This window comes from Vipera berus (genome assembly GCF_964194415.1).
Source record: "Vipera berus genome assembly, chromosome: 1".
Lineage (NCBI taxonomy): Eukaryota > Metazoa > Chordata > Lepidosauria > Squamata > Viperidae > Vipera > Vipera berus.
Window position 1 is genome coordinate 41025767 of NC_138202.1, and position 103785 is coordinate 41129551.

Consider the following 103785-nt stretch of genomic DNA (forward strand, 5'->3'; position numbering starts at 1 on the left):
ATGTGTTAGAGTTTTTGGAAAGGCACAACCAGATCTCTGCTGCGCTAATCTTTTTAGATGCTGAAAAGGCTTTTGATCAATTGAACTGGCAATTTTTGTTGAAAGTTTTAGACAAAATGGATTTTGGGGAAAAATTTTTACAACCGATTAGGGCATTATACCAAAAACAAACTGCCCGAATTATAGTTAACAATAGTTTGACAACAGTATGTAATATTGAGAAGGGCACAAGGCAAGGCTGTCCGCTATCGCCCTTGTTATTTATATTAACATTAGAGATACTATTGGTTAAGATTCGGAATTCGGAAAAAATTAAGGGGATACAAGTTGGAGATCAGGATTACAGATTGAGAGCATTTGCAGATGATCTGGTTGTTACAGTGACCCAGCCAGAGAACTCTGTTGTGGACCTGATGGAGATAATAACACAATATGGGAAGGTTTCTGGATTTAAAGTAAATATACAGAAAACTAAAATTTTGGCTAGAAATATGACAGTTTCGCAGAAGGCTCTCTTAGAAGGATTAACTGGATTTGAGATTGTTAAAAGGGTTAAATATTTGGGGGTGATTTTGTCGCCCTCTAATACAAAGCTATATAAAAATAATTATGAAAAGTTATGGGGGAAAATTCAAAAAGAACTGGAGAGTTGGGAAAAATTGCAATTGTCTTTGTTGGGACGGATTGCAGCAGTGAAAATGAATGTCCTGCCCAAATTTTTATTCTTATTTCAAATGATACCGATTCTTAAGAAAGACTCTAACTTGGAGGAATGGCAGCGTGGTATCAATAAATTTGTGTGGGCAGGGAAAAAGCCACGAGTTAAACTTAAGATTATGCAGGATACTCGTGAGAGAGGTGGCCTTAAAATGCCTAATTTTAAATTATATTATGAAGCTGCTGCACTAGTAGGAATAAGTGATTGGATTAATTTGACACAATCGAGGTTATTAAATCTTGAGGGCCATGATCTGTTGTTTGGCTGGCATGCATATTTGCTGTATGATAAGAAGGTAGATACTGTGTTTAGGATGCATATTTTAAGACAGGCATTGCTGAGAGTTTGGAAGAAGTATAGACATAAGTTAAGCAGCAAGATACCATTGTGGGCAATCCCAAAACATGCAATAGAAAATATACATGCTGGTTTCAAACATGATGAGACTACTTACAAGGAAATTTTAAGTTTGGAAAGGAATATTTGGTGCTTGAAATCATATAGTTTCTTGCGAGAAGAGAAGGTTGTTCAGACTTGGTTTCAATATATTCAGTTACAGGCCAGGTGGAAAGAAGATCAAAAAAATGGATTTGCAACGACTGATGAAAATTTGATAAAGCAAATTAGAAATCAAGGACCAGCACATATTAAACGGATATATCTTGCATTGATAGAGATCGATTCAGAAACAGAGCTTGTTAAGGATTGTATGATAAAATGGGCCCAAAACATTCAGGAAGTTATTACAATGGACACGTGGGAAAAGATCTGGGTGAGGAATGTAAAATTCACTCAAGCTCAAAGTTTAAGAGAGAACTTTTACAAAATGTTTTATAGATGGCATCTAGATCCTAAAAAGCTTGCAAGTATGTATCCGAATTATCAGCCTAAATGTTGGAGGTGTGGTGATGAAGAGGCAACATATTTTCACATATGGTGGACATGTAAAAAGGTCAAGGCTTTTTGGATAAAAGTCTGGTGGAATATGCAGAAGATTTTTAAACGGAGGATAAAGTTTTGTCCGCAATTTTTTTTGTTGGGAATAATTGTTGACGCTACAGTTGTGGACTCTAAGTTGATGTTGAATTTAGTTACGGCAGCAAGACTTTTGATAGGTCAATATTGGAAGAAAGAGGAACTGCCGACTATACAAGAGTGGATTTTAAAGGTTTCCGACTTGGCAGAGATGGCGAAGATTTCGGCCTATTTGAAAGATTACTCGCAAGAACATTATATTATGGAATGGAGAAAATGGATTGAGTTTATCCAGAATAAGTATAGGGTCAAGAAGTTTTATCTAGCATTTGAATAAGTCTTCTTTCGTTTTCTTTTTTCTTTTTTTATTTTGTCTTCTATATATATTTAATAATGCTAAGTTTTGTTTGATCCTATATAAGTTAGAGAGTGATGGATTTTAGAATTTATAGTTGTTAGTATATGGTTGTTTATGATTGCCTTTTTATATATATATACCTTGTATTTAGCTCTGGGAAGTCCGGGGGGGGGAGGGGGGTTAGGGGGAGGTGGGGGGGAGGAGGGAGGGGGGGAGGGGGGGAAGGGGGGAGGTAGGGAGGGGAGGTAGGGAGGGGGAAGGGGGTTTTTTAAAGGAAAACTGTATTTTTAAAACTTTTCAATAAAAAAAAAAAAAAAGAATGATTCATCATTCAGAATATATATATCAATCCTCCAAATTTATGTTGGCTGGGAACTCTAGAAATGTTACTTTTGACCTATGGGTTATATCAATTTGCAAAAACCTGATGTGCAGATCTTGATAGCCACACAATATTAGTTCAGGAAATAACCACATACTGGTCCTGACAATCTACATTATGAGCAACAACTGTCCATTTCTTGTGCCAGAAAACTATATTATCACTTATTATTATACATGAACAGTTCAATATTTCCAATTCCAAAGTCTCGTAGCTGATTATTCATTTGTATTTTATTTATATGGTAGTAAATGAATAATTTCTACTTAGAATAACATGGCTGCAATATTACACACAGTAAACACAGAAGATTTTAGTCTTAGAAGATTTTAGGTCACAGATTTTTACTGCACTGGACCATGAATTAAGCATACTCACAAGATAGAAAAGTTACAAACTACTCAATTAAATATTTATTTCAATCATTATTGTGCATTATTTATTGAATAGTGCTCAGAACTACTTCTTTTTTTCTCCTTATGTCATATCTTCCTCCATAATTATTTTGGCTGAAAACAACTGGGAAAAAATGTTCCCTCCACTACCTCATGATTAAAAAGTCTTTATAATTTTCCCAGTACCTGACTTTTCCTTCTGTTTCAACCATCATCATGGTGGATTGATTGTATTTATGATAAATATATCAGAATAGACTCTTGCAAGGATCTTTGCCATCTTCCTCTGCTGCATGAAACTGGAGATAAATGTTAAGACAGCAAATAACCTGGAGCTTTTGTAGAAAGATTAGCAGTTTGCTTGAATGATCAGACACTTGGATCTAAAACCCAGCACATTAAATAAAGGAAACAATTTATTCAGCCCAAAGATATGTATAAACTATTCCCTGGTCAATCCTAATTTTAGCAATAACAAAAAAATCTACTTAGATGAGATGAACAGAAGTGGAACTTGATGGTTGGGTGCAAGGATACCATCATGTTTTCTGTTTCTTGTTGTAGCTCCAGTTTGGTTTAATGGGTGGAGTGAAACCAACCTTTGTCATTTGTAAACCATGGCTTATTTATTCATCAAACAAATCATATGCTGAAACTGACTATTGATCCTTCTAGCTCAGAATCATCTGTGACCTGTGTCCCTGTATGCATGTTTTAATCAAATATAGATGTTTGAAGCTTCCACGTTTCACTAATTTTGCTTCTTCTCAGGAAAGGAAAACCAAAAGTAATAATTTCAGGTCAAATTCAGAATTTACTTCTTCTAACCAGCTTAAGAGGAATAATAATAATAATAATAATAATAATAATAATAATAATAATAATAATAATAATAATAATAATAATAATAATAATAATAATAATAATAATTTCATTTATATACCGCCCTTCTCCCGAAGGACTCAGGGCGGTGAACAATGTGTTACTGTGTCCAACAACTTACACGTACTTTTGAATCAGTGCCCATGATGAATTCCAGTTATTTTGCTTTGTAACACAAATAACAAAGGTAGTGCTAAATTTGGAAGAAAATGTGCACACTAACAAACTATTACCTTTTGGATTCTAAGAAATATGAATTGTCTCCCCTTTTGTTATTTGAAGCAAAAGAATGTGAATGTAATCAGAATAACAGACTAACAACAAAATAACAGAATTGGAAGGAACCTTGGAGGTCTTCTAGTCCAACCTCCACACTCTATACCATTTCATACAAGTGGTTGTTCTTAAAAACCTTAAAAACCTCCAGTGATGGAGCACCCACAACTTGAAGGTAAACCTTTCCATTGATTAATTGTTCTATCAGGAAAGTTCTCCTTATTTCTAGGTTTATTTCTCTCCTTAATTAGTTTCCATCCATTGCTTTTTGTTCTGCCTTCAGTTGCTTTGGAGAATAGGTTGATCCCTCTCTTCTTTGTGGCAACCCCTGAGATATTGGAACATTGCTATTATATCAACTCTTATCCTTCTTTTCATTAAACTAGAGATTGTTTATATTTTAGCAATCATTCATGTTTTAGCCTCCAGTCCCCTAATCATTTTTTTTGCTCTTCTCTGCACTTTTTGTAGATTCTCAGATTCCCAATGCACAGAATTATAAAGAAAACGTATAGACTACTGTGTTAAAGCTTTTGCACGATGCATAAATGAAAGCATCTACAGGAGATTACTATTTGCATCAAAGTCAGAGAAGAGGTTATGGACTTCTTGAAGTAATTTACAATGGTTTGTTCCTTTTGATAACAAACAAGGGAAAGATCTCCAAATCAAGATAGAGCTACTAGTCTGGACTACAATGATCAGACAAATAATTTTTGCTACCATCTCATAGTCATCCATTGCAGTCCTAAATTGGTAGTCCTAAATTAATTTGGAGGGGAATTCTTTGTGCCTTAAAGCACCTGGCATCCAAAAAGCATTTCATTTAAATGTCAAGACTATTGACTCTGTTAGACAGCAAAGATCCAGGGATACTGAGTCTTTCACTAGCAAACCCATTCATTTGGCAAAACTATACTCAGTGTTTCATCTGAACGCAAAAAATTAAATTATTTTGCTAAACCAGATCCTGAAGCTAAAACTCAAATACTTTGGCCACCTAATGAGAAGGAAGGACTCACTGGAGAAGAGCCTAATGCTGGGAAAGATTGAGGGCAATAGAAGAAGGGGACGACAGAGAATGAGGTGGCTGGATGGAGTCACTGAAGCAGTAGGCGTGAGGTTAAATGGACTCCAGAAGATGGTAGAGGACAGGAAGGCCTGGAGGAACATTGTCCATAGGGTTGCGATGGGTCGGACACGACTTCGCAACTAACAACAACAATTATTAACTATAAGTGTGTCCTGTGATCATCAATGACAACTGTCTCCAGAGCCAATCGAGTGGTAAATAAAAGCGCTAGAAAATGTGAAAGATGTCTAGGGAAAAATAAGGCCCAGATTGATGTTGTGTGTGTGTGTGTGTGTGTGTGTGAGAGAGAGAGAGAGAGAGAGAGAGAGAGAGGGAGGGAGAGAGAGAGAGATTCAGGCAGAGATAGAGAAATATTATTTTCCACTGTTCTGCGTTAAACCCAGGAGGTAGAATCAGAGAAAAAGAATCCCGTTTATCCGCTTCTGCTCAAGTCCTGAATGCTCGCAAAATCTGCGGTTTAGAGATGCATAAATGTTTTTCCTCCGCCTCCGCCTCTCTCTTTTGCAGCGTGGGAGGTTTTGATCTCCCACCCGCGCTTGTTTTTCTTCTTCTCCGCCACCACACGTGGCTTGAAGTCCCCGAGCCAGAAAACAAAGCTACATTTTATTTTTCCTTTCTTTGAACGGACGCCGCCGCCGCCGCCGATGTCCAACAATAGGAGGCTCCTGCCGGGCACCGGAATCTCCGTTGATCCTTTTCAGCTCTCCTCCCCTCCTCCTTTGCATCGTCCCACCCCCTCTCACCAATAGGCGATCGAAAAATGATTAATCCGGCTCATTTTATTTTATTTTTTTTTAATTCAGCCTGCCGAAAAGGGGCGGGAACACGGCGAGGCGCGGCTTGGAGCGGAGCGAGGCGCGTGAATGGGTGCCCGGAGTGAGCTTCACGCGTCCTGCTTTCCAGTAAACATTAACCTGAAGCTGCGTGCGTGGTGCCTCAGCCCCGACTCTAGCCAAACTTGCGGCTGCGTCACGTCGGGGAGATACATACCCAGGATGCAGTTTAGCAATCTCAGGAGTTCCCATCGCCGCCCTTTAAAAACTTGAGCCCACCCGGGGTGGGTGGGGAGCGAGGGGGCCTCTGGATCTGCTTTCACCTGCGCCCTTCGCTCTGCCTCCCACCCTACCCGCCTCCCCCTTTGGGTTCGCGTAAGTGAAGCCTGAGAGCCGGGGCTCTCTGATCTACCTCGCGGGCGACCGGTGGCTCTGGCTCGGCCCCCCCTCCACCACCTCTTCTCCGTCCAGCTCTTCTCCCTTCCCCTCTTCCCTTCTTGGTAAGCAGTTCCTCCCCCTCCCCGCGTGCTTTCTCTCCCCCCCCTTCCCTTTCTTTCTCATTCTCTCCCTCTCTCTCCTTTCGAGGATCAGTTTGGGTCTGCTTGGGGGGGGGGCGAGGTTGAAGTGCGTTGAAAGGTCCCCCCGCTTTTGCAGCCGCGGCGTTAAGCCATCCCCGCGTCTACCTGATCCTTCATGGCTGGGAGCGAATGGGACTGGTTTCAGCGGGAGGAGCTGATCGGACAGATTAGCGACATCAGAGTCCAAAATCTCCAAGGTAAATAATAATAATAATACTTCTCCCCCCCCCCTCTCCCTCTTCCTCCTCGTGTATGTATGTTTGCCTGCGTGTGTGTGCGCGCGCAGACGTCTGTACCCTGGAGTGGGCTTGCCAGATGGATTCGATTTAAGAGACTTTAAAAACTAGGATCCCTTCCTTTCCCTGCCCCCCCTCCCCCCCTCCATCCCCCCCGTCTTGTTCTTAATTCCGTCTGTGCATTTGAGCGCTGTTTCCTTTTCACGGGCTGCTTTGATCTGCTCTGCTTGGAAGTAAAAAAAAAAGAAGAAGAAAAAGTCACGGTACTGCATTTATGTAGAGGCTTCAGGATAAAATAGTTGTCGCTGGAGCGGCAGGGGTGTTTGGTGTTTGGAGGCCCGAAGTTTATTGGGAGGGCACTTAATTTGTGTAGTGTCTAAGCTGTCCTTGTTTATTTTTTTTTAAGTTGTAACATTTAGGTAGATGAATCAGTAGCCCGTGAAATTTCTGTGAAATGGATCGTAGCAGCTGAACTTCGAAAGGGGTTGAGTTCAGATGAAATTGATACAAAATAAATCATAGTTCACTAGTGAAATTAACTGTTGGCCAATTTGGGTGGCCATCTAAGGCCAGCTGATTGGTGAGATTCCTGCCAAGCAACCTGGACTGGATAGATTTTGTAAGATGCCATACCATTATGTAATGAGTTTTTGGAAGTGCAAATTCTTTTCTCCACTTTTCTTTTTCTCTATGTCTCTTTCTAAAATATCATAAATGGATTAAAAAATGGAAAAAAGAATATTCTAGGCAGATACAGCAAGGAAAAAGTTGTTGCAAACATATGTAACATTTTTCTCCATATCATGCTTCTAAAAAAGTAATTACACCTTGTTCTCTTGGCCCACCTGAAAAACTCCACTCAAGTATATCTACTACCACCTAAAGCCAATAAAAGTTTCTGTACTTCCTATCTCCAGAAAGCATTCCTGGTTAAAAGCATAGTTTTTCAGGGGATAGCATCAGATGAAATAACAGGTAATATTACAATGAAGGCTTTTCAGAGAAGCTTTTGGGAGATGATTAATTTGAAGGAACTGCTAGAAACAGAATCTTACAGTCTGCCTTGTAGAAATGCAGTTTCTGGGAGCTAAGATTACTGGAGCTATTTTATAATATAAAGACAAATATACCTCTGATTCTTTCTGTAATATATTTATACCTACATTGTGACTCAATAATATTTTTAAACATGGGGAGAGAGGCTGAACATACATTGAACACAATATGTTCAGTGATGCCTAACCCTTCTATGTTGGCCTTGATTTCCTTAGCCATATTTTATTAAGGGGCGGTGTTATTTATTTATTTATTATTAAATTTTTATACCTTTTATACCTGAGTCCTTCGGGAAAGGGCGGTATATAAATCTAATAAAATAAATAAAATACCGCCCTTCTCCCGAAGGACTCAGGGCGGTGTACAGGGCAATAAATATCAAAATACGAAATACAAAAGTTAAAAAACATTAAATAATTATGCCCGATATAATACATTAGTTAAAATCCATATTAAAACCCCAGACCCCAAACCCATCAGACCAGGCCGGCTTGTTCAAATAAATAAGTTTTAAGATCATGTCGGAAGGAGCGAAGGTCGGGGGCCATCCGGAGCTCAACCGATAAGCGGTTCCACAGGTCTGGCGTGCCCACAGAGAACGCCCTCCCCCTGGGGGTCACCAGTTGACATTCTCTGATCGGTGGCACCCTGAGGAGGCCCTCTCTGTGGGAGCGCACTGGACGGAGGGAGGTTGACGCCGGCAGCAGGTGTTGCTGTAGGTAATCCGGACCCATGCCATGTAGGGCTTTATAGGTCATAACCAGCACCTTGAATCTCACCTGGAGGGCAACTGGAAGCCAATGCAGCTCACGGAGCAGAGGTGTAACATGGGAGTATCGGGAGACCCCCAACACAACTCGCGCGGCTGCATTCTGTACCAGCTGAAGCCTCCGAGTGGTCCTCAAGGGCAGCCCCATGTAGAGAGCATTGCAGTAGTCTAAACGAGAGGTCACGAGCGCATGAGTGACTGTACGCAAGGCATCCCGGTCCAGATAGGGCCGCAACTGGCGCACTAGGCGAACCTGGGCGAAGGCCCGCCTAGTCACAGCTCCTATATGATCTTCTAAGGAGAGCTGTGAATCTAGGAGGACCCCCAAGTTGCGAGCCCTATCTACATTAAGGATGGAAATGTCCAAAGTCCTATGTTAATGATCCAACATCTGCAGTGAAACACAGAATAAAATTTGTTCACTTAACTCAAGGTTCAGTTATCTTTATATGAAAAATGTTCTGCCTTATGTCAGATGGATTGTGGACCTCTCAGACTTCTGCAATCCAGAATATATTGAATTCTGCATTTCCCACAATTCCAGGCTACCATCTAGGCCTTGTAAGTCATGTAACCCTGTGGTATGATTTGCTGTATAGAATATCTTTTATTTTTCAGTCTTGCATCTGAATGAGTCTGAATAGACTTACTGCCTAGAATGAAATCATAAAGCAACACTTTATATACTTTCTGAATGAAAATAGGAAGAACTATTCTTCAAGAAACAGTTCATATTTTTCATATAAAAGATTAAGTTCAGTCCTTAGCATTTCCAGACAGGGCTAGAGTTGTGGACAATGAATGGAAGACTCCTGTCTAAAACCAGGAACCAGTGGCAACTGTGGTAAACAGTGATACCAAAATGACAACAGATGCATGATGCATCTAGGGCAGTGATGGCGAACCTTTTAGAGATCGAGTGCCCAAACTGCGAGCCAAAACCCACTTCTTTATCACTGGGTGCCAGGTGGGCATGGCCTACTAGGTGGGTGTGGCTGTGGTGGTCATGGAAGATTGGGTGGGTGTGGTCACCTCAATGTTGCTCATGGGGAGGGATACCTATGGGGGGTGGCTGGTTGAAGAGGGACAGTTGCCACCTCCGAGGCATGGCGCAGGTGCCCACAGGGAGGGCTCTGAGTGCCACCTCTGGCACCCGTGCCATAGGTTTGCCACCACTGATCTAGGGTCAAGATAATTACTCCTAGCAAGCAAAGCAAGTATATATTAATAGCACCTGTGGAATATGTCTTCACATGCGTTTTTTTGTTTTCCCTCTTCCTTGCTTCCCCACCTTATCCATGTCTATAACCATTGCCAGTTATTAAAGAAATTTTGGGTTAAGTGACGAGTAGTCATAAAACAATAGGCCCCTTATCCTTGTCCTGTGTTACAGAAACTAAAAAGATCTGATTGCTAATAGAAGATATTTACATATAACCTCAAGAGAATTCTAGTGGCTGCTGCTTGACCTAGACATACTGCATTGGTTAATCTGACCTATATACTACAACTCTTAAAAACACCCTCTGTTCTAATTGTTTGGAAGAGTTAAGTAGGGATTTTGAGCATTTTTCCTACACATTTTGTAACCTAACTATTCTGACGTAAAGGTGAAGCAAGCTGAAAGCTGGTGATCTCTACAGAATATCTTGATTCCACCTGAAAGTATAAACAAAACAATATTTAGCTGAATAAATAATCATAATTAATTAATCATGGCAAAATTAAAATGGACCCCCAAATACATTTTATAACAATCATAAAAAAAATTTCTTCATCTGATATCTCTGTTATTCCATGGAACTATCTTAGAAAGTCAGACTTAGCATAAATGCTTTTAGATTTACTGTTCCTTATTAATTTAGCTTCTTGTGTTCTATCTTTCTCACACCTTAATCTATTTCTTAAGGCCCAGGATTACATAAACTTATATTTACAATCAATGAAGATATTCCACATGTCAGTTTAATGTTATGGTTATTTGTATTATGCTAGAACTGGAGAAAACCCTGCTACAAAGTTCTCGTTGTACTTTAGAAAATCTCTTTCTCTTCTGCCAACCTACTTCACAGGGTGGCTATGAGGATCAAAGGAAGAACTTTATATGCCCTGTTGAACTGTTGAAAAAAAGTTGTGATATAAATGTAATACATATGTTGATGAGCTTATGACACAGAGTTCAGCCAGAAATGCACACACTTGAACATATACTCTGGTGGATTTAGTGGTATCTCTTTTCCCAAGTGACCAAGTGATTTTAAGATAGGATAAATCTTTAATAGAACTCAGTTGACTTTTTATCCAGTTACTCCATTTATATTTGGATTTGTGTATCAAATGGTCTGCTAGCATTGGCTAAAATACAAGATAAAAGGGAGAACTGGAGAAAGTTGCATGTTTTCTGCACAATTATTTTTCTTTTACAGTATTCCACTCTTCCCCTTTGCAGGAAAGCACCCAAAGCACTTGCAAGATCTAACAGAATTAAAATAATAATCTAGGTAAGACAACAATAGTAAAAACAGCATAAAAATACAATTCACAAAGGTAACTTATAAATAATTCATAAGAATTTAAACAGCATCAAGAGCTTAAAAATTACTGAAAGAGAAAAGTCCTTCAGTATTGGCAAAATACCAGTAAAGGTTTAGAGTTATTGATTCTTGCATAATGATTGATGGTTTAGGGTAACTGCAAAAAAAAAAAGAAAGAAAGAGAAAGAAAAAAGAAAAAAAGAAAAGAGTTATGAACTGGGGTGAATCTCATAGACCGTATTTAACAGTAAAACATATTTTGCATCCTCTGAAGTTTCCTTCAATATTGGAAACAAAATTAAGTGATGTCAAAATAGTGGTGGTGTTATACTTAATATACTTAAAGTAGTTAAAAACTAAAGCTATGCAGTTCTTTGGATATGAATATGATGTCTGTCTGCTGCTCTTTAAAATAAGCACATTCTTTTGGGGATTGTGCTTATTTTGCAATTACCATCAATTTGGGGGAATATACAACTGCTTTGAAGCATTGTGAGCAGGTGCTCCATAGCACTGCACAATCTTAATCAAAAGTGCTATGTAGTCATTAGGAGCCAAAACTGATTTTAAGACATAGAACAAGAAAGAGGGGAGGGAGATTTCCCACAAATAAATAAATTGTTTCTACCCATCTGTGCAATGTGGTCCAACATGACTCTCCTTATTATCCCACTCATGGGGCTTTTGCATTAGGTAAGCCCTCACAAGTAAAAGAATTACCCAAAATATTAAAACTCATATTAATTTGGAGAATCCATATTTTGCTCAGAACTGCTGCTCCTGGAATATAATACCAAGACACTTGAAACTTTACATGGCATGAGCCAACCAATGATATAGGAATCACTTGAACAGGTTGCTCAATTACTTGCTTAGAAATATATAGAAATTGGAGGACTTATAAAAGTAAGAATAGAATTGCAGTTAAAAAATATGTTGTTCAATTTTGGCCATCTTTCTAACCAGACAGCTCTTTTTTTTTGGTGAGGCTGTAGTTATAAAAAAGTTTGAAATACATTCCAAAAGTGAAAAACATAGATTTCAACAGTTTTATCTAATCAGAGTTTGGCCTATGGTCTGATGAAACATACTGTATTTGATATTCCTATGAGGGCATTAGAATTGGCAAACTCAGAACTAGACAACTTTGCTGCAATAAAACAAAGCACAGATGTCAGCTGCCCCATAGAGAAATAATCGGCTTATCAAAGTTTTTCTCAAAAAGAAATAAAAGTGTTTCAATGAGTAGTTAACTAATAGTAAAAGATAATAGACAGCATCTCAATATTCATTTAAATCTTGCTTAGCATGTGCCTGAATCCTGCCATTGAGCTTTATGAAGTCATAACCATAGTTATGGCTAAGTACAAAATGTGAATTCTTCTGTTGTAATTTATTGAGGAAGGTAATTAAAATGAACAATGACTTGATGTGATATGTAAACCCATCACTGGTGAGGTATAGCTACTAGAAGATTAGATCAGAATTATGGAGTGACTTTGGGTAGATCATTATTATTTATTACAATTGCATTAATTCATAATGTGGCTGTTGGCATTTTAGCTTGTTTCCTGAACCTGTCAATAAGCGTTTCTATAGTAAATGAGCAAATACTAGGCAAGGCATGGCACAAAGCAATGTGTAATGACAGCTATTATCTCTCAGGTTGTGTTAACAAAATGCACTGTGCATCTATTTCACTTTTAGTATTAGCTAAAATCATGAACATGAAGGGCACCAGGCTAATTTTGAAACAAATTTTCCATTGTCATGATTATGATTAGCAATAGCACCTAGACTACTTTAAGCAGTTCTTATTACAATTTACTAAGATTTCAACTTTTCATAAATATGTTAGCATTTTCACTTATGTATTGTAATATTAGCTAGTTAGTTTGCGTATTATTATTTATATGTTTATCTTCTTTATATGCAATTTGTCTTTATCATTTACAGTTTCTACTTTGCTCCATTAGTAGTAATTCTCTATTACTGGGCATCTGTTATTGCAGAAATAACCTTTAAAACATTATTTCACTGAATATTATACTGTTTCCAAAGGTTACAAATAGCATTTTCTTAATATGGCATTACCAGTATTTTCATGTACTAGGTTATATTTTTATTACATGTATTGAACTTAATATACTTTTCTATTGCAACAAAATGCTTGCAAAGTTCACCTTAATTATCATTATGATAAAATCATTATTTCAGACATGCTGACAGATTTCTTGATAGAGTTGAAAAAAATTCTTTTTGCTCTTTGCTAAAACCAGGCAGATCCTGTATATGATATTTGCTACTATAGTTAATACAAAAGTTTTCTTATTGCTTTAAAAGGCATTTTCAAACCTTTCTTGTAGAATGCAGAATATTGCTTATCTCTTTGGGCATGGGAATAACTTAATGTGAAGGTATTTGAAGAAATTGCCATGCCCTGAAAGGATCCAATGAATTGATTCCCATTTCCAAAAAGGAGAGATAATAGTGTGCCAGCTGCAGAGGTTTTCCTTATGCAATATCTGTTCAACAAATCATGAAATATTAATTTATGTAAAGGTATGATGTAAAACTGATTATATCTGCTGTCTTTATAAAGTGTTCTCTTTAAACTGGTTTGTCAACTTTTTAGAACATATTTTGAATACATTTGTACGAGATGTAACTCTTTTTTTAATTGAAACATAGTTTATGAAATGTGGTTGTCTGGGTTCTCCAAACTAAGCCATGAAACAATCACATTGGTTTGGTTTGACATAAAAAACACACATTTAGCCATAAATTAGACAAGCGCATTATTACACAGCATGTTATCCAAATTCAGTGAATGTATTTGTGGTTGGTTTTTCTCCCTGAAGAAACAAGCAAAAGGATTTCTCTCTGTTCAGCATGACCAATATGAACTTTGAACCTGTGGTCCTGCCATCATTAGCATCACACTATACACCACTGTGCTAGCCAGCAGTAAAGTTTTTTTTTTTAATTGAAAAGTTTTAAAATACAGTTTTCCTTTAAAAATCCCCCCTTCCCCCTCCCTCCTCCCCCCTCCCTACCTCCCCCCCTCCCCCCCTCCCCCCCCCCCGACTTCCCAGAGCTAAATACAAGGTATATATATAAAAAGCAATCATAAACAATCATATACTAACAATTATAAGCTCTAAAATCCATCACTCTCTAGCTTATATAAGATAAAACAAATAATAATAATATTGAATATGTATAAAAAGAAACTAAAATAATAAAAGAAAAAAAAACGAAAGAAGACTTATTCAAATGCTACATAAAACTTCTTAACCCTATACTTGTTCTGGATAAAATCAATCCATTTTCTCCATTCCATAATATAGCGTTCTTGCGAATGATCTTTCAAATAGGCCGAAATCTTCGCCATCTCTGCCAGGTCGGAAACCTTTAAAGTCCACTCCTCTATGGTCGGCAGTTCCTCTTTCCTCCAGTATTGGCCTATCAAAAGTCTTGCCGCCGTAATTAAGTTCAACATCAACTTGGTGTCCACAACTGTGACATCTGTAATTATTCCCAACAAAAAAAATTGCGGACAAAACTTTATCCTCTGTTTAAAAATCTTCTGCATGTTCCACCAGACTTTTATCCAAAAAGCCTTAACCTTTTTACAAGTCCACCATATATGAAAATATGTTGCATCTTCATCACCACACCTCCAACATTTAGGCTGATAATTCGGATACATACTTGCAAGCTTTTTGGGATCTAAATGCCATCTATAAAACATTTTGTAAAAATTCTCTCTTAAATTTTGAGCTTGTGTAAATTTTACGTTCCTCACCCAAATCTTTTTCCATGTGTCCATTGTGATAACTTCCTGGATATTTTGGGCCCATTTTATCATACAATCCTTAACAAGCTCTGTTTCTGAGTCAATCTCTATCAATGCAAGATATATCCGTTTGATATATGCTGGTCCCTGATTCCTGATTTGCTTTATCAAATTTTCATCAGTCATTGTAAATCCATTTTTCTGGTCTTCTTTCCACCTGGCCCGTAACTGAGTATATTGAAACCAATTTTGAACAACCTTCTCTTCTCGCAAGAGGCTATATGATTTCAAACACCAAACATTTCTTTCCAAACTGAGAATCTCCTTGTACGTAGTCAAATCATGTTTGAAGCCAGCATGTATATTTTCTATTGCGTGTTTTGGAATTGCCCACAATGGTATCTTGCAACTTAACTTATGTCTGTACTTCTTCCAAACTCTCAGCAATGCCTGTCTTAAAATATGCACCCTAAACACGTTGTCTACCTTCTTATCATACAACAAATATGCATGCCAGCCAAACAACAAATCGTGGCCCTCAAGATTTAATAACCTCCCTTGCGTCAAATTAATCCAGTCACTTATTCCTACTAATGCAGCAGCTTCATAATATAATTTAAAATTAGGCAATTTAAGGCCACCTCTCTCACGAGTATCCTGCATAATCTTAAGTTTAACTCGTGGTTTTTTCCCTGCCCACACAAATTTATTGATACCTCGCTGCCATTCCTCCAGATTGGAATCTTTCTTAAGAATCGGTATCATTTGAAATAAAAATAAAAATTTAGGCAGGACATTCATTTTTACTGCTGCAATCCGTCCCAACAAAGACAATTGCAATTTTTTCCAACTCTCCAATTCTTTTTGAATTTTCCCCCATAATTTTTCATAATTATTTTTATATAGCTTTGTATTAGAGGGCGACAAAATCACCCCCAAATATTTAACCCTTTTAACAATCTCAAATCCAGTTAATCCTTCTAAAAGGGCCTTTTGCGATGTTGTCATATTTTTGGCCAAAATTTTTGTTTTTTGTACATTAACCTTAAATCCAGAAACCTTCCCATATTGTGTTATTATCTCCATCAGGTCCACAACAGAGTTCTCTGGCTGGGTCACTGTAACAACCAGATCGTCTGCGAATGCTCTTAATCTATAGTCCTGATCTCCAATTTGAATCCCCTTAATTTTTTCCGAATTCCGAATTTTAACTAATAATATCTCTAATGTTAACACAAATAACAAGGGCGATAACGGACACCCTTGCCTTGTGCCCTTCTCAATATTACATGCTTCTGTCAAGCTATTATTAACTATAATTCGGGCAGTTTGTTTTTGATATAATGCCCTAATCGGTTGTAAAAAAATTTCCCCAAAATCCATTTTATCTAAAACTTTCAACAAAAATTTCCAATTCAATTGATCAAAAGCTTTTTCAGCATCTAAAAAAATTAGCACCGCAGCAATCTGGTTGTTCCTTTCCAAAAACTCTAACACATCAACTATATGCCTCACATTATTTTTCATTTGCCTACCACTAATAAACCCTGTTTGATCCCCATGAATCACCTGTTGCAGAACCCTCATCAGTCTATTAGCCAAAACCTTAGCAAATATCTTATAATCTGTGTTTAAAAGCGATATCGGTCTATAATTTTTAACTTGAGTAACATCTTGGTCTTCCTTCGGAATCAAAGAGATAAAAGCTGTTCTCCAAGACGGTGGCACCTTTCCCCCCCTCTGGATTGTCTGGAACAGTTCCTTTAACGGTTTTATCATTTCTAATTGTAAATTTTTATAATAGGCCGCAGTCAAGCCATCCGTACCTGGTGCTTTATCCACCTTCAATTCCTTAATTGTTATAAAAATTTCTTCTGTGATCAGTTGATTAATCCCTTCTTTTTGTACTTGCGTAAGAACCGGGATGCTAGCATTTTCCAAATATATATCAATGTCCTTTTCATTAATTTTCTCCTTAGCATATAATTTAGAATAAAAATCCACAAAAGCGTCCTTGATAAGGTCCTGTTGAAACACAACCCTTCCTTTATGCACAATCTTGTCTATATTAGAAGCCCTTTGTTTTTTCCTCAATCTGTAAGCTAACCATCTGCCTGGTTTGTTAGCGTTACAAAAAGTGTTATGCCTGGCAAACCGCAGATTGGTTGCCACTTGGTCAGCCATTAATTTATCAAATTGTCCTCTTAACAATTTAATAGCCTCCTTAGTCTTCACATCCTCTGAATTCAAAATCAAAGCCTTTTCTTTTTCCTTTATTTCATTCTCCAGTTCTTTCCTCCTAGCTTCCACAGCACGTCTATGTTTGTTGTTCATATATATCAACACCCCTCTCATATATGCCTTGCTAGCATCCCACACCATGTCCATAGAAGTACCTTTGTTCATATTAGTTTCAAAAAAATCCTTCATCCGCTGTTTGCATTCTTCCACATTTCTCTGATTTCTAAACAAATTCTCATTTACGCGCCACGAGCGCCTGTCTCTTTTCTCCTTATCAATCTCCAACCAAACTGGACTGTGGTCAGAAATAATTCTTGCACAAATCTTCACCTTTTTAGTTCTCAAAAAAAAATCATTAGTCAACAAAATAAAATCAATCCTCGAAAAAGATTGGTGTCTGTCAGAATAAAAAGTATAATCCTTCTCCTGCAAGTGTCTCTCACGCCAAATATCTCGCAATTCCAGGTCATCCTTCATTTCAAAAAAAGATTTAGGCAGTCTAGCATGACTTGGAATGCGCTTAAAAGCTCCAGCCTTATCCAACTGTACATCCAAAACACCATTCCAGTCTCCCATAAAAATAAAAGATTTATAATCCAACTGGGTAAGCTTTGTATGGAGTAAGCTAAAAAAATCAGCTTGTTGTTGGTTAGGTGCATATAATCCAACTAGAAGCGTCTTTTTACCTTCTAACAACAGCTCAATCATAACATATCTTCCATGCTTATCTGCTTCAATTAAGTCTGCTGTTAATGCACTTTTAACATAAACAACCACTCCATTTTTCTTATTCTCTGCAGAGGCAACAAATTGCGTACCCAGTCTCGAGTTCAATAAATGCTTTTGATCCAAAACTCTAATATGCGTTTCTTGCAAACATATAACATCTATCTTAAATTGTTTTAAATATTGAAAAACTTTCTTCCTCTTCTGCGGTGAATTTAGTCCATTAACATTCCAGGTTAGAAATTTAGTTGCCATGCATATCCTCCCAAAGCTCTTGAAGCACTGCTTTGATAGGACTAATTTCTTTAGGCCGTGCTCCTCCCACAGCTTGACTATATGTACGTTGTGAAGAATCTGAAGACTTTTGCTGATCTTGTTCTTTTATTTTCTTTGCTCGTTTTAAAGCAGCACGCGTTACTCTTTGCTCTCTAGGATCATCCAAAGAAGTTGTAGCTTGATCTCCTCCAGCACCACTTTCCTCTGTTTCATCCTCTTGATGTTCTCCTTCTCCAGATCCCTTTCCAGCTTCCAGAAGTGTTAATGGGGTTGCTTTTAAGACATTATTGTAGAAATCACGCGCTTGCTTCACAGTAATCAGCCGATATCTTTTACCTTCATGCATCACCATCAGCCCATCTGGAATCTCCCATCTGAACCTTATATCTCTTTGCTTAAGCTCATGCACGAGAAATGTATAGTCTTTCCTTCCCCTTAAAATCCTTGGAGGAATTTCTTTTAAAACCAAGACTTCTTGTTCAGCAATCACCACTTTAGCATCATAGGCAGCTTGTATAACTTGATCTCTAATCTCTCTTTTTGCAAAATAAACCACCACATCTCTAGGCAACTTTCTCTGTCTGGCAATCCATGAATTCACCCGAAACACTTTATCCATAGCTGCTCTTATTTCAGATGCTGGCTGGTTTAATACCACTTCAAGAGCCTCAGAAATCAGCTGCTTTAAATCTTCTTTAATATTCTCTTTTAAACCTCTGATTCTGACAGCAAACTGCATCTGGTAATATTGGGCTAGGCTTAACTCCCTTTCCACTTTGTCTCTTGCATTTTCATTCTCCCGTGCTTTAACTTCTAATATAGCATTCCTTTGAGCCAGATCATCCATTTTTTCATCTAATTCTTCCACACATTCCGCCACTTTATGCACTGAAGACAAAATGTCTACCTTCATCACGCTGAACTTCTGTTCCATCCTCTCTTCCATTCTCTCCTCCAATTTCTCCAATTTCTCCTCCATCTGTGCAAATTTATCACCCATTGATTGATTGATTGATTCCAAAAGTTTATCCAGAGCATCTCGTAAGTCCTGCGATGTCAGCGCTTCAGGAGGGTGCAACGCCTGTAGTGATGATTGTTGCCCCGGCGAGGATCCACCGCTCCGAAGAGTTTTAGGGGGAGGTTTCGCCGCCATCTTTTAGTCCTCAATTATGACGCACTTTCACTTAAAGTTTAAAAAGTCCAACAAGCTAGAGAGTATAGTAAAATAATCCTCTTCACCTTTGCCTCTTGTACCGCTCTGCCTGCTCCTTTAAATCATAGTCCTTTCTTCAGGCAGGGATGGTTCGCAGACGCCTGGCTCTGCTCCAAGAAGTTCGGAGCAGAGACGCCGGCCAGCTGGGAGCGACCCAGGCTTCGGGGGAGTTCAATCCTTCAGCCGCCCAAGCTCCAAGCTCAGGCGGCCCCGGAGAACTCTACCCCTACCTGGGGCCTCACCCCCTCCTCTTCTCCCGAGGAGGGGGCTTCAATTTCGTCCGAACAGCTGATCGGCGCTGTTTCGGGCGAAAAAACAAACAGCTGAGCCGCGGGCAGCCCGGGAAGGCTGTCTTCGGCGCCGCGCCGCCACCGGAAGTCGCCAGCAGTAAAGTTTTGATTGTGAAACTCCAGTGCCCTGATTGATGTCTGACCATCTTAATATACAGTATGGCTTTATAGATTCTGGTTCAGGAGATTGTAGAAATCCAGTCAATTATAATTTGTTCAGTAATCTTAGTAAGAAAATCAGGTCATAGAATATTGGGGAAATTAGGAGTTTAACATGCCAGAATTGTGATGTAACATATATGCTACAGCAATCCTCCAGTTAAGTGCCCACTTTGTTTATCCATTCAGTGTGAATTTTCAAAGCACCAGAAGATTTTTTTTTCCAAGTACTTTAGCATGGAGTGCTTTGGCTTGAAGTATGGAGAAATGTTTGCTATCTCTCTGCCTAGCTATCATTTCATAATAGGATAGTGCAGGAGTTGAAAATCCAGTAGCTTCACCTTCTAAAGACTGTTCCAGAGCACATCTGCTAAGGCAGGGGTCTCCAACCTTGGCAACTTTACGACGTGTGGACTTCAACTCCCAGAATGCTGGCTGAGGAATTCTGGGAGTTGAAGTCCACACGTCGTAAAGTTGCCAAGGTTGGAGACCCCTGTGCTAATGTATAAAATCTGGGAATGGTAATACACTTTAAAACATAGTAGACAGAATTTTAATTTTTACTGACCTGATAGTATAAATAAATAAATAAATAAAATAACAGAGTTGGAAGGGACCTTGGAGGTCTTCTACTTCAACCTAGAAACTACATCAACTCCTTTTCCCTCCTCTGGTAATTTCCCAGTGCTCCAGGATCTTTGAAAGATATGGTTCAGAGATTCTGAGATCACGTCTGCCAGTTCCTTCAGACCTTTAGGGTGTCATCCATTTGGTCCTGGTGATTTGAACTTGTTTAGAGTAGGTAGGTGTTGTGTTACCATTTTCTTGCCCTTCTTTTTGACTTGTATATACCTAATCTGTCTTATGCTACTGCTTTTGGTAGCTTTGACACTCTGAATAGGTCTAAATTCTTTTTTGCATTTGGAAATTTATATGCATCTATAAAAATACTGGATGAATTGTCATCTGTTAATGTAGAAAATGCAATAAATATGAAATCTGCCGTGGTGCAATTCATGACATTCTTCTTATTGGCGGGCTTTGCTCTTTTTTGTGTGGTTTGGTACAGTTTGCTGTACATAGTTGTACAGCATCTATGTAGTTACTGAGAGTCAATACCAACTTGATAGCACATAATCTTACACTAGTGTAGTTGATCTTTACAATAAGAAGTTAATTATCAGTTTTTTATATAAGCTCTCTATCACTAATTTTACACAGATTTTTTTTGCATATTAGGGACTTCAGAGGCATGCAAAATAAAAGGTACCTGATGTGTAAAAATATCTGACCTATGATGGGATAGACTATTAGAGGGTTTGCAGATTATGATATAGTTTTGTTTGAACTTTGTAGTGTGTGATTTCACCTGCTGTGGCCTCTTCAACAGCATTATTCAAAGGATTTTAAGACAATCTTAGTCCACAGTCCATGTCTTTGTGTCTTATACCAGATAATTTCATAAATTAATTCTGAACTATGTAAACACATTTTGTTGATTTCCCAAGGTGAGGCTGAAATAGATAACAAGATGAGGTTTAAACTGATAGTTACTTATGTCCAGGTAGGTGTATTTTGTTGAAATTGGGTCTACTCTACTTACCAATACTTTAATTAAATAATGCCTTTAGATAAATTCAATTGATATGGCTTGCCTAGTGAATGAAATGGTGTGTGTGTGTGCATCTGTGTTGTAATGTAATGGCGTACTCATTAGTAAACAATTTCTAGTTAGAACTTGCAATTTTAAAACTGAGTCCATTTTTAATTAATAATCTTTTGCAAATGAACAGACTGTTTATTGAACAAGCATTCAAGAAAATATGCATCTACAAACAAAATGTGCTACTCAAAGGCTGAAAAATGCACTTTTCCAAAATCTCCTTAAAACATTTTTTGCTCTTGGCATCGTTACCAGTTGCCATGGTGCTAGGAAAGACACAGTTAAAAATATCACACCCCAAATAATTAGGTAGCAATACCATTCTAATTTTACCACTTTACAGATTTTCCATTGAATTCACTATTCCCAATTTGCTACATTCCAGATACATTAGACTACATATCCATCTTCCATAAGCTTAGACAACCACTGGTCTTTAGACTAGAGAAAGGGTGAGATCTGCTCTGTGTGGATGAAGGCAGAAAAGTGATGTGGGTCAACATATGAAAAAAATTATCTACTATTGGTTTGTAAGATGTCTATAGTCTTTTTGACTTGGAGGCTATAACAGCATATTAAATTTGGAGGTTTAGCACATTTTACATCTTTGTATCAATCTTTAATCAATTACTTCATCAATTAATCAATTATTTAATCAAATATAGATATAGTTGTGTGTGTGCGTATAAAACTTAAGATGGGCAAACAAACCTAATACTCCTGCCTCGGAGCCATTAAGACCATGGGTATCATATTTCAAGTTATTAGCTTAATGGGTGTCATTTTGTAATGGTGGGAATACTTTTTTAAAAAATGTCCTTAGGAAATAAGGCGCACCTCCCAGTTTGCCAAGTTCACACCACTCCTGAGAGAACTGAACTGGTTGCCAGTTTTGCTTCCAGGTGCAATTCATTGTGTCGATTAGCACGCTTTAAATCAACTTTAAAGACTTTATTATTTTTTTTATTATTTTAATCCCATTTATATCCCGCCCTTCTCCGAATACTCAGGGCGGCTTACAATCTAAAGCACAATGTGCTTAGAAATATATACAGCTTAGGATCTGAATATCTTCGCAGGACTGTCTTTTCTCTGAAACTGATGCTCATCCAATTAAATCTAGCATGGAATTTGTGGCACAAATTACCAGGCTCATATTATTCAACTTTGGACACCTTATGTAAAGACTTAGCTCTGTAGACAAGGTTCTGATGCTGGGAAAAGTGGAAGGAAACAGAAGAATAGGACAACTAGAATGAATGAACCTTGATGAATGAGCCTTTATTATCAAAGTACATGTATAGAGTGAGATTGGCTGAGCCTCCCTTCATGCCCCTATTACCACCACAACTCACAGTGACAACAAACCCCACCATCTTGTTACACTGTGTGAGCTAATTGCACAGTGCGCCCGCCTCACAAGTCTATCATACATAAAATTATTTCCCGTTCAGGAGCCTGACAGCCCATGAATAGAAACTGTTCTTCAGCCTGTTGGTGTGGCTGGCTATACTTCTATATCTCCTACCCGATGGTACCGACCACCAGAACAAGGTGGATGGACAATAGGTGCAATATTGGAAAACCTGAAGGACCATGGAGAAGATCTACTCTCTCTCTCTATTCACTAAGTATTGATAAAAACATGATGGCACATAATCAATTTAGCAAGATGTATTTAGACTGCTAATACTCTTAAGAAGTGTATGGCATTTATTAGTAAATCAGTGATGATAAATTATTGTGTTTAATAATATACATCTTTAATTTGTTTAGTTTGAGTTTTTTTATCCTTTTCTTTTTTCAACTTGGTGCTCTCTGAGCTTGGTTGTTCACTTGCAGGCATTTCACTACCTAACTAGGTAACCTCTTCAGTGTGAGTGTGGGGCTTCCTCCCTATATTTATATACAGGTAGTGATCAATAGAAGAGAATATTTGTGGCTCAGGGTTGAACTGTGGGCTCCTTGTTGCTCTCTGAGCTTGGCTGTTTTCTTGCAGACATTTCATTAGCAAACTAGGTAACATCAACATCAACCCTGATGATGTTACCTAATTTGGTAATGAAACATCTTCAAGAAGACAACCAAGCTCAGATAATACCAAGGACCCCACAGATAATCCTAACTTCCAACCATTCATTTAACAACTGTTTGAAGTTATGATTATGCTGAAAAAAGTGACTTAGGATTGATTTTTGCATTTATGACTTCAGCATCTCTGAAATCAAGTGATCAAAATTCAGACTAGTAACTATCATGTATTCCCAATGGCTGCAGCATCCTGGATTCACGTTACCACCATTTGTGACCATCCAAAGGGATTTCTGACAAGCAAAAGCAATGGGAGAAGTGGGATTTTCTTAATGACTGTGGCCAAAAAAATGTTGCAAAATCAGGCATGTCTCACTTAGACACTTCACTGCTTAGTGACATAAGTTCCAGCCCTAAATGTGGTTGTAAGTCAAGGACAGCATAGTAGCTTATCCTTCCAGTGTTGGCGTTGTGGCTTTCTCCTTGGTAGTTCGTTGATTAGGATATTCTTTCTGCTAATAGAGAATGCTTGCCTGAACAGGGCCAATTATTGTCCAAGAAGCAAGACAGTACTCCAAATACATTCTAAGAGTCATAGGATACTAAGACAGCCAGTCCAAGAGTCAAAAGGTTATAAACAAGAAGTAGGAACTAGAGGCAGATCTAATGGCAGAAAGTGAAGAGGAACTAAAGAGCCTCTTGTTGAGGGTGAAGAAGGCGAGTGCAAAACTTGGGTTGAAACTTAACATTAAGAAAACCAAGATCATGGCATCCGGCCCTCTCAATTCCTGGCAAATGGGGAAGAAATGGAGGTAGTGACAGATTTTATTTTCCTGGGCTCCAAGATCACTGCAGATGGAGACTGTAGCCAAGAAATTAAAAGACGCTTGCTCCTGGGGAGGAAAGCCATGGCAAATCTAGACAACACACTAAAAAGCAAAGACATCACCCTGTCAACAAAAGTGCGTATAGTGAAGGCTATGGTCTTCCCAGTTGCAATGTATGGCAGTGAAAGTTGGACCATAAGAAAGGCTGAGTGCCAAAGAATTGAGGCCTTTGAACTGTGGTGCTGGAGAAGACTCCTGCGAGTCCCTTGGACTGCAAGGCGATCAAACTGGTCAGTCCTAGAGGAGAGCTTAAATGGACTCCAGAAGATGGTAGAGGACAGGAAGGCCTGGAGTGTCACTGCGTTTTTATGTGTTTGTCAGCAAGCACGTTGCAGTCTGTTCTTTGCAGCTGTGCTGTTATCATTGTAACCATGGTGAGTGTCACATGTTCAACCATGTTTTGGTTTCATGTCTGGTTCTACTATTGTGTGCGCATGTCCAAACAAAGTTTTGCTTCTTCTTTTTTTCTTTCTCTTTGCTGTCTAGTGAGATAGAGAGCATGTAGCCAGTTAAGAGTCTTTTTTTGCTTTTTCTGATTAAAGTTTTTTTACAGTAGAATATGTTTTGGGTTTTCTTTCTTTTACTTGGAATGCACCATGCATCAAATGAACCACGGTTCATTGACCTCTGATAAGGAGTTTTTTGATTTACTCCTTTGACAAGGTAGCAGAGGATGGTTTGTCTTTACTTTCAAGAGATGCTGATAAGCGTTTAGGCTATTAGTTAGGTCAGTGACTGAGGAACGCTGTGATTAATTACTGAAATATGCTGAAAAAGAAGAGCAGGAGGAAAGGCAAAAAGGAGGCTTATTATCAGTCTGATGAAGAGGAGGAGGCCACTTCACAGAGGCGTTTTCCTTCAAGTTTACAGACTCCACTTGCTTCTGCCATGCATCTTGGAGAAGAACCTGCAGCCTCTGTCGATGATTTAAGGTCAGTCACATCGTTTCTTGATTTTACAGGCTCTCAGGCAGCCACCCCAGAAAGAGTGAATGAATGCATCTTTACCTTTGATTTGTAATGTTACGCTTCCTCCTGATAAGTTCACACAAATCAAACATCTTCCTGAATCTGAGCAAGATAAATGGTATGAGGCAATGCAGGCTGAAATGGACAGTCTAAAGAAACTTCAAGTGTTTACGCCTGCAAGCCCTCCAGCAAACAAGAAAGTTATTGGCACTCTTTTTTCTTTTAATTAGATCGGTGAGTCTACAGAATTAAAAAGAAGCCAAATGGTGAGTTGTTGTATAAGGCCACACTTGTAGTTCAGGGTTTCGCTCAACGTTATCCTGAGGACTATACAAATACTTACCCACAGTTCGGACTGAGAGTGTGAAAATCGCCTTAGCCACTGCTATCCTTGGTTTAGAGGTTTTCCAGTTCAGTGTTGAAACGGCTTATCTACATGCTGACCTAGATGAAGAAATCTACGTGAAAGGTCCTCTGGGGTTCCGACAACAAGAAGGGGATATGTGGTTTCTACACAAAAGTCTTTATGGTCTGAAACAGTCTGGTTTAATGTGGTACATATGTCTTACTGACAAACTAAAGTCAATGGGCTTTATTAAGTCTGAAACGGACGAATGCGTGTTTACTAAAAGATCTGATAATGGGTATGAGATAGTTCTTGTTTATGTTGATGATATTGTTTATATTGGTTAAAATAAGCAGATAAGTGAGAACTTTGCTAAAGCTTTACAAAAGTATTTCACATTGAAGGCTCTAGGATATATTAATACTTATTTGGATGTTCAGGTTGTCAAAACTCAGAAGGGGTTTAGTCTTACACAAGAAGATAAAATTGAACAACTGTTGCATCACTGCAACATGAAGGATGCTAAGACAGTGAGTATACCCATGCAAACCGATTTTCACAACTTGGCACATGAACCCAGTCCTGAGTTTGAAGATCAAACACTTTATCACTCAGTAATTGGGTCGCTGCTGTATATTAGTAGTTGGACTAGACCCGACATTGCACTTAGTGTTAATCTCTTATCACTACATATAGGCAAGGCAAAACAGTTTCATTGGACATGTGTTAAGAAATTATTGAGATACTTAAAACACACTAAACACATGAAGTTATTATTAGAACCGACACATACTGATTATGCAGAGTTATGTTGTTATGCAGATTCCGATTGGGCGAGCGATAAGAAATCACGTAAAAGTACTTCAGGTTATATGATATTCTTAAATGGATGTCCTGTGTACTGGCATGTGCGTAAACAGAATTTTGTTTCTTGTTCATCTACTGAAGCTGAATATGCTTGTGTTTCAGATGCATGTAATTCTTTATTTATTTATTTATTGATGGGATTTATATCCCGCCCTATCTCCTGAAGGACTCAGGGCGGCTCACAATAAAACATATAATAAGTGCATAAATCAAGATAAATGAAATTGAGAACATCAGTGCAATAAAAAATTAGAGAATTTAAAAATGAATTAAAAATACTAAATATAAATTAATTAAGATGCCTGTCAGTCTAGGTCAGCTTGGTGGAACAGGTGTGTTTTGAGGCCGCGGCGAAAGGATTGGAGGTTTTGGGCTATCCGAAGCTCAGGGGGGAGCTGATTCCATAGGGTTGGTGCTCCCACAGAGAAGGCCCTCCCCCTGGGGGTCGCCAGCCGACATTGCCTAGCTGACGGTACCCTGAGGAGGCCTTCTCTGTGTGAGCGTACTGGACGATGGGAATTTGTTCCCGGCAGCAGATGGTCCTGCAAGTATCCCGGACCTAAGCCATGTAGGGCTTTAAAGGTAAGTACCAGCACCTTAAATCTCACCCGGAGGGCAACTGGTAGCCAATGCAGCTCCCGCAGGAGGGGTGTAATATGGGAGTATCGGGAAGCTCCCATCACAACCCGCGCAGCTGCACTCTGCACCAGCTGAAGCCTCCGGGTGGTCTTTAAGGGCAGCCCCATGTAGAGAGCATTACAGTAATCAATACGGGAGGTAACGAGTGCGTGGGTGACTGTACGTAGGGCATCTCGGTCCAAAAAGGGGCGTAATTGGTATATAAGACGAATCTGGGCAAATGCCCCCCTAGCCACGGTTCCAATGTGATCTTCAAAACTGAGTCGTGAATCTAGGAGGACGCCCAGATTGCGTGCTTTATCAATGGGAGGTAACATCTCTCCTCCTATAGTCAGAGATGGAACCTCTTGGACTAAACGAGATGACGGTATGTACAGCCACTCAGTCTTTAACGTGGTTTGATGCTTTAGTCGCAGATATCTGGACACATCCGATTCGACCGATCACTGTGATGGAAGATAACGAATCTGTGGTTTATATATCTGAAACATGATTTACAGGTTCAAGGTCTAGACACATTGACATCCGTTATCAAAATATAAGACAAGTAGTTAAACAGGGTTTTGTGAAATTGCAGTATGTGCCTACACATGATCAGATTGCTGATATGCTTAACAAGCCACTTCCTGCAGCCCAGCACAAGTATCTGCGTAAGAAAATGTGTCTTATCTGAGTTCTGCTTTACTAACAAAGAAGGGGATGTCACTGTGTTTTTATGTGTTTGTCAGCAAGCACGTTGCAGCCTGCTCTTTGCAGCTGTGCTGTTATCATTGTAACCATGGTGAGTGTCACATGTTCAACCATGTTTTGGTTTCATGTCTGGTTCTACTATTGTGTGCGCATGTCCAAACAAAGTTTTGCTTCTTCTTTTTTCTTTCTCTTTGCTGTCTAGTGAGATAGAGAGCATGTAGCCAGTTAAGAGTCTTTCTTTGCTTTTTCTGATTAAAGTTTTTTTACAGTAGAATATGTTTCAGGTTTTCTTTCTTTTACCTGGAATGCACCATGCGTCAAATGAATCACTGGTTCATTGACCTCTGATAAGGAGTTTTTTGATTTACTCCTTTGACATGGAGGAACGTTGTCCATAGGGTCATGATGGGTCGGACATGACTTTGCAGCTAACAACAACAGGAACTAGAGTCACAAGCTGGAATACTGGAAAGTTATTTCCAACAAAGTCTAAAAGCAAAGCAGCTACATAAATCTGCAAGTAGCTGTCGGCAGTTAATCAGGCCTTCTCCTCCTTTGCCTAGCGAAGAGCCTCACTGAATGATGTTGCACTGTTTACTGCTGCATGCATTGAGACCTGGGGCCTTGGGAGGGAGGGTTGATGCTTCATCATCTGACTGCTCTAGCTGTTCAGGAGATGCTGTGGTTGATCAGCAACCTCAGATGAATCATGGCTTAAAGATTCCTGTAGCAGATAATTCATAGGTTCAGCTGGAGCAACGCTGTCAGAGTCAAGGTCAGATTCTGAATCTGTCATTTATAAAAAACAGTTTGGGAAAGGCTGCATGTCATTTGCATGATGTGATTCAAAAGCTGACAAGGGTGCTAAGCTATATTGATGGTACAGTGCAATGAACCATGAAGTTAGAAAATCATTCAACTAATATTCTATCCAAAACAAGGGAATGCTTTTCACCATGGTATGAAATGTCAATTATATATTGGCAGCTGAAGAATAGAGAAGTGGCACTTAAAAAAAAAATAAATACATTCAGTGATACTTTTTAAAGTAACTAGCAATTGTTAACATAATTTTTCACTAATAGTGTACATATTCATCCTAGTAAACAGGCAATACATATAATTGGGTTAAAGAAAAATATGTTTCTGTTGATGCTACAAAAGACAAAGTTGTGCATTGAAATATACAAGTCCATTTACATAAGTAATATCTTATTTGTCTTTTGTGGAACACAAGATAATGTCTTTTATCAACAATCACATTGGGTACATTATGCTAAACTATGGTTTGCCTTAATATTAGTTTACTGAACAGGATAGAAACAATTGAATCTTACAGACAAGCAAAATAATCAGAGTACCATGTGCTCAGGGCTGTATGATGTGAGTTTCTTTTTAACTTCAAGTTTGAACTACGTTTGAACCAAACACAGAATAAGATTGGAAACCACAAAGAAACCATGCATCCTCTCTGCATTCCATATAAAGCCACAGAAAATAGTTGTTTCTTATTGTCATTTAGAGCCATAAAACAAGCCATGATTTCATTTTACTGACTCCATCTACATATCATGTTAAGCCCGTAACTAACTACCTATGTCTTATGGCTTATTGTAATATGTGAGTCCATCCTTTTGAAGAACAGGTGTAGGTACCACTTATGCTGCTGATAAATGACATTATTAAATCCTGCAGTGGTGTAGCCAGAGTAGAAAAGAAAACCAATATAAAAACTCTGGTTCTTATTTTGGTACCATACGGCTTATTATTCTGATCACTTTATTGTCAACCAAGGAGCTATATAAATGCTCTCCTCTGATCTTATCAAAATATTCTGGTATGTTTATATAAACTATATTATAAGAAAGCAGCTGAAATAAATTGCTGGCTGGAAAGGCTGGGAGTTATGGTCCAAACACACCTGGAATGTAGAGATTTGGGATAGACTCCCTCAGATAGACCCAAAGATATCAAAAGTAACTCCCTAGGTTAGGGGTCCTCAACCCCCGGGCTGCAGGTCCCTACCGGGCCACAGCCCATTCAGAACCAGGCTGTACAAATGGTGAATGAGCAGGCTAGCCGCAGGCATGTGAGTGGCAGGCACTTGCTCTCACATGTGAAACTCCACTCAGTGCAGTGGCGTAGCGTGGGTTGTCAGCCAGGCATGCTGGCTGAGGAATTCTGGGAGTTGAAGTCCATGAGTCATAAAAGGGCCGAGTTTGAAGACCCCTGCTCTACTGTATGAGTATGCCCCAACTTAATTGCATCAGCAAAGTCGTTTGGCACCGCTACAGCACAGACTTGAGAGGGACGTCCAGTCATGTGGTGCTCCTGGTCAGTCTGCACTTTTGCAGTTAAGTCAAGGTGGTGAATTGGTACAAGACTTCTCATCACAAGTCGTGGTCTCGGAGTATTATAGTCTTTGTTGATTATGTTTACCATTATTTAGTTTTGAAATGGAATGCTTCCTATGTTTTATTGCATTTTTATTTTGTTTTATTGTGTGAAATATTTCCCAATTTCATTTTAATATAGTCTGAGTTGCTCTCAGGGGTGTCATGGGCTGCATGCAGTCCACAGGCCATGTGTTTGCACTTCTGCTATAAGCATTGGGAAAATTATGAGGGAGTTTTCTTTACTAGTTCTTTTAAGTAATTCAGCTAATTATGGTCATTAGTCATGACAGTAATTAAGCTACCATGACACCAATTAACATTTTGGGGGACCTAATATTTTTAGATTTCATTTCTGAACTATTTCAAGAATTTAGGGCAAATAGCAATTTCTTAATTCCAACTAAGTTGTGGGAGTTCCAGAGGGGAGGCATAGCTTGCTAATATCGGTACTGTGAATTCTGACTAAAACTATGGTATGGCAACATCTGGGAAGAAGTATACTGTTAAATTGCCTTCTCCATTGGTACCCTCCAGGTATCTCGTCTTACATGGTGTTTCATTATACTCAACTATGGTCAAGATAATGGGAAGTCATAATCCAACATATCTGAACACGTACATTAGAAGAGGCTGGATTACATTGTTAACGAAGCCACATAATGTACTCCTTCTGCTGTGTTTGGTTCCTTATTTCATGGTAAAGAAACAGTTTATGAACAGATGGCTTTTCTTTGCCAGTAGAAGAATGGCAAAAGTCCAAATGCAAGGTTTAGTATTTCTTAACCATTCAGTTATGCATTTTGTTTATCATCCTAAATTGCCTTTGAAAGAAGAACGATAGAGGTCTCACAGATGCCTATGCATACCGAGGCATAGCTTTTCAAGACAGCAGACTGTTGTTTCTGGGGCAATGAGTAATAGTCTAAGTCCATCCAGCATTCACCTTGGTAGAATATTGCAGACATACAGAACCATTGTTGTCTTTTCCCTTTATATATTATTAAAGACCCTTTGTGTTGTTCTGAGAGTTGCGTGTACTATTGGAATAATGTGCTGCAGCTAATATGAAGTGTGTTTTTAAGTAATAGTGCATGCAAGATATTCACCATGATGAACTTGGCTGTCTTATTTAAGGTTAGGCCTTGATCACTAAACCTGGAACACTCTCTCTCTCTCTTTCTCTCTCTCTCTCTCTCTGTCTCTCTCTCCCTGTCTCTCTGTCTCTGTCTCTGTCTCTGTCTCTGTCTCTCTGTCTCTGTCTCTGTCTCTGTCTCTGTCTCTGTCTCTCTCTCTGTGTGTGTGTGTGTGTGTGTGTGTGTGTGTGTGTGTGTGTGTATGTATGTACATACATATTTACTGCTTAAATGTAATTTAATTAAGTGGTTAATAATACATAAATACGATATCAAGATTAATATTGGGACAATTTGGATTGTAGCTACAGGTAGTGAGCCTAAAAGATTTGCAATAAGAGGTGAATAGGAAGGCAGCACATCTGGAAGTCTTTCCCCCTACCTTTGGACCAGTTGCAGAAAATCCTGGCCCTCCAGATGTTGCTGAGCTACAGTTCCTAGGGTCCCTCACGACTGGCAATATTGACTGAGCTGCTGAGAGTTTGGCAGACCCTACATTCCCTATTCCTACTATAGATCACACAGCTGGCTGCAGTTTCTTATTTAAGAGCTCAGTCAGCCCTATTGCACATGTTTTTCAGGCAGGTGGTCTAGTTTTTGCTCTCTCCAAGGATGGAGATTATTTTCCAAAGTTAGGGAAGATTTCTGCTTTTGATTCTGGACAGCTTCAAATAACAATACCAGTATGTAGTACATGTGGCACAGCCTGAATCAGCAGGCTATTTGGTTCAGTGCAAGGCAGCTTCATGTATTTGTTTAAAATTGGAGGGACTATTCTTTAATAGAACTGAATACTTCTGTTAGGCAGAATCTGGAACGTCAGCTTACATTCATTCCCCAAGAGAAATTATGATAGATGTGTAATAATTTATTTAATTAAGTTTTGTGGAATAGCATGGGTTGTTATAACAGTATGTTTTACATAGAAGTAGGATTAGGAAATTTGTGTCTACTAGGAGTGGGGCCAAGAACAAGTAGCATGTGAATAGCTTGAAGTGCAGATCTGGGTCTGGCTGCTGCTCTGGACAGAAAACTCTCGTGTGTTGATCCAGTCACAGCCTGAAGCAATAGGAGAGAAATTGTGTTTCAGCTGTAAATCAAAATAGGCCAGATGAGGACTGCAAAGAAGAATCCAATATTTATTCTGGTTTCTTCAAGAAATGAATTTTCTCCAACCTAATCATTCTTTATCACTTGAACTTCATCTGACACATCTGGAATCTATTGGTCTGAAATGGAATTTAAAGATTATTTAGCATAGGGAAACAAAGTCAGTATTGGCCCATAATACATAGACTATTACAGTACTTTTAAAAATGAAAGTAGACCATCGGCTGGGGGTGAGGAGTATGAATAGAAAATGTGAAAATCTAGTGTGAAGAAATGGTTGAACAAACAGAACAGTACAGTAAGAGGGACAATAAGAGGGTTAGATTCTGACTGAATAAATTTCTACTGAAATAAATGGGATTAAGTGCACCTAACTTACTGCTAAGCATTTTGGTTTAGCTACTGTGCCTGATTAACTTAACTTGTTTGTTGCAACCTGCTTGCACACATTTATTTTTTTGTTATTTTTACTTTTATTTGTATTCTTTTCCTTGCCTGAAACCCACATACATATAGTACACACATATACACATATGAATCTATGAATGACTGAATCAAGGTTTCTTCCCTTGATTCTGCAACTCTTGTAGAAGCAGATTGCTGTATCATTAGGTGGTTTCCCCCTCCTTCTAGAATTTTAAATTGTGTCACTCTGGAACTTTCCACTTTTCAGCAACCTGTTTTATCAATAACACATAGTTATGGGTATTTCTCTACTTGACCTGACCCTGAAACCTTCATATAATGAAAAACCTCACAGTAAAACTCAACGTTTGGTAAATAATAGTGGAGTATTTAAAAAAGGATAGGAAGAAGGTTGAGGTTTAAAGTAATGAGTGTTTGTCTATGTATGGTACTTTCCTCCATGTACAAGAACATTCGCATTTGTTCTGTTCCAGTACCAAATTCTTCTGCTTCCCCCCCACCCCCACCCCACTGGAATTCTAAATTTAATATTGTTGCAAGCAGAAACAAGAAAAAGAAAAGCATTTAGAATGGAAATGCAAAGGACATAAAATTGCTAAAAATAAATTTTGCCTTTCACAAGCATATTCTCCGCATTCTCAGTTTTATGATTTTAATGGATTCAAGTATTGCAGATTGAGAGACTGAACCAAACTGAGAGAACATCAAGACTCTTGACTGATTGAATATTCTGTTGGCATTAGGTCACCTTAATTTAAATTCTGAATTGTTTATATGATAACATTGGTATGTCATATGCTATTCTTCCTCCAGTTCCAAATTCAGTTTTATAATAAGATGCTCATGTCCTCCGTACATTCAAATTATAGTGTGGTCACCATTGGTTGTTGGCTTCTAAATTCCACATTGCAATTGGTGTTCATAGACATCACATAGAGAAAAATGTGGATAATATTTGCAAGAACAAGTCCAGGAATGTGTTACTAAATAAAACTTCCTAAAAGCTAACTTCAATATGGATTATTATTAGTTTTCTTCTCCTGAATTATTACATTTTTAGTTCAGTTGAGAGAATTAGTATATGAAGATGGCAGGTTTGGATTCTGATGATTTTAATGAATTTACTATAAGTTTGATTAAGACAGGGCACTATCTTGCATTCTCCAATTAATTTTATTTTTCTTGCTAATTGTGCTTCTATCAGTAAGATGGATGGCAAGAGGTTTTTTTCAGAAAAAAAACTTTTAATGTAAATGATTTGAAAGCAGCTTCATCCTAATATATTCCAAATATCCAAATCACAATGTTCATATACTGTACTGGCCAGCACTAAGGTATAGAAAAGCTGATACTAAAGGAAACATTTTAGATTAAATGGCTCATTTTAGGATACTCTCTCTTAACAATATATGAAGCCTCATTTAAAAAAAGGATGACCAAGTATGGCCATGGTAGAGACAAATAGGATTTGTCAAAAGGACATATAGTACATGAAAAGTAAAATAAACATGAAGTAAAACTACATGAAAAACTTGGCATATTTTTTTAGGAAATGGAAAAACAAATAAAATTCAAAAACATGCAGTAAGAATCTATTTGTCCCTACTCACTTGTTGAAAGATTATTCCATCAAATTACAAAAAAGAAAATTTTGTTTTTTAAAAAATCTGATTGTTCACAAAACTAATGTAAACTAATAAGAGGCCCATGATCCTGAATCATTTTACGGTATTCCTGATTAGTAGCCATTTAATGATTTAATGTTCACCTTTTATTCTTATTCATTCCTATTATTTTTTAAATTTACTCTGCTTCAAATAAGGAAAAGAGAATCCTAGGGGATGGAATTAGGAAAATGTTAATTCTTTATTTTGAATTAGAAAAAAAGAGTAATAAAAATAATCATTTTCTAACCTTGAAGTTACACTTGTTGCCTCTTACTTAAAGTCAGTGATTAAAACTCAAAAACAACACATTGTGGGATTTAGAGGGGGCTGTTGAAACTGAAATATATGATTAGCATGTGATTAGCAGCAAGCTACCCCCAGTTCCTGCATATGTGTTTTTCCCCCCTCTTGTGCTGCTAATATATGAATTTTAAACACACGAAGTGTGCCATTGACTGGCTGGGAAATTGTGGGAGTTGAAGTTCACAAATCCTCAAGTTGCCAAGGCTGAAAAACACTGCTCTAAGTTCTGCTTCATGCAAATGAGTTTATAAACCTACATTCCCCTGAGGTACATGAAACAGGCCAGAGTTGAACGTCACCTTCTTACAGAAAAAGAATGAAACATCCTAAATTCGCGATATTAGCTCCCAATAGACAGCACACATAAAAACTGGGCATTATCTAACAAAATGAAATTCAATTGAGAAAAAAGTAAGGTTCTACATTTAGGCAGGTAAAATCAAATGCACAGGTATAGTATAGGTGGTACCTTGCTCAATAGTAGCAACTGTGAGAGAGATCTTGGAGTCCTAGTGGACAATCACATAAATATGAGCTAGCAGTGTGCTGCAGCTGCCAAAAAAGCCAACACAGTGCTAGTCTGCATTAACAGAGGGATAGAATCAAGATTGTGTGAAGTACTAATACCACTTTAAATGGCTTGGTAAGGCCACACCTGGAATACTGTATCCAGTTTTGGTCACCATGATGTAAAAAAGATGTCGCGACTCTAGAAAGAGTACAGAGAAGAGCAACAAAGATGATTGGGGGACTGGAGGCTAAAACATATAGGGAACGGTTGCTGGAATTGGGTATGTGTAGTTTAACGAAGAGAAGGGTGAGGGGTGACATGATAGCAGTGTTCCAATATCTCAGGGGCTACCACAAAGAAGAGGGAGTCAAGGTATTCTCAAAAGCACCTGAAAGCAGGACAAGAAGCTACGGATGGAAACTAGTCAAGGAGAGAAGCAACCTAGAACTAAGGAGAAACTTCCTGACAATTAGAACAATTAACCAGTGGAACAACCTGCCTCCAGAAGTGGTGAATGCTCCAACACTGGAAGTTTTTAAGAAGAGATTGTCCAGCCACTTGTCTGAAATGGTATAGGGTTTCCTGCCTGAGCAGGGGGTTGGACTAGATGACCTCCAAGGTCCCTTCCAACTTATTATTATTATTAAAATCTAATTCCATGTTAGGATACCATTGGATGTAATCCAGTTCCTCTCGATACCCCCAAAGAAACTCAACCCTACCAAACCTGAGTTATTCTTCTAGCATGCTCCAAGCACAAAAGATCACTCATATAAACTAGCTTGCAGGGTAGCAATGGCATATTCAACAACTTATTTTTTTTCCATTGTTTAATTCATACCATCTGGTTCAAATGAAAAGTCTCAACAAGGAAGGACTCGCTAAGTTGGGCTATCAGACTGCTAGCAGTCATTTGCTCAGTTAAAGGCCTAGAGAGGTCTGCTGTGACCTGCACATATCAACTTTTTCATATGGAACTCAGAAAGAACAAAAGCCAGGATCCGATTGATCTGGGCAGATCTACTTTCAAGTTGAGAAAGGTTGTCAGGCTAGATTACGAGGAAGCTCAGGAGGTATTCCAGTATGGTAATTAGAGTTGCATTTGGGGACTGGCTATGTTTAGTTAATCTGTTCAGAACAGTTAAAAATGCATGGTTTTTAGCAAACAGTTCTTTTCAAATTGTTTGGCACATAAACTTGAATCATGCATTCAGTCTCACTAAGCCATATAGTATGCTGATGCTCAATTCCATGAGGTGTTTTTCACAACCTTTTAGTTTTGCTTAGAATTTTGGGTAGATCCAATCATTGGGATATAATGTGTGAATTCAAATGGTTGCGTTGTATTCAGTGATGCATTGTTAAAGAAAACATGGTTTAGCGTGACATGTCAGTCATGAGGTATGACTTTGATGCTGTAATGCACACAAGTATCTGGAACTAACAGTGGTGATGAAGAAGCAGTGGTTGGTGCGGTGACATCATGGTACAAACTTCACCTTTGTGGAGTGCTTCTCAGTATTGAAAACAACTACATAGATCACTGCTTTGCATTGTAATGGCCTAATACACATTTTTGTCACCTGCTCCCTCCACACATCCTGGGTCCCTAAGTGGTCCTGCCCTTTTTTTTTTACTTATGCAACATCAAGATTGTGTTTGGTTGTTTTATAGGTCATGGCACAACCCTGTTCCAATGAACATCTTGTAATCTTTATAAATGCTTAGGACCAATTCACCTATTATTCTTCATCAGGTACATATTCAGCAGATTGGTTAGCTAATTATGTTTTTCAGACCAAGACAAAATGACATGAAGCTTTACCTCATTCACACTTTACATTTCTATTTCTACTTTTTAAATATGGACATAAGCAGATTCCGTTGGGAACTCCTTGTCCAGATGTCTGTGTTTCTAGAGTAAAATAGCTTTTATATGTGTGTGCGTGTGTTTGTACAGTATGTTTGTATATATCTCATATGAAACTGTTTTAATAGTTCTACATCTTTCAAAGTACATGCTTAAGAAAACCAGAAATGATAGGGAAAAAATAGCAAATGCTTTTCAATCCTCAAGTGCTAACATAAATTTAAAATGTATTTGTCTAGGCCTATGCATTATATAGGGACGCGGTGGCTCAGTGGGTTAGGACGCTGAGCTTGTCGATCAGAAGATCGGCAGTTTGGCAGGTCGAATCTCGAGTGCCGCGTAGCAGAGTGAGCACCTGTTACTCGTCCCAGCTTCTGCCAACCTAGCAGTTCGAAAGCATGTAAAAATGCAAGTAGAAAAATAGGGACCACTACGGTGGGAAGGTAACAGCGTTCCGTGCGCCTTTGGCATCTAGTCATGCCAGCCACATGACCACGGAGACGTCCTCGGACAAACGCTCGCTCTTCGGCTTTGAAACGGAGATGAGCACCGGCCCCTAGAATTGGAAACGACTAGCACGCATGTGCGGGGGAACCTTTACCTTTTTATGCATTATATTTCTACTTCCAGTCATTGGATGCCATATGACCAAAGTAGTTGTATATATTCCACATGTCTCTATAATTACGCGTATGGATGGTTTTTAAAAGCACTTATGCATTTCATATTCATCAAATGTGCTTCCCAAACTTTAAGATTCTTAATTGCCATGGGATCTATTAGGGCTGACTACCTTGTAATGGTGACTCAGAAGTTGAATCTTGTATTAAGAGTGAACATAGTACTTCAAAAATTGGAATACTTTAATAATAGATATTATTAAGGTATTCCAATGTTTTCAGTCTTCAGAAGCCAGAGCAAAAATGTGATTGCTTCAAGAAATCATTAAAATTAATATTCAAAACAGGGACACCTTTCTTCAGATCTCTATATTGCTGCATATTGAGATATCTTTCCTGTCTTCTGCCTTCTACATTATATGTTCCTAATGCCCTGCTCTTGTCTACCTGAGTCAGTACTGCTGCCTTTCTCCCCGTTCTGATTTATTCATAGCATTCTTGATAAATTTTGTAAGCTTTTTGCCAAACATTTTTTTTCCTACCCATGTGAAATGCAGGTCAGGCTTGCATAAACATCCTTTATTTTGGTCTAGGAATTTCTTGACAGCAATACTGTAGCTGTTTCTTCAGTCCCAGCATACTGCTGCTTTATCTTCTTGTCACTTATCCGTCAATGAGCAGGATAAATGAAGAACCTACTGGTGCTTTCAGCTGTTTCACCTCCCTACCAGGGATTTTTAGTTGCAGGTAACCCCCTGAAATATTTACCCTTTTGTGGCAATTTCATTTGTCCCTTTATCTATGTACACATCAATGTAGGAATGTACAAGGTTCATTCTGCTTGATCAACCCTGGTCTCTCCACCACATCCTAGATTCATCTTCAGGAGGATGGCACACTTCTTAAGATAGCTTGTTTGGTCACAGTACACAGATGCAACTCTCCCTCACAGTAATGAGCCTTTTATTTCCATCACTGTCTGCTTTTCTACTCAATGGATAGCTTTGATTTCCTTGATCTCTATGGAGTTAAGGATCCTTTCCTCAATTCTGAAGATGTTGGGATGACAAAACTATCTCAAGTGATTAGGAGTCATTTTCCGTGCCCAGAGTATCAAATCCATTGATGAGCTCCATTGCACAGGGCCTCTTTTCTTTGTACACACTTTCTTGCCATGTAGCTCAAGAAAGAATGATTAAGCCTGTGCTTCCCAAACTTTTGCCTTCATTATCAAAAACCACTTATCAGAAAGTCACTTTTACCTAATGTAGGTAAAACACTTTAAATAAATTGAAATGTCCCTGTTGTGATTAGGTAAGGGGCTTGTGTGCTGTTGACCAAAGAAAAACCACTTTTATCCAATCATGAGAAAGGCAGGGCTAGATGAATCAAAAGTTGGAATTAAGATTGCCGGAAGAAATATCAACAACCTAAGATATGCAGAAAAGGGACACGGTGGCTCGGTAGGTTAGGACACTGAGCTTGTCGATCAGATGGTCGGCAGTTTGGCGGGTTGAATCCCAAGTGCCGCATAACAGAGTGAGTGCCTGTTACTCATCCCAGCTTTTGCCAACCTAGCAGTTCAAAAGCATGTAAAAATGCAAGTAGAAAAATAGGGACTACTACAGTGGGAAGGTAACAGCGTTCCGTGCGCCTTTGGCGTCTTGTCATGCCGGCCACATGAACATGGAGACGGCTTTGAAACAGAGATGAGCACCGGCCCCTAGAGTTGGAAACGACTAGCACGCATGTACAGGGGAACCTTTACCTTTACTTTAAGATATGCAGATGATACTACTCTAATGGCAGAAAGTGAAGAACTAAAGAGCCTCTTGTTGCGGGTGAAGAAGGAGAGTGCAAAACTTGGGTTGAAACTTAACGTTAAGAAAACAAAGATCATGGCATCCGGCCCTCTCAATTCCTGGCAAATAGATGGGGAAGAAATGGAGGTAGTGACAGATTTTATTTTCCTGGGCTCCAAGATCACTGCAGATGGGGATTGTAGCCAAGAAATTAAAAGACGCTTGCCCCTTGGGAGGAAAGCCATGGCAAATCTAGACAGCACACTAAAAAGCAGAGACATCACCCTGTCAACAAAAGTGCGTATAGTCAAGGCTCTGGTCTTCCCAGTTGCAATGTATGGCAGTGAAAGTTGGACCATAAGAAAGGCTGAGCGCCAAAGAATTGAGGCCTTTGAACTATGGTGCTGGAGAAGACTCTTGTGAGTCCCTTGGACTGCAAGGCAATCAAACCGGTGAGTCCTAGAGGAGATCAACCCTGACTGCTCTTTAGAAGGCCAGATCCTGAAGTTGAAACTCAAATACTTTGGCCACCTAAAGAGAAGGAAGGACCCACTGGAGAAGAGCCTAATTAATATATTTTTCTCATTAGAAGACAAACATAATGCACATTGGGCAGGTCATCACTGTGGCTGCCTTGGTAGGTAAGCTTTTAGGGGGATGAGTGCACATCATTGTTCCTTCCCTGATGAAATCTGTTACAAAACTCTTCCATTTCTGTGTGCTGTTCTGGGTTGCTCATTGTGGTTGTGAGTTCCTAAATGCTTTTTCCTCCTTTTGAAGTATGCTGGCTGAAATTCATTTGTGACATACAGGTAGTGCTTGACTTACAGTCACACTAGAACCTGGAATTTCGGTTGTACGTCATTGCACTCATAAATGCACATGATTAGACTCAATTTTACAACTGTTATAACTATTTTACAACAATCATAAGACAACTCACTGCAGTCATTAAGTAAATCATGTGGACATTAAGAAAACCATGGTGTTAAGCAAATCCAATATATACAATGGGTGGGTTTTTTGCTGTTTTCTGCCACAAACTGTCACAAAATGTCACCAATCATGTTCACATGACCACAGGATGCTGCAACTGGTTGTAAATGTGAGTCAATTGCCAAGTCCCCAAAATGCAGTCATGTGGTATGTACATGTTTTGGGGACTTGGCAACTGACTCACATTTACAACCAGTTGTAGCATCCTGTGGTCATGTGAACATGATTGGTGTTGTAAGTTTAAGGATAGGTCATAAGTAGTCGTAACTTTGGTCATTAAGTGACTGGTTAGAAATTGAGGACTACCTGTATATAATTGGATACTTACTAACAGCCCAAGCTATATCTGATATGTTTTGCCATTTGGTAATCACCATGGTTAGGCAAAATTATGAGCCAGTTTTATAACCTGGAAAGTCTGGTTGCATCTTAACATTTGTTCTCTTAACATTGACCCTTGGATATATGAATATTCTTACAAGGAGCCTTTCATTTACTGTTGTAAAATGTATTGTATCAAACTGGTTTCAATGAATCATGAAACTAAACAATGCAAACTGTTTATGCTGTTGCGCAGGTCCTGTTTGATCAGAATCCCCTTGGATACATCATTTTAATGAGTGTATGTTCAAGGAACCAAATCTCTTTATTAGCGAGTTAGGGCACATGTTGAAAAACTGCTGCTTGGCAACATGATTCCTGAGCACCTCATGGGAATTTTATGTTCCAATTACTGCTGCAGATGGAAGAGCTTGGACATTTCATAATGGCTGTTTTGATATTTCAAATAGGCACCAGAAATATCCAGCTACAATCTCCTTTCTGAGAGCCTTCTAATTTTCTGAGGGAGATAACATTTTTAAGGCTTTCCATGAGAGAAAAAAAGGTGAAAAGAAAGGGGAATGTGGGAAAAATAAAAGTATAAATGAGATAATGGAAATAGTAAAGCTAAAAACCAGGTCCTATAAGCAATGATTTTTTTTAAAAAATGTGCATATTTAGCCTGTAGTAAAGAATGTTAAGAGAAGAAAGAATAGTGGTCACCAAATGCTTCCAAAATAAGGTTAAAAAAATAACTGAACATTAGGAGGAACAGCCAATTAACTGTGAGCGGTATTTAAACCTAGGCTGGATGGTCCTTTAACATCACTACTGCATAAAACAGAAGTTGATCTCCATAGTCTGTGTTTATGATTCTCTATTTATTGTTCTATAGTTCTATTGACATGGAATATTTTGTAGAGGCCAGATGCATGTGCAATCCTTCTAGCGTGTGTTTAAGTTCAGCTCATAATTGTTTGTCCTTTCTATTGAAAGTCTTCATCTGAGTAAATAAATAAGAAAGGCAGGTAAGGAGCTGAGATGCAGCCTGTTTTAGATGGAGCTCCACTTTTTCTAAAGAACGTAATATGCATCACAAAGGTGATTTTGATTCCAGCACTATGGTCAGGTAGTCATAGTTAAAAGCACCATGGACAGTTTTAAGGGATGTGCTAACTATGTCCTTTCATAGGAGAAAAGAACCTATTTCTACTCATCCATATCTGAAACACCTATACAGTATAGACAAATATATTGTATAGCTGAGGAGTTCTTGGAGGCTGCCTGGAAATTACGGAATACATGTGTGTGTGCTTGTGTGTGAATGGGGATAAATGCACACATAAGTTCATGCAGGAGTTTACCACATCAGACAGTGCTAGAGGTACAGAGTATGCACAGAGCCCACTGAGACAGTCCAGCACATAGTAGCAGGATGTAAGATGCAGGCAGGAATAGCATACACCGAATGGCACATCCAAACAGCTGGCTTGCCTACAGGAACATCTGTACAGTGTGTAGGTTAGATCCTCCCAAGTCCAGATGGGAGATTCCACAGTAATTCATGGAGAATAACTGGGCTAAGATTCTGTGGGACTTCCAGATTCAGATGGACAGACAAGTATGGCCAACAAACCAGATGCCTTGGTAGTAGATAAGAACCAGAAGACAGCAGTGGTGATAGATTTAGGGGTGCCAAGTGACAGCAACATCAGGAAGAAGGAGTATGAAAAGCTGAAGAAGTACCAGGGCCTGAAGGAGGAAAGAGAGAGGATTTGGAAAGTAAAGACCAAAGTGGTCCCAGTGGTGATAGGAGCATATGGACTGTGACTCCTAACCGGGGAGAGTAGCTCTAAGAGATCCCAGAAACAACATGAGAGTCTGTTCAGAACAGTGCAGTGCTAGAAACAGTTAAGATCTTATACAGAATCTTCAAGTTACCAATACCAATCTTCCAATTACCACTCAAGATTGAAAAAGATACATACTACCCATAGGGTGAGAACGTGTAATGTTATAATAAGAAATAATACAAACTAAGAAGAATGAGACAAGAGAAAGAAAAAGGAAGAAATTTTTAAAAAGCTAAAAGTGCAAAAATAAAAAGTTAAAGAATCAAAAAGAGAAAGAAGTAGAGAAAATAATAAAAAAATATAAAGAAGTGCCTTCTGATCATATTTACACTAGTTATAAGTACAATAATTTACCGGTAAACTCTCTGTCTAAGGTTCCATCATACCTCGTATTTCTAATCCAATCTAATCATCAAAACTGTAGATCATAAATTCATTTTTTTTCTTTTTTGTGTAAAAAATCCATTAGGCCTTTCCACTCACTGATAAATATACGTAGGTATTGTCTTTCCAGAAATCAAAATAGTGAATTTATCCATTTCAGCAAAATATGCTGGCTTCACCATCCATTGTGGGCAATGTCAAATATTTCCATCTCTATGCATACAGTAATTTTGTTTCTGTGATCATATATTGAAATAAACTTCTATGACGTTTTTGCACCTGTTTATCCATTAATTCTAAAAGGAAAAGTTTTGCCTTCAGTTGCGTATTACTCTTAAAATCCTCTGTATAAAAATATTATTTGGATCAATTTTTAAGCTTTTTTTACATTTTTACCAAGCATGATAAAATGTTCCTTCATGATTTCCACATTATCTTTATATGATCTTCATAATTTCTCTGGTGTCATACTAATGGTACAGTATTTTATAAAAATGCTCTTTAAGATTATAACAATGTAAATTTTGATCCTTTCAACTACATATTTTTTCATTGTTCCATCTGCATATTATAATCAAAGTTTTAGTACACTGAAAATATCATGAATTCTTTGACCTCTTCTTCTGTTTCAAATTTAGTAAACGTTTATACATTTTAGCAATTACGTGTTTCAACATTGTTTATGGTTCTGTTTCAAATTCTGTCTTAGATTGTTCAATACCCTGAATTCTTTTATCTACTTTAAAACTTTCTGATTACTGTCAGACCACTGACAATTATGTCCCTCTGCCATGCTTCCTATTTGTTTCTGAAAACAATTCAAAGCAATGTCTGACCAAAAATAAATAAATAAATCCTAAATGGCTTCAAAGCATGTGAGAGGTCAATGTATGCCAGAAGTTGTCAGAAGTCTGTGTTTATTGTGTGTGTGGAGTTACCACAGTTCTGTATTTTCCTTTCTTAACATTTTCTGACACAGTCATAATATAAGTCAGTCAAGATATTCAGTCCAGCTATATAATTCAGAATTTGGTTTTATTCTAGAAAACAGACGTGTCAAACACAAGGCCCGGGGGCCGGATCCAGCCCGCGAAGTGGTTTCATGTGGCCCACGAAGCCATCCTGGAAACAGTGAGGGAACGGCCCCCACTGCCTTGGCCCTGGCCCAGAGACCCTCCTTCTGCCAGAGACCCTCAGATCTGTCCCACTCCTGCCCAGGCCCCCAAAGGCACCCTTGATGCGAATGATGTAGAGCTGGCCACGCCCACCCAGTAGGCCACACCTACCCAGGCCACACCCACCCACCCCCCTGAGGGCAACCGCAATGCTGATGCGGCCCTCAATGAAATTGAGTTTGACACCCCTGCTATAAAGTGAAGATCCCAGTTTTGGACAAAGGTAGTGAAATTAACATCTTCTATATATAAACCTCTTTTGTTATTACCATCAGAATCATGCTCACTTGACAGGGATCTTTTCCCCTCAGAATTTAATTTTCTAGTTTCCTAAAATTTCCTGCATTTGGAGCTGTGATTATATTAGAATTCTCTGCAATGGAGACAAACCCATTATCACATGACATTACTAATTTATCTTTTTGATTAAAATTATAACTTGTTTTATTATCCTAAGATTTCTGTGGGAGCTTGCTTTTTGTTCTCTTTACTATTTAAAGCATGAGTACCAATGTTCGTTTTATTGTTGCTGTACTTGCTGTCAGCTGCCTTGAACACTTGGAAGTATTTTCAGGTGAAAGATAACACATATTTAAAAATCAAGACAGAGAAAGCAAAATAAATTTTGATCCAGAAATCATGACATCTGGTTAACTGCAGGAAATAAGTGCTTTCAACCAATAGTTAAGCACCTTTACAAAAGTTGAACCATTGTGTCAGGACCCACCCCAAACCACGTCTTAGGAAAACAAAACTCTTGGAGTCAGTTCTAGTCCAAAAGGAATTTTTACTAGGACATGCTTGGTTGTGGAAATACAAGACAGGACTTAGTATTGCTTTACAAATTGAAACTCTATAAAGGGATCCCGGTTCAACCCCACTTCCCTCAACCCCATTTGGTCAGCCCCCATCATTTTACTTCGTGTCATCCCTTTCGTGGGGAAAAAAGGAACTTTGAATCTTTATGGTTATTGCCTTCTTCCTCTACAGAATAAACGAAGACACAGGCCAGTGCCTTCTTCTCTAACCCTCCCTTTTGTTCCCCCAGTTCAAAAGGTTCCCTTGGTCTTTGAAATAACCTAAGGCAGGCTGAATCCACATGCACTCCTCCTTCCTCGGGAGACGGCAGAATCCATGGTGGGGGGATAATGTTTTAAACATACATTTATGAATGTGATATAAATGGATTCTGACACATTGTTCTTTAGTCTCCAGATAAGTAGGGGAAATGGGTAGTAATGTGATGTAGCAAAAGGTTTTATGGCTTAATCATTTATTTGGAAAGATGTTTTAATCTCTCCTTCCCAAGTCTCTGCACTCTTTATGGGCCAGTAGCAAAACTATAACAATTTTCAACTACTGTTAGTAATAAAATATGTGCTTTAAAAAAGGAATCTCGTTCTTGAAATTCTTAGCATGCTCTGATAATGATCACAGTATAATGAATATGAAATTGGAGCTACTATTGGTCTGCTGATGTCATATAGCATATTACTGTATTATTGCTTATTGTTGACCAGTTGTTTTACTTCTATCAAGTTGACTCTACATTCTACTAGATCAAGGGTGTCAAACTGCTGGCCCACGGGCCAGATGCATCATGTGGAAGTTGCACACACCCCAGTTCTGGCAAGGGGAAAATATTTGCGATACATCGCAACATGTCATGTGACATGGTGAGTTTGACAACCCTGTACTAGATCTTCTTCCATATGCTTCATACAAGTTTTCTTTGGAGTTGATTGCTGTACTTTCCAACATGGGGCATAATTCCTAGAACAGTTAATAAGGACATCAGCTTGGAACCATACAGCAGATATGCCCAAACCATCACATTTTTATAGTTCTGAATTTCATCAGCTGTTATAGGTTGGTTGAAGCTTCATTCTTTAATTGTTCCATTTTGTATACTACCATAGATTGAAAGGCCTAGTATTTTGCACAGACAGATTCTTTATCAAATAACAGCATTGGTAGCATTAATGATAAATATGCTTGCTTATAGATAAGCATATTTATATATTTTTGTAGCAATGCTTATGCTATGTTTCTGTCAGAGACTCCTTGTCAGGACTTTGCAGGCTAAGGCAGTGATCAGTTTGATTTTTTTTATATTGTCTGTGGCAGCTATTTTTAGTTTTTGGCCAATTGATCTGAGATATTTAATTGTTCAACTTGCTCAGCCTGAGTTCTGTCAAAGTGGATAGGAGCCATCAATTTTGAATATCTCATTCTTGTCAGTGTTGATGGTTAAACGATATAGACAAGCAGCAGTTAGTTAACCTTAGGATGTCATAAGCTTTTCTTTCACTGTTTGCAAAAATCAGATGTAGCTCTCACCCCTGAAGTAGCTGATGATGATTGGGTCCTTCTGTCCTCTTCTCAGATGACCAGTCTGGCTAGGCCAGGGGTAGGCAACCTTGGCTCTTTTATGACTCGTGGACTTCGACTCCCTGAATTCCTGAGCCAGCATGGCTCAGCATGGCTGGCTCAGGAATTCTGGGAGTTGAAGTCCACGAGTCATAAAAGAGCCAAGGTTGCCTACCCCTGGCCTAGCCCAAACATAACTTGACACACCTTGTCAAATTTTTGAGGCTTTAATTAAGATAATAGTCCTTTCTAGCCAGAGATGATGAATCAGAAAAAAACTGCAGCCAGGTCAGGAATGCAGCCACTTCTGAGCTCCGCTGCTGGATTGGGATTGTTACCTCTCTTATGGCAGCAGGAATGCAATTCACAGCCCAGAATTCCACAGCAGTTCTCTCCCTCAGAACAACACTGACTCGCCCTCCAAAAACACTGCCTCTCCATCCCACTCTCAGTCCTGTTTTTCCAGCCTTTTTTATAGTCCCTCCCCATGAGCGGCCTCTTCCTTTTGCTCCTCTGAGCTGCTGGACAGGTAATTCTGCTCTCCTGCATTTTGATTCCAATTTCCTCCCCTAGAGACTGCCTCTCACTCCAAGTCCCCTCAGTCCTCCCCCTGTTCAGAGTTCCAAAGACCAGTTTCCAGGCCCCAGCAATCAGGGAGTGCTGGATAACTGACCTATCAAAGATTGACTGTTTGCAGTTGAAATTCTTTTCTGGATGAAAGGGCCTGAGCAGTTGAGAGAGTAGAGAAACACCAGCAGCCGCTGTAAGCCTTTGTGTAATTTGCAAGATGAAAATGCTGCTGATAAAGCATGACTACACGTAATATCATTAAGCAAACATTAGATCTGAGATGAACTCATCTTGTCCAAATCTGACACGATGCTGACCAGCAAAGACTTTCCACATGACTGCATCATCACAATATTAGAGAGCAAGAGAGATGCTGCTGTAGTGTTACATCAGTACATATGCCACACAGAAGGTTTTCAAGTCCATCTCTGGAGGTTTTGAAGAAAAGATTACACAGCCATCCATAATGGTTTGAGGATTCCTCCACTAAGCAGGAGGTTGAAGCTATCCAAGGTCCCTTCCAACCCTTTGATTCTATGATAGAAGGAAGTTGTTGGATATTTTGCCATTAACAAAGATGGGATTTCTCATATGCCTCCTGCAAGAGGTTATTATTTTAGATAGCACCCATTCTGCAGTGAATGCCTTTCAGAGCATTGGCCAATGGCTACTGACAGATGCTGCTATAAATTAACACTCTATTTCCATAACAGTGCGTTCCTTGAGAAATTATTGTAGTCATATATTTTGTCATAAAATTTCATTTTAAGAAAAAAATAGCCTGTTTTCTTTTGGACTAGATGTTCCTGTCCGCTCTGACTTCTTTTCTTTTCTTTTCTTTTTTTCTTTTCTTTTCTTTTTTTCTTTTTTCCCCCCTTTGAGTCAAGGTTGATTCCTGGCAACTGCCTGGAGTATTCTTCGCAGGTTTCTTGGCATGATTTCAATAGTGGTTTGCTATTACGTCCTTCTTAGCATGTTTACCCAAAAATAAGACCAGGTCTTATACTAATTTTTGCTCCAAAAGACACATTAGGACTTATTTTCTGCATAGGGCTTATTTTCTGGGAAATACGGTACTAAATGCATCCGTCTAGCTGATGATCTTAACTGGGGCTTATTTTTGGGGTGGGGCTTATATTATGAGTGTTCTGAAAAATCATGCTAGGGCTTATTTTCTGGTTAGGTCTTATTTTCGGGGATACACGGGTAAGTCAGAGAGAGAGTGACTGAGGAAATCCAGTATCTCACTGCCTAAAGTGGAACTAGAACTCATGGTGTCCTGGTTCCAGCCTATTGCTTTAACCACTACACCAAACTGGCTCTTTCTTGGATTACTTTCATAAATATCTTCCCTACAATTGACACAAATTAATTCCATAGTAATTCTTGCATTCCTCATTGTCTTTTTCCTTAAAAATTGAAACAATTATTTCCTGTTTCCACAGATTTGATATTTCCTTAAACTGCCAGATCATTTGAAGGAGTGAGTGAAGCAAATAAATTAGCATAAAACCACCAGCCTTTAGTATTTCCACAGTAATTTTATCAGCTCCAGCACCTTTCACTCTTTTTTTAATTGAGTGATTATTTCAGTGATTCTGGCTTCACATTTTTCAGTGGTTCCATCTGGCCCATCAAGAATGGTGATTCTACTACAGCAGACATGTCAAACTCGCGATGTCACGTGACATTGCGCAACATATCAGGACAGTTTTGCCATTGCCGGCAATGGGGTGGGCGTGGCTTCCGGATGACACATCTGGCCCGTGGGCCGGCAGTTTAACACCCCTGTACTACAGTGTTCTCTGTAACAGAGTGCTTGTAAAGGAGTTTGAAATACTCAAGCCAATAATTCAGTTGTTTAATTCCAAAGCACACAAAAGTGTATTCTGATTTTCTGTCATTCATGCATTGAAATTTACTTCTGAGCTGGTTTAGTATGAGATAAAGGCAACAGTATTCTTGCCAATATGCAGCCTCTTCATTCTTCTTCAGTGTTATTTCAATAGCCATTTTGTTTTGCTTTACGTTGTTTTCATATCTTTGAATATGAATGCTTGGCTTTCATTGAAAAGCCATGGTTTTGTTTGCTGTTTTTCTACAGAACAGATTTTTGCCATATTCATTAATTATTTGAGAGAAATAATAAAATAGCTCATTTTACCACTACCCCATCTCCCACAATTACTGTCTCTGTATTGTGAAGTCAGAAGTGTTTGTAAGCAATTAAGAATAAATAATACAAGTTATAAAAAATGTTAAGAGAGCACTGTTGAAAATTGTTAGCATGTTTCACATTACTTATGTATCAGAGTATTGAAAGTTGAGAAAGATAAGAGATATGAATGGTTCGTTTGTTCTATAGGTGGGGATTGATTTTCAGGATATTGGCATTCAAATACTACTTTAGACGTTGCTGAAGATAAATATTTAAAATATGCATTTATTTCGTAGACTTAAAACATGTTGAACATGGGGAAGAATTCTTATTAACTCTGCATGCTGAGCTATTAGCAGAATAAAATAATTGGTACAGTTGTCCCATACCATCATGGAAACCACAAATCATCTACTTTTGGAAGACCAGATGGTCCATTTGCAATTTTTAACATATATTGTGGGCACTCAGTAAAAAAAGATGGTGGGGGGAGAGATGGAAGGTAGCAAAATTTATAAAATAGTAGCAATGTAGGATATAGCTGAATACTCAACACTAGTTCATTTTCTATGAACTAGTGTTGAGTATCCAGCTATGTCCTACTTTGCTATTATTTTATAAATGTTTCTGCCTTCCATCCTCCCCCCTTCGAGGTTCCTTCAACCTCTGTTATTCTATTATCTGTTTTCTATATGTCTCAGCAGGTAGTAATAATTAGCCTATTGTAGGTGATCTGAGTCTTGTTTAGTATCTGAATGGGGCATGACTAGGGACTTCCAGTTCTAATTCTACCAAGAAAACTTCATGCATGCAGTTGCCAGAAAAGTATGACTGGAGATGCTTTACCATATTTAGCTTTACTTATTAATATGACTGTACTGTCTCCTCTCCCCTGTTCTGCATGACAGAAAGTTCGTAATTTTGTTTGGAATTATCCTGTAATTCTTTAGTATCAAAACCTACAATGTGATCAGAGCAATTAAAAAATCATATGGAAGAAGAAGTGTGATGGGCTCCAAGCAAAAGTCTCTGAGTACCATATTGGAGACAACTACAGTACTATATTCAACGAACATATGAGGCAGTACTGCATGCTGTACAGGTAATCCTCAGCTTATGATGGCAATTGAGCCCAACATTTCTGTTGGTCAGTGAAACATTTGTTCAGTGAATTTTGCCTCATTTTACAACCTTTCTTGCTGCAGTTGTTAAATTAAGTTAGGATCATGGTTATTAAGTGAATCTGGCTTCCCCATTGACTTGGCTTGTCAGAAGATTGGAAAAGGGGATCACATGACCCCGGGAGTCTGCAACCATCATAGATATGAGTCAGTTGGCAAGCATCTGAATTTTGGTCATGTGACCATGGGGATGTTGCAACAGTGGTAAGTGTGAAAAATGGTCACAAGTCACTTTTTTCAGTGCGGTTGCAACTTTGAATGGTCACTAAATGGTCACTAAGTAAGTTGAAGGCTACCAGTACTTTAGGACCTTTTATTAACTTTATTCAAGCCTATTGTCTTGTGTCATTTATCTCCAGACTGAATATAATGTAATACAATAGAATGCAATAGCAATCTAATATAAATTTTATCTCTAATATTATATTATCATAATTGTGACATCATTAATGCTTGCTTTGGACAAGCTCTACTGAAAACAGTTGGCCACTTAATTATCAGCAAAAGGAATGGGTATTAATCAGCTGACCAGTTTTTCTTATAGTGATCCCTGTTGGTTGAGTTCAGCCAGATTACCCCTCTGATTACTTGGCAAGCGCCCTTCCTGATGCCTTTGGCTCAGCTGCAGGAGAAACCAGACATCTCTTTTCCAGAGGCATCTGCCTGATCAGAGCAATGCAAGGGCTTCTCAGATCTCACATAGGTTCTTTTTCTAAATGAGTTTAGAACTGAAAGATTGCCACACCTGTTGTGTAAACATGGCTTTGGCAATCTTTAAGAAAGTGTTATGTGTGCCTAAAAATAGGACTAGCTCTCTCTTGAACTGTAATCCTTTGTTTTATAGAAGTTTGGTTTAAGTCAGGAAAGAGAGCCAGATTTTGCCAGTTCTATGTTGCTGGTTCCACCACAGTGAGTTCATTAGAGGTGTATCTGCCAAGGAGACATTTCTCATGGCTGTATTTTTCACTTTTTCTGTTATAGGTAGTCCTTGGTTAATGCCCATTTGTTCAGTGACTATTAAAATTTACGACAGTGCTGAACAAGGAAAATTACAGCAGCCATTGCAACATCTCCCTGATCATGTGATGGTAATTCAGGCAGTTGGCAACTGGCTCACAGTTATGACAGTTGCATTGTCCTACAGTCAATTGATTACCATTTGTGACCTTCACTGCTGACTCCTTGACCAATAAAGTCAGTGAGGAAACCAGAATGAGGTCACAAATGGCAGTTACATGATGCTGCACTAAACTATCCTGTGGAATTTGTTTAGATGCTTCTGGAAGTGTAGAAACTGGGGTCATAAATCAGTGCGATCATGTGCATTTGCACTTTATGACCACATTGCTTAACAATGACTTCCCAATCCCAATTACTATTGTTAAAGGAGGATTACTTGGAGTTCCATCTGTCCCATTCCATCAGATGCTTTCAATACTGCCTTTGCAACTGAGACTGGAAATCAGTTGTTACTGATTGTCCCTCCTGTGTTCACCCTGTGCCCAACTCCTATTTGATCACAGAGAGCAACTGGCTCTGTGGCCCATCTGACAGATCACAGACATGAAGCAAAGGCATGATATAAAGAGGGAGTGCCCACAATGTTTCTCCTGTGACCTGTCAGTGGGACTGTTTTTCTCAACATGGTTCTTTCACCTCTTTTGAAATAGTACTAAACCCCACCCAAAATAGCTTGGCCAATAGGTCATTTGTGGAAGAGAAGCAGGAAGTGAAATATCAGGGAGTGACTGGTGGTTACCTTTTCAACAAGCAAGTGATGCTTGGTGGGACTAAATATGAAGCCAACTTTCCCCTTTTTAAAACTGTAGAAACAACACTATTCCTTCCCTGTTACTGAAGCAGAATAGGTTCAGCAATTAGAACAGCAAATTTTATGTTGACCTACTTTGCTGCTGTTTCAAGAACTGCTGCTGTTTCAAGAATTGCATTTTAATATGGAATCTGGCCAAGCTCAAACATACAGCTCCATTTTGTGTAAAAAGTACAGTCTCCTAAAAAATTTACAGCGATATGATAATGGTGCCATTAAAAAAACTTCATAAAGCACAAAAGATATGGGATGCTTGACTTTATCTACAGGACATTTGTAGGACAGATAGCATTTCTAATCAAAAAAAGTAATAGCAATTCAATCTAGAAATTTATTTTATGAACAAAGATTGCTTTCCTTGACAGGCCATCAGGGACATGGCCTTTTGCGTGACTCTTGGGACAAATGTAAATTTGCTTTGCTTTAATTGACAGAACATCTTGCTCCAGTTTGGAATTTCTATAAATAGTAGAGCAAATTAAGATATTGAGAATTTAAAAAATAACACAGACTTCTGAGTTTTCATGTCATTCTTCTAAAGTGCAAAGTCAACCTACTTTCTTAAAGTAGTGACACATGCTTATAAGCAGATTCAACAGTTTGGCAACTCTGTGACTGCAGGAACTTTTCTCCTTTGCTTCCAGCAAGCCTCTTTTCCCAACCTGCATTTCACATTATCCATGTTGTTACTGCCTACCCAGCCCTAAATGTCTTCAGAAGAAGGAAGACATGATGTCAGAGGGAATACTGAAAGGTCCTATTCTCTCTCAGTCTTTCCAAAATGGTTGATCAAAGGGGAATCTTCTCACACTCTATTCAAAAGAAGCAAGGCCTTTAATGAGAGAGAAGAGCATCTCCTCTACAACAACAACACCCGTGGGTATATAAGGCGACTACAAAGTATCACAGAGGGAGGAATAAGAGAATATGCACCATAAATCAGAACTGCAGACTCTGTCCTAAGTATTGCAGCAGATATCAGGGACCTCAGCATTATTTATGCCAAGCATGGCAGCAGCACAGTTAATGGCCAAAAATAAATCTGGAATGGAATGGATTGACACCCCACAGATATCCCTAGTCACTGGATTTAAATGTTGGGGGGTTTTTTTGGTGAGATACTAATCCTGCCTACACCTCAGTTAAGTACATCTAAGGGGCATAGCCAAACATCTCTGTACTTTAATACATATTAATGCTCAAAGTACAAATATTGGCTAAGTCATGGGGGGGGACAAGAAAAGGTGTGAGTTCTGCCTTTAACTGCAGTTTTTCCCCTTCTTCACATCTTAGCCATTTTTTCATATTGAACATGAACATCTCTAGAATAGTACTTTAAATGTTCCCATAACATACAAATCTGGTAAAGAACTCCTAATAATGGGAATGTTCAAAAGTTGTTCAGAAAATCATATTTCCAACAAACATTAGCAGCCAGCCAGTGATATTCTACTGATTCCTGAAGGTTTTCTGGATCAGGCTTTGTTTCTTTGCTCTTCTAGAGTGGTAAGATCTAGAAGAACACTCTTAACTCTGTAATACAGGTTAAGATAATTATCAGTTGTGTGATATATTTCAGGATTCTGGAATGCATTTAACTATAATTAACTATAAAAAGCCAATCCTACTAAGGAGTTTTATATACGTAACTCTTTTACCAGAGAAAATTATAGCAAACTGTGTAGGTTTCTTAAAGACAGGAATAGATTTTAAATATGTATTGCGCTGACAATGGCCAAAAATAAATCTGGAATGGAATGACAGATAGGTTTTTAGAGAAAGCAGAAGCAAAATGGGTTGTTAGTTATCATTTAGATAATGTTTAGATACTGGCTTGTTTGAGAAAAAAGTTATGCATACAAATTTCAGAGCAAGCATACAAATAAAGCAATATTCTGCAGTCTTACACTTACTTTTTTAAATTGTAATTTATATATTAAAAAAGCAAAAAGTGTAAGAAAATGGAAAAATTATAAAATAGAAAAGAAAGGAAAAAGACTATGAAGAAGTGCCTTCTGATATTCTTCAATGCAGTTACGAGTATAAATATATTTTGACCCCTCTTTAAAGTTACAACATATTGTTCTGCCTTCTGTAATCTATCCTACAGAATCATCATGTCATAAGTTCATTTTTGCCATTTTTAGACAAAACTCTGTAACAGGCTTCCAGTCAGCAATAAATGTAGATACCTTTTCTGTAAACAAAGGTTAATTTTATCAGTTTCAGCAAAATCTGCCAACTTCACCAACCATTCCTTCATAATGCATAGTGTCAAATCTTTCCACCTCTGTGCATACAGAAATCTTACTTCTTGTTCTGCCTTCAGGTGCTTTGGAGAATAGATAGACCCCCTCTTCTTTGTGGCAGCCCCTTAAATATTGGAAGACTGCTATCATGTCACCCCCTAGTCCAGGGGTAGGCAACCGTGGCTCTTTTATGACTCCTGGACTTCAACTCCCAGAATTCCTGAGCCAGCATGGCTGGATCAGGAATTCTGGGAGTTGAAGTCCAGGAGTCATAAAAGAGCCAAGGTTGCCTACCCCTGCCCTAGTCCTTCTTTTCATTAAACTAGACATATCCAATTCCAGCAATCATTCTTCATATTTTTAGTCTCCAGCCCCCCAATCATCTTTGTTGCTCTTCTCTGAACTCTTTCTTAGACATTTTTTAAAATTGTGGTGACCAAAACTGGATGCAATATTCCAAGTGTGGTCTTATTATAAAGTGGTACTAATGCTTCATGTGATTTTGATTCTATCCCTCTGTTAATGCAGCCTAGAACTGCATTGGCTTTTGGCTGCTGCCACATACTGCTGGCTCACATTGAACTGATTGTCCACTAGGTCTCCAAGATTCACCTTGCAGTTACTACTATTGAGCCAGGTACCACCTATTTGGTTTCTCTTGCCTAAATGTAGAATCTTATTTTTCTCACCATTGAATTTCATTTTGTTAGATAGGGCCCTGTGTTTCTAAATACAATTTCTGTTTCTATCTTTCTAAATGTAATTTTAAATCTGGTAAATCCAATCCTTTTTCCTTTGCATCTTGTAACATTATATTTATTTCTTGTTTTTTCTCCCTTGCCATATAAATTTAGATGTATCTTTTTGCCTTTTTGTTTGCAGTCCTACACATTCTAAATGCAGTGGATCCAATATCTTAGTATTCTTTGCTATCATAAACATGTTTATTAGGGTGTAACAGGGACTGAAGTAATTACAGCTGAAACATATCCCTTTTGGGAAAGATGATTTGTGTGAAAGATGATAACCTCTTTGCTGGATCTTGTCCATAATGCTTTGCATCTCAGTCAGTGCTCTGTGTATTCTGGCCACATCTTCTAGTGGCTGCCATTTATATTTCTCAAAAGACTTTGGATGAGCAGGGATTCTTTGAAAGGTATCAGGAAACCCAGTGAAATGTTATATTCAAAAAACCCCAAACTGCGTCTGCATTTTACTGTAGTAGTGGGGTCTGCACAAAAAAACAATCATAAAGTCATAATAGCTTGCAAAAAAAGAGTCTGAAATGGACAGGCCATGCTGTTTTTCAAGTGGTACTACTGTACAATTGCATAGTTAACTTTTTCAAGAAAAAAAACACTAAAATATATGGAATTAGATCTCTGTAGATTATATGCATGAGCACATTAGTACTTTTGTTTGTGGAGGAGGTGTGGATGTGTAGATTTTGTCCATTCATAGCCAGCAGATGATTCATACTAATGTGCTGGCAGCATTCCTTTGTTTTTAGTAGAACAAGATTGTATAAGGTGTATATATGAGTTGGAATTCCACTATTGGCTTAACTGTGATTTATTCAGTGCCTTTCTGTTGTCTATTCCACACACACTATAAGAATCCTTTTGGGTAGGGTGAATGCTTCTGGCCCTAGAGTCCCTAATTTGATGCTTGCAGACTTCCCCATTAGTGCCTTCCAGGCATCTTGCCTGACTTTACATCTTTCATTTTATTTTTCAAAAACCCTATTAAGCGAAAAAACAAAACAAAACCTGAAGTTGGTGTACTGCAAAGCAAAATATCTCTAACAAAAATAACTCTGGGCCTCAAATGCAGCAAAGGTCACTTGTTAAGATGGGAGACTATATATATCAAACAAACCAATCAATCAGTAAAATGACTTCATATGTTGAAGTCATTTTTCTAACTGTGTCACTTTCCAGAAAAAGGGAAAAGGTAAGCAGGAATAGTTGAGAGAGGATAACAGGCAGTGCTCTATTTAATTAGATGCTTTGTAACACTGAAAGATGGGCAATACCTAAATCTGATAAATAGCCCTTCTTACAGAGTTTAATGCTACTATGCTGTGAATGATAAGTTGCCCAGCAGCCATTTCTCAAGCCACTATGTGTTCTCAAATTTCCCAATGTGTTGACTGAACCAAACAGGTTGGAGACTCTTGCTCCAGGCCATGTTACTAGCCTCATCCAGCAAACTATATTTCCACTTCTCTTCAAAATATACCTAGAGGATGCTAACACTAAGGGTTGTTGGGAAGAATATCAGTATATTTGTGCATTGTATGCTCTCAGAAATAATAGGTAAGCAACCCCATATCTTGTGCAGTGCAACCCTAACAGCCATTGAAAATACAAATGAAGTTACTTTTCAATTAAATTAGGCTTTACTATTCTAATCTCATTAGAATGAGAGAGGTTATTTTTAGTAAATAACATCATCTTATTAAGCGGCAACCAAAGGCAGCGCAAATCCTAAAGAGTAGAGAGATTAAGCTTGTTTATCAACTCAGCTTGGATGACCATGGCAAGGTAGACTCTAGAATGTCCATGGGGCATTGTTACTTGGTTGCATACACTGGTCAAGGCATTCTGGAAGCAAGGGGATCAAAGGAATTGGCACTGACTGACCTTGATAACCATCTGTCTGTCTATTTTTATCAAGGCTTTATTACTTTATAAATAGCACAAGTTGGTGAAAATGCATAATGTTCATTCTTTCTCTTTTCCCCCACAACAATAATTATTTGAGGTGGGCTATGCCGAGTAAGAGTGACTGGCCCAAAGTTACCCAGCTGATTTTTTTGCCTAAGGTAGGACTAGAACTTGCTGTCTGCTGGTTTCTAGGCCAGCACCTTAAGAATTAGTTTGAAATAAGATTAAAAGGTAGGATGAATCAGCCATAATTAATATACGTTTTGTTAAGCTAGTAATCTTGAGTGGGGTAACAAACCTAGTTATGTCCATTGTCATACACTGGCAGTATTTATATAGCATGTTTAACCATGGTTAGCAACTAGAGTTTACTCAACTCAGTAAATTTGCCCTATGCAATCAGTATGGTGAAGTTGTGATATGGTAGACTAGGAGAGTGGAGCTCGAGATTTTGGTCGACTCTTAACCATGGAAGCTTATTCAATAGCTTTAGACCAGTTTTAATTATTTCATAATAGATAATTCCCTGGGTAGAATTTCTGAGAGTTAATATCCATACACCTTAAAGTTGTTAAGATGGAAAAAACATTGATAAGGCTGTGCAAACTATTTGACTCTGGGTGGCATAAAACAACAGCAAATGAACAATAAAAAACCCCACATCGTTTCATATTAAAACATATGTAAAATGTAAGTGCAAAATTTAAAAATAGTCTCTCAGCTCTGCCTACTTCACAGGCTTCTTATTTAAGGGAACAGCAAGAAAAGGAGTAATAATACCTTGCCCTGATGTTCTTGAATGCCTGAATGAAATTGGGCTTTCTTGAGCTTCTAAATTAAATGTGGGATGTAATCATAATAAAATATAAATATGAAATAACTCCCCTGCCAATTCTAAAGTATAGTTGACAGAATACAAGTGGTTCAATGTATTGTATTGAACACAGCCACCTAGCATTCTTTGAACTGCAGATGGGGCTCACACACACATACCCCAAATCCATCTTTTCTTGTTGGTAGCAGCTTGCTTGCTGCTTCTCGACTTATGGAGGCTGGCTAGTGCCTCCATATGCCTGTCCATATGCAGCCACTGGGGTATTGGCCCAGAGAAAACAGTGAAGGGTGAAAACACATTGAAACTAAGATGGGGGAAACCCAGTTTCAAATCATTGCTTAGCTACCAAGGTCACTGGGCAGTCTTGTAACATATATCTCCATGATTTATTTTCACAAATTTGTTTCAGGAATAAAAAGGGATGAGAAGTCCTATCTACCACCATAACCTTATTGGAGGGTTTCCTTAAATCTAATCATGTTTTAAGTGTTTTGAGTTGTGAGTGTTTGAAGAGTTTTGCCAATTCAGTTTTAAGGCTTGACTCAGCTTCTGGGTTTCAGAATTGTCACCATATCTTTTTAAAAAATGGTTGGAAGCCGCTGTTTCTCTTTTAACTGAAAAAGTGGGTAGAAACAGTTTAACGAATGGGTGATTAAGAAATCTTTATCCCTTCTCTTTCTTTCAGTACCAGTCCTTATCCCTTTCCTACTTCTTACAGGTTTGAAGATCTTTCTAAACAAGAAAATATGTTGATACATTCCTAGTATAATCAAGTTGATTCAAGTAATCTGAGATCTGGGATGCAATTGGATAATGTGATTATATTTGTCTTATTATAGTTTGGTAGATTTTATAAATCAGATGGATAAGCCCTCTCAAAATCTCCAAACTTTTCATTATGAAATATGGTGAATAGGATCTTTTGCTCGGGAAAATAGAAAAATAGGAGTATTAATTCTTCAGTAGGTTTAAAACATCTATGTTATGCTAAATTTATCTCCCCTGGCCTCTCTCCAAAATAGGATCAAAAAGTATGCTTCTGTTCATCTTGTGATGTGATTGCCATTCCTCCATGGTTTGCTGTTTTTTTACAAAATGTTGCCCCCATCTTCCCCCAAAGGTTGTCCTTTTTGTGGTATGAATGCATATTTTAATGAGTATTTTAAATTTGAAGTATTGCCTTTTTAATAGACACCTCTCTTTCATTAACCTATTTTTTTTTTCTCTAGTGGAAAGGGAAAATGTGCAGAAAAGGACTTTTACCCGATGGATGAATTTACATTTGGAAAAGGTAAGAAAGCTATATAAATATTGGTACACTGTTCTCTTCTCTGAAAAGTGAGGACTGTAAACAGGAGAGCAGGTGAAACCTTAGGTAATTTATTTAGTACTTTAGCTGCCTTTGGTGAATCTAGAAAGCTAATCAAGGACAGACCCTGCTAGTACTTGAATAGGGAACTGTTGGCTAGAACAACTTGTTGTGGCCATCTCACCATGGCCAATTGACACAGCCAACTCAACATGGCCAACTTACCATGGCCAACTCACATGGGATAACTTATCATGGTCAATGTGCCTCGGAACAACTCCCACAGGACAAGAGTTACACTAATATCAAAGAAATAGTGGAATAGAATCATTAAAGAAAGTATGCCAAAGGAAGGACAACATGAAATGTGAATGAATTTTTTAAAAATATTTTTAAATTATTTTGAATAATTAAATTGAATTGTTGACTTTCCCTGCAGTGAGTTGTCCCTCAGTGAGTTGGCCATGGTGAGTTGGCCATAGCAAGTTGGCCATGATGAGTTGTCCCATTCCAGACTAGACTTAGAAGTTAAAAAATATCCAGAAGATGACAATGGTAAATCACTACCATAAGGTTGCTAAGAAAATTTATAAATACTGTCCCAAAGAATCACGTTTAATTCGCTTCTGTTCTTAAAAAATGCCGAAGACCTTTTTAAATACAGTGAAGATGCAAAGCTGATGGCCTCCCAGCAAATTTGAGATATTTACTTAAGAGCAGTATTTTTCAAAGTTGGCACGTTTAAGAGGTATGGACTTCAACTCCTAGAATTTCCAGCTAGGAAAAGTTTCCAAGCTTGAAAAACACTGCTTTAGAGCTTATTTATAAAGGCAAGGTAATGGGTCAGTTCTAGATGGGCTCCAGAGATCTTTTTTTCCTTCCATTCAATTATGTCTGATTCTCAGATACTTCCTGACAAATGGCAGTAAAGAAATACAAAGAACTATTTGCTCTCCTATATTGATTGTTTGTATTTTTGCAAACCAAATATGATAGCCCTAAATAAAATCATAGAAGTTTTTCACATCAGTAATTGCTAATGATTCAAATCCATTGACATTTCTAAATAACTTAATACCTATGGACGATAAGCAAACATTTGTTTCTGTTACAGGATATACTGTAATTTTTTAATAAGCTTCTGTGTGAAGTTCCTTTTTTTCCAAGACGCCTCCCCCTGAACAATTACAAAATGCCCTAATTAAACTGAAATATTTTCTTTGTTTCCTAAACATTGCCAATTTTACTCTCAGAGGTTTTGTTTGACACAGTTTTTTTCCTTCTGGATGGGAACTGACTGATTTGATTGATATAGAGCAGAGGTGTCAAACCTGACCTGAAGGCGAGGGTTCAGAAGCTGGTTTCATCATACTGAAGCCGCACCCACCCCATTGCCGGCAATGCAAAAAGAGTCACGATACGTCATGACACGTCATATGATGTGGCAAGTTTGAAACCTGTGATATAGAGGGAAGCACACTCCAAAGCTATTATTAAATGATTTCCCTTTTTCCCCACAGTGTAGCCCTCCTCTGGAAGTTAAAGATTTGCTGGTTGATATTAAAGATGGCAAAATTCTGATGGCACTATTGGAAGTGCTGTCTGGACAAAAGCTGGTATGTATAATATATACTGTAGGACTGAATTTATGATAAAATGAAACTTGGTAGATTTCTGTTTTCTAAAAGGATCTGAAATGTTTCCTAAGCTAGATAAGTACAACCAGAATGGATCCTGGGTTTCGTTCAGTTAATGTAACTGCACCAACACAGCAAGTGTTAGAAAGTGTGTATTGTTAACCCTATCCATGTTTTCTTCCAAGTGGGTACACCTAGGATCATATATGAGTGAATCTGACCTAACCAAAAGGAAGTATAGTGGAGAGAGCGGGCGGGGGGGGGAGAGTGGCTGCTTGGAGCTGTTTGCTTGAAGCAGAATCTATTCAGGCAGAGTGGACTGAGTAGTGTGAACAAGCCTTTGATCAGCTGAAATGGAGGCTTACAAATGCCGGTCTTGGCTTATGCAGATCCTAGCCAGCCATTCGAACTGCATGTTGATGCTAGTCGGGATGGTCTTGGGGGGGCTACTGTATCAGGAGCATGACAGACATCTGAAGCCCATTGCATACATCAGTAGGGGCCTAACTTTAGCTGAAAAGAACTACCCCACCCATAAGCTGAAATTTTTGGCAGTTAAGTGGGCGGTGGTAGATAAATTAAAGGACTATCTATATGGGGCAGAGTTCGAGGATAAGACAGACAACAACCCACTTATGTGTCTGCTCACAACTGCAAAACTTGATGCCACGGGGCATCAGTGGCTAGCTGCCCTTTCTGGATTTAGGATTAACCTGATAATGCCTGGCAGTGAGGAAGAGGGATGCAGATGCCCTGTCGAGGAGACCTCACGATCCTGGGGCACATGTTGTACAATGGGTCCGATTGACTTCTGTTGGTATCCAAGTGCTGTATCAGGGAGTTGAGAACTCAGTTCGAGGAGCAATTTGGGGCAGAAGCTGTAGGAGTCACTACTGCATGTGTTCCTAAATTGTATTGTAACCCTATCCAAGTTAGGGGGGAAGGTATGTTTGTTCTGATTAAGAAAGATTTGAAAAGAGACCAGGCAGAAGACCCCCTTTGTGACCTGTCTGAAAGAGCTTTAAGAAGTGGTCAGCGAGAGGTTCTACTCGCTGATCCGTCAAGGAGAGCCCAGGTGTTGTATAAAGAATGGGATCGCTTACAGCTTCAGAGAGGTGTGGTTTATTGAAAGAGCCCTTCTGATGGGCCCAAGGAGAAGTGGCAACTCTTGCTCCCAGAAAAGCATACGGAAGCAGTTTTGATTGCACTACATAACAAACATGGACATCTGGGGCCAGAGAAGACCTTTAAGCTAGTGAGGGACTGGTTTTACTGGCCTTGTATGAAGACAGAGGTTGGAGACTATTGTCGATCCTGCCTGTGTTGTATCCAAAGAAAGACCTTACCTTCCAGGGCTGCACCGATGGGCCATCTGCAAAGTTATGGGCCCTTGGATCTAGTTTGTATCGACTTTCTCTGTCTGGAACTGGATACAAGTGGGCGAGGAAATGTATTGGTTGTGACTGATCATTTCACTCATTATGCACAAGCTTTCCCAACAAAAGATCAGTGAGCCACTACGGTAGCCAAAGTACTTGTAGAAGAGTTTTTTGTATATTATAGGCTACCGCAGCGTATACATTCCGACCAAGGTAGAGACTTTGAAAGCAGGCTTGTTAAACAACTATTGGACATATTGGGCACCTGGAAGTCATGTACCACCCCCTATCACCCACAAGGAGACCCCCAGCCTGAGAGGTTTAATCGTACCCTTCTTGACATGCTGGGGACGCTGACTGCAGAACAGAAGCAACATTGGATACAGCATATTTCCACTGTTGTATGTGCATATAACAGCACAAAAAATGATGCCACTGGGTACTCTCCATATAAACTGATGTTTGGTAGGGAGGCTCGACTACTAGTAGATAGAGCATTTGGCATTTCAGTGGATGAGATCTCATTTAGGTCACACCAGAATTATGTAGATAGGCTGAGGAGGAACTTGAAGATGGCATATGAAAAGGCTTCAGTTATTGCAGGGTTCCAGGAGCAGAGAAATAAGAGGAACTATGACCTGAAGGCGAGGGTTCAGGATTTGCAACCTGGTGACCGGGTATTACTGAGGAACCTGGGCCTCCCTGGGAAGCATAAACTGGAAGATCGATGGGGCTCTCAGCTGTACATTGCCAGCAAGAAGTTACAGGGATTACCAGTATATTGGATTCAACCAGAGGGGAGCTCAAGTCCATTGAAAGCATGGTATCGAAACCATTTATTGCCTTTAAATAAGGCAACATGAGTCCTCCAGCCAATTGTTGCAAAAGCAACTGAACCTTGCTTAATAGGGAGGAGACCAGAGACTCGAGCACAACCCGATCCACCCATGCAAGGAGAAGAGGAGGATTCTGAAGGCAGAGGCGCCAATGTGAGAGACCTCTTTGGGCTGGTGGCCACTTGGAGGGGAGGTCAGGAGGGCCCGGACATAAGCGGTCCCTATGGGGGTGGCTCTACAGAAGCATTTAATATTTAATTTTAATAAATTGATTTAAATATTTACTTCTTAACTTGGGAGTTTAATTTTAGAGGATATAAGACTGGGAAAGCTGCTTTTTCATAAGAGCAAGCAACCTTTTTGTCATTAGGGATCCCCATTTTCCTCCTATTGGTTTTAATGGGAAAGAAAATAGGGATGCTATACTTCTTTTATTAACTTAAACATTTGTATGCCACCATTCAAAACACACTTCCCAGGGTGGCTACAGTGACATCACTGTGGTTAGTTGATGGAACTGCGGTGGCGCAGTGGTTAGAATGCAGTACTGCAGGCAAACTCTGTCCACAGCCTAGAGTTTGATCCTGACTGGCTCAAGGTTGATTCAGCCTTTCATCCTTCTGAGGTCAGTAAAATGAGGAGCAAGATTGTTGGGGGGCATATGCTGACATACTGTAAGCTGCTTAGAGAGAGCTGTAAAGCACTGTGAAGCAGTATATAAATCTAAGTGCTATTGCTATTGCTAAGTGCTATTTTCTTCAGAAGCAACTGTTGGGGGAGAGATTACAAAAGTAATGTTATGCTGATTTTATGCAAGCTTCACTCCTTTTGGCATGTGAATGTCATAACAGTTCCTGTACATACAAAAAGAGTATAGTTTGTGGCATTGCGGCACAATACTTTTTATCATTCTGATGTAAGTTCTAGATGCTAGAAGCTATGGATGCTTCTGCTTTGTACTTTTCTGAGGGAAAGGGGCAGAATTTTTGAAAAAGTTAATAGCTTAAATGTTCAGTCTGTTGGAGAGCTTTGTGAGGTAGGAGGAGGTGAGGCTACATGTGTACATGTAGAAGTGTTTGATTATTTTATGCCTATTGACTACATAAATTCTGTATAACTATTATGGAACTATGACCACCATTGTATAAATTGTTTCTTATTTCAGTACGATGTAAATTGTATATATGTTTTGACCTCAACTTTCTTTTTTGTGGTCTTTGCATTCTTGTATATGGGCACATATTGATCTGAAGCAATGGTGTGCAATTTCTCTTGTCTTAAGAACCACTGTAGACTTTTTGCGCTGTTCTGAGTCCATAATCCAAAAATAAGATGAACTAAAATCCTATGTTAGAGGTGCAGTATACACAAAGATACATATAAATACACATTATAAAGTGAAGCCAGCTAGGTGACCTTGGACCAGTCACTTTCTGTCCCAGAAAGGAGGCAATGACAAACCACTTCTGACAAACCTTGGCAAGAAAACTGCAGAGACTTGTCCAAACAGTCTTCAAGAATTGGAAATAATTGAATGGAAAAAAATAGATACAGATATAAATACTATACATAAAAGAGAAGGATATAAAAACATACAAGAAAACAAAAGGTAATGTGCAAATAGTTTTTCTTACTGAACTTTGAACATATTTTGTTAACACAGTGCAAAACACTAGCAGAACTATAAACAGTAAATCAATATTGAAAAGTATAGATGAAATAAAAATAGGATTCTATGTCAAAAGAAACCTATATCTTCGATGTTACGATTGTATATAACATTGTTATCCAAGAATGATTTTCAGTTAGAATCAAATTCTGCATTCAATTTCTATTATTATTATTATTGTTGTTGTTGTTGTTGTTATTTAGGAAGTTATTATTGGCATCAAAGCAACTCCCATAATATTATTAGTTATTCTTCCAAAGAAAGAATTACAGACCTTTTCCAAAATAAGTATTTAAAATCCTTGCAGTCATTATTATATACAGTGTTAGTAAAGTTTGAAGGAAAATATTGTTGGTGATATTTCATACAAATAACTCAGGCTGAGATATAGAATGACAGACTTCAAAATCTGTTCTTTTGTACTATAAATAATTTCCCAGTATTCAGGGCTTTGTAACATTGGTATCACATGTGACAAAAAGAATCCAACCTGTTTGTTATATTTCCAGCATCTCTTACAGAAAGAATTACTCATTTTGGCAATCAAGGTTGGAATAATATACCAATAATAAATTAAAATACTGTTTTAAAACTTTATAAGGCATTCAGTACCTCAAACTCTTTCCAAGATTTAAAAAAGGGGGGCTCTGCTCACAAGCCAAATTATTATAAGTTTCTAAAATTTAAAAAGGCAGGGACTGATGTGAATACATAATAGCATGAAGAACTGTTAGACTTCTTTTCAATCCATTCTGATTTTCTTTTAGCTGCACGAGTACAAGTCTTCAACCCATCGTATTTTTCAACTGAACAATATTGCAAAAGCCCTTAAGTTTTTGGAGGATAGCAATGTAAGTAATTTCTGTGATGGTGATTTATGCTAAACATATGTGATAAATAATTATGTCTTGATGCCAGGTCTACATACAATAGCCATTAAAATCTATTTGCTTAAAAAGAATAGACATTAAAATCTACTTTGGTTTCAAAGAATAGATATTAAAATCTACTTTAGATTACTTCTAAAATGTTGTAAAGGCTTCAGTTGGATTAAATGATTAGAAGAATGCAAGAAATACTTTTAAATGGCAGGCTCTGAACAATTGAAATTGCTTTGATTGAACTCCTTGATTTTTAAAAGTATTTTCAATTTTGTTAAGGATTATAGTTTTCTATTAAAGAATAGTCAGAGTTCTAAAATAGTCCAGTAGCTGAAAATCTGAAACAGCTTTCTTCCATATGTATTGAATTTCCATTTCCATAATTTTCAGTCAATGTGTGGTCACTGCTACTTCAGCAGTGCCAAGGCTGAAGTTCCAAATTATTGAAGGATATAAAATTAGAGAAGATCTTCAAAATATTATGACCTCTTAATTTCCAAGACTGAAATCTAGAAAATGTGGCTTGGGAACCGTGGACTCACAATTTTGAGCTATTCTACAGGGAATAAAGTGTACACTATATGCATGCAATATAAAATAACAGTACTCTTCATAAAACAAAAACTTATCTTCAGACTATATAAACAATACTCTTAGGTTTTGTACAGGTATGCATTTTTAGCAAAAAACAAAAACAAAACATTTACATCTACAAGTAGTCCTTGACTTGAACTTGGAATTATGGTTGCAAGTCATTGCAGTCATAAGCTGGGACATTACATGACTGGATTTGAAATAACTATCATTTTTAATGACAGTCATTAAGTCAATGCAGCAGTAATTAAGTGAATCCATTTCCCCCAAAGGCCATTATTTTTTTTGCCAGAAATCAGAAGTAAATGCCAGGAACTGGCAAAAATGTCACAAAACATGAACATGTAACCACAGGGTGCAGTAAACAGCTACAGAGGTGAGCTGGTTGCCAAGCACCTAAATGCAATCATGTGACTACAAGATGGAGTGCAGCCACCATATCTCCAAAAATGGGTCGTAGGTAGCTCTGGGGAGGTCCATTATAACTTTGGTTGTTAAGCAACTGGTTGTAAGTCAAGGACTACCTGTGCCTATTTTGATTCAACAGAATAGTAGTTTGGGCACTGCCTTTGGCCGAGCTGCATTAGCCATGGATAAAAATAGACAGAAAAAAAGAACAGAGTGCATCATGTGTATTCTAAGTAAATGTTTGTAGGTCATGCTGTATCAAAAACAAATATACTACAATTTGTATCATTTAGCTGTCCTTTCAAAGTTGCTACTACTGCTGTTCTTTCTCCTTCTTAATAATTGCTTTATTCATTAGCTACTTGCAGAGTTGATAACCTTTTTGTACACAGAGATGCCAATTTCCTTCTTAACTACTAGGTACCTATCTACTATCAAATGTAAAAATGAGCTGTATGCTCTTTAAAGCCACCCAGAAGTGATAGCTTGTGCAGAACTGGACACCCCTCGTTTTGCCATGTGATATCATTGCTATGTGAGTTGCATTGGCTCCCAGTTTTTCTTCAAGGTGCATTCCAAGGTGTTCGTTATCAATTAAACCCCTCTGTGGCACAGGGCCAGTTTATTTGTGGGTCCACCTCTCCATGAAGGTATTTGTCCATTCCATCAGATCAGACCCACGGAACACATTCTGGATCCTTTCCCTAGTGCAGGGGTAGGCAACCTCGGCTCTTTTATGACTCATGGACTTCAACTCCCAGAATTCCTGAGTCAGCTATGCTGAGGGAAAACGGAGAGGATTCTAAGCTGAGCCATGCTGGCTCAGGAATTCTGGGAGTTGAAGTCCATGAGTCATAAAAGAGCCGAGGTTGCCTACCCCTGCCCTAGTGGAACTTAGCAAGCATGCCTTTTCCATAATGGCCTTGCCTTGTGGAATACCATCCCCTTGAGATCCTGCAGACGTCCACTATCTTAACCATCTGGTTAGCTATAAACAACTGATGTTTCCTTGGGTATTGGGATGTTAACGTGGGTGCCCATAGATTGCATAGATCAGACATGTCAAACTCGCGATGTCATGTATCAGGACGGTTTTGCCATTGCTGGCACTGGGGTGGGCGCAGCTTCCGGATGACACATCCGGCCTGTGGGCCGGCAGTTTGACACTCCTAGCATAGATGAATAGATGCAAATAATGGATTAGTCCCCTGGTTTTTCTTGATTTGTCTTCCAGGTTTGTGATTTTATTATTGTTGCTAGCCGTACAGAGTTGTATTGCACAACCTGGGCAGCCATCTAATTTTTTTTTTAAAAAAATAATTCCTTCAAGTGTATAATTATTTATATTGTGGATCTGGAAGGAGGCCATTGCCAGCCTTGGACAAATGAACTTCATCTGGGACAGAAAAAGTTTGATGAAGGTGTTGAACTAACAAGTAAAATTACAAAAGGAACTTCAGTAGTGTGGGGGGTTATTGTCTTCCTGAATTATTTTTCTTATGCCACTGAATTCTGCATGTGCTGTTACATCATACTTCACATATACATACTTATCTGGTTGCTAAGGGGTTTAATATGTCATAGTAAGGTGCTTCATCTTCAGTATGTAAGGTGAAGCTACTCTTAGACATAGTGAACTTTTTAAAGGGACAGATGGAGTGACTTGTGTGTCCAGCCCTTCCTGAGGGTACCTATAATATTTGTAAGTGACTGATAGCAAGAGGATTTTGAAGAGTAAAAATTATCATAACATAATCAGAGCAGCCTAATATAAGGGGAGTTCTTGAATCTTCAAGAGCTGAATACAGTGGTTGTACACAGGAAATGTCTCCTAGCATAATTTTCCATTCCCTAATTGTTTTTTTTAAAAAAATCTTCAAGTTATCTTCATGATTTCACGGATATAGCTTAGGTAACTTTTAACTCCATTATAATTTCTGTACTTCCAACATAGGCATAATAGTGGTCCAATTCTGGTTGCAATGAAAGCCAATAAAAATCTTTGTAACTTGCAAATTTTAATAGATGTTCTTCATTGTGGACCCACATCTAACCTCAACTTGACACAGACTTCTGTGAATGGATTCTAAATATGTTTTTCAATCCTTCAGCTATGAAAGATGCTAAGGCTTCAGAAACAGAAAGTTTTATAGTATAACCAATATTCTCTTTAGTGAAACTAATGGAAGAATCAGAGTCTGCTTGACTTCTTAAAAGTATGGGTTGTCTGCAGGCTTTTCCTAAAGTAACAGTTTTGCTCGTGAGACTCTATATATTTAACTCTATCTTAGTAACAGAACTGAATGCTCCTTTTGTCATTGATTGTGTTTTTCTATTTTTGGAAACCATATTTTGTTGGATTGTTGTATTTTGCATTTTGCGTGAATTTAGAATTTGATAACTTAGTGCTTGATTTCTCAGTTTGAGGCCTATGGATGCCATTGTGCCTGCCAATGCCTTCCTTAGTATCTAGCCCCCGACCTTTTTTGGCAGCAGGGACCAGTTTGGTGAAAGATAATTCTTCCATGGACTGGGGGGGGGGGCATGATTTCAGTTTTGCCTGCTTACCAACAGCTCACCTTCAGCTGTGCGACCCAGTTCCAGTCCCTGCCCTACTTCATACTTTGTTAAGATTCAAGGTTTTTTTTTAAAAAAATAAATATATGGGAAGCTTGTATGTTATGAAGCAAAGCATCAGGATTAAGCATCACTTTTATTCTTAGAATGTGTTTAGGCCCATAGAAAGCAAGAAAAAAGGGAAAATGGAAAGAAACTATAGACTAGTGCTGAAATTTGGTCTTGGGGTGGGGAGAGACAATAGTAAGCTGAAATGGTAGAGAAAGTGGTAGGGAACACCCTAACCTGTTTGCCTTCTGATAAATTGATGGGTGTTGTAAGCGATGACATTCTCTGTGGCAGCCATTCTGTGGCAATGCCCATGCCATGCTCTTGGAGTTATACATTTGCCCACTAGCCCAAAAACATGAATTCGTAGGAATTGTCCTACTTTACTAACAATGGTTATACAACCTACAGCACAATGAGGGAAGTCAGCCAGTGTCAAACAAGATGTATTTCAGACAATGCTTCTTCATATGGCATCACTCCTAGTGAATATCTGAGCTCATCTGGGCTCATTTTAAGCAAAAATATCTGAGCAACTTAAATATTTAACATGTAATCCACGTGTCTGATCTCACCTTAGGGGCAGGGGTAGGCAACCTTGGCTCTTTTATGACTCGTGGACTTCAACTCCCAGAATTCCTGAGCCAGCCTGGCTCAGGAATTCTGGGAGTTGAAGTCCACGAGTCATAAAAGAGCCAAGGTTGCCTACTCCTGCGGGCCTAGGGCATACTTCTGCAGCCTGATGTACTCCAAATAAATTGGTTTGCAGTTCCCACAATCGTCATGTTGACTGGAGCTGATGTGATCCAGGTTGAACGATAAAGGACAGTAGTGATCTCTTCTTAAGATTGTCCATTCTTCTTCTACTCCTCAGGAGGCAGTATATTTGAATTCTTTAAGAGAAAAGCAGATAGGAAAACATTTTCAAGTTCCCTTGGCAGTAAGGAAAGTTGCTGGTTTAAATATTAAACCACAAGAGATTCAAAGGGACTATCGTGGTGTGCAGTTATGCAGAAACTGAAAGGGTCATGGGACAGTTCCAGTACTCTTACTATTATTTAAGAAATGCTGAAGGCATCATACTGGAATTTAACCTTGTCACTGGGAGTAGCAGAAATTCCCTTGTTTCCGTTTTTGCCTGCAGGGAGTGTTATTGGGAATAAGTAAGACATGCTGTTGTTTCTCTTGTGAAATAAGTTTCAGTATGAGAACCCTGAATCTCAAGCCTGAAGTCTTACTCTTCAGTAAATTGATCACACCCTAAAAAGCAGTGACTGTTTTAAAAGCCGTGAAGTAAAAATGAATGGAGAAAGCAGATCCCTACAAGATAGCTGAAAGGGCTTTGAAGCTCCTGTTTGCATTAGAAACATGTTATGTTCACATTTCCAAACACCCACAAGCTCATATGGTGCTCACATAATTATTCCTGTTCTATTCACGCAGTTTGCCAGAATACATTTATCAGAGTAACCTAATAAATGTAACTTGAATAGAATAATGAATTTTGAAGCCTTATATAATCATAAAATGGTCCAAAATGGAGATACTCAACATAAACATTATTGCTTCGGCTTAAAAAAATTCAGATATCTAACTGAAGGGCAAAGTAGCAATTGTGGTAATGCACAACAGAGACATATTTTAGTGCATCCTTTGGATCCTCTAGTTCAGGGGTAGGCAACCTCGGCCTAGCTGACTCAGGAATTCTGGGAGTTGAAGTCCATGAGTCATAAAAGAGCCGAGGTTGCCTACCCCTGCTCTAGTTGATGTAGCTTGATAGCATGTTGTTCTCTAGTGTGTGGCTGCATCATTAGCTGCAGTTGCTTATGGTGAGTTGGGAGGGATTCACAGGACAATAGTGTGTACTTTGGCATCCATTCAGTTTGACCAATATAAATTCAACATCAGAAGATGTTTATCCATGTTTGTGCTTGAAATAATGAATGTAGCTACTGTACATTTTAATCACAGAATTTGTGTCAAAAGGGAGATGAAGTGAGATTTAAACACCATGCTCTGTGCTGTTTTCATGAATTAAGATTGAAACTGATCTATATATACATATACAGTATATTCAGTAAAAAAAAGTGAGATATTTAATGAAACCAATGAATTTGACATGCTTCTAACCAGTAGAAAAGCAAATTGTCCAATAAATTGGCAAGTAGGATATTGGTTTTTTTTAATAATAATTTTATTAAAGATTATAATTACAAGAATAAAAACTAATACAATCTAAAATAAAATTTAGTAAAAAGAAAATAGAAGGTGCAGAAAAGAAATAAAAAAGGAAAAAAGAGAAATAGAAATAGAAAATTAAAAATAAGTAAAAAGAAATATAAAGAAGTTACTTCTTACCTTCATCAAAAGTATTAACAATTTTAATAACTTAACAGCTTTTCTTAAATACAACGATTTTTCCCATACCCCATCTTTTATTTATAAACAAATACATAAGACAGCATTTCAATATTAGTGTCATCAAAAGGCCATTAAGTGTTTTCAGAGATAACAACATATCTGTTTTAACCTTGATCAAATAAACCAACTTAAATTCCTTCTTTTTACTTCCGTTATCTTAATTTTTAGTCCATTTAATATTTTTTTGTAAAACTTGATTTCTTTTCATTTTTACTCTGTTCCATCTCACAAGATTCTTCAGAACTTTAACAATCTGGTTTGGTAAATCCAATATAGGAAAATTATCCAAGTCACTCTCTTAGTTTCTTGTTTGTATATCCATTTTAATTATTAATATAGCAGCCTGTTTCTTTTGTATGTCCAGTGTAGCAACTTTTTCCATGTAATTCTTGTAGCCTGTAATTTATAAATCCAAGTTCAACTCAGACTTAGTCTTTTCAAGTAGAACTTGTTCCTCTACCGTAACATCTTTTAGACACAATTACTCCATAGAGGCAGATGTCTCTGTTGACACTGTTAAGATTAACTTCTGATCCCATTGTTCAAAGATATCCTTCAATATGTCCAGTGTTAGAATAGTTTGCTTCATTCTGTAATTGTAAATTGAGTTTATGTGCCCATCTCCTTTAATTGTAATCTTCAGTTTGCTCTAGCTTCCTCTAGTGTTCAATATTTAAAAATTTATTTTTTTTAAAAAAAACAAAAGTCCACCAGAAGGAGCTTTATTATTATTATTATTATTATTATTATTATTATTATTATTATTATTATTATTATTATTATTATTATTATTATTATTATTAATTTATCTTATATACCGCCCTATTCCCGTAGGACTCAGGGCGGTTTACAGGGCAATTAAATCATACCATACAAAAGTTAAAAAAAATTAAAACAGTTAATTAAAACAATTAATTAAATTTAGGGCCCGAAATTTAAAAAGTTAAAATGTTAAAACCCAATTAAAACCCCTCAGTCTAGGCCCGACAGCTCAAAGAGCCAAGTTTTCAGGTCCCGGCAGAATGAGCGGAGGTCAGAGTCAGTCCTAAGTTCCATCGGAAGTTGGTTCCAGAGGGCAGGTGCACCCACAGAGAAGGCCCTCTCTCTGGGAGTCACCCGCTGGCAATCGTTTACTGGCAATACCCTAAGAAGGCCCTCCCTGTGGGAGCGCACAGGATGATGGGAAGTTGATGCCGGCAGCAGGTGTTCCCTCAGATAATCCGGACCCAAGCCATTTAGGGCTTTATAGGTCGTCACCAGCACCTTATAAATTCAAAACTCTTATTTCAAATTTATACAGATCCTTGGCCCATTTATAACTTTCTAAAACCAAAATCAAAATTTTAATCACTATTGTTTTTGCTGTTTATTAAAAAAAATAAATTATTAAATTTGTATTTCTATAATTGTCTGGTTAGTACAGCAATCAAATGAGGCAAGTACGGACTTCAAAGGATAATCAAGACTGCAGAAGGAATAATTGCAAATCAGTCTGCTTTCCATAGAAGTCCTGCGTATTGCATGTGTCAGAAGGAGGGCTGAGACCTGCAGACTGCAGAATCCTCATATCCTGGACATAAACTGTTTTAACTCCTTTCCTTGAGACAGTGCTACAGGGCATTGCGTACCAGGACAACTAGACACAGGGAGTCTTTTGAACTGAACTGAATTGAATAGTTTTTTTGGCCAAGTGTGATTAGACACAGAAGGAATTTGTCTCTGCTACAGAAGCTCTCAGTGTACATGCAAAGCAACAGAATAATAATTCTCATAATAATATCAATAAAAGGCAAACTATAAATAATACTACAGACATACTACATGGGTAAATACATATAGACATTAGACAGCACTGTGAGAATTGGGTGTCAAGCAAAATGATGGTACAGGGGGAAAAAACTCTCCCTGTGTCTAGTTGTGTTCAGTTTTTCCCTAGTGGGAAGGGCTAATCCCAGAATGAAGGAAAAACAATCAAGTATAGATAGTCCTGGACTGATAACCATTTGTTTAGCAACTGGTGGAGGCATGGTGGTACAGTGGTTAGAATGCAGTATAGCAAGCTAATTCAGCTCACTGCCAGGAGTTCAAACCTCACCGGCTCAAGGTGGACTCAGCCTTCCATCCTTCCGAGGTCAGTAAAATGAGGACTCAGATTGTTGGGGGCAACAGGCTGACTCTGTAAACTGCTCAGAAAGGGCTATAAAGAACTATGAAGTGGTATATAAGTCTAAGTGCTATTGCTATTGTTTGAAGTTACAATGGCATTGAAAAAATGTGATTTATGACTAGTCTTCACACTTATAACTGTTGCAGTGTTCCTATGGTCATATGACAAAAATTTGGGTGCTTGGTAACCATGGTTGCAGCATCCCAGGATCATGGGGATCACCACTTATGACCTTCCCAGCTGATTTCTGACAAGCAGTCAATGGAAGAAGCCAAATTAGCTTAATGACTGAACAATTCAGTCAACTGCAGCAATTTTCTTAATAACTGTGGCAAAAGGTAAAATCAGGTGCATCTCACTGAACAAACTGCCTTCCTTAGCACTGGAAATTCTGGTCCTAATTGTGGTTATAAGTTGAAGACTACCTATAAGTAACATGTTCTATATGCATGTGATGTAGTATTGCTTCTTTTTAGCTTATAATGTATTTATTCCTAAGGATGCTAGATCTAAAGTATGTTAATTTTTATACTTTTTGGTAGTAAACTGAATACTTTGTGATCATGTAGTAGCATTTCATAAGTAAATTAATAGTAGGTTTTAGATAAGAGAACATTGGAAAAATATTTAGAGGGTATATTTCTGTGCAGTATAGTCATTTTTGAAGAGTAATCTGTAGCTGCAAACCAGTAGTTTTTATTACTAAATAGATAACTATTAAATAGCTGCCATAGATTATTTTTGTTGGGACCCAGATGGACAAAGTACATCCATTCCTGTCCTTTTTGGATCTTTCAGCAGTCTTTGATACCATCAACCATGTTATCCTTCTGGACTGTCTGCAGTGATTGAGGAATGCAGTCACTATATGCAGTTGTTATGGTCTTTCCTTGATGGATGATTCCACTTGAGGGGCAAGGGCAGGAGAAATTGACTAGAGACTACTCCCTTGCAGGATGATGCAAGGATTGGTTCTCTTCCCCCTCTTATTTAACACTTACATGAAGTTGCTAAGCTAGACTGAACATTCTGCGGAAGTCCTGTTTCAGTATCTGGAGGCTGTGTGGTTCTGTGTAGAAAATAAGGCTTCATTTCCAAGATAAAAAGGGTTAAAACTTCTTAAACCCAGAATATCCAGACAATGTTTAGAAGCTGCTCAGACAGCCATCTCCTTAATTCACTGACTCATAAGGAGGAGAAGGTACAGCAAAATCAGACTTACAAGATCTGGTTATTATAGACAGCCTCAGTAAACGTAGATGTAGATATCTTGGGGAATTGATTATGTGGTCTAGTTTACATAGAGGAATGATAGTCTGGATAGGAGAGGGCTTAAATTGAATCCTACTAACACAGAATTACTGTTTGTCCATTGAGATTCTTTGTTCATTTCAAAAAACTCTCTGGATAGAGCAGATTTTACCTGAAGGATCAGTTTGTGACTTAAGCGTTCTTCTGGACTCATGGCTTCTGCTAAAAAAAGCTAGGACTGGCCAGAGGACTTTCTCTAGCTTTAGCTCATGTACCTGTTGCAACCCAACGTGGAGTGGTTCTAGCTACAGCAATTCATGTTATCACCAAAACTTGCCTGGGCTACCTGTACATGCTCTACACAAGGCTGCCTTTGAAGTTCTTAGAAACCACAATTGGTTCAACATGCAGCAGTCCATGTGCTGATCAGTATTCAACAGAAGGGAACATATTACACTAGTATTCATTGCCCACAGGTTTCTGAGTGGTATTTAAAGTGCTGGTCCTAACCTAGAAAGCCCTACATGGCTTGATGTCTACATATCTGCAGGGCTGCATATTCTGATTTGACCAGTTAAATCAACCCATGAATAAGTATCAGTATTGCCACACTTTAGGAAGGTAAAGGAGGGCAAAGTTCAGTGATGCTGTTTTTCATTGATTGGTCTAGTTATTTGGGAGGGCCTCCCAATGAGCATCTAGTTTGGCTCCCACCTTACATGGCTTTTGGAAGCAACTAGAAAATAGAGCTCTTCTGGAGAGCATCTGGATCTTGACATCATTTATATATTGTTTCTTATTTATTTATTTCTACGCTACTGAGAGCCCTTAAGGATTTTGTAATCTATAATAATACCTCTGTGATTATGGCAACAAGTGTGATAGAGGGGGATTGTGTATATTGTAAACTAGCACAGCTTATATAGAAACGTAGATAGAAACAGTAGTCAGTAGATATTGCACTGTAAAAAAGCGCAATGTGACCAAAAATTGCCTAGTCTTATCGAGAAATTTAGATGGTACAGACATTCTATAGTTCCACAACTGAACATCAATTATATGACAAATGTATTTATTTATTTGAAAACATAACTTTGAAAAATGTAAACTGTTTTTCTTTAGGTAAAGCTGGTTAGCATTGATGCATCTGAAATAGCAGATGGAAACTCCTCCATGGTACTGGGCCTGATATGGAACATAATCCTGTTTTTTCAGGTAAAAAAACCAGTGCTATAATTCACATTTTTCGCTTTCAACAGAAAACAGATTGCAAAAAAGGATACAGATGAAATAGATGCTTGCTGTCATCTGTATCTTTTTGTCTAACCACAGTGCAAAATTTGGACCATGGCAATGATCCCATCACCTGAGCCTTATTACCTCTTACTTTTCTACCTTCCTCTTCCTCCTCCTCAGGACATTTCCTTTGCCATCACAAATGGTTTTCTTCATCCAGTTACTTAAGTCCAGCCTGATTTAAATGCCACTGGCTCTCATCCAAATCTTAGATCAGTCTCCAGTCATTGCATTCTTCATTTTAATGGTGTGCATCTTGCCAATTATGCTTTAAACAGAGATGCAAAACTTGAGGCCCCAGCATAAGGTTGCAATTGAACCTCTCAATCCTCAGATGTGAGTCCCAGAAACCCTTAAAACAAATTGTCATTTTTTTATTTTGATGGAGGGAAAAATTAACACATGGGGACAATGTAGTACTACATGTGCATAGTATTTATGTTATGTAATTTTACTTACATTTACATTATGTTAAATCAAATTTAGGTATTATCCTTGGCTCTTTCCACTTTCTATCCTATCCTAATGTAATTTTTGGAATGTGATTTCCAACATGCCACAAAAAGCCAAGTGTAGGACTCAGTCAAAAAAATAAAAGTTGCACTGCTTTTTTAAACAGTTGTAGATGTGCATTAGGGACACGGTGGCTCAGTGGGTTAGGACGCTGAACTTGTCGATCAGAAGGTCGGCAGTTTGGCGGGTCGAATCCCAAGTGCCGCGTAGCAGAGTGAACGCCTGTTACTCATCCCAGCTTCTGCCAACCTAGCAATTCGAAAGCACATAAAAATGCAAGTAGAAAAATAGGGACCACTATGGTGGGAAGGTAACAGCGTTCCGTGTGCCTTTGGCATCTAATCATGCCGGCCACATGACCACGGAGACGTCCTCGGACAAGCGCTGGCTCTTCAGCTTTGAAACAGAGATGAGCACCGGTCCCTAGAGTCGGAAACGACTAGCACGCATGTGCGGGGGAACCTTTACCTTTACCTTAGATGTGCATTGTTTCACTGTACTAACACTGAAATTAAAATGTGAAATGTCACACAACAATTTACCCATGTAATCAATATGCTTCCAATTATTTAAAAACACCAGTTCGGAGCAGATCTAACTTGTCCCTATTTTATAGATTGGGAACCAGATTTGAGTCCTTCGGGAGAAGTGCGGTATAAAAATTAAATTATTATTATTATTTTGGCCAATACTTCTCATTCATTTCTATCCTCTACAAATGTTGCTGTTTCTTCCACAAATGACCTTTAACGTGACTGAGAGTTCTATTTATGCCACCTTGATAGATTGAAAATATTACCCGAGTACTAGATGTGGAAATCAGGACTTGAAAACTTTTCTAGGAGGGAGAACAGCAGGTCCTTCGAACCTAATCAATATTCTGTGAGTTTTACCTAAGCAGATCATATGGCTCGAGTGAATTTGGGCCTTTTCCAGGAGGAGAGAACTGCCAGTTTTGTAGAAAAGATTTAATTATAATAACCTACTCAATCTATTGTCTTAGCTTCTTTACTTCCTTTTTACAATCATTTTTAAAAAATATTTAATTGTTGCATAACTATGTCATTCTGAATTCTACATATATTAAAGTATATCTTTAGGAAACTTTGATTGATATTAGAGATTGTACCTACTGATGCTTTCAAGTAAATATGAATTGTTTCTGCTTACTCTAATTTGGGCAACTGAGTTATTACAAATTGCACAATTAAATTTTGCTAACTCCCAAACCCACAAAAGCCCCTTCACTCTCTGAAAAGACTTAGGGAGATAGATGCTATTTATTTATTTTGATCTATTTAATTTGTATAGCTGCCCACCTGACAAACATGGTTCTGGGAGGCTCATGCAGTTAAAAAAGAAAATCCAAAACTAAGCAGATATAAATAACCAAACAATAACAACAAAAACCCATTAAAACCCATTATAACAATTAGATAATCATTGTGGATTTAATGTAAGGGAGATTGGGAGATTTAGAAGTGCCGATCTTCAGGGTATCAATTTAGCAAGTACTTCTCTGGAAACTCAATCCCCAGGATCATCTTTCCTCTAATTTTAAGAAAGACAGTGAAATTTTCAATCATATTTCAGGATTAAGTCCTACATGAGAACTTGATAGCCAGCAGCAGAGCATGTGAAATTTGTGCCCTCTTGCCACTAATATAATTTAAATAATTTACATTGCTCTCTTGAAAAAAGATCAATTGTAAGCAGGTTTCTCCTCAACGGCCAGTGAGCAACCACATTACCACATTAAAAGTAGGTAAAATGAGGACCCAGATTGTTGGGGGCAATTAAGCTGACTTTGTAATAATGCCGCTGGGGTGTGTGTGAAAGCCCTAATAAGCAGGCATATACATAGAATGAAGGCTACTGCTAAGCTTGTAAGCCGCCCTGAGTCTTCGGAGAAGGGCGGGATATAAATGGATTTTTTTTTAAAAAAATGCATATATTACTTTGTAGTGTTTGGAAGGAAAAAAAAAACCCCTATTGGTGACAGAGAGTTTGTTAAAATCACAAGCAGCATTATTCTCATGAATATGTTTTAAAAAGTATTAGGTGGAATAGTTAGCCCTCCACATTTAGATTATTTGCCTACGCAAGATTGGTCAGATGTTGATGATGATGATGCCTTTGCTTAGCCAACTGAACTCATTTCCCCCAATGATGGGTTTTTGATAGTTTTGTCAAAACTTTATAACTAGAAAATAAACATACTCATTCAACTAAAAAAATCTAAATAGCATGCTTAAAATCTTTATTTTTTCTTCAAAACGGTCAAATCAAAATAAATTTTCTTTGCTAGAGAAAGGAGAAAAAAACAACAACCCGGCAACATTTCCAACCAGACACTTTTTGAATAATGTAGTGTTTAGAATGGGCCAAACTTGATCAGATAATTATATAGTAGCTGTGTGAATGTGGTAAGAAAAAAAATGTTACCATTTCCTTTCAACTATTTTGCCATTTACTACTTTCCTTCTGGCTGCCTCCATTTCAGCTGCTATTTCCTAAATATGATTATTCCTTTAAAGGTGAGCCAATTTTTCAAATAGCAAAATGGGAGCTAACAAGCCAGGAAACATGAGAAGACATTTTCCCGCCCCACCATCTGTTAAAAAGTAAATATGTCAGGCCTTTGAAAAGCAAAGAATCTTCCGTGCCTGGTGCTGCCTATTGCTCATTAAAAGATCAGGTTGTTTATCCTGTTCTACTGCAAAGTGACATTGGCATCGATTTTAGCATTGTCTTACTGCTGTTAGGTCATTCCCAAAATACATTCTTCATAAAGTTTAACACTTGTCTCCAAACTGTGCCTGCTCCTAAAAACGTGTTATCTCTTTCAAACTCTGGAGTATTTTTTTCCTTTCTATCATTTGGTAACTTTCCACAAAAAAGGCAGATTCTAATGAATCATGTTATTGCAATATAAGGTAATCCATATTTAGTAGAAATACCTTTCTTAACATGCTGGGTTCTTTTTCCATGAATGCTTGGGGCTGGGGGGTGGGGGGGAGATGTGATGTTCTGGCAAAGGCAAGAAGGGTTTGGAGAGAGTTCAAGGGAACACAACTACAGGAGGGCAGAGTGTTAGTTTATACTGATTTCCCTGAAATCTGATGTTCAGGGAAGTAGAATTCTCAGATACCAAGGCAGATACATGAAGGCCTGCAGCACTAAGGAGGAAATAGCAGAAGCACTTTCCTTTTCTTAAGCAGGCTTTTCTGCTGTAATACAATCCCTATTCTGGAGAGAAAGAGATCTGTTTATGGAAAGGTGAGTCTGTCCAATAGAAATAGATGGGTAGATTTATTATTGAGTCAAGAAGAAGAAGAAGAAGAAGAAGAAGAAGGAGGAGGAGGAGGAGGAGGAGGAGGAGGAGGAGGAGGAGGAGGAGGAGGAGGAGGAGGAGGAGGAGGAGGAGGAGGAGGAGGAGGAGGAGGAGGAGGAGGAGGAGGAGGAGAAGAAGAAGAAGAAGAAGAAGAAGAAGAAGAAGAAGAAGAAGAAGAAGAAGAAGAAGAGGAAGAAGAAGACAAAAGCTTACCTCTTAGTGAACAAAAGCAGTTCACATACAGTATATAAATCTTTGCTGTGCAACTACATTATTAATGGCTAAGGAACATTACTTAGCAATAGTTGCAAATATATCGTTTGCCTCCATTGTAATATATGCAAATTACTTATTTTTGCAATCTCTTAAAGCTGAGGAAATAAAGTAGAATATTGTCCACAGAATAAATATGGTACTCTTTAAGTGAGCATGTTTCTGGATTGTTTATTCACAGCACCCATAGTTTTCCCCAGATCTGGGCCATGTTACTGCAAAAGATTGGCTGTTGAAAAGTGCTGTGTATTTTTATTATATATATTGGAATGCCAGTTGCCAATGCTAACGATGTAGGACAGTGATGGAGAACCTTTAGAGACTGAGTGCCCAAACTGCAACCCAAAACCCACTTATGTATAGTCGGGTGCCAGGTGGGCGTGGCCCATTGGGTTGGTGTGGCCCATTGGGTGGGCTTGGCTGTGGTGGTAATGGCAGACTGGGTGGGACTAAAAAGTTTTATCAATCAATTCCAACTTTGTGAGATTTTTTTTTTCCACGAGAATTTGAAATTGATTCATTCATTGAACCTTTTGTTTTGCACACGACGGCGGAGGCCTAAAGCAAAAAGGTTTTATAAAACCCACCTGAAGGCCTAGGACTGGGCAACGGCGCACATGCCCACAGAGAGGGCTCTGTGTGCCACCTGTGGCATGCGTGCCATAGGTTCACCACCACGGATTTAGGGCATGGCCAGCTGTTTTCAGGTGCATTACACTGGCCTTAACTGAACTCTGGTCAGCTCTGAAGACGTGCCTGCAAGCAGTCTCTTGCCTAAAGCAACAAAAAGGGCTGACTGTCCGGAAAAGAGCAAGACTAGATGATAGATCTTTGTTTTGTACTTCTGATGTCGATAATTGCCTTTTTCGTTACAGATAAAGGAACTTACAGGCAACCTCAATAGGAACTCCTCCTCATCTAGCCTGTCATCAGGGCCAAGTGGCCCTGATTCAGATACATCTCATCCCAGCACACCTAATGTTGAGAGAAACATGTCTGTTTCTGTGAAGGATCAGCGGAAAGCAATCAAGGCTCTTTTAACTTGGGTTCAAAGAAAAACTAGAAAGTAAGTTGGTTCCCCTCATTTTTTAAAAAACACAAAGTCAATTTCATTGTCTGTTAGATGGAAGAAAAATATCCAGTTTTGATCTGTTTAAAGCAATGTAAAGAGGTTCTAGTACAAGAACAGAATGTAACTAAGCCTGTTATCAAGCTGATCAGCTTTCCTGACATTTCTGTTCTGTGATCTTTGGGTTGATAATACAAAGATTTTCTCTGCAATTGATGTATTTGTGCAAATCTATATTACCATACAAAAATCACGTGAAACCAGAGTAAATGTACCAGTTCTCTCTCTTAGTAAGTTTTCTTGGAGAAAGTGAGGAAAATTATAATTTGTCAAAAAATTGAGCTAGAGTTCCGCTGCGTGATTCCACTTTCCCACTTCTATCCATTTATTTTGAAGAAGGAAAGGGGTATAGTAATCTGTTTATCTGAAGGGAAGTTCCATTGTCCACAGATTTTCATCTCTATATATGCATCTTAGCGTCTTTTGTGCTTGGAATGGTCAGTGGCTTCATTGCCAGTTAAAATGCTAGTCTAAAATGCAAGCAGCTTCCATGCACCTTCCTTTCCATGTCTTCTTTGTTTAATGACTCCTTATAGAACAGTTTTAAAATGGGTCAGTGGAATGACAATGTTATGCACATCACATTTCTGTAAGAATATATTCTAGGTTAGAACTGTCTACCTAAGTTTTTTTCCCCTAGAAAGAAAATTACAAAAAGCTTATGGCAATATTTTTAAATATTCATCTTGTGCAAAGGTATATATTCACAGTTTAAATAATTTGAATAAACTGTGTTTACTTGCCCATTAGATTTCAGGAAGCAGTTTATAATCCCTCTAAATTGTTACAGAGAGCAACTTGCCCCGAGTTCTTTCTGTGTTTCTGTTTCTACCTAAATGTTAATCTCTCTGCTTTAAAAATTACAAGCACCATTATCTCCATAGATGTATATTCTTGGATAGGGAAAATTATCCTTTTCTAATTTTCCTGGTCATGAAGACCCATTAGTCTATTTTGAAATCTCAGTGACATTATGATGTTATCAGATGTCTCAAGCCAAACAGGAAGCAAACTGGGCTACTCACTGATTAGGCGATGGTGTCACTGACTTCCTATAATGCCCAATAAAGCAGCTTCCCTTTGCTGCTGTGGCTAGTGTCCAGCAGTGCTGTCAATTGATCATGAGATAGACTCAATTCACTTCCTAGATCGAGTCCAAGCTGCGTTTTTTTTATGCCCATAGAATCAAATACTGCTCAGTTAGAAGGGACCTTTATGGGGCCAATCATTTCAACCCTTAATTTCAAGATAGTATTTAAATACTTCGTGTCTCACAGGTAATAAACGATGCTATGATATCATCAAATGTGTTTGAGCATGGGTTTATTACATTCTCTGTTATAAACCGCTTTATGTTGATGGCATTGCCATGCATGTTAATTTATGAACATTCTATCTGGAAAACAAGCATTTGTTAAGGAGGTTTCTGGCTGATGTATATTTTTACATGCAAATAAAAACTAATAAAACTAGATATATGTTTAAAACAGCCCTAAATTAGTTCAGGAAAAATAGGAAGCACATTTAAGCTTTAAGGTGCACCAGAGTTAACCAGCATCAAGTCATATGCATGAAAATAATAATAATAATAATAATAATAATAATAATAATAATAATAATAATAATAATGATGATGATGATGATGATGATGATGATGTATTGGTTGTGACTGATCACTCGTTATGCACAAGCTTTCCCAACAAAGGACCAGTGTGCCACTATGGTAGCCAAAGTACTTCTAGAAGTGTTTTTTGTATGTTATGGGCTACCTCAGCGCATACACTCCGACCAAGGTAGAGACTTTGAAAGCAGGCTTGTTAAACAACTATTGGACATATTGGGCATCTGGAAATCATGCACCACCCCCTATCATTCACAAGGAGACCCACAGCCTGAGAGGTTTAATCGTACCCTTCTTGACATGCTGGGGACACCGACTGCAGAACAAAAGCAACATTGGATACAGCATATTTCCACTGTTGTACGTACATATAACAGCACGAAAAATGATGCCACTGAGTACTCTCCATATAGACTGATGTTTGGTAGGGAGGCTCGACTGCCAGTAGATATAACATTTGGCATTTCAGTGGATGAGATCTCATTTAGGTCACACCACAAATAATAATAATGATGATGATGATGATGGTGGTGGTGGTGGTGGAAGGCACCTTGGAGGTCATCTAGTCCAATCCCCTGCTCAGGCAAGAAGCCTTATACCATTTTGGACAAATGGCTGTCCAGTCTCTTCTTAAAAACTTCCAGTGTTGGAGCATTCACAGCTTCTGGAGGCAGGTTGTTCCACTGGTTAATTGTTCTGTCAGGAAGTTTCTCTTTAGTTCTCTCCTTGATTAGTTTCCATCCGTTGCTTCTTGTCCTTCCTTCAGACGCTTTGGAAAATAGCTTGACTCCCTCTTCTCTGTGGCAGCCCCTGAGATATTGAAACACTGCTATCATGTCCTCCCTCATCCTTCTGTTCATTAAACTAGACATACCCAATTCCAGCAACTGTTTCTGATATGTTTTAGCCTCCAGTCCCGTAATCATCTTTGTTGCTCTTCCCTGTACTCTTTCTAAAGTCTCAACATCTTTTTTACATCATGGTGACCAAAACTGGATGCAGTATTCCAACTGTGGCCTTACCAAGGCATTGTAAAGTGGTATTAACACTTCACTTGATCTTGATTCTATCCCTCTGTGAATGCAGCCTAGCACTGTGTTGGGTTTTTTGGCAGCTGCAGCACAGTGCTGGCTCGTATTTTAGTGATTGTCTACTAGGACTCCGAGTTCCCTCTCACAGTTACTACTATTGAGCAAGGTACCTCCTATACTATATCTGTACATTTGGTTTTTCTTGCCTAAATGTAGAACCTTACTTTTTCACCATTGAATTTCATTTTGTTAGATAGCACCCAGTGTTCAGGTCTGTCCAGATCCTCCTGTATCTTAAGCCTGTCTTCTGGTGTGTTGGTTATTCCTGCCAGCTTGGTGTCATCTGCAAATTTACTTATTTATTTATTTATTAATGGGACTTATATCCTGCCCTATCTCCTGAGGGACTCAGGGCGGCTAACAAAAACAAAAATTAAAGGTCTCTGTACAGTAAATTAAAATTTAAAATTGAAATAAATTAAAGATTAGAGTTAAAATTGTAAACATAATTAAAATCCCTGTCAGTCCAGGTCAGCCAGGTGGAAAAGGAGTGTTTTGAGGCCGCGGCGAAAGGACTGGAGATCTTGGGCCATCCGAAGCTCATGGGGGAGCTGGTTCCACAGGGCTGGCGCTCCCACAGAGAAGGCTCTTCCCCTGGGGGTCGCAAGCCGACATTGTCTAGCCGACGGTACCCTGAGGAGGCCTTCTCTGTGTGAGCGTACTGGGCAATGGGAATTCGTTCCTGGCAGCAGATGGTTCCCCATCTATCCCCTCATCCAAATCGTTGATGAAGATGTTGAAGAGCACTGGGCCCAGAACAGAGCCCTGGGGCACCCCACTACACACTTCCCTCCATGTAGATGCGGTTCCATTGAGGACCACACTCTGAGTACAGCCGGTCAGCCAGCTACGAATCCATCTGGTGGTGATGCTGTTTAACCCACATTTTTCTATCTTATCAAGTAGAAGGTTGTGATCTACTTTATCAAATGCCTTACTGAAGTCCAAGTAAATTGTATCCACAGCTTTCCTCTGATCACTAATTTTGTCACTTGGTCAAAGAATGCAATAAGATTTGTCTGGCATGATCTGTTTTTGACAAACCTTTGTTAGTTTTTAGTAATGACTTTTTTTGTCTCTAAGTGTTCACTGATTCATTGTTTGATTATCTTTTCCAGAATCTTCCCAGGTATTGAGGTCAGGCTGATAGATCTGTAATTTCCTGGATCCATTTTCCCCCTTTTTGAAGATGGGAACTACATCAGCTCTTTTCCAGTCCTCTGGTAGTTCCCCAGTGTTCCAGGATCTTTGAAAAATGTAGTTCAGTGGTTCTGAGATCACATCTGCCAGTTCCTTGAGAACCTTGGGGTGTAATCCATCTAGTCCTGGTGATTTGAACTTGTCTAAGCTGGACAGGTGCTCACTTACCATTTTCTTGCCTATCTTAACTTGTGTTTCTATTGTTTTTTATGGCACTATTTTTAATAGGTTGGTCTGGTTTTTTTCCTTTGTGTAAAGACGAGTTGTGCAAAAAACGAGTTAAATAGTTCTGCTTTCTCCCTGTTGCTTGTCACTTTCTTGCCACTTTCACCCATTAATGGACCAATCATTTCCTTCACTTTTTTCTTGTTTTTTCCATGTTGAAAGAAGCTTTTTTTGTTAGTTTTGACTTTGGTCGCAAGCCTTAGTTCATTTTGAGCCTTAGCTTTTCTTACTTCATTTTTGCAGGCTCTGGCTATTTGCTGATATTCTGACTTAGTTATGTGCCCCTCTTTCCACTTTCTATACTTGTCCTTTTTGTCTTTCAATTTATCAGAGTTCTTTAGGCAGCCATGCTGGTTTCTTTTGAGAGCTGTTATTTTTCCTCTTTGTTGGTATTGTGCTAGACTGGGCTTTTATTATCTCACTTTTCAAAATTTCCCAAGCTTCTTGAGTTGTTTCCCCTTGAGGATTCTCATCCATGGAATCCTTCTCAAGCGCTCTCTAAGTTTATTGAAATTAGCTCTCTTAAAGTCCAAGACTCTAGTTCGATTGTGTTCTATTGCTTGTGTTCTATTGCTTGTGCATCCATAATGTTGAATGCTTATATATATTTTTCTTAAACATAAATACTGGTGTGAAATAAATTTTGTTGAAGAGTAACATTAAAACATACCCAAAAAATAAATATATGGAAAAAAACTTGGAAATTTAGTCAGCTTATAATTATGAAGTTCTATTTCTAAAGCTGAGTTATTTTATTGCAACCATTTTTCATGTTCCAAAAGTTGTTAAGCTTGTGTTTTGTATCTGAATGTTCACAGTGGTTCTTTCTCTTTTAGATATGGTGTGGCAATTCAGGACTTTACCAGCAGTTGGAGAAGTGGCCTGGCCTTCTTAGCTGTAATCAAAGCAATAGATTCCAGTTTGGTAGATATGAAGCAAGCTTTAGACAAATCTCCCAGGGAAAACTTAGAGGATGCATTCTGTACTGCACAAGACCATCTGGGTATTCCAAGACTTCTGGAACCAGAAGGTACCCTACTCATCTTTGATTCTCAGCAGCATGTATATGTAGCAGAAACAGATAAATCATTCAGGGCAGATAAATCATAACGTGTACTCCATCCTTAAAAGAGATGGTTCAGAACAAGATTTAGGACATTCATGGCATTTAATACAAAACAGAAGTGATAGCACAATTCAGACTAAGAGACTGCATCTTCCTAGAACAAAAAACAATACATATGAAGGTTATAGAAAAAAGGAAGAAAAATCAATATTTTTAATTTAGCAAAGTCTTTATCAGGAAGGATACTACCGGTAGCACTGGTTTGTCTAGAATCATCTTCCAGACCATGCTTGTTCTTTAAAAGAAAATTTTGCACCTGGAGAAGAATATTGAGGTACAAAGAATAAAGTAAACGTGTGGTTTAAAAAAAGATTGTGTTTTGGAATGGTAATTATTTTTCATTCATAGATGCTTTGGTTAATATTGAAATGGTGCTTCATGTGATTTCTTCCCAGACATTATAATTGATTCACCTGATGAGCAATCCATCATGACATATGTGGCACAGTTTTTGGAGCATTTCCCAGAACTGGAAGGGGTAAGGTACTTACATTACATTGCATCACTGCTTGTGATTTTCTGATACATTATCATACATACATACATAGATTAAGTAAGGAATGCTTACTGATTTTCAGACTTTCAGCCTTGTATGATTGTTGCCCACTTCTATCAGGTTTTATCAGTTAGTTATTGGTTTCAATATTATGATCGTAAGATGATTCAGCTATTATTTTAAATTAAAGTACAATCAAATCACTTTTCTTCTATAATTATGCACTATATTGAATTGAGCAAATATGAAGGACTTCACTGTTCTGGAAAGAAGAAGGTACTTTCATCATAAATTGCCCAAACTGAGTTGATGATTGTTATGGCTATGTGAATCCTTTAGAACAGAGATCCCCAACCTTTTGGGCACCAGGGACCAGTTTCTCTGCAGACCAGAGAGGGCATGGTTTTGTGTGCTGCCTGCATCCCACAGATGGGGCTTTGCTTGTTTGCGCGGTCCAGTTGCTGGCATGCTGCAGCCCGGTACCAGTCCACGTATCAGGGTTGGGGACCCCTGCTTTAGAAGATCATCAAAATAAATGGTATAGGATATCAAACTCCAATGTTGAAGACATTGGACCTTGAGTATAGAGCTTCCTTCAAATAAAATAAAGTATTCTGAATTTTGTTTTCATACTATGACAATCAGCATATTAATTCATGCATATAGTCATATTCCTCTACCCTCAATTTTCAGCAAATGGGAATTAGACATACACTGTCCGCTTTTATCCAGGTCTCTGTCCAATGCCTTCTTTTCAACTTTTTGTGGTGGAACTGTATTCTATATAAACTTTAAAAAGTAGCTTTCACTTCTATCCTATGAGAGCTAAAAAAGCAGAACAGATAGTTGTGGAATTCCCAAATTGTATTTCATTATTATTAGTTGTAATAGAGTTTGCTTGGTAAGAATAGTTCATTTATATTGAATTAGAATTATTATTTGCCCAGTATTTTGGAAAATATAACCATTCAACTTTTTTTCAGATTCTGTGGTTTTATAATTAGGTATTAATTGTTATTATTTATATTTAATCTCACATAGGAAGACTTTTCAGATCTGGACAAGGAATTTCCAATTGAATCTGCTTATGTCCATATTAAAGAGTTACCAGAGGAAGAAAAACAAGAAAAAGTGTTACTCCTGAATGAAAATGGAGAACATATATATCCTATTCACCTAGTAGAAAACCAATTGCCATGCCCTCAAATTGATAGCCTTGCTTTGCCTCTTGATGAGGAGAACCAAAATTTTCATGCAACAAGTACTGAACCTAATGACAGCCAAGCTGGTCATATGGACTCTTCTACAAAAGAACCTCAGAGGCCGAGGTCATTGCCAGTAAGAAGGGTTCAGATCAGCCCTCCTGCTAATCTTGCCAACAATGTAAACCAATCTGAGGTTAATCAACTGAATTTGCCTGCTTCAGTAAAGAGTGATGACCTCCTATCAACTGTTCTTATTTACCGTAAAGATTCTGTTGAATCAGCTGATTCTGATGAATTTGACATTCAGAAATCAGCCAGTGAAATAAAAGAATCACCTGAGAGTAAGATTTGCTCCTTGCCTTGGACTTCCCATTCATCTAAAAAGGTATCAGAACATCAGACAAATGAACCTGACTATGTAATTCCAACCTCTATAGGACAAGAGGTCACACAGAAGTACGTATTACAGATGCTGAATCAGGAAATAATATCTAAGCTTGCAGAAAATGATGACCCTGAGGAACAATCATCTAACTTAAAGGAATTCCCATCTGCTAATCAGGAAATTAATTGGCATGACTTTAAAGATAATTCAGAAGCAACTTGTACACCTGAATATGAACCAATCAGTAATACTTCCAAAAGCCTTAATATTGCTAATGAAGAATCAGCGATGACACCAAATCCTTCTAAAGTCTCCATAATTCCTCATGACCTTTTCTATTATCCACATTATGATGTCTCCATATCAGCACTGCTGGATGCCTTCGCTACTACCACTTCTGATACAGACCTTTCCCTTTTAGAAAACAGCAAAATCTGCTCAGACATTCTAGTCGATTGTTTGGCTGAAAATGAGCCCCTTAGTCCAAGCATTGAAGGAGATATTCCCAAACAAGATCTACCAAGCAATACGAAGGATGTGCCCAAAAAAAGGGACAACAAAAGCCCAAGAAAACAGAAAAAAGATTCTCAGAGTCATACCAAGTTTTCCTTTAGCAAGGGTGCTGTGGTGGGGAAAAACACACTGCCCCAAAAGAGCAACAATATGGCTATCACTGAAAACAATTCTGCACACCCAGATGTTCCTGTGGTAAAGTTTGATTTTGCCATTACTTGCTTGGTTCAGTGAAATAGTTCTTATTTTAACTTTCACTATATGCTGTACACCAGGATTTAGGAGAGCTGTACAGTATTATTGGAAGGAGGGATGCCCTTTAATACATCCTATTTTTAAATAAATGAATGAATGAATGAATGAATGAATGAATGAATGAATGAATGAATGCATGCATGCATGCATGAATGCATGCAGTATATGAGTACTTGGCATCTCTGTAGCCAAAGTTAGTTACAGCCAAATATATTCATTGTGATTCTCACATGTAACTATCTATTGCTTGCTCTCATTGCATTTTGCATGAAATGCATGATATAAAATCAGAGAATAAAAAAGGTTTCATTGAAATGTTCTAATCTGAAACAAGCTATTTCAAATCTGGTCCTAATCTATCTGAAACATTCAGCTAAACCAACTTGGTATCCAAACAATCCATATCTGAATTCTCTTTTGTGATGATTTTCTGCTTTGAGGTGGGCTTTGATCATTATGAAATAGTGTCCATACAAGTTTTCCGACTCATTAATCCTCCTTTCATGATTAAATAGGGACTTTGATATTTCCTCTGTGGAAAAGTGCATAAACTATTGTAGATGAAAATTTAGAACTTGTGGAATGGTCTGAATTGTTCTTTGAGGATGCTGTAGGTGTATAACATCAAAACTAGGTACAGTAAATGTTCTTATGGGCATTTGATTTCTATAGAAAAAAATGAAGGTTGTTGGGGAACAGACTTGTGATCCTATCTCTAGCAGTGCACAGCTATTCCCACCGCACAGCAGAAGAAATTTAACAGCCCCAAACTGATACGTAATTTGAACATTATAATGTGAATTACCGAGCTGTCATTAATTTGGGTAATAGTTTGTGCAAACCTAATTTCTATGGATAAAAATATTCAAATTCTCACAATCAGTATCTTTACAAAATAGATTCTGTTATGTAAGCATTTTAATATATTAAGTCCCAAGGTTCTGAGATCTAAGGAAGTCTTTGTATATGGAGGTCTGTGTATGTAGGCTTTCCCATCTGAGAAATCTATAGTAAGTGACATAATTGTAGGAGCAGGGCTTCCAAGAGGCACTTTGACACAGGAACCAATGCTCACCTCTGTGGGCAAGTGAAACACAAAGGAGACAATAGTTTTTGAGTGTATATTGCATATTGTCCTCTATACCTGGAAAGGGAAGTTTCTAGTGTCAGTGTGTGTTGGCTACTGTTGGTCAGACTGGAATCTTTGTGAGTGGTGTAGTGATTTCACATGGTAAAAGCTAGGTTTCTCCATCTCATTCTCTTCAGAGGGAGTTGAACTATTACTGCATTTTCTTCAGCCAACATGGGCATCAAAGCATAATGTAGCTTTAACAGAATAATAGAACAACAGAGTTGGAAGGAACATTAGAGATCTTCTAGTCCAACCTCCTGCTCAGGCAGGAAGCCCTATGTCATTTCAGACAAATGGTTGTCCAATCTTTTCTTAAAAACCTCCAGTGTTGAGGAGGTACATCAGTCTGGGCTCACTGCCTTGGGCTTGGTTTATCATTCTGATATAAGCTGAGTTTGGGGCACTAATCCCTAGCCACTAAGTGGAGCCCTGGTTGGTTTTCTGGAAAGAGAGCTAAAAATAAGTGCACTTCCAAAGGCTGTTCTTCACAATGCATCCCAGATTTGTCGGATACTTGAACAAATTTGTCATCTACACATGGTTAAACACAATTGTTACCAATGATGACTTTATTAGTGATTATTCTATAAATTTTTTGCTGCACAACTGAAAAAATGATATAGTATAGGAGGAAATTTGTTTGTTTTTTCTTGCTGTTTAAGTTAGCCATCATCTGGCAATGGCAATTTATGCAACTTTTTAGGAAACACCATCCAAAATGGGAAATCCAGCTAAGAACAAATAGCAAACTCTATTCCCCTTTTTACAGCTTGTAGTTTAGATATAGATAAAATCAAATTTATGTTTTGGGCATTATTAATGTGACAATGTGTATTTCTACTTGAATACCTACCAAAATTGTCAACTAAAAACATTTTTTATCTGGCAAGCTTTTGAGTTTCCAATTGTATACGATAGTTGCACTCAGTTCTCAGTTTGCTAGTCATTTGTATTTTAGTATATATTTTTTAAATGTACTATTTGTTAGTATGATGCTGTACATTGTTGGTAGCTGATTTGGGCAGCACTCCTCTGCAAAGAAATATAACATGATTGAGAAAAATATATGCAGTTGCTAAGAATTGACACTAACTTGATGACAAATAATTAAATTGTTCAAGTAAGAAAACAACTTTCTAATGAATAAACAATTACATGTAATTTAATATTAAAGAAGATCCTGGTGGAAGAGTATAATTCTTAATTTTTCAATCTGAAAATTTTACACTCTTTTTATAGATTATGGAAAACCAATCTGATACCACAGCTGAAGAAAGAAAACTGCCAGAAGAAAGAAGTAAAAAGAAAGAAAAAAGGAAGAATAAGGCGATCTTCCAAGGAGAAAATCCCCAGAGCTCAAAACCTGGCTTTACCCGGTTAATAGATAAGCTGGAAGAAGAATCCATAGACCATCCAGCTCTGTCAAGGTGCTTTGTGGTCCCACCTACAGAACTTGTCTTGCCATTTTCCTTGCCCAGTTTCTAGATAAAGCACAGTTATAACCTACATCGCACATTTTACTGGTCTTCTTGGCTACAATCCTAAAAGCTATAGCATGGGAAATGAGTAGAAAAGAGGAAACATTTATACATGCAGATGGATTTTGGAAGGACATGATTTGGCCAACATTTAAGCATATCAAGGGTGATACCATTGAGTGGATGGCTTTCCAGGAAAATTAATTTAATAATAATAATAATAATAATAATAATAATAATAATAATAATAATAATAATAATAATAATTAATAATATAAACTATAACTTTCATTAAAATTGAAAACTGAATTTGATATTGTAGTTTTAAACTTTTGTTTAATTATTGCATAATAAAGCAAAGAGAACCAGTTTGGTGTAGTGGTTAAAGTATCGGCTAGAAACCCAGGGACTGTTAAGTTCTATTTCTGCCTTAAGCAAAAAGCCAGTTGGGTGACTTTAGGCTAGCCAGTTTATCTCAGCCCTAGAAAGGAGGCAATGGCAAATCACTTCTGAAAAAGCCAAAAAAACCTGCAGGACTATCCAGGTAGTCTCTGAGAATCAGACACAATTTAACAGAAGAAAAAAAGAAAGAAAGAAAGCAGAATACTTTTTCTCCATCAACATCTGAGTATTACTTTCTCCTCCTCTTTTCACTATACCTTGGGAAGATACTTTTTTTGACCGTCCATTGCATCTGTTTTTCACTGAATCATTTAGTTGTGCTTTTGTTGTTATTGTAGAACTTAATATTTTTAATTGCTTATGTTTTATGGCAGCTGGTCACCTAGAAGAATAGGTAGGTCACTTTCGTTTAAAAATGGATTCATTCATCCATAGAATCAGCTCTACTCAAAACAATGCCTGCTGGATGTATTTTCACTGCTGCTTCATTATAGCTGCCTGGGATTGTTCTCTAACTAGAAGATCAATAATGCAACATATGCAGCAGACCAGGAATCCCTTGTAATCTGCTAAGTTAAATGCAGGATTTTGTTATGAGAACTACTCATTTATCAGGGTTTTCTCCAAGTTCTGTTGGAATACCATCCATGACCAAGAGGCAGAGCAGGCTAGATCTTTAAATGAATTCGTCTCAGTTTACAGTTTGGGAAATCAATTTCAATAGCCTTTAGAGATACATCTTTTTTTTTAATGCTGTGAAGATGAGCTGAGGAAATAAAACAGGAAGGAAGCTGCTTCCTTCCCAAGCCACTTGGTGAACTCATATGTGTTTTGATACTGTTCTCCTTAGCCCATCATTCAGTACACTGAATTAAACTGGCTAAATTTAATATTCTGCCTAATCCCTTATCATGGATTAACCCTTCTTCCAATTGCATTCTCACTCAGCAGTGTCCGTGGCTTTCAGTAGTTCATCTTCATCTCTATTTCCTATTTTGTTGTGCAAATCAGTGGGGTTATTTAACCATACCTCAGGTGACGGCTTTCCTTATGAATACGTTTCTGCTTAAGAACTACTTATGCTACCATGTTCAGATAAATAGCAGAATACAGTGGAAAGTATCTACTGCACTTTTGATGTATACGCAAATTTGGGAGTTGGCTTACTTTCTTGCCAAGAGCAGTAAGAATGTTCTAGAGCATGCTTTATTCAGGTAAACTGAAACTATTAATAAATTGTAGCTAAATGCAAATGTTGCAGTGGAAATGTTGAAGTGTGACAACATGGATTGCCCCTGACATACATTTATCTGGATAATTTCAGGATCTGAATAGCTGAAATGTGAGAAATGTGCTGGAGATATTTTTCTTGTAGACCAGCTTTCTCCAGCATGCCTTCTATATGAGTTAGATTATAACTCACTCAGCAACGTTTTGGTCATTGTATTTTATCTGAATGGGGATAAAATTAATTAAATTTATGCGCCACTCATATAAATTGTCAAGTGACAATATCATACAAGCAAAACATTAAAAAAATTAAAATATTAAACATTAAAGATTGACAATGGAAGTCTTATTTATATTACTAAATCTTTTCAGGCTTGGGAAGGCTGAAACAATATTGGGGTGTTTTTTCAAATCACGGTTGACTTATATGTGGATTCAATTATGCATTTCAGGATCAGCCACAGTGATCCCAATATTGTCTACCAAATAAATACTACTGATTCAACGATTAAGGTAAGCAAGTGAACTTTTACTTCTGTAACTAGCCTGTAGTACTCCTAATATTTATCTAAATGAAATTGAAATAGCATAGTTTTAAATACCTCCACTGGAGCAATCAGTCCTGTCTGTTAACATCCTCCAAACTTATTTGAAATCCCTGGCTTATTCCAACCACACAATTAGATAATGTGAATATTATCTGTATTTAATTAATCAAATCTCATGTTTAGCATTCATATTGTCCAAATATCATTTTAAATGAGGCTATTGTATCCTGTAGCTATGGTATACTTCTTCAATAAGATATCCTTCAAAGAGTTGAACTACAATTTCCATCATATCTACTCACAATATCAACAGCCTGTGGTCTGAAGATAAATGGGAGTTTCCATTCAACAAATCTGAAGCACAGTATGTTCAGAAAAACCAATTCAATAGATATCAAGAAAAATTAAAACATTTCCAACACTATCGATATATAAATTTCACTGTTATAAAAAAAACTATTGTACGGGGAGTGCTTGTTTAGCAACTGCCTTGTTTAATGACCTACAGCAGTGATGAAAAAAGTAACGCTGTGACCAAATCTCACATTTACAATATTTGCAGGTAAGATGAAGCAAGATTATAAGCACAGTTGTGGTTTCAGTTAGTGGTCATTTCACTTAACAATCAAGTTGCCAAATCCCAATTGGGATTACTAAACAAAGGCTACCTGTATTAAGAGTTGATTTCCAAGACAGTTGGCTTCTTAAGGCCCAGTCTGAAGTGGTATAAACAGACTGATATTAAAGTTATAAATGTACTTGTATTAGCAAATACCCATGCCATTCTCAGATTCATCTAGAAAGGATAAATGATATAATTTGATGCACAAAAATTTTAGTTGCTATTATCACCTATTTTAAAGTTTAGCCTATATAGTTATAATATGGCTACATTTCTGGATTATATATTTTTAGGAAAATGGCAGGCCTGGTGTACAAAAGAGCACAACCAAAAGTGAATATGAAAGTCCTGTTATCAGGTAGGCATATTCTTTCATTTTTGTACATTGAGCCTTCAGATAAGAACAAAGATAACATTTGATTGCCTGAAAAGTACCTTTAATCATATTGGTGTTCCTCTCTAAGATAAACCTCCTTACCAAAATTATAATTGTAGGTAGTCCTTGACTTATGACTGTTCACTTAACAATGGTTAAACGGATGATGGCCTAGGAAAAAGTGACTTATGATGTGTTCTGAAAGTTTTGACCACACAATTTCACACCACCCCATAGTCATGGGGTCACAATTTGGGCATTTGGCAACTGACTTGCATATACAACAGTTGCAACAACTTGCAGCACATGATCACAATTTGCAATCTTTCCAGCTGGTTTCTAACAAGCAAAGTCAACAGAGGAAGCTATATTTGCTTAACAACCACATGATTCATTTAACAACCATGTGATTCGCTTAACTATTGTGATTCACTTGAAGCCTGAGATAAAAATGATCATAAAATCGGATCTGGTCATGTGATGGCTTACTTAATAACCACATCACATAGCAGCCAAAATTCCAGTTCCAATTATGGCCATTAGTCAAAGACTGCCTGTATGGTATATCATATAAAATATAATAAAACTGGGTACAGCAATCATAACATTGAAAACATATCCTTGTTTTTTGTTAAATATGAGCTTACCCATAGAAAAACATAATAATAAAGCTGAAAGTCAGATTTGAAGGATGAGGTGAGGTGAGCCTGATGGATGGCAGGACCAGATTTTTAACACTTTATAAGGTATGTCAGCTGGGCTGAAATCAGATTCGCATTGTGAATGAAGAATCTACTGCAATGTTGGTTAAATTACTAATCTTTCCCATTTTGGCACACTGAGAAACTTAGTACTGAGGGAAATACAGTTAAATGATGCAGCAAAATGTAACCTTGTGATTATTTTTGTTTTTCCTGGTTTGTTACTGCTGGCTCAGAGTAGGCTCAGCAGGACTTTCGATTTTTCCACTCTATTGGCAGTTGGTTTTAAAAATGTGTGGCAGCATCTTTTCCCAGACTTGGCACCCCCAAATGTACGGACTTCAGCTTCCTGAATTTACAAAACAGCCATGCTGACAGCAGAATTCCTGGAGCTGAAAGTACATTTCTGAAGGGCATCCAGGATTGTAAGGATGTTCTCTGTTTCTGCACGTGTTCAAAAGTTATGCTTAACTGTAGTTTCTGGAATAAACTATAAGTTTTTTAAAAAAATAATCTAGCTATGTTTGCCTCCATAATCTGAACATTGGGTATAGATTTTAAAATATAAAAGTAATTGTGTCAAAGTGATATTTACTATTTCAGACATAATGCAGTTACAGTCTCTAAGGAGTCATTATCTACAGCTGTTTATGAAGCCTGCAGCCCCTCTCTGGTTATTCAGTGATGTGTAGAATACTCATCATTGATGAAGAGAGGATTTCTTCAGATCCTTTACAAGCTATAGCAATATTTACCATTTTCCCTCTCTCTCTGTCGTTTCTGTAAGTTTCAGTCTAAACTCATCCGAGTGAAAGGGTGGTTTGTGGTCTTTCTTTCCTTTCCTCTTTCGCCTGTCCCCTCATCAGCCTGTTCATTAACGCCATACTCTATCCAGAAAGCACAACTGTATTAGTCCACACTGAAGATGTCTATTACAGAGCATCCTCAAAGGTCTTGTTTTAACAATTTAAAGTGCAACAGAACAGAGGGTGCATAGGTAAAGAGAGGATGAAATAGGGTGTAGAAATAAGTGGTTGCCTTGGATTTTATATAATTATTCTTGCCTTAACTATTTTATAGTGTATTTGCACACAGTACTACAGTGGTTCTCAGCCTGTGATCCCTGGATCCCTGGGGCCCCCTGTAACGTCATCACAGGGGGGCCATGGAGGCTTGAAGAAATGTTATGATTTAAATCTTGAATTATTTTTGGGGGATCCATGGCCATGGTCTGTGGCCACAAAAGGTATTTAAAAGGGGTCCGTGGTGAAGAAAAGGTTGGGAACCACTGTAATATTACAAAAGCAAATAAAATGGCGTACAGGAATAAATTAAATTGGACCACCAGAATTAACAAATCAAAAAACCAAATTTGGAGTACAAAGTTCTTTGATTAGAATTTAATGGATAATAGTTGAAGTGCCTGGCAGATTCTTGGCTGCAAAGATGGGGATTCAAAGGCCTTATCTTTAATAGTCATCCTTCTAGTGTCTGTTAGACAAGGCCATTTGGAAAAGGGCCATCACTGATCATGTAGCTCATGGGCATTTGTAATTTAACTTTCTCTACTCTTTCCAGGAGGAGAAAAGACCTTGAAGAGGAAAACATTCTCGAGAGGGAACTGTTATGTAGGAGCTCTTCACAGACAGACCAGCCTGAGCTGTTTTACTTCATTATTTTCCTCTGGGCAGTAGTTTATTGCTTATTACTCCTTCCACAGCTTGTCAGCAGCCCACTTTGATCTCTGTGAATGCATCAGAGTAATAAAAGATAGCCGCTTGAGGTTTATGTTTAGGTGCCCATAATCCTTTCTTCAGGATGTAGTAATGCCTGCCAAAATAAACAGGTCAGGATTAGGAAGGAAGAGATTAAAGCCTATTCGGGCTGGTTTTGTTCCTGTAAAGACCAACCAGAAGCCCATTAACAAAATAATAAGGCAAAAGCATCTCCTTCCTCATAATATCTTAGCAATGGATACTCACATGCATATTCCCTGTGATAATTGGTAGCCATTTTGATTAGTAGTTACTGGTAACTTTACTCCTTGTGAATTCATCTAATCCTATTTTAAAACTGTCCAAATTGAGGCATTACTACATACTGTGGCAGCAAATTTTATAGACCTCTTGAAGGAAATATTTTTGTTTATTCTGTCCTGATCATCTATCATTCAACAGCATTGAAAACCAGAGTTTTAGTATGTGAGAAAAGATATTCTGTCTGCTTTTTCATGTTGCATAACTTTAACATTGACATCTCCTTTCTCATCTTTTTCTAATTCAATAAGCTCAGATCTTGTAATCTTTTCTTATTGGGCTCAGAGCTGGTTCCATGGGTATTCTTATTTTACTGTTGCATTATAAGACTTTTGTGTACATAATATATATTTGTAAAGAGAGATCTACACAGAGTGAAGACATTTGGTTAATGAATTCAGGATTTTTGTACATTTATGCCTTGCTTTATAGGATGCAAAATAAAATGAACAATCTTGTAGGGAAATCTATACTGAGAGTGTTTTGATTTTCAACACTTGTTCCTTTATTTCTAGCTTATTTGCACAGCCTTGAAATCTGATACATACAGATAGAACCAGTGTAGGATAGTGCCTGAGATAATGGACTAGGATTGGAGGGACCCAGATTTTAATCCTCCCTCAAGCACAGAAATAACTGGGTAACTTTTATCCAGTCATTCTCTCTCAGTCCTAGATTGAGAACTTGAAAAACAATTACCTACCAAAGCACAGTGGACAAATGTGATAGATTATACTCCATAACCTTCAGTTCCAAGGCCTTGGGCTAATATTCATACACACATACCCAAGCATTTTGAATTGGCTCCAAAATTTGTTTAAAAATGATATATTGTTTAGGATTAGCCTATCTGTATATTTATATATTAATATATATATTTATTCAATGAAGTTGGGGATACACAAATTCCAGCAATTTTAGATATTAGAATAAAACGTTTAATTGCTCTTGAGTACCGTATTTCACTAATATTGGAGCAAAGGAACTTGCTGATGGTTGTTGACATAACAATCTTCTAATCTTGAGACTACATCCAATAAGAACAATGTCATTTACCAGCTCCTTTATTTGGCAGAATATGGATGGGGATGCCAGCATACTTGTTGCCACTTCAAGGAGGCGATAGCACTTTCCCCCAGCCAGTCTGTGACTCTCATATTAGAAAAAGTTGGGAAGCAGTTGTGCTATTTTTAAAATAATTTATACATTACCATTGCTGAAGCTGGCTGGGGAATTTTGAAAGTTGAAGTCCACATATTAAAGTTGCCAAGATTGAAAAACACTGGACTGGATGCTGGATTATAGATTGTTTATCATATATGCCACTTAGACTTATTATATAAGTTACATTACATTACACAAGTGTGTTTCCTGCAGTGTAATTTGAGAAACCACTGAAAATCACATTTATATAATAGAAAAAAATGTGTGGACAGAGTTCACTTAGTATAACTTTTATATCCTGTCAGTATTCTTCATGCTGGTGCTTGCATGAAAGAAAATAAAGGTAAGCTTAATTCAGGAAACAACATAGAGGTAATCCTTGTTTACTGACCACTTTGTTGTGATTCAGGGTCAGCCTGTGGGTTCGGCAGTTGGGTCGGACGATTCAGAGGAGGAGGAGGGGGGTGTTGGAGAGGTTGCTGAGGGTGTTGGAGAGCTTGCTGATGAGAGCCCTCAGCCAGGCCCCTCCCACCTGGTTACGACGCAGACCCAGCTGTGTGAGCCTGACAGCGTGGATGAAGATGACCCACGGCTGGCCCTGTTCAAGGACGCCCGACGCAGGAGGCAGTCAATCAGGAGTAAACAGAGGAAGGCAATGGGGCACCTCGGAAGGAGGCAGAGAGAAGCCATGCCCTGAACTGTTTAAAAGGGGAATGTGTGGGAGGGCTGGTTTGCTGAAGGCAACCGTTTGAATAGCTCCTGTTTCATGGTTCGTGTTTGCTGTTTTATGTTAATAAATTTGGCAGGCTTAGTTCCAGCCTCTTGCCTTCTTGTAAAAGGGGTTGTCCCTGCCTTTTCTGCAGGGCCGGTAGCAGGCTGGTACAGAACACACTTGTTCACTGACCATTTGAAATTACAACAGTGCTCAAAAAGACGACTTATGAATGGTCCTCAAAGTTGCTGTCTTGCAGCATCCCTGCAATCATGGGATCACAATTCAGGCACTTGGCAAATGGCGCAGTTCAAAGTCAGAAGAGAAAAAGAATAGTTGAGGGAGGGAGAAAGGAGGAGTCCTGAGAATATCAGACTAATATTTAGGAGGCATGTTCCAAACAGAGTGTAGAGGCTCATGCTCCATTAATTCTCCTAAAATTCTCTTAAAATTTTTTATAATGAAACAAGAATTTATCCATAATGAAACAAGGTCAGTACACATTGTTATTCACTTGTTTGTACAATGAATTCATTGGTTGATTTAAAAAAATTCTTAAGATATCATACTGAGTTAATAGTTGCCATGTTATTCAAGGGTATTATCCATACTCCAATAAAAATTGTCCAAGAGTGGTATCTTAGCAAGAGCTACTCTCTTCCATCACATTCTTGCCAATTGCCTGGTCGTCGTGGTTAAATACACTCATTGGACTGAGGCCTGTGCTTCCAAATCTCAATTATATTTCCTGATTTTCAATTATATTTCCTGATTTTCTAATTCCAGTGTTTCTGGAAACTTCCATCAATATCGCTCAAATATTGAAGGCATGATCTGTGGATCTTTAATTTCATGTGAAGAGTTATCACCTGTGGACTCACTGTTGCTATGCTCTCTGATTTCTTAAGATTCCTACTATGGTCATTGACCTTGGGAGTGGAATCTGAAACTGAGTTGCACAATAGGCACAATAAGCACAGATAATATTGGTGGGGCTGACAGCTTTATCGATGGAGAAACACTTCAGATGTAAAAAAAAAAGCATTTATACAAAGCTTTTAAAATTTGCTCTTCATCCCCCCCAAAAGCGTACAGACCAATTTTAAAAATATGAAATGAAATAATAATTGAGATTATATTTTTACATAAAAGTTGCGTGGATATCCATTTTGTTGTGGCAATGTTTGGGCTTGTCTGAATAAGAGAAGCTGCCTAAGGACTTTATTCAAGCCCAAATGCACTGCAGCAACCCAGAACAGCAGAAAAAGGAAATAATAGAGCATCTATACAACATATTCCAAAAAAATGGATATCCATGCAACTTTATCAACCCAATACAGCACAACCAATACAAATCCTAAAGAGAGTTACACTACCACACATCAAGAATATCTCAGAAACTACCACCAGACTACAACAACCACATGGAATCAGTATAGCACACAAACCAACTAAAGCCCTTCAAAATATCCGCAAACCAAAAGACCCAGGAACCCCACAAGAAAAATATAGAAGTCATCTACAACATACAATGTAATGATTATTTGTTGGCTTCATAACAAAAACAAAACACATCCATGAAGACCAACTAGGAGTTAGAAGACATGATGAAAAATCTTTAATTTCACAACATACAGGCAGATTTAACCATAGTTTCAGTTGGGAAAATGTGACCATCCTGGACCAAGACAAGTCCAAAAATGCCAGGAAATTTCTAGCACAGCACTGACAAATTAGCCATCAATAGACACATGGATATTAACATCTATAGATTATGCAAAACAAACAATCCACCAGCCAGCCCAAAAGACTGAAGCACTTCTCCACCAGCAGTCAGCACCCAGATCAGCATAGATTGACTCCAGGATTAACATCAGACCAATAATCAAGTAAACAATACCCCAGTTAAGAAACTGCCAAAGAAGCCAACAGTAAACAGCCCAACCAAAGAATCTCTAAGCCATCCCCACCAACAGTGACAGGGCAAAGCACCAGAAATATAAACTTGACAGCAAAACACACTCCTTAATATGATGATGATGGTTATCTAGTTTGCGTAATGAAACTTCTGCAAAAAAAAAACAAGCTCAGAGTGCTAAGGAACCTTCAGTTTCTAACAATCTATTTTTTAAAAAGTATCTTTTACTTTGATATAAAGTTAAATTTAATATTTAAAATAGAAATGCAATCACATTCTATCCTATTTTTTCCTGCTTCAATGTATGTTTGCAATTACTCTTTAAAACTCAGAGGAAATAAATATTAGATGCAGAATTGGAACAGTAAATGGGATATCTGTTTGCAATGCAAAACAATTCATCTGTAGTCATACTTTTGAAAAGAGGATGTAATAATGAACAGCTTAAACATTTTTGTGTCCCAAGTCTTCAAATAAAAGAGATAGATTTTCTATGCAAAATTATTTTTATCTGCTTATTTTCTTTTGAATATACAATGGTTAGCTTTATACTAAGGAAAAGAAAAATCACATGAAAGAGACTAGGAACAGTGATAAAGAAATAAATCTGAAGCCAGGAATATATAATGAAAGCTTCCACCCAATAATTACATTCCTTGAGTCAATCAGTCAATCAAGCTCACTCGTTCATCTAGCTAATGTATTCTTTTCTTCTAGCATTTATACTCAGATGCATTGTTATCATTTTTGTAAAACTTTCTGAAACAGGCAACTAGTATGAACATCCTCTCCATTTAACATTCTACATCTTATTTTCCCCTTGACCATCTACTACTACCTTTTGAGGATAGGCCAGGTACGTACACAGAATAACTTTGATTTTGAACCACCAGTCTTTTACTTAAATGAAAAACAAATCACACTACTATCCATCTTGATTTAGTCTTGAGCCCAAGAAAACAAAACCTTCACTTCAACAGCTGTAAGCTCACTGAGCTTGAGATGGCTTTAAAAGAAGCAAGGCAAATTCAGCAGAATTGGGTTATGCTCAGCTGCTATTCTTGATGTCTATATGAATACATAGGATCACAGATTTCTAACTCAATTCGAATTACTGAAAATCTGTTGAGTGGATCAGAGTGACACATCACTGGAGAAATGAATTCTCAAGAGATACTTGTTTTCTCTGCCTGTCATGCTGTTGTAAACACAGAACTAGGTTGAAATAAAGCTACTGGTGGCAGTTTTGAGTTTGGCAGTAACAATGCAAGACCTCTAAAATGGATGTTGGGAATCTGCTGGACCCCGAAACCTATAAATCCTTCCGATGGACTCCAAAAACTGTACCTTTGAGTCACACCAACATACCTATATAAT

The 103785-nt window shown here is 38.1% G+C and overlaps 1 protein-coding gene across 6 annotated transcripts; it reads left to right on the forward strand.

Annotated features, from left to right (window-relative positions):
* The first annotated feature begins 5822 nt into the window (after positions 1–5822).
* Positions 5823–99206, forward strand: CLMN (calmin). 6 transcript variants are annotated; one of them, XM_081312757.1, is made up of 14 exons: positions 5823–5981; positions 6520–6627; positions 59480–59541; positions 61080–61175; positions 65848–65931; positions 76550–76642; positions 81719–81909; positions 86946–87139; positions 87631–87713; positions 88773–90029; positions 92461–92648; positions 94784–94844; positions 95795–95859; positions 98157–99205. In XM_081312757.1, exons 2-14 carry the CDS (start codon positions 6546–6548, stop codon positions 98317–98319), a joined length of 2619 nt encoding a protein of 872 aa, XP_081168883.1. In that variant the 5' UTR covers positions 5823–5981; positions 6520–6545; the 3' UTR covers positions 98320–99205. The 6 variants fall into 6 exon arrangements, with proteins under 6 accessions (XP_081168883.1, XP_081168881.1, XP_081168882.1 ...); XM_081312755.1 differs by having other exon boundaries at positions 5894–6352; positions 6507–6627; XM_081312756.1 differs by having other exon boundaries at positions 5894–6352.
* The last annotated feature ends 4579 nt before the right edge of the window (positions 99207–103785 follow it).

Coding starts and splice junctions, on each gene's coding strand:
- CLMN (XM_081312757.1), top strand. CDS start 6,546: ATGGCTGGGAGCGAATGGGACTGGTTTCAGCGGGAGGAGCTGATCGGA. Junction 61,176..65,847: donor TGCTGTCTGGACAAAAGCTG/GTATGTATAATA, acceptor ATTTTCTTTTAG/CTGCACGAGTACAAGTCTTC. Junction 65,932..76,549: donor AGTTTTTGGAGGATAGCAAT/GTAAGTAATTTC, acceptor GTTTTTCTTTAG/GTAAAGCTGGTTAGCATTGA.